The sequence below is a fragment of the Pongo pygmaeus genome, chromosome 3, assembly GCF_028885625.2.
Source record: "Pongo pygmaeus isolate AG05252 chromosome 3, NHGRI_mPonPyg2-v2.0_pri, whole genome shotgun sequence".
NCBI classification, from domain to species: domain Eukaryota; kingdom Metazoa; phylum Chordata; class Mammalia; order Primates; family Hominidae; genus Pongo; species Pongo pygmaeus.
In genome coordinates this window covers 65,740,853-65,885,031 of record NC_072376.2, presented here as the reverse complement: position 1 = coordinate 65,885,031, position 144,179 = coordinate 65,740,853, and the positions used below count along the sequence as shown (strand labels likewise).

Sequence of the window (144,179 nt, the reverse complement as noted above, 5' to 3'; positions counted from 1 at the left end):
ATTTCAAGGACTCAGGATCAAGTACCAACAGCAGCTCGAGGCTTACAAGACCCTTCAAAATAAACCTGCCTCTTTGACCTCAGCTGAAGCCTCCTCCTCCTCCCCAGCCTCCAAAGCCTCCTGGGCTTTTCTTTTCCATGCTGTTTCCTCTGTCTAAAATACTCTCTTCCTATACTTCCTATCCCCAAATATCTGTTAGCTAACCCTTTTTTAAAAATGACTCCCATTTGATACAACTTCCTCTAGGAAGCCTAAAATTAAGAAAACTGCTACCAGTACTGCAGTATTAGGAGACAGTTACCTGTGGGTCTCTCACATTTGTGCACATCTCACAGAGGTACTCGGTTCTCTTTGTTCCAGACTAGCTTTGCAAGAATGTTTGGATAGCAAACAGCCTTAGAAGACAGAGATAGGGTCTCTCTCCGGAGCAAAGGGCAAGTTGGCTTTCAGCCTTACAAGATAGAAACAATGTCTCCCTCTCTCTAGATCAAAGGGCAGGTATGGTTGCTGCCCATTATAAAAGATAGGTTCCCTTGGATGGAGCTGGAGGCCATTATCCTTAGCAAACTAATGCAGGAACAGAAAACCAAAAGCTGCATGTTCTCACCTGTAAGTGGGAGCTAAGTGATGAGAACTCATGGACACAAAGAAGATAACAACAGACACTGGGGCCTACTTGACAGTGGAGGGTAGGAGGAGGGAGAGGATCAGAAAAAAAAATAATTATTGAGTACTAGGCTTAGTACCCAGGTGACAAAATAATCTGTACAATGAACTCCTGTGACGCCAGTTTACCTGTATAACAAACCTGCATGTGTATGACTAAACCTAAAATAAAAGTTTAAAAATAATAAATAAATAAATAAATGATGGGTTCCATAAGTTCAGGGTTTTTCTCCTGTAAGGCAGTTCTCTATGTGTAAGTACAAAGATCTGGAGCTTTTCACATTGCCTGGATGGAATTTGGAGGCAAGGAGACCTGACACAGATAGGCCGTTCATGCCACTTGCTGTGTAATGAGTAATAAAGTGCTTTGTCTCTGACCCAGGAATCTCATGACTTCTGCCAGCATCCATGCAACTACGATAGACTAACATCAGTTTGAAAGTAGAAGACAAACTCAAACTCTTCTCAGTTCTTGACACTAATATAGTAACATTAATTTTCTGATTTTGATGGTTTTGCTGTGGTTTACAAGGATTATGTCCTTGTTCGTGGGAAATAAACACTAAAGTGTTTAGGATTGGTGGGGTATCATGTGGACAAATTTCTCTTAAGGACCAAAAAAGGCATTGTATTTTACTACCTTTGGCTTTGGACAATGATTGCCCAAATCTGTTGTTTCATTAGAGATTCCAAAATGTTGATTTTCTAATTCAATTACTTATTTCAATTTTATTAACTGTAATACTTCTATAAAAAAGAATTTCTTCTTGTCAACTATCTGGTTACCCTGAAATAAAATTTATACAGGAAAAGCAGGAAAAAAAGAAATTGATTCTGTCCCTTTATTTTCAAAGTAATGATTTGTTGCCCTAGGGAGTTACCAAAGACATTTGTTTTTGATTGCTTTGGATGAACTTATAATTTTTATATAGTTAAAGTTTTCAATCCATGGCAGTCATTATTCCTTTTGATGCTCAAATGTCTCATTTCAGGCCAATGTAAGCCCCTTCAAGATGAATCCAGTGCTCTTTTGTCATGACTTTATCAATCTTTGATTGCTTCCTTGCTTTGGGCACAGTTAGATAGCTTAGTTTCATCTTATACATTTCTTGCCCCAGATCTGAAATCAGTCATTTCTTTAGTGATCTTTGACTCTCTTTAAAGGGAGGTTGGTATTTACAGGCTGCAAATCTAAGAGCTAGAAGTGTTCCTTGCTACGGAGTCATCACTAATTTCAGGCTTTTCAGTGGGCAAAGGTAGGACATTTGCATCAAATCCTGAGTTCATGCTGGCATTTACAAGATTTACATAATTTCTTTAATTTTATTCTTTTTCCTGTATATGGAAACCTTGGTTCCTAACCACCTTAATTATATATTTGTCTTATACTTTACTGTACTTATACTATAGGTATACTATAATGGTCTTACAATACAATACTGCAATAAAACACTGAACGTAGTTAAATATTTCTTTGTGGTTTTTATTTGTCCCTAGAGTATGTCTTACTCGGGATGTACAGCCAAAACGTAGGTTTTATAATCACCTGTTGGGGTGGCCAACTGTAAACCTAGATAGTTTGAGGCAAACCAGAAAGGTTGACCACCCTCCTTGAAGTAATTCTCTACTCTTTGATTTAGCCACCAATTTGACATAGAGTCAGGTTCATTTGTTTCAGGTTGTTTTTGATGTTTTAGGAATTTTTAATGTAAAAAATATCTAAAACATTTACACCATTTCAAAGCCAAAACCATGTGATAAGCCACCTAAGTCACATAAGTCACATTCAGAGAAGTCTAGGGTCTATCTCTATCTTCTCCACCTTATTCCCTCTCTCCCCCAGAGATATCATTTGCCTTAGTTTTTTTGTTTATTCTACCACTATTTCTTTTTTGAAAAATACATACATATAGTAATATCTACCTTTCTTACACAAAAGATAACATTTTACAAACACTATTTCCATACACTGGTTTTTTTGGTTTTTTGGGGGGGTTTTCTTTTTGTTTTGTTTTGAGATAGAGTCTCGCTGTGTCACCCAGGCTGGAGTAGGGTGGCACAATCTCGGCTCCCTGAAACCTCCACCTCCCGGGTTCAAGCTATTCTTCTGCCTCAGCCTCCCAAGTAGCTGGGTCTACAGGCACCTGCCACCACACCTGGCTAATTTTTTGTATTTTTAGTAAAGACGGGGTTTTACCATATTCGCCAGGCTGGTCTTGAACTCCTGACTTTGTGATCTACCCACCTCAGCCTCCCAAAGTGCTGGGGTTACAGGAGTGAGCCATTGCGCCCGGCCCCATACACTGTTTTTTAAAGGTTTCCCACATCAGCATTTACTCTCGAACTGCAGTCATGTATCTAAATAATCACATCTGTCATCCACAAAATGGCCTTCAACCCAAGACTCCAGAATTGAGGAAAACAATGCACCAGCAAGAGACAGAATTCATTAATAAACCAGCTTAACTGAGATAGAAAATGTCATGTTTTCTCTCCACATCATACCCCTGACATTACCTACTCCATCCCAAATAGCTTTCAAAAATTGTTGCTGAGCTCAGATCCGGGGCCTTTAGAGATTGAATGTAGTGACGGGTCCCCAGTGGTGACAGGAACTGCTCTCCGCTCCCAGCTGCTGAGGATGGGGAATGGCTGGTGAGACGACAGCAGTGAGGGCTGCTCACTTAGTTCAGCGATATAGTACCGGTGTGCAAAGTGCAGTGCACGTGGGCAGCTCAGGCCTCTGGTGTAACAGGGCCCAGGAGAGGAGTCAGAGTGTTTTGTGTCCTGCTTAGGGGGCTGTGTGAGACTCCACATGGGAGCTCTTAGCCTGGCGCAGTGGCTCATGCCTGTAATCCCAACACTTTGGGAGGCTGAGGTGGGTGGATTACTTGAGGTCAGGAGTTCAAGACCAGCCTGGTCAACATGGTAGAACCCCATCTCTACCAAAAATACAAAAATTAGCCGGGTGGGGTGGTATGCACCCATAATCCCAGTTACTCTGGGGGCTGAGGTGGGAGAATCGCTCGAACCCAGGAGGCAGAGGTTGCGGTGAGCCAAGATTGCACCACTGCACTCCAGCCTGGGCAACAGAGTTAGTGAGACTCCATCTCAAACAAAACAAAACATAACAAAACAACAACAACAACAATAAATACATGTGAGGTCTTCATATAATGTGTGCTTAGTAGTGTCACAGGAGAAAGATTTTGGGAGCTGCAAGAGGAGTCATTTATGAGATACAATGATTTCCTTGCATGTGAGAGAGGACCAGTCCCCTATTTGTTATTTGTGAAGAGCCAGGTTCATCTATTGGAAAATTGGCCTCAGCACCCTGCAGACTGAGCACAGATTGCCTGTGGCTGCTAGTGTTCTAGACAGTGCTGCCCAGATTTGTGGACCAAATTGATGGCTGTCTACCTGCTACATTTGAAGCACAGCCACAAGCTCCCCCTGCCCTTTCACACTTCCTTCCTTCCAGGGCCTGTTCTCTTCCCCTCCCCTTCTATTTGAGGAGGACACACTCTCTGAGTTCTTTTTGACTACAAAAGAAGGGCATCATCTTTTGAAGATCACCCTTTAAACACACTTTCACCAGTGGGGAAAGGAGATAGAGAAGCTCTAGCTAAATCAAGTAGAAAATTCAGATTGGTGTGGAGAGGTAGATGAGCACAGAGTTTAGAAAGTCCCTGGAGACTGACTGCATGGGTTTGAATCCTGGTTCTATTACCTCCATAGGGATCTTGGGCATGTTATTCATCTTTTCTGTGCCTCAGTTTCTCACTTGCAAACTAGAAAAAACTGGGGCTCTTCTTATCTCATAAAGTTGTTATGTGCCTGTAGTGGGTTGAATTGTGGCTCCTGAAAAATACATCCACCCAGAACCTCAGAAGATGATCTTCTTTGGAAAAAGGCTCTTTGTAGATTGTTTTATTTTATTCTATATCCTTTCCTTTCCTTTCTTTTTTTTTTTTTTTTTTTTTGAGTCAGTCTTGCTCTCCTGCCCACGCTGGAGTTCAGTGGTACAGTCACAGCCCCCTGCAGCCTCAACCTCCCAGGCTGAAGTGATCCTCCAACCTCAGCCTCACAAGTTGCTGGGACTACAGGGATGCATCCTGTCACTTGGCTAATTTTTTATTTTTTTAGAGACAAGTTCTCACAATGTTGCCCAGGCTGGTCTTGAACTCCTGGGCTCAAGTGATCCTCCCACCTTGACCTCCCAAATGCAGGTATTATTAAGTTAGACAACTTAAAATTAAATTATCTTGGGTTTAGGCTGGGCCCTAAATACAGTGAACAGTGTTCTTCTAAGAGGAAGGAGAAGGAGATTTGAGTCTCAGACCCAAGGAGAGGACAAAGTTAGAGATAGGAGTGATGCATCTATAAGCCAAGGAATACCAAGGATTGGCAACAACCACCCAAATCAAGGAAGAGGCAAGGATTATTTGTCTTTCTCTATTAGAACATAAGCTCCAATGACAGCAGGCCTAGAAGGGGGCTTGCTACCTAGTAGGTGCTCAGTAAAAAAAGACTCAACTTCTACATTGCTCAAATTTCCCTAATCCTGCCTCATGCTCACCTCTCCCAACCCACTCCCTCTTGTGAACCATTTGGGTTATTTGAGCATCCTCTATGATTGTACTTGTCCTGCCATTGATAACTGTGTCTTTACAACTCTGTCTCCTGAAAGACCAGACATCAGAGAAGGCAGGGGTCAAGTCTTGCTAACTGAAGGCCCCCAGATCCTAGCACACTGTCCTAAAGCAGGAACAGTTATTGAGCACCATTTCTAATGAATGTTTGGGAAAACAAAAATGGGAACACCCAGATGTGGTGGGTGTAGAGAGGTGGGGTCAGAGAAGGATTCCCAGAAGAGAGATTGGAGAAGAATCTTCAAGGGAGATAAAAGGACATTCTGAAACAGAAAAAGACATTCCAAGATCTGCCCTAAAGAGTCCTTTGAGAGAAGTGCTACTAATGACTAGTGGGCTGGCCAACCTGAGCCCAAAATAAGGTGGTTCAGAGGGTAATATCACTGCCTGAGGAGCCCTCTGTGCTCTCTACCAGAAGCCAATAACAGTCCCCAGCAGTTGCCTCTTCAAAGCCTATGTCAGGAAGGTGGAATAAGAACATGCAAATTGCTATTCCAGTGGCAGTATTGCCTGCAAGCAATTTTTAAGACCACACAATAGAAGTTTTCAAATAGATGGTTTTAAGTATCCACAGTGTAATGAGATCAAGACTCAGGACTCCAGCATGTAGCCCAACAGGAAAAATATCATTTATGGCAGGCTCATGAATTCTATTTGCATAAAACTTCTGAACCTGAAAACACACATTCCTGATGCAGTGAAAATCAAGACTTCTCCCTGTTTTTGTTTTCTCTGGTTGGTGGCAGTCTATCAGACGAATCAGCATTCAAGGTAAGAGATTTCTCTAAAGCTACAGGAGGCTACTTTTAATAGATTCCTAAATATATGACTGGCCGGGTGCAGTGGCTCACGCCTGTAATCCCAGCACTTTGAGAGGCTGAGGTGGACGGATCACCTGAGGTCAGGAGTTCAAGAACTGCCTGGCCAACATGGCAAAACCCTGTCTCTACTAAAAATACAAAAATTGGCCAGGTGTGGTGGCACACACCTGTAGTCCCAGCTTCTCAAGAGGCTGAGGCAGGAGAATTGCTTGAACCTGGGAGGAGGAGGTTGCAGTGCACCGAGATCACACTGCACTCCAGCCTGGACAACAGAGTGAAACTCTGTCTCAAATAAATAAATGAATAAATAAATGACTGAATTTATTCAGACATTTCTTTTATTGTGTTATAGGAGATACAGTCTTTCCACTTACGCTGTTTCACAGCCCTTAAATACCTGCACACTTATTGATGCACCCTCCATACTCCACCTTCATATCCACCTACCCAGGCACAAAACATGTATGCACACATATGTACCCACCCAGTGCATCTGGGCATGTGCACATCTACAGAAGCCTGGCCATGGTACTGCAAATTTTCTAAAGTACTCATTCTCCCTGACTGATCTATAGGCTCACAAGGGCATGGCCCCATGGTTCATTTAGAGGGAAAACACACCTGATAGGGTCAGGAGAACTTTTTCCACAGGTAAATTGGGGGAGTTGAATTATGTGAAGTTTGAAGTCCCTTCCAACATTTTAGCATTCTCAATTTCGTTTTATTCCCTCCTGCCACACTGCCTGGCCTTACAATACAGCATCAAGTTTAGCAAAGAGCAGGTGCAGGATTTATTACGCAAGAGCCTTTCTGTGCCTTCAGGGGGCCTGAGCTTTTCTGCTGGAGCTCTTCAACCCTGGTTTTCATTGGTACCAGTTGCCACTGCATCATAGAGTTGAATAAATACCAATTGAATTAAAACCCTGATTCAAATGCTTTGGATAATCCCCTTCATTAGTGTTTCTAGAGGCAACGCGTCATCAAAACCCCCTGGTCTGACTGACTAATGGTGAGAACTTGAGGCACCCAGCAATGAAGTCAGGCAGTATTTCTGGACATCAGAGGTGGTTAGGAACATAGAAAACTGCATGACTCTGGCAGGGCATGAGGGTGAAAGGGAAGATGAGGACGCACTGGGGCTTGTGAGAGAGGGAGAGGAGCCAGGGAAGATGGTGTTAGAGCAGAGAGGAGCACGAGGACCTGAACGTGGGATCCTCCTGTTCCAGGGTTACAAATGTCCCCTGACAGAGCAGGGGTTGCAGATTCCAAAGCTTACTAAGGACAGTGGCATAGTTGTGTGAGACCTTGCTTCTTCTCAGTGTTGGGAAGAGAAGAGGGAGTAAAAGGGACTGTGGAGAGAGCAGTCCAATTGTGGATTTTAACGCATAGGGACTCAGCATTGCAAGATCTGTAATTTAGTGTGAAACTTGCACATTTGAAATAATAGCAGCTTAATCAAATTGAGAACAGCATGCATTCCAAACAAAATACCTCAGTGGGCCAGATTTGGACCTCCAGGGGGATTTATGCAAAAGACCAAGTAAACAGAGACACTTCACAGTGGCGGAACCCAAGAGCCTAGCCTGGTGAAAGCATGCGGGGGCCCTCAGATAATCTGTGAAAGAAAGACAGGTCATAACACTCAAAATGCCTACAAGCGATGAAGGCTAAGACTATTTGAAATCATGGAAAAAGGTTAGCTTCTTCAGGAAAATTGTACGGTCAAGGTCCAGGGACACATGTCATCCTGGGATATATACGACTGTGGTGGAGACTGGTATACCATGAGCCATTCAGGGAAAACAAAACAAAACAAACAAAAAAACCCTCCCTTCTTAGTAATACATAAAGCTAAAGAGAAATTGCATCTGGGTTATACCAGAAGAAGGAAATGAGGTAAGAAAAAGGTGAGAATAAATCACCTAATCAAAATACTGGGTTATAAAAATAACTAGCCCACCTGCTTCAGGACTGCAAGAAACTGAGCAATGCTTTCAGGAGGCCAGGTTGAAAAACACAAACCTGTTTAGCCGCAGCTTCCATGCAATTCATGCTCCAAGATTCTGTCCCACTGTGGTTAAAAACTCATGTTTTTTAATTGGTGGGCTGACAAAATTGCATTATTGTAGATGTGGTAGGAATAATATAAATGAAGTAGCATTGGAGAATCAATATTTTTGGAGCACCATCATGTGCCTGACCCTGTATGGGTGACTCATGTATGATAACTGCTTTTACTGCTCACATCATTCTTACGAGATAGATACTTCTTTTCATTCCTGTTTTGCAAATGAGGAAATTAAGGCACACATTGGTAACATGACTTACCTAATGTCAGAGCTCTAATAATAAGTTAAAGAACTGGGATTTAAACCAGTTAAATATAATAATGATAATAGCAGTAAACAATTCTATCCTCAGAAGTCTTTGTGTGACCTCTGAGCTCTGATTTCCATTATTAACTCCAGCCTGTCTTTAGAGGGTTGTGAAGATTAAATGAGATAGTGCCTGTAAGAACTTAACACTGACTTGCCCAATCAACAAGATTAATAGTTGTTATTAATAATAGTAACTGGATCCAGTATTCAGAAGGCTCTACTGGGAGGAAGTATAGGGACAAATAGCAATGGAGAAGTGACTGGGAGGTAGAAAGAGGTAACCGGTGTAGACTTCCCTTTGGAAAAGTTTCAGGTTTGAAGTTTGTTTTTAAGAAAGCTTATTTACCATGACTGCTATGGACTGAATTGTGTCTCCCTTCCCTCCCCGAATCACCAAATTCGTAGCTTGAAGCCCTCATCCCCAACGTGATGGTATTAGAAGGCAGGGCTTTTGGGAGATGATGAGGATGGAGCCTTCGGGATTGAATTAGTGCCCTAATAAAAACAGACTCAGGAGAGCTCTCTCTCTCTCTCTCTCCCTGCCATGTGAGGATATAATGAGAAGGCAATTATCTGCAAGCTGGGATGTGGGCCGTCACCAGACACCAAATCTGTTCGCACCTTGACATTGGACTTCCCAGCCTCCAGAACTGTGAGAAATAAACGTCTGTTGTTTAAGCCACTCATTCTATGGTATTTTGTTATAGCAGCTCAAGCTAAGACAGTGGCTGCAAGTGGAAGAGGAAAGCCTGATGGTGCCAATGGTAAGGGGTTTCAGGTGAGTGAAGATCAACCCCTGGGCCATGGAGGGAGGGCATCCAGAGCCCAGATGAGAAATTCAGCCCTGGAAAGGGGTGAGGACAATTGTTCCCTGAAACAGAGGAAAGAAGAGAAGAATGGATGGAAAACACTGGGAGATTTTGATGTGAAAGGAAGAAAATTGAGGGACTGTGAATTTGACCTAATCCAAATGGAAGGGAGAAAATTTTGCTGATGAAAATGGAAGGTGAGGTGCTGGGGGTAGAGGAAACTAGGAAAGTGGGGGCTTGGCTTCCATGGGGGTTCAGGACCAGGAAAAGCATGCACTCCAGATCTTCTGACACAGCTTTGATTTCTCTCCTATTGTCCCCCATACTACATGCACAGGCACTGGCTACTTATCCCCTTTTTGGGATCTGAACGAAATAGTCCTACCAGAGCTGACTGATGCCATCTTGGAGTCCTGGTCCTTTTCACTTCTTAATGCTTCTGATAGACTAGTTTGTATTTAGGATCAGAATTGATAAATGCCAATAGCAAATTTAGTGGTCTTCTCTAAATCCTCTAGGTACCAGTAACGCAGCTCCAACCCACCCCAGTCTATGAATGAGAGATAAATACTGGATATTAGAAGGCCTATTGGTCTAACAGACAGAAGGTTTGGGTTCAGACTCCCCCACTTACTAGCTGTATGACTTAGGGCAAGCCAATTAACCTGTCTGAGCCACCGTGTTTTTTAATTATAAATTTAAAAGGCACATATCAGTTCCACCAAGACATCTGGTCCCAGAAAGCATTAGTGTCTCCTTCATCATTTCCCATAGAAATGTTATTATCTTTCTTGGAGGATTCATCTCAGGAATGAATTGGCATTGTTCAAATAGGTTGAATAGGGCTCTGTTTTGGGGATGGGAGTGAGGGGAAGGAACCTAACTCAACAGTCCATGGAAGCTTCACACTGGAATAGGGCCATTTCATTGAGCCATCTCCCTTTCCTTTAAAGTTAATAGAAGGACCATTTTTTCCATAAACTTAGTACTTTTTTGTGTCATTTCCAAGCCACTGATAGCCTATCTAAATTGATACTCCTTTTATGTTTGAGTAAGTTTTTAAACTAAGGTTCAATGCATGGCATAGACTTGGAGAATTGGATTATTCACAGAAAAATCAGTGAAGCTGGTGATATATCATGAACTAGAGGTATTTTTTATTCTCAAAGATATAGCAAAATTCAGGATGATTTCATATGTACTTGAATCAGTGATTATTTTTTGCATTAAGCATATAGTGCTAAATGGGAATATAGATAAATATTTAAATATTCCCATGTCCTCACCCTCCTAGTGGGAATTGAAAAAAAAAAAAAGGCAGGATAAAGTTATTGTACTACTATTGTATAGTTCTTTTCTTCCAAGAAATTCTGAGAGTTATGCTAATAATGCAACTTGTCCTGGACAAGGTGAAGTGATACTCAAAGTGTCTCAATTTAATAAATGGGAAAACTGAGGCCAGAAGAGGTACATGCCCAGCTTGTCAAGTATCATGCACAGAAAAGCCATACTGTAGGCTCAGATTTTCTGACTTCCATCCTGCAGCTTCTGTTTTGTTTATTCATTAACACCCATGTCATTCACTCACTTATTATTCATTCAGTGGATACAATGGACATAGCAGTGAAAGGAGCTATAAAGAATACCAAAGAAATAGAAAATAACTTTTGGAGTTAAGGATCATAATCTAGCTGAAGAGATAAAACCAACACAGCAAAAACAAAACACAATAAAGCAAAGCCAAAATGACAACGTGCCTGGTACTCTGGTTGGAAAAGTACTTTAAAAATTCAGAGTCCATCACAGTGTGAAGCCTGCCTGTTAAGGTTTTGCAAAGAAGGCAGAACTTGATGTCAGAAGTGACAAGTTTTTTTGCGATGGGTGTGGCAAGGTGGGGGTGGTGGCAGGGTAAGTCTTTTCAAAGAGGAAGCTATGGTCTGACTATCTGTCCCCACTATGATTCATATGTTGAAATCCTAACCCCAGGCACTGATATTAGGAGGTGGGGCCTTTGGGAGGTGATTAGGTTATGGGGGATTAGTGGCCTTATAAAAGAGACCCCAGGCCAGGCACAGTGGCTCACGCCTTTAATCCCAGCACTTTGGGAGGCTGAGGTGGGCAGATCACCTGAGGTCAGGAGTTCGAGACCAGCCTGGCCAACATGGTGAAACCCTGTCTCTACTAAAAATACAAAAATCAGCCAGGCGTGGTGGTACACACCTGTAATCCCAGGTACCCAGGAGGCTGAGGCAGGAGAATCGCTTGAACCCAGGAGGTGGAGGTTGCAGTGAGCCGAGATGGTGCCACTACACTCCAGCCTGGGTGACAGAGCAAGACTCTGTCTCACGAAGGAAAAAAAAAAAAGAGACCCCAGACAGATCCTTCATTTCTCCTGCCACACAGGAGGTTACAAGGAGAAAATACCTGTTTATGAGGAATGGGCTCTCACCAGACACTGAATCCTCTGGCTCCTTGATATTGAACTTCCCAGTCTCTAGAACTTTGAGAAATAAATTTCTGTAGTTTATAAGCCACCCAGTCTATGGTATTTTGTTATAGCATTCTGAATGGACTAGAGAGAGGAAAAGCATAAGCAAAATAGTAGGAAGGCAGAAATGAATATAGTTTATTTAAAAAATAGTGGGGTTGTTTTGAAATGAACATTTCTTTTGGAAAAGAAGAAGGTGAAAGCAAGGAAAAAAGGCCAAAAGAAGAAAAGAAACCCTACAAGGGGAAAGGAGATGAGGGTCTGTTGCATATGCAATCGATTGGCATTCAGAATCTATTTCCCTTGCCCCTGGTATATGTATGTACTGCAGAAGCTAGACAGCAAAAAAAGACATTTTCTCAGCCCCCTTGAAGTAGGGATTGTGGATGTTAATTAGGTTCCACCAGCCAGGCCAGCTTCCAGGCATGTAACCTGTGTTGCATAGGACCCCTTGCTCAGAAGGGCCCCAGGTTTGTTTTAATGCTCTGCTGCTGCAGTCTTGAAATCCTGAATAATTTTAGCTTTGAATTCGTGTTTTGTAAGTGAAGTCCAATGGAACAGTGGAGCATGAGCAGAGGAGATATATGCAAGATGGGTGTCCACTGTGGTCCCTTGCTGCCCCGTTCCCATGCAGCTTCAGGAGTGCCCCCGAGCACAGAATCTGGTGGACCTAAGATGCATGAGAGTTCAGCCAGGCTCAAAACCAGCACAGAGTAAGTGTATCAGAGAAACAACTGAGTCCTCAGGCTGCTGAGGGCCGTGAAAGGCCACGCTCTCCATTTGAGACGGTATTTACTTGGAACACAAAAAAGGTGAAGGTATTCTAAGAAACATGAACCACCGAGGTACCCTTATCACATGTTTTCCTACTTGTGTATTTCTTACCTCTCTGTATTAGGCAACCACTTATGCTGAAAATAAAGACATAGAAGGAAAGGAAAAGATGGGGCAACACATAATTCCTTTTCCTTTCTGTCTTTCCTTATTCATAAGCAAAGCCAAAGGTAGAGAACATTAATGGAATGTCAGCATATCAAGAAATAAAACACAAACAGTTGAGTTTGTTTTATGCAGCGTTTTTACTGTTCTGGTAAGAACAGAATATCTAAGTATGTCTACAAGCTACCAGGTACAAATCGTGTGCTTTTGGTGATTCTACACATAAGTGAAATGCGATTACATTTGCTTCTGCAACTGGTATTGTACAATGTAAAAATGAATGTTAAAATTCATACTAATAATTTTCATGTTTAATTTTTCCTTCCTTAGAAAGACATTAATACCAACTAAGAAAACACCATGACAAGAGAAATACCACAGAAAGAAGGAAAAAGCTTTCTATTTTAGTACGTTTAGTGGCACTTTTTTCCTCCTTTGTGAGAAAGATGCCCCACATATTATGTAGCAAACAAACCCTGTTCACAAGTTTGCTTCCCACGTGTGAGATCTGGAAGGCAACAATAGTGTGGACACGACCTTCCTTCCGACCCACTACCTGCATCAAGGTCATTGCCACTGCCTGAGGCCAGCCGTGTTTCATGATTTAAGACACTTTCATCACAAGATGAAAACAATGTGAATCCCAAAGTAATGTTTAAATCAGTTTTGGGGTTCTTTTACTTATCCCAAAGCTAATTCAGGGTTTTCAGAATAATATCATTTTTAAATTAATTTTAATTTTTATTGAGGTAATACTTTTGTATAATTTAACATTTCAAATAGCATATGATTTTTTAAATTTAGATACAATTCGCAAACCCTAAAATTCAGCTTTTCAAAGTATACAATTTAGTAGTTTTTAGTATACTCACAAAGTGAGGCAACCATCACCACCATTCTAATTACAAATATTTTCATCATCCCAAAAAAGAAACCGTGTACCTTATTGGCAGTCACACCCCATTTCCCCTCTCCCAAGCCCCTGTCAATTACTAATCTATTTTCTGTCTCTGTGGATTTGTTTATTCTGAATATTTTATACAAATGGAATCATACGATATGAGATCTTTTGTGTCTGGCTTCTTTCACTTAGCACAATGTTTTCAAGATTCATTCTTGTTCTAACAGGTATCAATACATCACTCCTTTTTATGGTTAATATTCCATTGTATAGATATGCCACATTTTGTTTATCCATTCATCCACTGACGTATACAAAGTTTTGTGTTTTGTGATTTTTGTGGGTTTTGTTTGTTTGTTTTTTGAGACAACGTCTCATTCTGTTACCCTGGTTGGAGAGCAGTAGTGCAATCATGGTTCACTGTAGCCTCCACTCCCCAGGTCAGGCCATTCTCCTGCTTCAGCCTTCAGAGTAGTGGGGACTAAAGTCACACGCCATCGGGCTTAGCTAATTTTTAAAAAATTTTTTGTAGAGACAGAATCCTGCTAAGTTGCCCAGGTTGGTCTCAAACCTGGCTCAAGTTATCTCCCCCACCCCTACCCCACTTCAGACTCCCAAGGTGTTAGGATTATAGGCATGAGCCACCGCGCCTGGCCTGCAGTCCATTAAGTTTTAATGAAATAAGAGTAGTCAGTCAGGTGCGGTGGCTCATGTCCATAATCCCAGCACCTTGGGAGGCCGAGGCAGGTGGATCACCTGAGGTCAAGAGTTCATGACCAGCCTGGCCAACATGGCGAAACCCTGTCTCTACTAAAAATACAAAAAAAAAAAAAATATATTAGCCAGATGTGGAGGCAGGTGCCTGTAATCCCAGCTATTCAGGAGGCTGAGGCAGGAGGATCGCTTGAACTTGGGAGGGGGAGGTTGCAATGAGCCAAGATTGCGCCACTGCACTCCAGCCTGGGTGACAAGAGCAAAAACTCTGTCTCAAAAAAAAAAAAAAGTAGTCGCTTGCTCCATTCTTTCCTACTTTTCCTACTCCCCAAAGGAAGCCACTTTCTAGTCTTTTGGTTATTTTTCCTGGTATTTACCTGCGTTTCTATATATCATCTTTATACTCCTATTTATTTATAATTTATTATATTCTTACTTTGGAAGATGATCATGCATCATTTTTATACCTCTTCACATAGTTATTCTTTCTTCTTCCTTTCTCTTAATAGAGTTACCTGGACAATTTTCAGTTGAATTACTATTTAGCAGTTAGATTACTGTGCATGTCAAAGAATAGTCACTGCTGAGCCAAGAATTATATCCCTGTTACTTTTGCTTTTCTGAACTGGGAGAATCACCTCTCTTCCTGATCTCACATGGGGAAATGCCACAGGGCCCAGGACTTTGGCTGCTGCTTTCCTCTGTCTACACTCCCTCCCTAGCCATCCTCATGGCTTAAATAGTAATCATGTGCTTATGACTCCTAAATTCATACTGCCAGCCTGGTCTTCACCTGAATTCCAGTCTCTCTTTCCTTCCTTCCTTCCTTCCTTCCTTCCTTTTTCTTTCTTTCTTCCTTCCTTCCTTCCTTTCTTTCTTTTTTTGAAATAGAGTTTCTCTCTTGTTGCCCAGGCTGGAGTGCAATGGCGAGGCCTTGGCTCACTGCAACCTCCGCCTCCCGGGTTGAAGCGATTCACCTGCCTCAGCCTCCCAAGTAGCCTGGATTATAGGCGCCTGCCACCACGCCCGGCTAATTTTTGTATTTTTAGTAGAGAGGGTGTTTCACCATGTTGGCCAGGCTGGTCTCAAACTCGTGACCTCAGGTGATCTGCCCGCCTTGGCTTCCCAAAGTGCTGGGATTACAGGCATGAGTCACTGCGCCAGGCCTGAATTCCGGTCTTGAGTGGTTTTGTCCAAAGCTGACTTGACATTTGCTCTTGGATGTCTAACAGGTACCATGTACTTAATTTGTCCAAAACAGACCCATTTCCCCTTCTGGTGAGCCACAACCTTCACCATCTCAGCAAATGGCACTGCTATTTTTCCAGTTGATTGATCCCCAAGCCTTGAAAAGATCCCTTTCTTGTTTTTCCTTTCATACCCTATATCCAATCCACAGAAAATTCTGTTAACTCTATTATCAAAATATATCCAAAATCCAACCACTTCTCACCACCTCTACTAGTACCTTCCCAAAGCCAGAACAGCAGCATCATCCCTCACGGTTGTTACTGCAATAACCTCCTGATGGGTCTCCCTCCTGCCTTGCTGGCCCCCTGCAGTTTTAGACACCAGTCATTTTCACATCACCCCTATAGCCAAATCTCCCCAATGATTTCCTATGCCACTCAGATAAAACGTGGTGTAAGATCTGGCTCTGCTGTCTTTGACCTCATCTCCTTCCACTCTCCCCCTCCTCACTCTGTTCCAGCAGCACAGGCTTCCTCGACATAGTTGGAACTTTCTAAGTTTATTCCAAGCTCAGGGCCTTTCCCCTTGCCATTCCTGCCTCCTGGAATGCTTTGCTCCCAAATAGCAGCATGACTTGCTCCCTTTCTTCTCAAAAGTCCTACTGGCTCAAATGTCACTTCATTGGAGTGGTTGTCCCTGATTAGCTTGTATAAATCAACACCCTACTACGACTCTCTCTATGCCTCTTATCCTGCTTTATTTCTCCCCATGATATCTATCACCCCCTGACACATTACTTATTTATTTATTGTCTGCTTTCTTCCCGTGGAAGGCAGGGATGTTGTCTGTTGTGTGTGCTATCATATCTCTAGTGTCTAGAATGTGCCTGGAATACAGTAAGCACTCAACAAATATTTGATGAGTAAATGAATTAATAAGAAGTGTCAATAAATGCATGTATTCAATCTACAAGTTGAATTTAGAAGCAGAGTTTCATATTCTGCATTAAATTCCATGTAGCTTCTCCTCATAAATGCATCCTTAGTCAGTAGGACTCCGTGTTTAAGTATCTTTCTCTCCACTAGAATGAAGCTTTTCAGAGGAATTCTCAGTGCCTGCCTCAGAGGCTACCCTCAATAAAATGTTTGTGGGACTGTGCCACCTTAGAGAGCTAAAGAATTAATGGACATAACTGCTCATTAGATTCACATGTTGCCCATCCCTAAAATATGTTTAGGAGTGAATGTAATACGTCAAAGAAAGATGATTCCAAAACCTCATTCTTCCATTCATTCATCCATTCAACAGTTATTGATCGCATATGTATTAAGTACCTTCTCTGTGAAGTTTCTAGTTCCTAAACACTTTCTATTCTTGTGTCTAAATTACCACTCAATTCTCCCCCTCCTAGTGATCTAAAGCGTTGTTTCTGGTTCTGACCTCAGTGGAGCTGGGGAACAGCTGGGTACCAGCATCTACCTAATCACCCTTCGTCCCTTGGCAACTGTTAAGACATGCCAGGATGCTCTTTGCTGATGCCTCTCAAATTTAAAATGGGAACACTGGGTATTCAATATAGAGGCCTTGACATTTAAAATACCTGACCCTTCTTTCTCAGCCTGAGAGAAATGCCTGGTTTTTGACATTCAGGGTCCAGCACAGGCCAGCCATCCTTCCTTGGGGCTGGTGTTTGGTTTGGTGGGTTGAGTTCACAGACAATGAGCACATTTGCCTAAGTCATCAAAGCAGGAGGAACCCACATCCTTGGAAGCAATTTATGGTAGCATGATAAAAGAGGAGTGATATTTTATATGAAAATTGAATTCTTTTTTTTCTTTTCCTTTTTTTTTTTTTTTTTTGAGATGGAGTCTTACTCTGTCACACAGGCTGGAGTGCAGTGATGCAATCTCCACTCACTGCAAGCTCCACCTCCCAGGTTCAAGCAATTCTCGTGCCTCAGCCTCTCTACTAGCTGGGACTACAGGTGCCTCCCACGATACTTGGCTAATTTTTTTGTATTTTTAGTAGAGACACGGTTTTGCCATGTTGCCCAGGCTGGTCTCGAGCTCCTGGCTTCAAGTGATCTACCCACCTTAGCCTCCCAAAGTGCTGGGATTACAGGCGTGAGCTACCGCACCAGCACTGGAACTTGAATTCTATTCAGCTGGTATAGAACTATTTTATTTTATTTTTATTTTATTTATTTTTTTTTAAGAAGGAGTCTCACTCTGTTGCCCACGCTGGAGCATGGTGACATGATCTCGGCTCACTGAAACCTCCGCCTCCCGGGTTCAAGCAATTCTCCTCCCTTAGCCTCCCGACTAGCTGGGATTACAGGCATGCGCCACCACGTCCGGCTAATTTTTTTGTATTTTTAGTAGAGATGGGGTTTCACCATGTTGGTCAGGCTGGTCTCGAATTCCTGACCTCAAATGATCCACCCACCTTGCCCTCCCAAAGTGCTGGGATTACAGGCACAAGTCACCATGCCCGGCCAAATGGAGCAATTTTAAAATGTGGCGAAAGAAATGAGGCCAAATAGGAAACAAAGCTCCCAAACTGGAAACAAAGCTCCCAAGTCATATAGGAGGGCTGTTTTGTTGTCAGGACTTTGCAATTTCTCTACAAAGTCCCCGGCTCCTTGCACATTCTTCCAGACTTCTTGCTTTGGTTGGAATGAAAAGGTGTCCTTGGAATGAGTTTCTTGAAACTCTTCTCACTGTGTTATGTAAACAAACCAGTTTTATAAGAAAGTGCCATGGGAGCCTTTTCCAGGATAGGTCAGAGGTCAAGCAAGGAGGACAATTAACAATAATATTTTGCAACATTTATTCACTGTTTTTGTTAGCATCATTTTAAAAAGCTGAGCATTTGCAGGTTAAAGATGTTTCCTTCAAGAAAACAAGAGGCAAAAGTTTGTTCTTTAGAAAATTTTTTTTAAAAACCCTCAGAGCCTAACTCTTTTAACTCAAGGAGGAAATCTGAAAAAGCAAGTTCCCCTGTTGTACTTGAGTGTTCAGTTTGCACATATGGGTTTACATACACACACTCTCTCACACAATTTGATTTATACCCGGCTTTTTGTTTGTTTTTTTTTCCTCTGGTTTAAAGGTATTGTGTAAAAGGAAGCTATAGCCATTGATTTCCCTGTGGGACATTAGTAGGGGAAATGGGCTCATCTGCCTGGAAGGGTGATCGGGGATTTCAGGATATAGAACTGACTGGGACCTGATTCCTATCAGATACATTTGCCCGTGAAATGACCCATTCAGCTGTAATGAGGTAGAGTTATTGCCGGTGGCCAGATTGTTGGGAGATCTCCCTGGAGCTGCTCAGGGACCTGCGGGTGAGGTGGGTGAGGTGAGCGTTGGATGGGTTCCCCACACAGCTCCTGGGTTAAACTGGAGTCTTTTGTTTTCCTCTGGGAAGCTGGCTCAAGCCTTCAGAACCTTGCACATGGCCAGTTCCCCTGCCAAGTGACTCGTCCTTGGGAAGGAATGGGCTGTAAACACAGGGACAGCCCAGGTAGGACACATGGTTTGTAATTTTTAACTAACACTGGGTTTCTCCCGATATGCCCAGGCTTTCTTCAGAATCATTCTTTCCTTTTGACCTCTTTCTACTAGGAGTGACTGTCTTTTTCTCTCTTTAAAGTATTTTCAAAATCCTGTGTTTCTCCCGATATGCCCAGCCTTTCTTCAGAATCATTCTTTCCTTTTGACCTGTTTCTACTAGGAGTGACTGTCTTTTTCTCTCTTTAAAGTATTTTCAAAATCCTGTGTTCTTTATCCTAACTTTCCAAGTTTTACACTGTTCCCCATTGTTTCAGGGAAGAACACTCTCAAACTGCATTTTTCCTCTGCTCTCAAACCACCACAACAGAAGACTTCTGTGACCAAAGATGTGGGGGTTTTTCCCCACGCACCAAGCAACAGACACGGCTCGGTGGCCTCCAATTCAGTTCCGACACTATCTACCCAGAGATAATGTCAGATCCCACAGGTTGAGGGCTCAGTCCCACAAGACCTGCTCCCCCAATCCCCAGTCTCAAGTCCAAGCCTCCAGCACTTCTGACTCAGTGGCTTCAAGTTGGGGTTCCCACAACCCCCTCTTCAGGTTTGATTAATTTGCTAGAGCAGCTCACAGAGCTCAGGGAAACACTTACTTATGTTTACCAGTTTCGTAAGAAGAATATTTTATTTTATTTTATTTTTTTAAGAGATGGAGGTCTCACGATGTTGCCCAGGCTGGTCTTGAACTCCTGGCCTCAAGCGATCCCCTCCATCTCAGCCTCCCACAGTGCTGGGATTACAAGCATGAGCCACTGCACCCAGCCCTAGAAGGATATTTTTAAAAGTACAAATAAACAGCCAGACAAAGAGATACATCGGGGGAGGAATGGAAGGGTGCCAGGCACAGGAGCTCCTGTCCTCATGAATTTGGGGCGTGCCACCCTCCTGGGTGTGTGAGTTCTGCTATGCCTTCCTGTCAGCCTCCATGTATTCAGCTCTCCGGAAGCTCCCCAAACCCTGTCCTTTGGGCCTTTTACAGAGACTTCATCAGTTGTCTGTGATGGAAACATGGACAACTGTGAGGAAATGGGATTGGGCAAAAAGAGTGTGATCTAAACCCAGCAAGACCTGTCTGTTCAGATTCTTCTTAGCCTCTCTGTCCAGAATTTCTTCCTGCAGAATATGGGGCAGGACCCTCTTTAGAATAAGGGTCATAGGACCCACAATTAGGTTAGAGTCCTGCTTTGGGCAGGTGAAAGGAGGATAGGAGAAGGTCAGAGAGAGATATTTTGTTTCCTGAGCCCTGAAGTGCCCCCAACATTATAACAAAAGACTGTAACAATGGCTATGAGAGTTAGGAGCTAGCAACCATAGACAAAAAATGATATTTATCAATATAATCATAATATCCCATCCATCCTACCCACCAGTTCCAGATCAGAATGTTCCACCCGCCTTGTACCCTCAATTTCTATTTGAATCACATTTCCTCTTAGCAAGAATGCAAGCAGGTTGGGGATCTTCTGGACTGAGCCCTCCAAAGACCATGAGCAGTCAGGTCATCCATTGATACCTAACTAGACAAGCATTGTTTTTGATGCAGATAAATAATAAAGAAAAGAAAAGCAGCACATCTTAGGGAGTTAAGCAACAGAAACAGGTGACTGCAAATTCCTTTCTTAACTCTACCATCAACTCCCTGTGTGACCTTGAGTTTTTAAGACTTATCATGAATATAGAGAACCTCAGATAACTTCCTAGGGCTATTTTGAACAATACATATTAATTAATTGGTTAAACAATGCAGTGATTACAAATCGTTTTGTATATGCAGAGCTTTCACTAAGTAATTCTGCATGACTTACTAAATGACTGAACTAAAAGCAATGGAGTGAAGTTCACATTGTTTTTTTCGCTATATAATGAAAGCTAACAAATTAAATGTCTATTATATACCAGGTGTTTAGCTTAGATGATCTCGTTTCATTTTTCCCAACAACCCTAAGTTGTCAATACTTTTGTTTTTCCCATTTTAGAGATGAGGATACTGAGGCACAAAGAAGTTAAATAACTTCCAAAAGTCTTGCAGCCAAAAGGAGCCAGAACGAGGATGTGGACTGTCATAGTTCATTTTTAGAGTTGATGCTTTTACTCATTCTGCCATAATGCTCACATATGTCTGGAAGTCTCTCAAACCATTGCAGGAAAGTTTTGACAACTCTTTTTTTAAAACATTCAGTCCCATGGATGAAATAATGAATAACTAACACTTATTGTACAATTACTATGTACAACTGCACATATTAAACCATTTAATTTTGACATTAACCCTATGAAGTTGGCACCGATATTATTCCCAGTTTAAAGATGAGGCACAGAGATGTTAAACTTGTCCAAGTTCCCACAGCTAGCAAGTGGCAGAGGCCGGCTTTGAACCCCAGACTGTCTGGGTTCTGAGTTCATGCTCTTTATCAAGAAATATGCCCAATAAATGACTGAAAGTGTAGGGCAGCATGTAGAATGCTGTTATGGACTCAAGGAGTAGACTTGGCCACTAAACTAACTGTGTGACCTTAGGCTTGAGTTTCTTCATCTGAAAAATAGATGTTCTCCCTGACCCTGCCAGCTTTATAATTCTGTAATTTAACATGTGTGCATTTCTTTATCTTTTCTTCTTTCTTTCTTTCTTTTTCTTTGTTTCTCTTTCTTTCTTTCCTTCTTTTTTTTTACAGGGTCTTACTCTAATTGCCTAGGCTGCATTGCAGTGGCACAATTTTGGCTCACTGCAACCTCTGCCTCCCAGGGTCAAGCAATCCTCCTGCCTCAGCCTCCTGTGTAGCTGGGATTAGTGGGATTAGGAGTATGCATTACCACATCCAGCTAATTTTTCTATTTTTTGTAGAGATGGGGTTTTGCCATGTTGCCCAGGCTGTTCCTGAATTTCTGAACTCAAGCAATCCACCCTCCTTGGTCTCCCAAAGTGTTGGGATTACTGGCGTGAGCCACCACACCCAGCCATGTCTGCATTTAGTAATAAGAGTCTGGAGACAACCACTGCAGTTTCAGAAACAAATGGGTAGAAAAGATCAGTTTTAGGAATTTGAAAAGAGGCAGGAAGGATACACAGGTTTTGAGTTTCATTCAGGAGCCCTGGGATGCCGGAATCCAGAAATGCTAGGGAGACTTCAAGGAGATGAAGCCACTTGGCAAGAGAACAGCATCTTGATTCCAGCAGGAGAGACAGCTGATGTGGCTTATGGAGATATGAACAGAGGGGCCCCACAGGATTCATCTGGAGCAGAGGTGCCAATGGAGAGGAAGAGGGGAAAAAAGTACAGTGTAGTAGACAACACTGGCATTGTGCTTTGTGAATTGGGACCTGATATTGGGGAAAGAGTAGTCACAAATCTATTATTCTTAAAATTCAAGGTTTTTATTTTATTTTATTTTATTTTATTTTATTTTATTTTAGAGACACAGTCTTACTCTGTTGCCCAGGCTGGCATGCAGTGGTGCTAACCCTAATCCCACTCCAGGTTCAAGCAATTCTCCTGCCTCAGCCTCCCGAGTAGCTGGGATTACAGGTGCACACCACCACGCCTGGCTAATTTTTGTATTTTTAGTAGAGACAGGTTTCACTATTTTGGCCAGACTAGTCTCGAACTCCTGACCTCAGGTGATCCACCTGCCTTGGCCTCCCAAAGTGCTGGGATTACAGGCATGAGCCACCAAGCCCGGCCTAAAATTCAAGTTTTATGGTCAAGGCAGCATATAAAGAGCACCCCTAAGGGCTTTGCAGTGGGAGAGACATGATTTGTTCCCTCCTCCACCACTTTTTAGCTTGGGGTCCTGAGAAAGTACCTTAATATTCTCCTTGGTAAAATAAGGATCATACAAACACCAAAGAGGGACTCAGTAAATGCTATTTTCCATCCCAACAGGCCAGGATGGCTTCTACCCAACCCCACCACAAACCTAAGAAAATCAAAATGCAACTAACTCCTAGCAGTGAGGAAAATCTTTGATCTTGAAGAGGAATGAAGATGTCATGTTTACTCCTGTTGTTCCTCTCAAGTTGCTGTAGATTTCTCAGAGAGCTTAGCCCTGATCTCAGAGAGGCAGGGATGGGAATACAGTGATAGGCAGCAAAACAAGCAACCCAAAATTAAAAGAGATGAACTTGCTCCCTACGGTAAGTACAGGAAGGTTCTAACAACATCGGAACAGGTGTTTCCCTTCCTCAGTCCTGTTTCCTCACCGCCACCCCAGGTAGAGTCAGCTAGGCAGATGCCGGCCAATGGCTGACCCACTTCAAAGGGCTGTTCAGAGAATGATATTTGCTTATACGGCTTCTCAGGGTCCCCCAAATGGAAGAAACATCAGGGCTTAACGTCACTCCAGGGCAAAAGTGGGGAGATAAGAGTGTCACATACACAGATGCACGAGGACAAGAGGGAGAGAGTGGAAAAAGCCGACCTACATTAGCTTCCTATGGTTGCTACAACAAATTACCACAGACAGTGGCTTGAGACAACACAAATTTATTATCTCATGGCCTTTGAGGTCAGAAAGCTAAAATGGGTTAGCAGGACACCACTCCTTCTAGAGGATCTACTGGGTAACTCGTTCCTTTGCCTTTTCCAGCTATTAGAGGCTGCCTGTGTTCCTTGACTATGGTTTTAAACCATTCCTACCTCTACTTCCTCTTCACATCTCTGACTCTGACTCTTCTGTTTCCCTCTTGCAAGAACCCTTGTGATTCCCTTGGGCCCATCTGGGTAATCCAAGATGTCTCCCTATCTCAAGATACTGAATTAAATCACATCTGCAAACTTGCTTTTGCCATGTGAAGTTAACACGTTCACAGATTCTGGGGATTAGGACACAGACATCTTCAGAGTACCATTATTCAGGCTACCACACTACCTAAATTTTGGTATCCAAAAATTTGGTTCATCTCCCTATTAACTTTGTGACCTCAAAGAAGTCACTTCTCTCTAACCTTGCCATCTATATCAGTAGCAGTATTTTACTTGATTTCTTTACTTTGAGGGTTTGTGGGGTAATCCACATAAAATGTCTACCACTGAGCCTTGCATGGTGTAAGTGCTAGTTCCCCTCTCCCTTCTCTATCACATGAGTAAACATTGTGGAGATGATGGTTGGGAAAGGGCACTGGGACTCTTGCCAGCTGTTGCAGTCTGAATTCCTGAGAAAACTGACTTTGCAATGGAGATATGCATGCAGAAAGTATATTAAGGCATGGTCTTAAGGTGGACACCTGTACGGGGTGTGAAAGAAGCAGGACTTGGCAGAGGGAGAAGTTGGGCTGCCATGAAAAGGCAACAGAGGCCCATGGGGAACTCAGAGTTGACTCAAATTAGGACAAGGGGCCAGGCTTTTATATCCCTCCATGAACTAGTCATTATATGTGAGTTGCCCAGAGAGGGCCATGACATTGGCCAAGGTGGCTCTCTCCCATGGAGACAATCCTGTGGGGGAGGGACTCATCCGTGACCCACATTTCCAGCAGCTGGGGGAATGCATGCCCCAGTCATGCAGCAAAGACCTGGAGAATGTCCCATGGCATCCACTACAGCAGCTAACCCTCTTGGCTCATTAAGTGAAGACCAGAGAGAAAACAGAAGGTAAGTGTCCTAGCAAGGCTATATACCTCAGAGGTTCAGAGCTTTTGCTCCCAAGCAGGTAAGCCTGAATTCAAATCCCTTCTTCCCATTGTATGATTTGGGGCATGCCCTTTAACATCTTTGTGTCTCAGCTTCCTCATCTCTAATTTAGAGGATTTATCTCCCATAATTATTGTAAGGATTAAAAGGATAGTCAATGTCTCTGCAACCATGGACAGTTGGTCCATACATGTTAGATTTTGTGGTTAATAGTATTCTCAGAACCCCTTGCCTACTTGTTCTTATTGGCTCAAATCTAGATGTTTAAAATATGGGCTGGAAAGAAAAAAGAAGACGCCTACAAGAACACTCATCATGATTTAAGACATGTATCAGTAAAGACAGGGATCGGGGTTGGAAGGTGGGAAGAGGGTGTGTTAATGAGAGGTGACAGCGTGCTGGCAGCCCTCGAAGCCCTCCCTCACTCTCGGCACCTCCTCTGCCTGGGCTCCCACTTTGGCGGCACTTGAGCCCTTCAGCCCACTGCTGCACTGTGGGAGCCCGTTTCTGGGCTTGCCAAGGTGGAAGCCGGCTCCCTCAGCTTGCAGGGAGGTGTGGAGGGAGATGCGCTAGCGGGAACTGGGCTGCCCCCGGCACTTGCGATCCAGCTGGAGTTCCGGGTGGGCATGGGCTTGGCAGGCCCCGCACTAGGAGCCGCCGGCTGGCCCTGCCGGCCCCCGGTAATGAGAGGCTTAGCACCCGGGCCAGTGGCTGCGGAGGGTGTGCCGGGTCCGCCAGCAATGCCGGCCCACCTGCGCTGCACTCGATTTCTCGCGGGGCCTTAGCTGCTTCCCTGTGGGGCAGGGCTCCGGACCCGCAGCCTGCCATGCCCGAACCTCCCCCCGCCCCATGGGCTCCTGTGGGGCTCAAGCCTCCCCGAGAGCGCTGCCCCCTGCTCCACAGCTCCCAGTCCCATCGACCACCCAAGGGCTGAGGAGTGCAGGCACACAGCGCGGGACTGACAGGCAGCTCCACCGGGATCCACTGGGTGAAGCTAGCTGGGCTCCTGAGTCGGGTGGGGACGTGGAGAACTTTTGTGTCTAGCTCAGGGATTGTAAACGCACCAATCAGCACCCTGTCAAAACGGACCAATCAGCTCTCTGTAAAATGGACCAATCGGCTCTCTGTAAAATGGACCAATCAGCAGGATGTGGGTGGGGCCAGATAAGAGAATAAAAGCAGGCTGCCCCAGTCAGCAGTGGCAACCTGCTGGGTCCTCTTCCAGAATGAGGAAGCTTTATTCTTTCACTCTTTGCACTAAATCTTGCTGCTGCTCACTCTTTGGGTCCACACTGCTTTTGTGAGCTGTAACACTCACCGCGAAGGTCTGCAGCTTCACTCCTGAAGCCAGTGAGACCACGAACCCACAGGGAGGAACAAACAACTCCAGATGCACTGCCTTAAGAGCTGTAACACTCACCGCGTAGGTCTACATTGTCACTCCTGAACTAGTGAGACCGCGAACCCACCAGAAGGAAGAAACTCCGAACACATCCGAACATCAGAAGGAACAAACTCCGGACACGTGGCGTTTAAGAACTGTAACATTCAGTGGGAGGGTCTGCGGCTTCATTCTTGAAGTCAGTGAGACCAAGAACCCGCCAATTCCGTACACATTAAGAGCACACAATCTGGAGCCAAGCTGTCTAGGTGAGATTCCCAGATGTGCCAGTAACTAGCGGGATGACCTCGCAGGTCATTGTGAGAACCAAATGAGAGAAAGCAAGTAAATATCGTAAGACACTGCCCGACACATACTAGGTGCCATATGTGTTGTAATAGTATTCTTGAACTGCAGTATAATCCACAAAGGCAACATTGAGGGAAGATTCCAACCTCAAAGATTCTCCAAGAAGTTTAAAACACTCCAGACACACAAAACGGATTCCTAAAGTTGGCTACAGACTCTCTGTTTCATCTGTTACCAGGTTAATCCTTTGCTAGCGCCAATTCTTCTGGATTATGTATTTAATCATTTACAATTACAACAGAACGGTCAAAGAGGATGATGTTTTCTATAGTTTCAGGGGGCATTAAGTGGAGAAAAGAGGTTCAGGAAAAATGATTCCAGGGATCAGCTAAAGAAATTTGTATTTCTTGAGAATCCTGCCTGCCCGCACCCCCCATAAAGGTAAAATAGAGTAAAGGTAAAAAAAAAGGTAAAAGAGTGTGGTAAGGTAGGCTGAAGTCTCCATGCATTATATGATCTTTTCATAATTGTTTTTTCCTACATGAGAAATTAAAACTTAAAGCCTGGGTGCACTGGCTAACGCCTGTAATCCCAGCACTTTGGGAAGCCAAGGCGGGTGGATCACCTGAGGTCAGGAGTTTAAGACCAGCCTGCCCAACATGGAGAAACCCCGTCTCTACTAAAAATACAAAAATTAGCTAGATGTGGTGGCGCACGCCTATAGTCCCCGCTACTTGGGAGGCTGAGGTAGGAGAACTGCTTGAACCTGGGAGGCGGAGGTTGAAGTGAGCTGAGATTGTGCCACTGCACTCCAGCCTGGACAACAGAGCGAGACTCCACCTCAAAAAATAAAATAAAAATTAAAACTTGAGGAACTTCAAACACCCTTACAATTCTGCCATTTGCCCTCATATTTGCTGTCTCCAATTTCTTTTTCCTCAATCCATCCCTTCCTGGCATACCCATGCTGGATAGGGCTGCAGAAGATATGAATTATCAGAAAAGAGCTGGACCTATACTACTGGAATTGAGAGACACAGAAAATGGATTTAAGAGAACACTCTCCTCACAGATGACCTAGGCTCCAAGATGAGAGCACTTGCCCTAGCCTCTCTCCTCATCTTGCCCCTCATTCTGCAACAAGTTGCAAAAAAATCAGATGTTTACTCTGATTTTCCTTTTCACATGCTCTTGATTTTCAAGCCCAGCTTCTTTGGGATACTGCTGCACTAGGCCCAGGCTGGCTTTGTGGACGTGCTACTCCACAGAGTGAAAAAATAAACAAGTCACAGGAATCCCAAGTCACATAGCAAGTCAGTTTTTTGGGACTCATTTAAACTCATTTAAGCTCATTTAAATTTGTTCAAGATTAACTTCTCATTAGTTTTATTTGGTTAAATGTTGCTGTAAAGTTTCTTCTGCAACTATGGTGTCAGATTATTTTTTATTATTATTATTTTTTTAGCAAGGAAGCAGTAAAGCGCATGCACTAAGTATTTTCATAAGAGGGGCAACTATGCTGTTTCTATCTTTTATGATCTAAATAACTCCTTGTGACGCATGGTTTGGGCATTAAGGGAGATATTTAGCAGACAGGATCACACCCCTGACTTTCATCTTTGTGGACTTAATACCAGTGAAAGTCAGTTCACAGAGATGTTTTTATTAGGCTGCGGTGGACAGATCATTTCCTGCACTGACTTTTCATATCAGAAGACATAGTTAACTTTAAATCTTGTGATTTTTATTTCCTAGAAAAAGTCAAGAACAGTGTAACAGAGAGTCATGGGACTTGAGGAAAAAGCCCCTAAACAAACTACATCTGACATCTATGCCCTTCTCACTATCTGCAATGTCACCATCCTAGGGCAGTCAGCCATACCTCTTCCTGAGGTCACTACTTACGATGGCCTCCTCATTGATCTCCCTGTGTCAATGATTGCCTGATTCCTGTGTGCCTTCTGCACACACAACAGCCAGGAGGATTTTTCAAAAAGTGTGAATTAGATCAAGTCACTCCCTAACTAAAATTCTGTAGGAACTTCCCTTGTGCTTAGGGTAAACCTGAAGTTCTTACTGTGGACATGTGGCTGTGTGTGGTCTGGCTCCTGCTTGTTTCTCCAGGCTCAGCCCACTATCTTCTAGCCCCACTGGATTTCAGGTTCTTGAGTAGCTCTTTCAGGCCTCAGGACCTTCACGCATGCTGCTCTATTTAGAAACTTTCTCTCCACCCCATCCCTTTCTTCCAAGTGACTTCCTCCTTATTCTTGAGACTTCAGCTTAAATAACATTTTCCCAGGGAGAACTTCCCTGTCTATCCTATTTCAACTAGACTTGTCACTCTTGTCATTAGTCTATTTTAGACTTTTTCAGAGCATTTATCATGATTGTCATCATTTTTATTTTTATTTTTTTCTGATTCTTGTGGTTGAATGTAGAGAGCCAAGATCATGATTTTGTCTTTTTCATTTGTATCCTATTTGTCTAGGAAGCCACTTGGCACAAATTTAGGGACTCACCAAATAATTGTTGAATAAAGAAACACTTTATTCTGATAGAGAAAACGACTGCATTTTCCAAGAAGTAGCCTTCTTTTTATTTATTTATTTAATTTTTATTCTTGGTTTTGTTGTTGTTGTTTTTAGAGATAAGGTCGTGCTCTGTTGCCCAGGCTGGAGTGCAATGGTGCAATCATAGCTCATTGCAGCCTCAAACTCCTGGGCTCAAGCAATCCTCCTGTCTCAGCCTCCCAAGAAGCTAGGACTGCAGGTGCGTGCCACCATGCCCACCTATTTTTAAAAATTATTTTGTACAGACAGGGTCTTGCTATGTTACCCTAGCTGGTCTTGAACTTCTCACCTCAAATAATCCTCCTGCCTTGACCTCCCTAAGTGATGGGATTACGGGTATGAACCATCAAGCCTTGCCTGCCTTTAAAGCTTTAATTTTATTAAACTCTATATGACATTCTGAAGTGTCAAAATAGTCTAGTTATAACTTTTTTTGAGATTTTTCCCATTCAATGCCTTATGTTTTGTGGTCTTGTCTATTGTGAATTCTATGAATATGAATGTAAGCTTCATTTTGTCTGCCGTATTTCCAGTATCTATAACAGTGCTTGGCATATAGTAGGTACTATATATGTACTGATGCTACACAAAAGCTATCCAGGATGAAATTTCTGAATTGATTTAGCACTAGGACCACAAACTCACAGAGCAGTGATTCTGAGACAGTTTGCAAACTGGTAGCCTATTGGCCAGCAGTGTCCCAGAAAATTGTTATTATTTGACCTGGTTAATATTTTAACTTGTATTCAATCAGTTGCCAATATATTAGAATTGGGAGACTTCATATAAAAATCCTGATGTAACTTTTCTTAAAAAGCCAGAAATCTGGCCATATGGGGCCCTCTTTGCCATGTGCCACAATGGGCTCAAGCTGCCCCTTTTGGAGGTGTGTCTCCTCTCCATTTGCATTTTCTATTCATTTGTGTTGATGAAAGAATCATACCCCATTACGATCATCCTGAAAATAATAGTGGGGGATTTTAAAACTAGGTAAATATAGAATTCCAACAGAAAATTCATCAGACATGAAGAACTAACTCAGGGAATATTTGTGCAAGACTGAGATGGCGTCAGGCCTGATCAGTTCTTCAGAGATTTGTTCAAAGCTGTCTGCAAGTGTTGCAGTAGGTAGTGGCTGGAATCAAAATTATTTACCCTTGAGATCTTCTCTCTTGTTAAATTCTGGGCATGGAGTAAGAAGTTAAATCATTTTCTTCCTCTCAGGACCAAACTAACTTGGCTCATAGTTATTCAAGGATACCACACTCCCAATTTCCAAAGAAAGGAGGAAAGAATATAAAGGCAATATTCAAATCTACTCCTGGGTCACATGCTTTGAAAGTTGGCAAACAACTAGTGCCTTGACGAGTCAAAGTGCACATTCCATCAATTGAGGATGAGTTAGCAGGAGCACAGCATCACGTTCATCACCATCACCATCATTATCATCATTTTGGAAATCTGAGTTTTAATATGGACCTTTGGAAACAAGTTGCTGTAAAGGGGGTGAAGTTACATTTGATCAGAAAATACTTTGCCCATGTGGACAATAGGGTCAAAATAAGAAATGATGTATGAGAACTGGCAATGAGTTATTGGCTCAAGTAAATTTAGACTGACATCAAAATGATAATTACGTTTATGATAATTTTGCTTTTAGAATTTGATTTTTTGCTTCCATTTACTTGTTTTGGTCATCGTGGAAAAAATAGGCCTGATGAGGGTAAAAACATCCAGTATTGCTGAATTTGATTTGGCCTAGCAATTAGATACATTTTTATAAGTGCTACTAATTGTCCCTTAAAATAAACTGGAATGTCACAGTCTAAAATTACTCATCTATTTTGAAATCTAATTCATTGCTTCCACTTAAATGTTTACAGATTATAGTAAAAACTAAGAACTATCAAAATTATAAAATGTTTAAGTATAACTTTGAGGAATTTATCATTCATGATTTAATTAAGCAGTTTTTTGCAGCTGTTCACATTCATTCCTGGGTAAAAATATCTTGCTCCAGCAGTACTACTGAAAATCAGAATTTTTTCTACAACAAGATTTGCTCTTTTTTTTTCCTTAAAAATGTAAGAAAACAAGAATTTAGGAAATTAGAAAAGAATTATTTTTAAATGTGAAAAAAATTAACATGTAGTCACTCACTGGAATAGTAGCACTGCTCCATGTTAACGGACCACTACCTTGGATTGGGATTAATCTGCAATTTCTGGTCCACTTGGGCCCTTAGGATAGAGCAGCTGAGCTTCAGAATCACTGATGGAGTTCATTAAAAGCATACATGTCCCTGGAGCTTCTGATTCCTTCGTTCTAGGCTGAAACCTGAAAATCTGTATTTTTGTCAGGTGTATCTGAGGGTCACCCATATCAGGCAAGTACTAGGCTAGTTCCAGAGGATTTAGAGACACTAGAGGGACCTGAAATGGATTTGTCATCTTGTTCTTCAAACTCAAGTGAGTTGGAACCCATGATCTGAACCAGACAAGAGCCCCCCAGTCTGATTTGGTCCTTACATTCCATTAATCTCAGATTCAAATGCTTAATCTGAGTTGAATGATTTCAGGGATTGGCAATCAGAAGACTTGGTTCTAGGCATCTTTTTGCTTCTAACTGGTGATATGAAGTTAATCTTTTTTTGGCCTTACCATCTTGTAACTGTTACAGTTTTGTTGCCCAATGCGCAGTGATTCAACATACCAAGACATCAGGGATTGCAGCAGAGAAAGAGTTTAATCATTGTAGGGCAGCACAATGAGGAGATGGGAGGAAACCTCAAATCCACCTCCTTGAGAGATTGGGGTATGAAGTTTTTAAGGGATCTGGATGTGCAATGGGCTAAAGTGTGAGGATTGCTGATTGGTCACAAAGTAAGAGGTGACACTGTGGGACAGAGAGATAGAGAATCTGCACTCTTATGCTGAGTCCCTTGGCAGGGTCTTCAGATGGGTTGGTGTTTGCTGGAATTCATAATCTGAAAAGTAATTTTGGGGAAAAACGTCCAGTCCGAGATTCCATCTATAGGAACAATGAAGGACCAGGTGGTCAGCGAGCTACCTGACTCTTGATTAGTTAGCAGCTGCAAGAAAGTGGGTTGAAGTGCACCAGCACAGCCTGATCAATACCTAACTAAATCTGCCTAAAGCCTGGATTGTAATTCTCATTAACCCTGCGAGGGCAGTTTCAATCTGTAAAATAAAGAAGGTGGGATAAATGGTCCCTATGAAAAGGATTACAAAGCAGCAGCCCCAGGGCATATCCAACCTGCAGACTAATTCTACTTGGGCCTACATGGTCTTTGAAAATGAATTTCAGTTATGTTCCAAATAGGGATATCTCACCCTCTAAAAATCTGGATTTTCAGATTCTCTTGGAAAATTGAAAATTCTGGGCAATACTGGGCCTCCTGTTCTTGTAACTCTGCTGGGTAGAGTAGTGTTTGTTCCTTTGAAATAGGCCATGTGTTCTTATATTCCAACAGTAGCTTCCGCTCTTCCCCAGCAGCCTGCTCATCCATTTATGTTTCCTGCTTAGCGCCTGGAGCTCCTGGAGCTGCTGGAGCTGTTGACTTGCCCCTAGGTCATTTTCAGGGTTAAGGTTTCTGGATTCTCCAGCTTACATCTAAGAGCTGGGTCCTTTAACCAGGCCTGTCCTGATTGACACCCTCCTTAATTTTTGAGTCTGAAAAGCAATTTTTGCTGTTTCTTTTTCAGTATACAGTGAATCTTTAAAGAAGAGGTGGCCCTGCGTGGTTGCTCACACCTATAATCCCAGCACTCTGGGAGGCCGGGGTGGGCGGATCATGAGGTCAAGAGATTGACACCATCCTGGCCAACATGGTGGAACCCTGTCTCTACTGAAAATATAAAAATTAGCTAGGTGTGGTGCCACCCGCCTGTAGTCCCAGCTACTCAGGAGGCTGAGGCAGGAGAATTGCTTGAACCCTGGAGGTGGAGGTTGCAGTGAGCCGAGATCGTGCCACGGCACTCCAGCCTGGTGACAGAGTGAGACTCCATCTCAAAAAAAAAAAAAAAGGTGGGGGTGGTGGGCAAGAGAGTAGAGGACTGAAGGAATGTGCTTGCTGCTTTTTCAGAATGATCCAAAGAAACTAGAAAATTTCTACGTTTACAAATTCCTAAGTACAATATACCCAAGTGGATCTTATTTAGGCCAAATGTTTGTACCATGGGTTATGTGAAGTTCTAGCAAGAGCAAAGAGATTACTTAATTGCCAGGTTTTTAATGACAATTGTACGGCACTGAGTCTAAAATCTTTGTACCAATATAATAATTGCTGGATGACTAGAATTACTGAAAGGAAGTGGCTTTTCTAGGAAAACAAAAAGTGGGAAATTTTTTTTAGCTTTTTCAGAAGCATCTTAAGCCTAAAGGTGGGGCAGTTAGGGTTGAGGGATATGTGTTTGAGATGCTATTGAACTGATATAGACCTGCTTGTGAATTAATCAGATCTCACAGTTATCAAAGGGACTGACTTATCAGGATGTGCCCTTCACACCACTTCCACTTAAACTCAAAATATGCCAAATGCAGAGTGGGTAGAGCAGATATTCTTAGCTTCCTCAAGGCAAAGTAGTGTCAAAAGTACACTTCCTGTGATCTCTTACCTCAATTCAAATCAAGCATCCCTGGTCCCCAGTAATGGGCATGAATCTACATTACAAAAGATGGATACAATTTGAACCCAGAGCTAGTGTATGTTACAGATATCTATGCATGTGACAATTTTTTTTTTTTTTTTTTGAGACAGAGTCTCACTCTGTCGCCCAGGCTGCAGTGCAGTGGTGCGAACTCGGCTCACTGCAAGCTCCACCTCCTGGGTTTAAAGCATTCTCCTGCCTCAGCCTCCTGTGTAGCTGGGATTACAGGCGCCTGTCACCACGCCCGGCTAATTTTTTGTATTTTTTTTAGTAAAGATGGGGTGTCACCGTGTTGGCCAGGATGGTCTCGATCTCTTGACCTCGTGATCCGCCCGCCTTGGCCTCCCACAGTGCTGAGATTACAGGCGTGAGCCACCACGCCTGGCCAACTGTTGAATGTTTTAAAGGAGCCCATTTTTGAGAAATAAACAACATGCTATGTAAATGAGAGAAGGATATCATTTAGATTGGGCCTGGAAGGATGAGTTGAGTTGGATGGTGAAATGACAAGGAGCATTTAGGCAAAGAATCTGTCAATAGCAACATGTGTTTTGGGGACCCCAAGTGATCTGCTGTGACTGGAGTTGAAGCTTCTTGGATGATGAAAGAAATAAAAACGAATGAGAATTGGGAAGAAACAAGGCTAGAAAGCTAAGTTATAGCCAAATTGAGTACAGTCTTGAATGCCATGCTATGGCATTGGAACATTATTTTTAGGTAATAGTGGGTGTCATTGAATGTTTTTTGAGACAGGCATCAGAAATATCTTCTTTTTTTTTTTTTTTTTTTTTTTTGAGGTGGGGTTTCAGTCTGTTGCCCAGGCTGGAGTGCAATGTTGCGATCATGGCTAACTGCAGTCTTAACCTTCCAGGCTGAAGTGTTGCTCCCACCTTAGCCTTCTGAGTAGCTGGGACCACAGGTGTGTGCCACCACACCTGGCTAATTTTACATTTTCTTCTGTAGAGACAAGGCCTCGCTATGTTCCCCAGGCTGGTCTTGAATTCCTGGGCTCAAGCAATCTTCTCACTTTGTCCCCACAAATTGCTGGGATTACAGGTGTGAGTCACCATGCCCAGGCAGAAATATCATATTTTTATTTTAGAAAAATAACTCTCCCTGCAGTGTGCAGCATGGATTGGAGAGGCGGGAATGATGGAGGATGGGTGGGGCGAGGAAGAAGCAAAGTTCTATTGAGGTTTCTAACTTGGGTTTGTCATTATCTTCTGCCTTAAATCTAAAAAAATAAAAAAAAAACAAAAAAACTATCCATTCATATTTCATTCATTAACATTTGTTAACTGTTAATTTAAGGTTAGATTTGAATAACAGTCCTTCCAGTAAATTGAATTATTCTGTTAAAATAAATAATATATATTATTCTATTCTAATATACTTTCATTAAAAGCATACATAAAAAAATCACAGCTTAATTATTTAAGGATTCCTCTCACCCCCTTTATGAATTTCCTCTTTATGTCTTTCACTGTAGTCTAAGCAATTTTTTGGTACTTTATGAGCAATATAACGAAGTTTGGCCACTAAATCAGTAATGGGAGTTTGAGGTTCAGGCTGGGGAACTGAATGATTCTGGATATCTCTGCTTTCGTTTGCTGTCAAAGCTGAAAGTGTTGTAAGACATATAGAATGGAAATTATTGAGTCAAATGTGGTAATAAACCAATAAGCAAGAAATCTTATTATGACAAGAAGTAACAATGAAAAAGATGCATAACCCATTGAGAAGGGGACGAAACATACATATTACTATTTCTAGCATGTTTTACATTGGTCCATTATATATGGGACCTGTTTCAGCCTCATAGAAAATGGATAATTTTCAGCAAAATCTACCAATGGCAGGCCTTTGGGGACACTGGAGGGAAAGGGAGCCCTTATGTATAAAATGCAATTATAACCATGCGAAATGGCTTATTGCTGGGTCTGGCATTATTGTACTGCTCTGGTAGAAACATACTTAAATGTTCTATTCCTATAAACTGTGGGAAATTATGGCTGATAAAGAACATAAGGCTGTTTCATGAATTTCACATAACTTCAGACACATTCTGCCCACCGATATGCATGGGAAGAAGAATTCCATGGAATGAGAAAAGACTGAATTTGATATTTTATTACTTTGCTAATACTTCTTATTATTTTGGAGAATTATAAACTTTATACATGCCTTTATTAAGTAGGACTGTTATTAATTATAGATTAATATTATCTTAGTAAAAATAATACAATTTCAGAATGTTTTGGTTGGAAAGATGGCAAAGAGCAATTTAATACACTCATAGAAATCACACTTTGAGCTAAGAGAACAGATGGAGTTGAAGACACCTTCCTCCAAGTTCCTATACGGTGACAGTGATGGACCCTAGGAATTTATGGCAGCAATTCTCTGTCATGTAATCATAAAAGCCACAGTGTAACACAAGATTATTTGCTGCTTTCCTGCCAATACACGGCAGTCAAGGTTAAGACCTCCAGAGTCAGACAGGATTGCTCTGGAAAGCTGCTGTGCTGCTTACTAACTGTGTGTGGTCTGAAGCAACAGACCTAGCTAGCCTTTCTGTAACTCACTTTTCTCATCTGTAAAATGGAAATGACACTATTCTAGGGTTGTTTTGGGTTTTAAATGAGATAATTTATTGAAAGCAGGATTTATCAACTTCAGCACTATTGCGATGTGGGCTGGATAATTCTTTGTTGTGGGAGGTTGTCCTGTGCATTGTAAGATGTTTAGCAGCACCCTGGCCTCCATCCACTAAATGCCAGTTTCACCTCCCCACTCTCCTCCTCCCCTAGTTGTGACAACTGAAAATGTCTCCAGGCACTGCCAATTGTCCTCTGGTGTGCAAAACCACTCCTCCACGGTAACCGGTGATTTTAGGAATCTACCTGGCACACAGTAAACACACACAAAAAATTAGCTCTCACTGTTATTATTCTTTTGTATTCCTATTAAGGAGTAGTAATTTTGTACTTACAAAATCTTTGTTTCTTTTCTTGGCCTTCATGAAAATGTGTAGAAAAATGGTAAAATGCAAGGCATAGGGAAAAGATGAGCCACAAACTGTAGAACCAGCTTCTGAATAGTTTTGTTAAATGTGGTGATTATCTTTCTTTCTCGTTCTCTAAGGAGAAGAAGGTGACCCCATACCTAACCCTTGGATACTTTCTGATGTGTTCCAAATTTTACCATGCCCTGCAGATGCCTGAGTCAAGGGAATGTTGTCACCATACCAAGCCTGCTGTATGAGGAAAAGAGAAAAAGATAACATGGTTAAATCACTTGCATGCTATTAATACAAGTTGCGCTCTGGTGAGCCAAACCATCCCCGAATGTAATTTCCGTGTATTTCTTCACCTCTCACCTTCTACCATTGCTATTACTTAACCCACTGACCCAGATAGCTGCTTATTAACATTTAATACATGTTGAAGTGTTAGTGGGCTTTGAACAAAACATGAAGAAGTTTCTGATTTGCTTTTAGCTCATTGCCCTTGAACCATTACATGAGTAATTCTTTAAAGTCCTGCTCTGTCATTGCTATAACCGTGGTATGCATATTTTCTTTAAGATAAAAATGAACAATTTATGAAAAAGAATTTCCTCCCTCCTCCATGCATGCAAGCTTTCATTCATTTAACGAATGTTGATGAGTTCCTATTATGCTAGACATTCTAGGCTGGAGAGGTCACAAGGAACAGACATGGTGTTTATTTTCCAGTTGCTTGTAGTAGGGGAGGTGGAAGGCTGGGAGACAGGAGCACGTAAGAGGGAGATTACAACACAGTGTGAGAAGTACAAAGACATAGAAGGTGTGTGTCTGTAGGCACACAGGGGACAAGTGAAATCCATCCAAGGGCCCCTAACCAGTCTCAGGGGTTAGAAATGTTTTCCCCATTTAAAAACAAATGAAAATAGAAGTATCCTCCTTCCCCTCCTAAATAAATAAATAGTCACACTAAGAAAAATACGGGATTCAATCAGGTGGGAACCTGAAAGTCTGTGACCTCTGAAGTGTGTAGTCCTCATATATGCAAAATGCAAGAGCATTTCAGAATAGGGATGTTTAATTTGACATAAATATTTATTAATTCCTAAGTTCATTCCAGAAAATATTTGCCATTGCTAAATTGGGCAAATAGCAACTTATTTTATTATTTCTTAAAATGTAAAAGTAATACATGAACATGTTTGAATAAAAGTTCAAACATTACAGAAACAAACAGATGAAGAAGTGAACTCCTCCACCTAGCCCCCTCCCCCTCATTCTTTAATTTTACCCTCCTAGCCAAAGATGAGCAATTAACAGTTTGGTTCATGTCTTTTCAGAGATATATTTATATAAAGTCACATTATCAGCATCTTGGTATGATTTAACCTAATATTTAACCTAATTCAAATTATCCTACACATATTATTCTGTGACTTTCTCTTTTCTTTCTTTTTGAGACGGAGTTTTGTTTTTGTCGCCCAGGCTGGAGTGCAATGGCGCAATCTCGGCTCACTGCAACCTCCGCCTCCCAGGTTCAAGCAATTCTCCTGCTGCTGCCTCCCAAGTAGCTGGGATTACAGGTGTGTGCCACCACGCCTGGCTAATTTTTGTATTTTTAGTAGAGACGGGGTTTCACCATGTTGGTCAGGCCGGTGTCAAACTCCTGACCTCAGGTGATCCACCGGCCTCAGCCTCCCAAAGTGCTGGGATTACAGGCGTGAGCCACCTCGCCTGGCCGACTTTCTCTTTTTCTTTAACAACACATCTTTAAACTTTGTGTGAACAAATAGAGATTAATCTTATTTCTTTGGCACATGACATCTCTAAAAGCATTATTAAAAAATACTCTTGAGAAGATAGATTAATGCTACAGCAGAGATGCCAATGATGGAAGAGTTGCTGGAAAAATTACTAATAATAAGGGACAATTTGAAAAATAATTCCTGGTCACCTGAGGTCAGCCCAGAGGCCCAGTTCTTTCCAAAAGGCCCAGTGTACATGGTTAAGAAGCTTTTCAGTATGCAAACAAAAGAATGCCCCTGTCCCCTTCTCCCTGCTGGGCTGGCTTTTGCTGGCTGGTGTAATTTACCTTCCAGCCACCCAGCGCTCTCCAACCTCACTGTGCCAGGCTCCAAGCTGTCTGGAAGAGAGGCTGGCTGGCTCCAAGACCCAGAGGCCACAGTCTGAGACTCAGATGAAGTTTTTGTGGTTAACAACAAATGTTAACTTATTTTCTGATGACTGCTGGAGTCTTGGGATACTACCTGATCCTCCTAGATTGTTGTCTAGTATAATTTTTCATGATTTGCTTTTTTTCATAATAATGCCCTAAGAGGGCAATTTGAGTAGAAGCAACATTGGATTTATGGTTTAAACATTGCGTTTAAACGTCCACTCTCTCCACTGTTTATTAAAATGGATAGACTGGCTAAATTGCATATCCTCACTGAGCCACAATTAGTTATAATAGCTATACAACTGGAATAGTAAAAAAATGTGTATCTGTCATTTATTGGGTGCTTCCTATATGCCAGGCACTGCTTTTAGCACTTTACATATATTAACTCTTGTAATAGTCATCATAGCCCTAGGAGGTGGTTATGACCCTATTCTCACCCTATTTTACAGATGAAAAAATTGAGGTGCAGGGAGGTTAAATAACTTGCCCAAGGTCACACAGCTAGGGAGTGAAAGCAAAAGGTACAGTGTTTGAAGAGGAATGAAGAGAGAAGTTGGAGTGGTTTCAGTAGCTCCACTTGGCCACCAGAGCTAGCCAGGACAAAGAGTTAGGGAACTTTCTTTTTTCCTTTAACTGTTTTTTTCTTCTCTTTTCTTTTCTTTTTTTTTTTTTTTTTGAGACAGATTCTCACTCTGTCGCCCAGGCTGGAGTGCAATGGGTGAGCTCAGCTCACTGCAACCTCTGATTCCTGTGTTCAAGCCATTTTCCTGCCTCAGCCTCAAGCCATTTTCATGCCTCAGCCTCCTGAGTAGCTGGGACTACAGGAACATGCCACCATGCCTGGCTAATTTTTGTATCTTTAGTAGAGATGAGGTTTCACCATGTTGGCCAGACTGTTCTTGAACTCCTGACCTCAGGTGATTCGCCTGCCTTGGCCTCCCAAAGTGCTGGGATTCCAGGCGTGAGCCACCGCACCCTGCCTTTTCCTTTAACTATTGCCCTCATATCAGATAATTAAAATTTTAGAGCTGGATGGAACCTCAGAGATAAGAGATCATCTGGGGCAAACCTCTCATTTTAAGAGGGACAACAGTATGTCCAGAGCATTGAAGGGATTTGGACAAGGCTCAAACTTGCTGATAAGAGTGCAAGGCAAAGATTTTGCTGACTATGGTCCTGTCATTCCCTTGGTTTTCTCCATTTGGTTAAATACCATCAACAATTTAAAACCACTGTTTATTGTGGAAAAAGTTAAACATCTACAAAAGTATAATGAACCTCTGCATCTTGCCTCCCAGGCTTCAGCAACCATTTGGCCAATCCTGCTTCATCTATCTTCCCACCCACTCCCTACTGCCCCTCACCCCTGCTCCACCGGAAAATTTTGAAGTGACTCTCAGGCATCATAGGATTTCATCATAAGTACTGAATATATCATTAAACTATAAAGATTCTATTTTTAATGTTAGTACAATGCTATTATCACACCTTAAAAATTATCTTGCTTAAAATCATCAAATATCCTGTCAGTGTTCAAATTATCCCATTTGCCACACATATTTATTTTTATAGTTGGTCTGCAGGAGGCAAGTTTTGAGCTTTTATTCAGTATAAGACACTGTAGAGGACACAGAGATGGCTAAAAAAAATCCCTTTGGTTCTAAACAGTAAAGTGTGAAGTTGAAAACCTACTATTAAAATGGAACAATAGTGCACTATAGTCCCGTGGTGCAGAGGGAGGCAGCAGTGTGGAGGTTTGCCTGGGTTCTTTTTATTCTATTCTATTCTATTCTATTCTATTCTTCTTTTTTTTTCTGGGACGAAGTCTCGCTTTGTTGCCCAGGCTGGAGTGCAGTGGTGTGATCTCTGCTCACTGCAACCTCCATCTCCCGGGTTCAAACAATTCTCCTGCCTCAGCCTCCCGAGTAGCTGGGATTACAGGCGCCTACCACAATACCCAGATAATTTTTGTATTTTTAGTAGAGATGGAGTTTCACCATGTTGGCTAGGCTGGTCTCGAACTCCTGACCTCAAGTGATCTGCTGGCCTCGGCCTCCCAAAGTACTGGGATTACAGGTGTGAGCTACCACGTCCGGCCTATTTTATTTTATTTTATTTTATTTTATTTTTGAGATAGAATCTTGCTATGTTGTCCAGGCTGATCTAGAACTCCTGGGCTCAAGTGATTCTCCTGCCTCAGCCTTCTGAGTAGCTGAGACTACAAGCATGGGCCCAGCTGGCTACCTGGGTTCCAAGCCTACCTCCACCACTTCCTAACCAGGTGACCTCAAGTAAGTCACTTGATCTTTCAGTGCCTTCCTTTCCTTATCTGTAAAATGGTGCTAATGATAGACCTACCTCAAAGGGTTGTTTGAAGGAGAAATGCGATAATACAAGCAAACACTTCCATCAGCACATGAACCATCAGGATTAATTAATAAACATTAGCTAGTATTATATCTTGATATGGTTATGGCCCATAAATAAGTCTTAAAGTCGCTTGTGTAGTAAAAAGATGGGTATTCTGATCATTATGCCATGAATATACAATTATGTATTATTATAATGATAATGAGAATGATGATGATTTTGGCCAGAAATTTTTTTTTTAATATGCAAGTCAATACTATTGGTGTTTTTCTTTCTTTCCTTTCTCTCTCTCTCTCTCTTTCTGGAGAGAATCTTGCTCTGTCGCCCAGGCTGGAGTGCAGTGGCGTGATCTCGGCTCACCGCAACCTCCACCTCCCAGGTTCAAGCGATGCTCCTGCTTCAGCCTCCCAAGTAGCTGAGACTACAGGCACATGCCACCACACCTGGCTAATTTTTGTATTTGTAGTAGAAACGGGGTTTCACCATATTGGCCAGGCTGGTCTCGAACTCCTGACCTCATGATCCACCTGCCTCTGCCTCCCAAAGTGCTGGGATTACAGGCGTGAGCCACTGTGCCCGGCCCCCTATTGGTGTTTTTCAACTGGCTTAAGCTCTCTCTCTCTCCCTGACACCCCACAATCTTCACACCTTCCTCCAAAGCTGAGGTCAAAAGCATTCAGTACTTGCAGCCACATTTCCAGGGCATTTCTGTCCTAAAGGGCCTTAGGGATAGAAGAGACCTGATTCCTAACTGAAAAGGGTGGCAGCAGAGAAGTTTCCACAACCCCCTGTCCTCAGGATAACCATTTATCCTGGAGTGCCTAGTTTATGCCTTTTGTTCTTTTTCACTACTAGAAGTGTCCTAGTATGGATGATAAATTATATGATCACCCTACTTATATGCAACTCAAAATATCAGGTGTGTTTTAAAAAACACACCTTGTAGAGTCAACCTTTCCTCATTTATCTCCTTCCTCTTGCCTCGGGGCCCTGCCAAGTAAATATCCCCATCTCCAGAGTCACTTTAACCACTGGAGGCCTGTGGTCTGGTGATGATCAGAGGCTCCTGTCGCTGGGAATGGTTTATGCTACAGCACCTGTATAATAAAGGCCATGTTCATGTTGCTATTTTTCCATTGTGTTAGTTGTTTCTGTCAATCAACAATGAGGGATAGGTGGCTCATGCCTGTAATCCCAGCACTTTGGGAGGTTGAGGCAGGCGGATCATGAGGTCAGGAGTTTGAGACTAGCCTGTCCAACATGGTGAAACTCCATCTCTACTAAAAATACAGAAATTAGCTGGGTATTGTGGTGGGCGCCTGTAGTCCCAGCTACTCAGGAGGCTGAGGCAGGAGAATTGCTTGAACCCGGGAGGTGTTCAGTGCAGTGAGCTGAGATCATACCACTGCACTGTAGCCTGGGTGATGGAGCAAGACTCCATCTCAAAAAAAAAAAAAAAAAAAAAAAAAAAAAAGAATGAGGGGCAGTCCCTAATCTGAGATCATTTAGTTACAAATGTTAAGAATTGCATACAGATTATAAACTGTTCTGTCTCCCCAGTCCCCCACCAATCAGGAAACTTGATTTATCTTTACTCTTTCTTGTGTTAAACACATATTTACTCCTTGTATTTACTCAACCATTTAAGACTTTTATTCTTAAGAATAAAAAGAAGGGCCGGGCGAGGTGCTCACGTCTGTAATCCCAGCACTTTGGGAGGCTGAGTCGGGCAGATCACGTGAGGTTGGGAGTTCGAGACCAGCCTGACGGACATGCAGAAACCCTGTCTCTACTAAAAATACAAAAAATTAGCCGGGTGTGGTGGCGCATGCCTGTAATCCCAGCTACTTGAGAGGCTGGAGACTGAGGCAGGAGAATCGCTTGAACCTGGGAGGTGGAGGTTGCAGCGAGCCAAGATTATGCCATTGCACTCCAGCCTGGGCAACAAGAGCCAAACTCCATCTCAAAATAAAATAAAATAAAATAAAATAAAATAAAATAAAAATAAAAAGAAGAAGAAAACCAGGTTTTTCTCCTGCAGCAATGTAATGTAACTTCTTTATCAGATCAGAAGGAAAATAATAAAAGTAAAAAGAGTCATGGTGTTCACTATGAGATTAACATAGATTTGGATTATACAAATTTATGACAATAATAATAATATATTGGATTTCCTGGGGCCAATACAAATCCTGATGAAGTAAAAAACATAGGGAAAAGCCTCCAGATGCATAATTTGTCAGCAATTATGGTTTTGTAAACACAGTGCCTATTGGGTGCCTGGCTGCCTGGCTTTGTTTTGGGCAAGCCCTTTGTTTGAGACTCACAGTTGACTTATAGTACAATTTCCTCAAATAATTTATTATTTAGTAAAGAGGCTGTGACAAGGTTACAAATAATTGTTATATAAGCCAGAAAAAGATGTATGACTTAAAAGATGCCTGAACCATATGCTAAGGAGATTTACGGAACTCTAAAGTTTAGAAATACTCCTAAATCTGGGAAGCAACACAGATTTAGATAAGATGCCCTATTACTTTATGTATGTATGTATGCATGTATTTCTGTGCAGTGCCTTTGTTGTAGGAAGTTCTCAGGAATGATTGTTGATAATTATGAAAAAGTTACCTATTAGTATCATATTTTAAATACTCATATATACAATGGGACTCTAGGGTTTTTAAATTCACCCTACACACTTCCATTTCTCACTGGACTTGTTCCTTCTGGTTTCTAATGTTCATTCTTCCATCTTGGCTTTAGATTGTGTTTCCACTTCCCTTTTCAAATCACCCTCCCCCCTCACCTGGATCTTCCATATCTGTTTTTTTTCTTTTTCTTTTTTTTCTTTTTTGAGACAGGGTGTCACTCTGTTGCCCCAGGCTCAAGCGATTCTCCCACCTCAGCCTCCTGAGTAGCTGAGAATATCAGCACACGCCACCAAACTCAGCCAATTTTTGTATTTTTTGTAGAGACGGGATTTCGCCATGTTACCTAAGCTGGTCTCAACTTCCAGGCTCAAACCATCCTCCCACCTCAGCCTCTCAAAGTGCTGGGGTTATAGGAAAGAGCCACTGTGCCAGCCCAAGATCTCTTTTCTCTGGTGCTTTCAGCGGAGCCTACAAACACACAGGGCTCCCCAATCTTCCCTTAATCTCTTGCCTCTTCCCCTCTTTCCTCATACCACCAAACCTGAACACTTTCCAAGGAATAAATCCCTGGGCCTACCTCTTCACTTCTAACGTATTGCTTAACGCACTACATTCTGAATTCTGGCCCCACACACTGTGTATGTGTGCAGTGGGTGTGTAGGTGTGACAATATGTTTAAAGTTACCAAAGACTTGTAGGTTTAGGGACGTGAGATATTACAGTAATTAAGCACAGGGACTATGTCAAGGGTTCCAATCCTGGCATAGGACTCAAATTTTGTGCCTTCCTTGTGCCTCAGTTTCCTCATTTGCAAAATGGGCAGAACAAGAGTATCCTGGCAGAGTTCTTGGGAACGTTAAATGAGTTAGTGTACATAAAGAATTCAGAACTTTGGTAGATGTTGTCAGTTCTTATTATGATTACAAACTCCCGCTGATGCTTTTCTGCCCTTATCTTATTTGACCTCCCTAAGAGATATGATACAGTTGAACACTCCAGCTTTCCTGAAAATCTCCTTTTGCCACAGCCCTTTTTTGCCTTTCTGACCTCTGCTTATTGGGATCCTTTAAGGGGTATTTTTTTTTTTTTTTTTTTTTGAGACAAAGTATTGCTTTGTCACCCACGCTGGAGTGCAGTGGCACGATCTTGGTTCACTGCAACCTCCGCCTCCCAGACTCCAGTGATTCTCCTGCCTCAGCCTCCCGAGTAGCTGGGACTACAGAGGCCTGCCACCACACCCAGCTAATTTTTGTATTTTTAGTAGAGACAGGTTTCTGCCATGTTGGCCAGGCTGGTCTCAAAGTCCTGATCTCAAATGATCTGCCACCTTGGCCTCCCAAAATGCTGGGATTACAGGTGTGAGGCACCATGCCCAGTCCCTTTATGGGGTACTCTCTGCCTGTCCCTTACGGGTATTCCCCAAGGAGAGGACGTCTTTCCTCTGTTTTCTTTGTAATGTACATTTTATCTGGAGTGACCTCATGTAAATCTGAGGCTGCAGTCCCATCTCTGCAGCCTGGTCCTGTGCTGAGCCCCAGGCTTCCATATCTAGTGTTAAGAAGTCTGGCCTGGTGCAGTGGCTCATGTCTGTAATCTCAGCACTTTGGGAGGCTGAGGTGGGAGGATCACTTTAGCTCAGGAGTTTGAGATCAGCCTGGGCAACACAGTGAGACCTCATCTCTTTAAAAAAATTAGCCGAGTGTGATGGCATGTTTCTGTACTCCCAGCTACTCAGGAGGCTGAGGCAGGAGGATGGCTTGATCCCAGGAGTTTGAGGCTGCAGGGAGCTATGAGGGCACCACTGCACTCCAGCCTGGACAACAGAAGGAGACCTTGTCTCCGAAAAAAATAGTTAAAAAAAAAAAAGTCAGCCAGGCACAGTGGCTCATGCCTGTAATCCCAGCACTTTGGGAAGCCAAAGTCAGGAGACTGAGACCATCCTGGCTAACATGGTGAAACCCCATCTCTACTAAAAATACAAAAACAAAATTAGCCAGGCATGGTGGCGGGCGCCTGTAGTCCCAGCTACTCGGGAGGCTGAGGCAGGGGAATGGCGTGAACCCGGGAGGCGGAGCTTGCAGTGAGCTGAGATTGCCCACTGCACTCCAGCCTTGGCGATAGAGCGAGACTCCGTCTCAAAAAAAAAAAAAAAAAAAAAAAAAAAAAAAAAATGCCACGAGCATCTCAAAACAAATAGGCTCAACTCCAAATCCTTCATTGTCCACTAACAAGTACCTCCATGTCTTGCTGGATGGGAGCACAGGTAGCTCCGCAATACTTTTGGTCACACAGGCCTATTGAGTCTTAACTTCCTTATTCATCCCCTCTCACTATTCTCACCTCTGTGGACTTAATTCAGTTCCCTGTTTCTCCTGTGGATCACCGCATTAGGCTCCTTAACATTTTCTTCCTGCCTTAACTTTTGCCCCCTTTCAAGTCACCCTTCACTGAGTTTCTTCACTGTCTTTCCAAAAATGTAAATCTTACCACAACAGGCCGCAGCTTAAAGTCCTTTAGTGACTCCCCGTAGCTCAGAGGATGAGGTTCTCATTTCCGAGTATTTACAGTTCTTGTCTATCTCTGTGGCCTCGACTCCCCCCACTCCCCTCCGAGCCCCATTTCCTTGACTGGGCAGCACTCCTTGTTCTTCCTATTCCTTACGCTGTTTCTTGCCTCTAGCCCTGTGTGTTTGTACTTCCCACTGCTGGAACATTCCTCTCTCCTTTCCCTTTCCCCCCTCCTGATCCTTCAGAGTCTAATACCCACCTTTCTGGAGGCCACATGAGCTCACCGGACAGGTGCTCCTGTGTGTGCAAACATTACTGTGCACGGCTCTGTTAGAGTACTTCATGCCATGTAATTTTTGCCCCTTTATTCGTCTCTCCCCTCATTCGCTGGAAATCCTGTGAGGGCAGCATCTGTGTCTTGTCTAACTTGGTATCCCTGGCACCTAATATACTACATCTGACACAGAGATGTTCAATTAATACTGAATGAAAGCTGGAACGAAGACCATACATTATCTCCTTTCAGACTCACGAACTGTGAAGTGGTTATTGTTAGTATAGAATCTAACCAGGGGATTGCATTAATCTATTCATTTCTTCAACTTCATGGACAAAAGACTTTCAGATGATTGCTGAAAACCAAGAAAAGCTATTAAAAAGCAAACTTGAAAAGGACTTGAAATTACTACTCCTGTTGTAGTAATTCCACCCCTGGGTAGGAATGCATACTTAATAACTAATCAGAAGCAGGCAAGTTTTATTCACCAAGACATTAATCATCAAGTAATTTATGATAGTAAAAAAATTGGAAAAAAAAGAGAGAGAAATGATTAAACACCCAGAATTATGGTACATCCATAAAATTGAACATTATACTGCCATTAAACAGTATGTTTCTAAAGGATTTTTAATGATCTGTAATAATGCTCATGTTATTTGTGAAAAAGCGGGATAGAAAACTGAAAATATACTAAGATCTTAAATTATGTAAAGGGAAAAAACCTCACACATAAATAGAGAAAAAAGAAAGGAACATATTAAAACAAACTCTTCAGTGATTGTATCTTGAGTGCCTTTTTTGTTTTTTATAATTTTTGGTATTTTCCAAATTTTCTACAATAAGCATCTTTACTTTTACAGTCAGAAATATAATAAAATATTTTCAAGTTCGAGATTTTAGCTGTGTTAGTTGTATTTTTGTGGCATTATTACTCTTTCTTCTGTTGATGGTGCATCAATTTTTCTTTGGGGATGCACCCTTCCCCATCTCAGGCCACTGGTGTGAAGTGGATCCCTGACCCCGGCTTCAGGGGTGGGCACATGACTCAGACATGGCCAATCAGCATACTCCATCCCTCTGGCTCCTTCCCAATGGGCACATGACTTAAGCCAGGTCAGTGAGACTCAGTTTCTCCCATAAACTTTTATAGGAGAAGTTTATGGGGGCAGGAAAACTCTACTTCCGTTGGTACTAGTGAGCTGTAAGCCTAGAGTTGCCCTGAGTGTATACAAGGATGGCAAAACAACACAGGAAAGTATTGTTGAGGATAAAGGTGGAGGAAAGTGTACGTGCACTTGTGCACACATGCATCCACACACACTCGCCCTTCAAGTCCTGATAACTTTGAGTCCTTGGATCTAGGAAAGTCTGAAACACTATCATCCCTGGACTTTCTGGTTATAAGAGCCAATACATTTAGGCTTCTTTGTTTGCTTGCTTAATTTAAGCTGCTTCTATAAGTTGCAATCGAGAGTCCTTGCTAAAAGAATTATGAAAACAATGAAATACATAAAGCACAATCCCTGAACATGCCCAGGACTATCACAAAATACAGTATAGAATTAATCCATACATCCTACCTGAGATATAAAACATTTCCATCATTGCCAATGTTCCATTGGACACTGCTGATCTATAATATAGTTCCTTATATATTACAGCACATATGTCCACTCATAGTGCCTTATATATATGCTTCCTTTCTTTATGTAACAGGCAGTGGGTATTATTAAAAACAGCTAACAACTCTAAAGGTACAAGTACTGGAGGCTCTCTGTTGTGGCCAGCATTAAAATTTTAATTCCTGGATCTAAGGAGATTTAGCGTGTCTCAAGGTTGGGCTGGGAGATATTTTAGGGTACGGTTTTTTTTGTAATCAGTACAGAAGGATTTCAATATTGTGTCAACCAATAAGGCCAAATTGGTGTGTACTGGCTGAACATAAGCTCTGTTAGCAGATATTATAGTTTCTTATTTGAGTACCTATTTTCCCTGCTGGACTGTGAATTCCCCTAGACAGAGACTTTGTCTTACTCATTTATGTAGGTCTTATGCCTACCTAGGTGCTCAAAAGATATTTGCTGAATGAAAAACAGGAATGACAGTCCAACATGGTATAACTCCTTATTCAGTTTTTTTTTCCTGATAGAAGTTCCTCGCCTAGAATTAAATTGCAATATGGTCTCTTTTCACCCACTCTTTTGAAGATGTTATCCTCTCCAATATCAGCTGATTGAAGAAGAAAATTGTAAATTTTCTCTCTCAGGCATAATGTTGATATTTTAACTCATAGTGATTTTTTCTCAATACAAAATGAATTTTAGAAATAAATCAAGATCCCAGAAACTTATGATTGCTTTGAGTGGTATCTTTTATCTGTCATCCTAAGAAAAACATGAGATCTGATGGCCCAGAGCACAGAGACCTTCTGTATTTCAGTTCTCCTACAGCCCCATGACTCGAACCTTTTGCTGGGAGATTGGGATGTAGGTCCCCATACTTGATTATAAGGACTGTGAGGGCAGGGGCCACATCTGCATATCTGTCTATTAATAATAGTACTCCTGGTACCTAGCTCCTCCTTGCTTCACAGCAGACACTAAATAAATGCTTGCTGAGTGAATAAATACTTACATTTAAAGAGAAGCAATTATACACATTGATCATTTGATCACCCTCTAGTACTGATAATTTTTAAGTGATTAGCTTTAAAAATCATTTTTCTTACATCAACCTGGGTCCTCACACTATTAAACAACAGGAGAGCTTTCAATATTAAATGAAGTGGGGCAGCTGGGCAACTATAAATTTTGGATGATACTTCAGAGAAGAGTCTAGGTGTATCTGTTCTATCCCTTTTTCTGATGGGCATCTGCCATTTATTTTTCCATTCTTAAGCTGTCAGGAGGGATGTCTTATTAATTTATCAGAATGCATAGGGAAAGCTCATCTTTCTTGGAGTCGCTCTTCCAATAAGGGTTCAAGCCCTGGGTCTTCCCTCACTACAATAATAAACATACCTGCTCTACCCTCCTCACAAAGCTGTTATCGTGAGCATGAAAAGAAGAGTCGCTGTGGGGAAGAACTATTAACCCCTATACAGATACTGTTGTTGCTTTCCGTTCAAGGATCCACCATGAGACTGTGGGTAAAGCAGTTTCTGGGCAGTGAAATCGGGCTTAAGAGAATCATTGTACTTTTATTTTGCTCCTGGGACCGGCAAGGGCAGCTAAGAGCAACACAGGGATCCCTAGCCCTAAAACTGTCGTCTGATACAGAGGCAGAGAAATCATTACTGGGGTTGGCAGCGTTGGGGGGAGGGGGGAAAATGTGTATGAAAACCTGGGCTCCCAGAGCAAACTTCGCAACGCGCCCTTCTCCACTCCATCGCCCCAGTCTCCACACAAGTCCCGGCAGCGGCTTCTTGGGCGGAGGCCACGCCGACCAATAGGAACCCACTGTGTTCGTACAGGTTACGAAGCAGGTGGAGAAATTGAGCAGAAACAATTAGCTAAACCGGGCTCAGCCTTTACCGCGGTGCCAGGAGCCCCTAACAGGCCTGGAGGGGAATGTCGAGGCTCAATTTCCTAACACTCCCCTCCCCGTCCCCGTGCCACCTCCACCAGCAGCGGCGTCCAGCCTCCTCCAGCCCGAACGTGCTCGAGGGGCGGGCAGCCGACCTTTATTGTCTGGGGAGCACCTGGCAGGTGGCGGGCCCGTGCCCTAACGTGCGCGTGGTGCCCAGCTTCACAAAGCGAGCGGGCAGCACCTCCTTGGTCCGGGAACGGCCTCGGCCGGGCCGTCCACATCCCAGGCGTGGACAGGTGGAGAGAGAAAGGGGCTCCGGAGTCAAGAGCGGGGAGCGAGGGCGCGCGCGCCCTCCTCCTCCCGGCGGGCACAGCCCCCCGGCATTAACACGTCGAAAGAGCAGGGGCCAGACGCCGCCGGGAAGAAGCGAGACCCGGGCGGGCGCGAGGGAGGGGAGGCGAGGAGGGGCGTGGCCGGCGCGCAGAGGGAGGGCGCTGGGAGGAGGGGCTGCTGCTCGGCGCTCGCGGCTCTGGGGGCTCGGCTTTGCCGCGCTCGCTGCACTTGGGCGAGAGCTGGAACGTGGACCAGAGCTCGGATCCCAGCGCAGCCACCGCGATGAGAGGCGCTCGCGGCGCCTGGGATTTTCTCTGCGTTCTGCTCCTACTGCTTCGCGTCCAGACAGGTGGGACACCGCGGCTGGCACCCAGACCGTGCGACTACTCGGCGAAGCCTGTGCCCGGGAGGGTGGTACACGCCAGGGTGCATCCGGAGAGGGGACTGCGGGCCCTCAGTGCCCGTGCGTTCCAGCCTCCAAGGAGACTCCAGGTGGCCCTCAGACTCTCCGGCACCCTGCCTCGCTCACCTGCGCGAGGAGACCCCATCTGCTGGTGGTGGGGGACGCGAATCCGGGGTTCTTCGGGAATGGGGACAGCAAGAGGGGGTTAGGCGTGAGCGAGGCTGCAGGCTGCATGCGAGTTTGGGGTGGCTTTTGTGCCGACGTTGCGCGGGGGCGGAGGCTGGGGGCTCAGGGGTTTGCACCGAGCGCCTTCTCTCCCCGTGCGAGGCGCGGCCGCAGCTTCCTTTTGTTAAAAGTTGCGTGTGTGTGACCGGCGCCCAGGAGGACCTGCCTGCAGGTTCTCCGCCGCGCGAAGGGCAAAGTTAGAGAGCCCTTTCTCTCCTCTGCGGCTGCTGCCTTCCAACCGCAGGCGCTCTTTGTGCCCAGAGCTGGGGACCGACCTGCTGCCGCCTCTGCTCGCGGCGCCACCCGTGGAGACGAATCGAAGGCTGCGGCGTTTCCCCGCCTCCGTGTTAGGCTTTTGCGCTGGGAGTGCGCGGCGTGGGGCTGTTGTGGGGCCGGACTCCCGCGAGCCTGGAGGTGGTGGCGACAGGGACAACTTGGGCAGGGCGTGTGGAAAGCAGCCGCTAGGTTGCAGACTTTTTGCTTTCGTACATCCCGTGCTCGCCCCTTTCTGCCGCGGCGCCGTTTCATTCCTGCCACGCTCCCCGGGGCGGCTGGAGGCTGCGTTTGCCGCCTACTCTGAGAACGCAAGGGACAGCGTGCTGGGACTCTGCGTTCCCTGACTCCGACCGCCTAGCACGCCGGCCAGAGTGCCCGGCCTGCCTGGCGGGTTCTGGAAGCCCCTAGTTCCCGGTGTCTGCGACCTGTATTCGCAGGTCCTGTTTTCTTCGGAAATTTTTGAGATTCGAGACCGCCCGCCTCCCCGCCCCCGGGACATCTATACTTCAGGGCTGCCTGGGGGTGGGGTGGGAGATGGAGTGGAACTTTCTGCAAATCCTAGTCAGTTCTTAAAGCTATAACAGAAATCCAGGTATATCCGCGCGGGAACTGGGTCTTAAGTGAAGGATTTGCAGGCTGCTGGAGCCCCTTGGTCAGATTCCTGCCTCCCGTTCCCTTTTTTCCAGGTGTCGCTGGTGCGCGCGAGTGCAGGTCGCCCAGCTCACCCCTGAAGCCCTGCTCTCTCCCAGGTCATTTTTTAAAACAAACCTTTAAGGTTACCCTGATGATGTAAGGACAGAAAGTGAGTCTTAGCTGAAATCAAGCGCTTGAAAGGAAGCGGCGCAATGAACGGTTGTGAGACTGTCGACTACCGGTCAGTTTCTCTATAAAGTCTCCAGGCGCAGTCTGCCGCGTCCTGGACTTGTAACTATTGTGAGGGCTTTCCTGTGGGGGGCAGAGAGGCCTTGCATCTGGACCCCTGTACAGCAGGAGGGGTCAGCAGCGGTCACAAGGGAGTGTTCGAATTCCCTGGAGGATTTGATCACCTAGCTTAAAACAACACATCTGGTCTTTATGTTTTTGTGCCTTGACCTTTTTAATATCAGTTAAGGTATGTGAACTAGACCCTAGTAGGAGACTAGAAAGACCACATCGAATTTCTCCCTTTTAAAAAATTAAAAGAATCAATGGTTTTCTTCTCCCCAATAGATTTTTGGCAAAGGGAATTTTAAGGTCTGTCTCCTGGAGGGGCAGTGTGGTGTAACGACAAAGTCTTGCTCTGTCCCCTGGGTTCTCCTTTTCTCTGCCATTTCTTGGCTGCGTGCCCTTGGCCAGGTTGCTTAGGGCAGGTTGCTTAAATTCTGGGAAACCCAGTGTCCTCCAGAGTACAAGGAGGCATCTGCATCATGAAGGATCCTTTGGGTCCAGAATTCTCCTCCAATGTTCTGAGTGTAGACTCAGCACTCTTTTTAACTATTCCCCTGGCCCCTGTCTGCCTCTTTGAAATTCCTCTGCCTCTCCTGCTCACAGGGAACTCATAGAGTATGGGTGCATCTGACCGGTCTGCCCCTGGCTGAAGCAAGGAGCTGTGGCTTATGCTTTCTGCCCTTCAATTCCCATATATTCCTCTGCATTGCCCTTTGAGGGCCACCCGCCCCCCCCCAGTATTACAGCTCCTGTGCCTAACAGGATGAACCTGCAAGGAATAGTGAATCATACCTTCCCCGCTTCGTTCCTGCAGGTGTGAGGCTAGAGTCATTCTCAGCAGCTGGACACAAGGCACTCTAAATTATTATCCTGCTGGAAATAAGAGATCCCAGATAATTCATTTATCCCTATTCTGTTTTTTCCCCCACTCATCCCCATTTTTTTTCTCATGACTCTGTAAATCATGTAATGCTGTGCATTTATAGCATGCTTTCTAATGGGCCTTAAATTTCATATGACGTGTGGTGTACATAGTTGTTGCTCTTCAGTTGGAAACTGTGTGCCAGGCCTGTTGCTTGGGGCTTTACCTGCTATTTCTAGTAGTCTCAATGAGCCTAGGAAGTAGTACTATTATTACCCCTAACATTTTACAGCTGGAGAAACTGGCTAAGGATAAGCCCTAAATCATCAGTGGTGAAGCCTGATGAGATTGGCTGCATGTGCCCAGGTCTATATCCATTCACATGATTCACCAGAATCTGTTGTAAGACTCATTCAAAAATATTTAATGAGTTTTTACTATGTGCGAGGGATTGTTGGAAGTTCTGGGAATGCAGGATGGCCAATGTCACTACCTTCCCAATTTTGGTGAAAAATATTTAGAATTGCGTGTCTTATGAAAGCGGAGTATTTGTGGAGGGAGGATTAATTAAATTTTAGCTTGGAGGAAGGGCTGTAGGCATTTGACCCTGTGGTATGCTGGCTTAGTTGTTAGCTGTCTCATTCCAGTTAGTGCCCCTCAGAAATGAAGGTAAGCTGTTTCTAAAATGATGATGCAAGCCAGTTAAAAATCCATCTCCCACTCCAAAACATAAAAGTGGTCTTGTGCATAGGTGTGAAAGAGAACACCCCCAATAATGTCTGATGCCATTGGCTATTTACCCTGGATAGCAGGGTGAGAAATAACGACAATCTACCATCCAAAGCCATTTTTTCTCCCAAAAGAAATTCTCATCAGAAATGTGCCAAGTATTCTGCGGGCTTCCCTTGGAGCACATTTATGTACAGATGTTGTTGTGGTGATGAATTTTGCTGCTGTTGTTGACAGCCCTTCGAAGTTACCCTTAGGGTTTTGACTCATTTCCTCAAGTCTCTTCCAGCTGATTAAAGAAGGACACGAGGAAATGAACCTCGGTGTCTCTAGCGGAATTCTCAGAGCTGGCCTGCAGTGTGGGGACCCCTTCAAGGTAGTGGTCAAGGCTGTGGCAGCTTTTTCTTCAGAATGAATTTAGTTTAAGAGTTGGCAGGCTAGGATGTGGGAAGTGCTTTCTTTTGCTGCATTAATGTGCGGTAACTTTTAAAAGTTGAGATTAAATGACATTTGCAGGAATCCAAATATGTGAATTTCATGTGCAGTTTTGGTAACTTGAATAGATATTGCCACAGCTATAAGTCCGGAATGAGGAAGGCCTGGGGAGGAGTTAGAGGAGGTAAAAGTTTGACTGGAGGGCGAATGCAGTGTCAATCTTTGTTGTACATAGACAGGAATTGAGTTGAGTCTTAGAGAGGAATTGAGTTGAGTCGGCTTGGCCCAGCAGCTCTGGTTTCTGACATTTTTTGGACATGATCATACAGCTCATCTTTTAACCTAAGACTCTTAATCAGTAAAGAGCAGTTATAATCTGATAGCCTGTGGAGACATGTTTTCTTTGGCCTACATGATGCTTTTTAGAAAACATTGAGGTGATATTAAACAATCTAGAGATTTTTTTAAATGAAGATCTCTATTTCTGTCTCCTCTTTAAGAATTGAAGTTCATGGCCCCTGTAGGTGAGGCCTGTGCTCTTCAGGTTGCATTAGGCTCTAGGGCTTTATCCTGCCATCCCTTAGGCATTTCCCACTGGGCCCTGGAGAGTGCAGGAATCCAAATATGCCCCTGGGACCAGGCAGATGACAAGTGGGAGGAGCACAGTCTGGCCTACCTTGTGTTGGTCTGATGGCTTCATGACTGACAGCTCGGTGGCCTTAGAGCAAATTGTTTAACCTTTTTTGAGCTTTCATTGTCCGTCCTAGTTTTGCCACTTATTAGCTCTGTGACTTTGGGCAGATTACTTAACCTCTCTGTGCCAGTAAATGTGTTGTTACATGTAAAACTTTTAGAATGGTGCCTCATAGTACAGGCTCAATACGTGTTAGCCATAATTATCATCTGTAAAACAGGAACTATTATTGTCCCTAAAATGGGAATAATGCCTACTCTTTTAAGATGATTGCCCTAAAGATTAGAAAGGGATTTTTTTTGTTTGTTTTAAAGACAGTGTCTTGCCCTGTTGCCCAGGCTGGAGTGCAATGGCGCAATCTCGGCTCACTGCAACCTCCACCTCCTGGGTTCAAGTGATTCTCCTGCCTCAGCCTCCTGAGTAGCTGGGATTACAGGCACCCGCCACCATGCTCAGCTAATTTTTGTACTTTTAGTAGAGATGGGGTTTCACCATGTTGGCCAGGCTGGTCTCGAACCTCTGACCTCAGGTGATCCACCTGCCTCAGCCTCCCAAAGTGCGAGGATTACAGGCATGAGCCACCATGCCTGGCGGACAGTTTTTAAAATAAACTTTAATTTTTTTGGTCTTGTTTTATTTAGCTTTTGATAAGAGTTAGGAAATCACTAGTCCTAGAGATTGAATAGATCTTGAACTTCTTTTTTCTCCAGGGGGAAAAAAAAAAACCATATCTTGTAAGATTCTCCAACAGAAACATTTGTGTCTGGTACTTTTCCCATTCATCTTATGTTTTAGCTTTCATGCTTACATTTTGGTTATGACACACTTTTGTTAGACATCTTCCCATGCATACCTTTCTGACAGGTTTTCAACATTTTTGCAAAATTTAAGGTTTAAGCCAAATTATTATTCAGGACATGTGGCATCAGTTAATTACGAGCTTGGGCTCTGAAATTGACACCCTGGATTTTTATTCCAGTTCTGCCTCTTCCCTGCTGTGTGCTCTGGGACAACAAGACACTTAACCTCTCCTTAAGCTTCATTTCCTCATCTGTAAAATGGAGATGATGACATAGGGCCCCTGCGAGGATTAAATGAGATTCTGCATGTAATATGTTTAGCATAGTGCCCCGCATAGAGGAAGTGTGTGGACTCCACCATCAGGCTGATTTTCTTTTGTTCCCCTTTCAGCTTTGCCTCTTAGAAAAAAATTGAAAATGTGTAAAAAGAATATGTAGAGTGGTTTTTTTTAACGTATTAAGATGAAGTTGTTACATTTAATTAATATACCACAATTAGTGGTAATGCATGTTTATCTGCTTGGCTCTTTGTTTAGCTGTATTCTTGGGTTACTTTGCACCAAAAGAGACACAAATCTCTTGATAAAAGTTTAGGTTGGGGGAATGTCTGCAAATGGCCATTTTCTCTAGGTGAGTAAGTACATGTAGTTCACCTAGGGTCCGTGAAAGCAGTCAAGGAGCTTTTCCATGACTGCTTTCCCTAGGAGTTCAAGGACCAAGCTGAACTTGTCCATTTCCCCAGGCTAGAGACAGTGGTTAGTTTTCAGTAAATATTAGTTTAACATCTTTTCTATTCTCCAGCACTTACACTAAGCTTTGAACATAATAAATGGTCAGTAAACATTTTGGATTCAGTTTAACAAAGGCTTATCAATCCCCATGGCTTGGTCCTCCATTACAGGCTGGGGGTGGAGGAGGGCCAGGGCAAGAGCACAGCCCCTGATTTGAAGTAGAATTTGATTGTCTTAAGTGCAAAGTGCTCTGGGCAGGATTTTCAAGGAGGTGAGCTTAAATCTTGATGGGCAGGTAATGGAGATCAGGAATCAGTAAAAGCATCCACATAGGAGATAATATTTGAGATTAATTTCTGAACCTTAAAGGAAGAGGGCAGTGTAGTTGTGGCTTCAGCTGGAAAAAACTATAGTACATGGAACAAGGCATTAGGATCTTACTTCAGGATTATCAAACCTTTCTATTGGTATGATGGCTGGGGGTAGGGAATTGGCTGGGAAGGTAAGACTCCTCTTACTAGCCTCAAGGAGCATGGAGGGAATGTGTATTTAGTGCTGAGTTTGGTCTAGGTTATGAAGAATGCTTTGAAGTCAAGGCTAAGGTGGACTTGACCCAGGAGTGGCCCCCCAGGCTTTGCTTACTAGTCCAGGGCTGCCTGTTCCACCATTCTGTCCAATTAGACATACTCCCCAACCTGTTCCAATAGTCTGACGAAGCGAGAGGACAAGCCCTGCCTTAAAACTTGGACACTCCCTTGCTGTAGGCAACCAAGACTAAGGGAGAGTGTGTTTTTATTATTTATTTATTTATTTATTTATTTATGAGACAGGGTCTTGCTCTGTTGCCAGGCTGGAGTGCAGTAGCATGATCATAGTTCACCGCAGCCTCCACCTCCTGAACTCAAGTGATCCTCTCATCTCAGCCTCCTGAGTAGCTGGGCCCCCAGGCATGTGCCACCACACCGGCTAATTTTTTTATTTTTATTTTTTGTAGAGAATAGTCTTGAACTTATGAGCTCAAGCGATCCCCCAGCCTCAGCCTCCCAAAATGCTGGGGTTACAGGTGTAAGCCACCACACCTGGCCTGTTTTTTTTTTAATAGTAAAACATACATAAAATGAAATTTACTACCTTAATCGTCTTTAAATGTATATTTCAATAGTGTTAAGTACATTCACACTGTTGAACACTTTCATCTTGCAAAACTGAAATTCTATACCCATTGAAGAGCAGCTCCCCTCTCCTTCCCCCAGCTTCTGGCAACCACCATTCTACTTTGTCTCTGAATTTGACTATTCCAGGTACCTCGCAAATGCAGAACCATACTGAATTTGTCTGTTTTTTGACTGGTTTATTTCACATACCATAACATCCTCAAGGTTTGCCCCTATTGTAGTATAAGTCAGAATTTTCTTCCTTTTTAAGACTGAAAAATATTCCATTGTATGTATAGACCACATTCTGTTTACCTGTTCCTCCTTTGATGGACATTTGGGTTGCAAACAATGCTGTAATGAACATTTGCATATAAGTATCTAAGGGAGATTTTTTGTGGAGACTATTTAGGAGGGTTAAACTCATGGCTGCGAGCTACGTGTTGGGCAGCTGGGCAGAAGATGGGCTCTTTAGATTATCTCTGAGTGAAGGGGTAGTGGACCTGGGTATTAGGGTGCATGCTTTGGAAAGAAAGCACCCTTAAGAGACACGAGGAGGATAAAGGTGCAGGTCTTCTCTCATTCGGCGTATTTATGGGCACCTTCTGTGTGTCAGGCACTGATGAGATTGAGGGGAAGGAGAACTGGAATTATCATGGGTGTAGGTAACTGGGAGTATTGTTGATACTATGGAATTAGTGGAAATAAAGCCAAGAGGAGGGGTGGCCTATTTGAGGGAGAGAATATGATGTTGGACTCTGCTGTGTTTGTTCATTGATTATTTGTGAGCTGCATTTTCTTGAAACTCAGTTTCACAGACATGGAGGGAAGACGTCAGTGAAATTCTTAGGGTCAGGTCCCTGTAAGAAATAAAACTAAACCCCAAAGTCACAAAACATGGCTCTATAATATTATGGTAGCATTGAGGATTATAAAGAATGGTGTGTTAACTGTGAACCAGTCATATGGTGAAAAGTAAGTTTTCATGAAAAGAAGTGTATACTAGGAAGAGAATCCTGTATTCTTCTCTGCATTAGGCCACGTTTAAGGTATGTTTTTTGTTTTTTTCAGAATAAAATGTCCATATTGGGTATAGAGGAGGACATAGAATTGATGAAAGCTTTGGGAAATAGGTCCTTTGAAAGCAACTTAAAGAAATTGGATTTAGTAAGCCTGGAGAAGATAAGGTGAGGGAAGGTTTAGTGAATGACAGTCTTCAAATATTTTTAGTGTGTGAGTGAAGAGTAGAACAAAATGAGAGTCATTTAAATTGCCCCAGAAGGAAATTGAAAATTTTTTTGTTTTTGTTTTTTGTTTTGTTTTGAGACAGAGTCTCGCCCTGTCGCCAGGCTGGAATGCAGTGGTGTGATCTCGGCTCACTGTAGCCTCCACCTCCCGGGTTCAAGAGATTCTCCTGCCTCAGCCTCCCGAGTAGCTGGGACTACAGGCGCACGCCACCATGCCTAGCTAATTTTTGTATTTTTAGTGGAGACGGGGTTTCACCGTGTTGGCCAGGATGGTCTTGATCTCTTGACCTCGTGATCCACCTGCCTTGGCCTCCCAAAGTGCTAGGATTACAGGCATGAGCCACTGCACCTGGCAATTTTTTTTTTTTTTTTAAGGGAAAATTCTTTCATTAGAAGGGTTGGCAGAGACTTTATTCAGTTATAGGGCCTTTGCTGGAGCTGTGAAGAAAACCAAGTAATTGTCATTTTGAAATGGTTCTTAGGTCCTCCCCAACTCAGTTGGTTTGATGGCCCTTTAAGGGCCTGCCTGAAATCGTTTGGGAATAATTCAGAAATGGGAAAATAACCAACCGTTTTTCTTTCCTCACTGCCTTGGCTGTGGGGCAGAATTTCTCATAAATGCTGAATAGACTCTAACATAATCCACTACTATAGTCACAATTTCGGCTATCTTGATAACAGCGAGTAAAGAACCCACAGCCTAAAAATGGGTTATTGATCTGTTAGGTGTGGCGGTATCTAAACACAGAAGAAATTGTACTGTGTGGTAGCTTAAACTGAGTGTCAAAATAAGACAAATAAAAGGAAGCTCAAGGTCTAGAGAAATCCATAATCAATCATTTAGCCCTACCCTAAGAATCGCTGTGCTATAACGCAGCACGTAGGCAGAAAGTCTGTAAGGATGAAGGACGGCTCCCAAAGTCCTTTTCTCTTGATTACTCAGGGGTGGATTGGTTACCCAGCACTCTGACTACCCTTTCCATCTGTCCTTTCCCTCTGGTCATTTTGTGGTCATGGCTCAGTGGCATGTTTGAGATCAGCCCATGGTCCAGTGGGGAAGGTGGTAGAAATGACATTGCAATTCAGCAGCTACTGGTTGATAACATTTTATTAATACCTATCACTTTGAAATTGATGATGTCTAAGATGGGATCCCTGCCTTTAAGGAGCCTAGGACCTATGGGAAGATGGTCCTGGGTAGGCACCAATGTTGCAGGATTTGTAATAAGATTTAAATTAACAATTCCAGTCCTATTCATTACCATTGGTTTGGAGGACATAGGCATCACTTCTTGAATGGCCAATTGAAAGGAAGATAGGGGCCTGAATTAAATCTTAAAAGAGTGGGGTGGAATTTGGTCAGTGGTCAAGGTGGAATTTTGGTCAAGATGTTAGAGTTAGCCGGAAGGCTCTGCTCCCACCAACAGAACGTCTGTAGAGACTAGCGGAAGATGAGATGGGATAATTTTTAGGGCACCTGGATTTTTATTCTTCAATAATTGAAGTCTTTCCTGCAGTGCTATATGTGATGAGATTTTTGTAAATGTAATCTGGCTAAGTAGTTGCCTATTCAGAGAAATAACTTTTAAAAATGGAAAAGTATGGATATCACTTTTGCATGTATTACCTGTGTTGTATGTTCAATGCACATCCAGTATGGATATGTATTTTGAGTTGTTTTTAAGTCCAAGGCTAATTCTGCTCCCTTCTCCCTACCGACCTTCCCCACTCCTAGCCAAGATTAGAGATTTTGTGGGCTCAACTTCTGATTGTGGCAGTTATGCTTATTAACATATTTTAAATATTTAGCAAAATAATACACCTTGTTTATGTCAGTTTATTCATTGAAGCAAAGATAGCAACAAACAAGCCTGCAAACCTCGATAAGGGGCCTGTGTGGTTTGGAACATCTTGAGATTCTTCCCTGGATCCCCCACAGTCCTGTTTTAGAAGGCTATTAGGGGCACACTGGTGGCTGCCCTCCCCAACCCAGGGAGTCTTCAGAGGGAGGAGGAGGTGGCTGTTTGTGGTGGGCAGAACTCTGTCACTTAAGGAAGAGGCGTGTCTGATAGCACTTGCCAGTAGTGAATGCCTCATTCTTGACCAAGTAGAAAAAAGATAAGAGGGAAAATGAAAAAGGTGAAATGGTTCTCCTTTACCTTGTATTTTAAATTGCTTAGTGAGACAAAATATCCAACTTCATTTGGGTTTACCCCACGTAACTCATTTCAGAGGGTGTTAGAACATTTCAGAGGGTGTTAGAAAATTCCAAACAATGGCCGGCACTCCCAGTAATTTAAATATAATGGCCTATGTAGGTTCTTAAGCAGAGGAATTAGTTGACAGAGTTAGAACAAAGGAGAGCATTATCACAAAGAGCTCTGGAAGTTAATGTGTCTCTTTTTATTGGAAAAGAAGTATTTCTAGAACAGGATTCAATTGGCTTCTGGGGAAAATATTTACTGGAGATTTTAGAAGTGTGAAAGGTGGCAGGAGACGTTGGCTGTCTGTTATTCTACTTGGCTAGTGCATACTTAAAAATAAAACAAGACTATGTTAAAAAGATCTTGAGAATTCTACTAGGAAAGACTGAAGTAAAGATAGTACAGGTACTTTTCAAAGGATATAAATTTTGGCTTATAAAGTATTTTAAATGCAATTCCATCCCAACTTTCACAATGCAGACTTTCTTTTTAATGGCTGATGTTGAAAGAAGGTACCTTAGAAAGATTTTACATTTAAGAAATGGGTGATATTTATTTGGCTGATAAAACACCACAAGGACTGGTTTTTAGAATTTTTTGTCATTGTTAAATCAAGCCAGGATTCTTAACCTAAAATATGTTAGGATAGCTAATGAAAATACTTAATTGGAATGTTTAAATGTTTCTTTACTTATTTTAGTATAGTCTGTATATATGCTGCTGGGAAATAGTATATACATTTTTAGCCGAACCAAAAAGCATCGCTTTGATAAAAGAGGACCCCCCTCCCCTTGCTTTTTTAAAATAAACCAGCATATGTAGAAGGGTTTGTGAGTTTTTTTAGTAGATCTGAATGTGTTGCCCAATTTACATTCCAGCATTTTCAAGGGATATTATTTAACATGATCATCTTGGTTTCAGAACCACTGCCTTTCAAAGAGTCTGGCCCAGAGCATTGTGTGTGCCTGCAAGTGAGGTGGGTCCCCCACGGGGTCTAGTGGCTTTGTGCCATACTGGCCACTGGGAACACCAGCTCTGGCAGTACAGCGGGGGTACTTAACATTACAGCTTTATTCTTCATTCTTTTGGTCCCTTCTGTATCTTTAATCTGCCCTTATACCAGAAATCCATAGATTTATTCACAAATAATTATTGAAGCATCGGAGGTGTACCAGTGAACATACCAGGCAAAAGTCTTTGTCCTCTCTTGGGGCTTATGTTTTAGTGGATTATTTTTCTCTCCAGGAGACAGAAAAGTCCAGGAGTCCAGAAAGAAAAAAAAAAAAGAAAGATGTAATTTGAGGGGCTCTCATAGAAAGCAGTTTAATTTAGACTTATTTCAGTTCCATATTATGGTTAGTTAAGGAGGAAAGAGAAAGGAAAGGTGATGCAGAGGGTCAGAGGGTACCAGTTCAAAAAAGAGGAAAGCCAAAGAAGGCAACTAGAACAACAGGAAAAGGAGATTCAGGGGCTGGGGAAGATGGGCAGGAGTGGAGTCAGGGAAGCTTTGTGAGGCGCTTTTCACTACCTGCCACCAGTCCTGCCCTCCGGAGGGCTGAGCACCAGCTCCATCCCACCATGTCCCTGCCCCAGTTTCTGTAACTTCAGAGCAGCAGGCCTCTTGATTCAACAGGTGTTTTTGATGGAGGATTTACCAAAGAGGATTGACTAGTGATAGGTGTCTTCACTTTCAGGACCTTTGGAGCCTTTAATGTGCTTTAGTCTGCAGGTTTGGAACTGTTTGTTCTGGAATGTTTTGGAATGCTCTTTCACAGCTGAGAGAGATGTTTCAGGGTCCAGGCTAAATGCTCTTTGGTATCTCTCCAAGGACTGGAGATTCTGCCCCTCTTTTTAAAATTCATTCATGTTTTTCTTAAAATATGACTGAACTCCTAACTCTTGCTAACCTTACACCTGGGATTCTTAGGCCCTCAGCTGAAGAACTTGATGAATTTCAGCTTTAAAGAGGTTCTTCTAACACTTGGCCATTTCAACCAGGCTTTGCTATAAAGTCCTGTGAAATTGGGGGACTGAAAGCCAATTACTTGGATCACAAGTTGCCTGTGAAAACTGCAAGGACCTGCTGTCAGGGCTCATTAAACCCCAAAGTATGGCACCTTGGCATGCAGACTACTCTGACCGAGAGGAGACTGGAAGGCCTCAGAAGCCAGGTCTCTGTCCTTCCCTCCTGGTTCCTGCTGCCTTTTCTCCCGCAAAGTGAGTCACAGAAACCAGAATTCTTTTTCCCCAAGGCAGGTCATAGAAACTAGAACTCCTCTCTCCCAAAGCCAGTCATAAAACCTAGCAAGTTCACTTTCTCCCTTCTTCCTGGAAGACCCTCATTCCCGAGGGGTCCTGCCCCATCCCCGGGGGGAAGGGGAATTGTTCAGAGCGGCCTTGCTGGGTTTCCCCACTCCGTCCATCACTGTTAGGCCAGATCCTTTGTGTCCAATCACATTTCTGCATGGCTGTTCATTCATCAAACCTAAATATAAAAATAAAGGTTTTCCGTGGGGGAAAAATATGACAGACTTCGGTTTTAATAATAACTGTTGTAATAACTGTTGGTCCGTTTGACACGGTACCATTTAGCCACCATCAGCCCTACTGCATGTCAAGTTTCAATGCTTCTGTTACTGTAGCTGGCCTGGGTGAGGTGCCAGCAGAGAGGTGACAGGGTGACTTCATCCGGCTTTTTGCGTTTTCGCTTTAGGGTGGCCTTTCACAGTTCCATGAAATGATAAGCTCTGCAGTTTCAAATGAAGGATGCCTCAAATTGAGAACTGACACCATTGCATTCCTCAGGATGGGAAAGTTCCTTCTCTGTCAATTTTGGGCACTGGAGTAGGACTCTTGCTGCAGATGGTATTGTTCTGGTTCTTGAGAAGGAATCCAAGATATAGGCTGTCTGGGGATAGAAAGTGGTACCCTCTTGGAATATGGGCAGGAAGGCATCCCCAGTGACCATAGCCTTGGTTGAAGGTATTAAGGAGGAATCTTGAGGTGCTTGGCAGGGTGTCAGTTGACAATTTCAATGAAATTAGCAGCATTAGGTCTATAGGTGGCTGCTTAACTAATTATGAACTTAGCTGCTTAAATATATTTGCTCCAGGTTTCACAATTCCTTTTATCTACAGTAATTATCACTGGTTAGCACCTATTGTTTTGGGTGAGAATTTCAGGGTCTACATTTAAGTAAACCCTATTTACATTTATTAGTTGACTAGGGAAGGGTTAAAAAAGCAGTAGGGAGTATATGACTTCTAGAGTATTCCCTGGCTTGTTTGAAAATGTGTTAGCAGCCATTTTATTTCAATATGAAAGAACTGAACTTTAAAAAAATGTATATTTTTATTTATGGCAACATTTCAAATATGACAGTGTAATGAACCCTCATATAACCATCTAGCTTCAACACTTACCAATACGGCCTCTACCCACTTTATCTTCCCATTATTGGGAAGCATGTCTCAAGCTTCATAGAATTTCATCTATAAATATTTTCAGTATGTAGTCCTAAACTACAAAGACCTTCTTTTCTGAACATAATGATGATGCCAATATCAAACCCTTCCAAATAAATATAATTACATAATGTCATTCACATTATCCTATTGAAGATAAATAAAAATATAAGCAAATGTATGCACATTTAAAAGAAAGCAAACAAGATCTACACATTGTAATTGGTTGATGTGTCCTTTAAGTCATTTCCTCTCTGTAGGTGTTAGCCCCATTTTTGTTAAGGAAACTGCAGTTGTCTTGTGCAGCTTTTCATTCTGATTGCATTCCTTGGTCCTCACCTGTACCATTTTGAATATTTCCTGTAAATTGGTGACTTAGACGTTTGATCATATTCAGTTTGATTTTTTTTTTAATGAGGGTACTGTGTAAGTGGTGTGTTCTCTTGTTCTGCTTTCTCTTTTTGCTGTACCTTTGGGTATTTGTGAAGATTCATATTTTTTGTTAGATTTGTATTTTTGGTTTTAATGGTTGCCTTCAGACTGATACCTTTCTATAATACCCTTGTCTGCTGTTTTTGAGGGGGCTATTTTCCATTGTTGCTACCATAATATTTTAGCCAGTGTTTGTTCTTTGCTTTCTCTTTACTCTCCTGAGCTGGGGATTGGAAGTAATATTCTTTTACTTCCAGTTAATATCTAAAAGGCAATCAGCAAGCATATTCTACTTTTCGGAACTTCACCTATTCCCCATTTTTCTGATGGCTATACTCATTTTTCAGAGCATACAGCAATAATATACTCTGCTATCTCCCTTGTTACCATCATTTAGTCTTAGCTGTACAGGTAAATATCTGTTTAATGCTGGCAGCCAGTCCTTATATCGTGGCTTCCCTGGCATTTTGGTTTTCTGAAACGCACCCTCTAATAGATGCCTTATGGGAAGTAGTTCCTGAATTATATGTCCACAACGGCGAGTGTGTAGTCTGTATATTTAAAGGTCAGGTTGGCTAGTATAAAATTGCTGGCCCATCTTATCTTTGCTCGGATACCTTTATTATTTTACTGTATTGCCTTTTGCCATAAAGTGGTGTCAAAATCTGATGATAATCTTATTTTCTATCCCTCAAATTTAACTTGGTATGTTTGCCTAGATAACCAAAGGAATGTTTTTCCACCTTTATTCTTTAAAGTCCACTAGTTAGTTTTATAGTATTGGCTGCTGTAGGTTGATTATTTTTTTTCCATAGACACAATGTGCTGCTTTAATGTGTAATTTTAAGAGTTCTTTTTTATTTCCTCTCCAATAAAGATTTCATTTACTATTTGTTCTGATCTTTGTTGGCTTTAGGAACTCCCATTATTCATGTTAGACCTTCTTAGCCTGTATTCTGTATCTGCCACTTTCTCATAAATCCTTTTAACCTCGTCATAATTCATTTGAATTGAAAATTTTCCTCCTTTCTGTCTTCTGGTTCATTTAAGACACTGTTCATTTTTATTTGCTCTCATGTTGTCTTTACCTGTCATTTCTGAAATGATTATTTTCTTTATTTTTAGTTCTTAGTTCTTTTGCCTCCATTTTTAAATCTTCATTTTCTTCAATCAACTCATTTCTGAATTTTAAAAATTCTGATTTATGCTGTTCTTCATAGCTTCTTTCATTTAGTTAATTTCTCTTGGCTCCTTCTGAAATATTAGGTCATAGCTTTCCTTTGTGCCCTTCTGGCATGATTTTATTGTTTACATGATGGATGTCATTCTGCTCCTTAGTTTTTCTTTAAAAATAACTATGTGGAATTCAACTGGATTCTTTTCTGTTGTTAACTGAGTTTTCCTATACATTTAGGAGGGCCAGTGTAGATTTCCTAGCATCAGAGATCTAGGAGACTCTCTTAGTTGTTTTTATTTTATTTTGAGACAGAGTCTTATTCTGCCTCCCTGGTTCAAGCGATTCTCATGCCTCAGCTTCCCGAGTAGCTGGGATTATAGGCATCTGCCACCACGCCCAGCTAATTTTTTGTATTTTTAGTAGAGACGGGGTTTCACCATGTTGGCCAGTCTGGTCTTGAACCCCTGAGCTCAGGCAATTCGGCCGCCTCGGCCTCCCAAAGTGCTAGGATTACAGGCGTGAGCCACCGCGCCCGGCCTCATAGTTGTTTTCATAAAATGGTAATAAAAATATGAACTCTACTTTCCTATATCCTAAGACTTTTTTTTGTCCCTACCCACACTGCTCACCTGCCCAGACTTTCCTTTACCTTTGCCCCTATTTCCTCATCTTAGATCTCATGCCCAGCAGCTTCTTCCCAGTGTGGGGCTTTGCCTTGGCTTGCTAATTCATAGGAATCAGACCTCTCCCACTCCAGAACATTCTAGCACATTGGACATACAGGTGGCACAGCCCTCTCCGCACTCACTAATTAACTGGAACTTTTTTCTCTGTCTACTCTCAGGATGACCCTCTGAGCTTTCCAGTGAGTGCCTGATGGTGGTTCCTGTAGCTGATGGTAGTTTGTCATCTAGAGTTGTTGTGGATGTTGTCCATGGTTTTTGAGTCTGCTCTCTGTCAGTTTTTATGGTTGAGGAGAGTCAATAATTATGCTGCCACCACCATCTTCCCAGAATCTATATTGACATTTTAACATAAATTTTGGCAACCTTTGGGTCAACCAAATCTAAAGTCCTGTCTTGAAATCTCAACTCACAGGTAGTTTTTTCAAAATGGTTTGCTTCCAAAATAAGTTATTAAAAATTTGTAACTGTCTGAAAACTGATTACTATGGAAATGAACACTGTATGGCCTACCTAACATTAGCTTTCTAAGCTTATTGTTTATGACAAAATATAGTGGCTGAAATCATCCGAGTGCCAGGAAACTCACTGCTGAGCTATTATTTCTGAGAAAAATTTATAAGAACTGACATGCTTTTGTCATTATTTGTTTGGTGTGAGATTCCTTGAGTTCTGAAGGAGAGAGTGCTATTTTACAGTTTTAAAAGTATTAAATCACATTTATACTTAATATCATCTAATAAAGATAACAGCGTTTCTTAATTAGGTGTATTTTTCTCTGATTTTTTTTTCCCACTGAAAAATTTGCATATATCTAATTACAATCATTTCTGGAAAAAATGCTGCTAGGGATTGACATAATATTAATTTAGATTTCCAAAAATACTCAATTTCCTTCCTCCAACCTGAGTTTTCCTCCAATTGGCCATTGATTTAAATTGCCTACTAAAAGATTACAATTTTAGAATTGACCTCTTTACCCCTTTGCTTTTGGGGATGGCCATTATCCTAAAGCTATATAAAGAATAAGGACAGATTTCTCAATAGACATATTGGAAACTTTTGTTAAATTCTGGAAAATAGAGCAAGATTGTTTTTAGACATTTCCTCTTGTTTTCCACAAAAAGATTGAGAAGAAGTCATTTCAACCACAGGGCTGGTTGTTAAGAATTCTTTGCAAAGGGAAATAGGCTTAATGTATTGCTCTAAGTGAATGTCACCCAAGAAAAATTAAGGGAAAAGTGAATACTCATTAAGCAAATTGACCAGCAAGCGTTCTGATGAATGTTGAAACAAATTTGAATAAACCAATTTTGTCCATTAGTGTGCTTTTAAACCAATGTGATTGTTTTGGCCTAATTATTTTCTGTTTTGCTTATTCAGATGTAGAATGGCTGCAGAATTAACTATTGCAGCAATTATCTGATTAGCAATTTAGAAAATTGGTGAATGGTATCTGACTACTCACCAAGAAATATCTGGTATTTCATAGGGCTGTGTGGAAGAACACAGACTGTCCAAGGAGGATATTTGCTGTTTTTCACTCACTACAAATGGCAGCTCAGAGGATCTCACTGAATTAGTATGGGCTGTGGATGTGGGCTCCGGGCTCTCGGATGTAGTGCACCAGATTGAGGTCTGATGTGCTGCAGAAGTTGTATTTGCCACCCGGTGTCACTATTCTGGAGTCCCGTAGCTGTGACTGGAGAATTCTGCAACATTTCCCACTTCTAAAGCTTGGGGATTCGAGAAATCTGTGCCCGACTGGCTGCCAAAGCTTGTCAGGGGGACCCAGTGCTAGGCCGATTTCTAGGTGTAAAAGCCAGGCAGATTTGCTCACTCAAGAAAATCTGTTTTTGCAGGTTTGCTTTGAGTTCCAAGATACAGATCCTGGTAAAATTGTTTGCTGCGCTAATGCCCTGGGTTTCTTCTGGTAGCTGGGTTTCCAAGTGTGGTCTGGACCAGCAGCATCAGGATCACCTGGGACTTGTTAGAAATGCAAACTCTCCGCCCCCACCCAAGAACCCGCTCAGTTGGAAACTCTGAGAGCAGGGCCCAGCAATCTGTTTTAACAAGCTCTCCAGGTGATTCTGTTTCAGGCGAAAGTTTGAGAACCACTGGCCTTGAGTGTAAAAATTACTGGGCTTTGTCACAGCTGTCAGGCTGTGCTAGTTAAAAAGTTAAAGCCCTCATGGATTCTTCAATTCTCTTAATGTCAGAATGTCAGACCAGGGTGCAATTCTCAGTTCTCCTTCTGTCAGACTGAGAAAGATAGATATGAGTTTTGGTTAGTCCAGACAGAAAAACAGACAATTGGAGTACCATGGGATCAGCGCTGCAGTAGAGGCTTCGAGAAACCTGCGTGGGTGGAGGGAGCAGGGGAAGAGTGGTATTTTCAGAGGACAAATACAATTGTGTCCCACCCTGATTAAAACCTTTCAGAGACTGCCCAGTGCTCTTGGAATAAAGTCTGTCTCCGTAGATCCCTTTCAAGCCTCCAGTATCTCCTTTTGATCTCCATTTTGCACGCAACACCTGCTTCATTGTTGGCTGTGAGTGCAGGCTGCACCCCAAAAGGTGTCCAGCCCCTATCCACCCCTCTGTGGCCTCTGCAGGAGCTGCCCTTCCGTCCACTGCCAGGGGCCCCGTGCTTCTCCCTGGCCTCCTAGTGCAGTTCACAGCCGAGCTCCCACCTGTCCTCTGCAATCTTCTCTGACCTCCCAGAGTAGGTCAGATCAGCTGTCATTGTACAGTGTGCTTGTTCGAACTTACCACATTGTAAGTATCTAATTGTATAATTATTGGTTTATTGCTGATGTGGAGTTAAATATAAACTCTATGGGTGAGGGGTGGGGAATTCTTGCCCTCTTGACTGTCCCAAGGGCCCAGCACATAGCAAGCTTTATTATTGGATGAATGAATGATGGAGCATTCCTCATTTTTGTTGTTAGGACACATGGGCTGGTTAATATATTACATTTTATTGAGGTGTCACCTGAGTTTTAGACCCCTCCATCCCTCCCACCCCCCATCCCCACCCTCGTCCCAGGAGCATTTGCCCCCACCATCTCATTCTACTATGGGAAAAGCAGGTCCCTGGCACTGTGGCAGTGAAATTTCATAACTTGGTTCTAACTTGAGGTCTGCCCTGTGGGACACTAGAGAGAAGTTCTTGAGTATCAGTATTTCAGGGATATGGGGAAGGAAGAACGAACTCCTTTGCTTTTGCAGACATTCATAATACATGGGTCAGAAGCCAGCAGCCTGAAGAGTAAAGGTGGCCCTGGAAGGTTTTCAGGGAAAATGACTGTTGCCTCCTCTTTCCTCAGGGCTTCCAAGAAGCGCTGCCTCCTTCTCTCACTGAAGTTGATGGCAGGCAGGGGGATGTGGGTTGTGTTTCTTCCCACCCACTTCCAAATCTATTTGATAGAAGATATGCACTCCTTTGCCTATTTTAGTCAATTTACTTTGGCCTGGTTAAAGCCAGTGTTTTTTATTCCTATTCTAGAAGGTAAAGGCATGGAAGTTGCCCTTCAGAAGCAACAGCTATGCAACATTGGGACATTTGTCTAAAATAAGAAACTCAGCCTTGCTGATTTAATAGAAAGCTTGACAATAGCTTATAAAAATACATATTGAGAATGAGGGCTCATGTTTTGTGAAAGATTGGGGTTTCAAGACCTAGAGGGTAAAGAGGCTGACGTGCTTATGGGAATCTTGCTTTTGATAGAGGAACTGGTAATCTGTTCACTATTTTATTTGCACATTGATTGATTGTTGTGTGGTTTTTGTTTTTTACATTGGAGGCGCAACATATTCTCTCATACCTATTGTAAACGTCTGCTAGATTAACTGAATGTAATAAAACACAGTAAATTTGGGAAAAATTATAAACGCAGTTCCTTACTCACTGTCAGAATACTGTAGCTACCATCTGCCAGGAGTGTTGATAGCAGGAAGAACTATAATTTTGTGCTTTGATAACCTATGTTGTCTGTTTCCTTTATCTTCATCAGCTGCCATTTTTCTTCATAGCTTCAATGCATTCCATGGCTGGCTCGCTCCTTCCTTCCTTCCTTCCCTCCCTCCCCCCCATCCCTGTGAGGCTGTTTCCCTGCTCCTTCACGTTGCCTTACCCCCTTCTCTTTTCTTCTTGCTGTCAAGTGCAGTAATTATAGTAGTAGTAACAACAGGACCATTTTATTTGAGTATAAAGCATTTAAAGGATTTGAAGGTGGAGATTCTGACCTGTTTTACCCCCATAGATGTCAAAACTGAAGTTTGTAGAGGTCAAATGAGTTTTCTCAAAGTCTCACATTGCTTAAATTGGAATCCATGCGTGTCTGACTCCAAAACCCACACCTGTTTTCATAATATTCCTCTTGTTTTCACCTGCTCACCCAAGCTCAGAGAAGCACCATAATTTCCGGTGTCTGATCCTCCTTCTAGACTTTACAATATTGCTGAGTAAAGTTACAAAGCTGGACCCACTTTTTGTTTTAAAACTCCTTTTTTGGAAATAATTTCAAACTTATAGGAAAATTGCAAGATTAGTACAGAGAACTCCAGTACACCAGTTGTTAACATTTTGCCACATTTATTTTGTTTTATATACATATTTTTTTTCCGAACCATTTGAGAGTAAGTTGCTAACATGACCCCCTCCCCCACCTTTGCTGTGCCCCCTTGAAGACTTACCGAAGGAGACAGCCTGGTATTCTATGAGAGGCCACCCAGGGTGCGTTCCTCTGCCTCCACCCAAGTGCAGCCTTTACCCTGTCCCTCTAGAGCTGAGGGCCCTGCTCCAAGGAGTGACACTGTGAGCTGCTCACTTATGAGCCCTTTAAATTAAATTCATATTCTAAAACACATGCACTGCCTTCCTGGAAATTGGCTGTCTCTAGCACTTAAAAAACAGATTCTCCTCTATGGCAAGGTAACACAAAGGCAAGTGAAAAGGGGCTCCCTGAATGTTTCTACCAACTCCAGAAAGAGGGGAGAAAGGAGATTTGCCTCTGCTTGTTATCCAGAGCTGTAGGTGAACTGTTCTGCTGCTGATAATTGAAGTCTGTCTGCAGAACAGTTATCAAGGGCAATAACCTTTTTTGTAGCAACGGCCTCAGATAAAACTTGTTTTTCTTATTAATAATTTTGTTTTTACTTCCTTTGATATAAACCATCCTTGTGGCTATAAAGTGACATTTTTGAAAGTGGAAATAGATGGAAAAATGTCCTGTCTGTTCAGTGTGGGATGGAGGGGAAGGTGCAATTTTCCCTATTTGACAGGCCCATTAAAAGCAGGATTTCAGAGTATATTCACTAGCAAAATGTACTGATTTACCAATTGTAATGAAAATTAGCTTAAGTATCTGAGTCAAGTATAATTTCTAGCATTTTTAAGAGCTAGAAAATCAGGCCTTTACAAAATGTAGATCATATTTGAAGATGGGTTTCAAAAATGCCTTAGGGAAATAATATTAATAAAATGTCGAGACGAATGGATAAACAAAAATATAGCATATACACAATGGAATATTATTCAGCCTTAAAAGGGCAGTCAAGTTTTACAAATGATACAACATAGATGAACCTTGCAGACGTTATATTGAGTTAAATAAGCAAGAGACAAAAGGACAAATAGTGTATGATTCCACTTATATGAGGTACCTAGAATAATGAAATTCATCCAGATAGAAAGTAGAATCATGTTGATCAGGGGTTGAGGGGAGGAGAGAATGGTGAGTCATTATGCAATGTTTCTGTTTGGGATGATGAAAATGTTCTGGAAATGGATAATGGTGATGGGCATACAACAATGTGAATGTACTTAATCCACTGAACTGTATACTTGCAAGGTTAAAATGGTAAATCTTATGTCAAGTATATTTTACCATAGTAACATTTCTTAAATGCCCCAGTTGCCAGATATATGTGTATACATACACATGCACACAGATACGCATATGTGTAAGTATAAATGTCAATCAGCCTCTCACTTATCTATGTTTCATTTGATATCATTCAAATTAGATGCCATAAGTTAGAACTAGAGTTTAGGGTTGTCACACTTTTTTATGTCTTGAAGTTTTCATTCGTCCTTTTTTTTTTTTTTTTTTTTTTGAGAAGGAGTTTTGCTCTTGTTGCCCAGGCTAGAATGCAGTGGCATGATCTCGGCTCACTGCAACCTCCGCCTCCCCAGTTCAAGCGATTCTCCTGCCTCAGCCTGCCGAGTAGCTGGGACTACAGGCGCCCGCCACCATGCCTGGCTAATTTTTTGAATTTTTGGTGGAGATGAGGTTTCACCATGTTGGGCAGGCTGGTCTCGAACTCCTGGCCTCAGGCGATTCACCTCTCCCGGCCTCTCAAAGTGCTGGGATTACAGGTATGAGCCACCACGCTGGCCTTGTTTGTCTTCCTCAAAACCCCATTTCCTCTCCTGAACCTGCAGGGAATTGACATTTTGCAGAAGTTTGAGTTTCCTGATAGGAGGAAATTTTGGTGATTAGTGAATATCGGAGCGCCTAGCTCACACTCGCCCACAACTGCGCGTGTCCAGGACAATGCTAACATGAAGGCAGTTTGCACTTGACAAGTCCTCCTGCAGGATCTTGTTGCTAGGATCTGGCGATGCCCATCTGTTTGTGGAGCGTGCAGCCAGGAGGATCTGCTCGGAGGTGAGACTGCACTAGGGCTCCCTTTTGTATGTCCTAGGTCTTGGGGTGGGGTGAAGCCTTTGACTAGTGTGGCTGACCTCTGCCATGCTCTTTTGACCTGTTTCTTTTTACTTTGTTCTGAATTGTTCTTTAAGTGAAGGAAGCAAATGTTCAAAGAAGGGATGAGCTCTCTACCCCGACCCCAAACTTCACAGATGGTGAGGGCCTTGTTCTGATGTTTATTGGATTCCAGTCCTTAGTGCTTTTCTGGTTCACGTTTCAATATGTGCTTTCCAGAAATCAAAACACAGAAATCTACGTATTTATGGCGGCGGGGATGGGGGTGGGGGATGCGGGGAAACGGGACTATGCTGGGCTGTTGGGAAGAACCCACTGGAAATGAGAAAGTTCCTCCTTTCTGCTCAGGGATGGATCCCAGTATATTTTGCTTGTCACATCCAGACCTTATCCAACTCCCCAAAGACTGACTTCATAATGGCAGAGAAATGTTTCCTCTTAGTCAGACTGTCTCTGAGATCAAAAGGGGAGGTCTTTCCTCAAGCATTAGGCTGTATTTTTGTTAGGATGAGTGAGTGAGAAGAGAATATATTAAGTAGTCCTATGAAGGTCTTTGCTGCTGGTAATGTATGTGTATCTAGGAGAAGTCTGACCACATACTTAACTGAGAAAGGTCCGTCTTTGAGTGTTGAGTGATACTTGCATCTTCATAGTTAATTATAAGATGTCAGAGCCGTAAGTCAAATTTCATGTTTAGGTCCTTATTCTAATTCTGTGTCCAAAGAGTAGTATAAAAACAAAGTAGGCCTGGGATGGTGGCTCACACCTGTAATCCTAGCACTTTGAGAGGCCAAGTCGGGTGGATCACCTGAAGCCAGGAGTTCGAGATCAGCCTGGCCAACGTGGCGAAAACCCAACTCTACTAAAAACACAAAAATTGGCTGGGCATGGTGGCAGAGCTTGCAGTGAGCCGAGATCGTGCCACTTCATTCCAGCCTGGGAGGGCGAGACTCCATCTCAAAAACAAACAAAAAGTAGATGTTTAGTTATATATTTATATTATAAGAGAATCACTGCTATTCATTCTTGCCACAAACATTTGAGTGCTTTCTATGTACAAGAACTGAATTTTCTTTCTTTTTTTTTTTTTTGGAGACTGGATCTCTCTTTGTCTCCCAGGCTGGAGTGTAGTGGCACGATCACAGCTCACTGCAGCCTCAACTTCCTGGGCTCAAGTGATCCTCCCACCTCAGCCTCCCAAGGAGCTGGGAGTACAGGCACATGCCACCATGCCCGTCCAATTTTTGTATTTTTTGCAGAGATGATGTTTAGCCACATTGCATAAGCTGGTCTCGAGCTCCTGGGTGAGCAGTCCTCCCGCCTTGACCTCCCAAAATTCTGGGATTAAAGGCATGGGCCACCATGCCTGGCCCAAGCACTGAATTTTTATTCAGGTAAGAGATTTCTTTATCTTTTTTTTCTTTTTTTTGAGATGGAGTCTCGCTCTGTTGCCCAGGCTAGAGTGACGTGGCACAGTCTTGGCTCACTGTAACCTCCGCCTCCCAGGTTCAAGTGATCCTCTTTCCTCAGCCTCCTAAGCTGAGATTACAGGCACATGTCACCATCTCTGGCTAATTTTTTGGTATTTTTAGTAGAGACGGGGTTTCAGCATGTTGGCCAAGACTGGTTTTGAACGCCTAACCTCAAATGATCCATCTGCCTCGGCCTCCCAAAGTGCTGGGATTACAGGTGTGAGCCACTGCACCCGGCCGATATTTCTTCGTCTTGACCGTGTTTTTTTTTTTTTAAAGACAGAGTCTCGCCCCGTCACCGGAGCTGGAGTGCAGTGGCGCAATCTCGGCTCACTGCACTCTCTGCCTCCCTGGTTCAAACGATTCTTGTGCCTCAGCCTCCTGAGTAGCTGGGATTACAGGCATGCTACACCACACCTGGCTAATTTTTGTATTTTTAGTAGAGACGGGGTTTTGCCATGTTGGCCATGCTGGTCTCAAACTCCTGGCCTCAAGTGATCCTCCCGCCTCAGCTTCCCACAGTGCTGGGATAACAGGTGTGAGCTACTATGCCCGGCCTATCTTAACCTTCCGATGGCTTACGTGTTTAATTCCAAACATACAATGTAGAATGATTAAATCAGGATAATTGGGGTTATCCCATCACCTCAGCATTTATTTCTTCTAAGCATTTAATTACAGATCTTAGGATTGTTAGTGGCTTTAGACTAACTCTTTACTTTGTCAAATGAGAAAAACAAGGCCTAGAGAACCTAAGTAACTTGCCTAATGATTTAGAATCCAGAACTGCTATGTCTCTACCAGTATATATTTTCCCCTTCACATCCTTCACTAATTGCTTAAGAGCAAAAGTATGCAGTTATGGCCGGGCGCGGTGGCTCACTCCTGTAATTCCAGCACTTAGGAAGGCAGAGGCAGGAGAATAGCATGAGCCCAGGAGTTCGAGATCTGCCTGGGCAACATAGTGAGACCTCGTTCTCCACAAAAAGGCAGGGGGGTGGGGAAGACAAAACCCCCAAAACCCAAGTGTAACTACCCGCAAAAGTATGCAGTTATACATTTCATCTAATATATACAAATATTAAATACTTAACAGACACCAAACATTTAATAATTTTGCTTGTCTTCTCCACTGAGAAAAGCTTTCACAGATGTTCTATCTCTAAAACACACTCACTGGAAGCTTGAGTTGTTGCGGCTGGGTCCTCTTAGTAAGTTTCCTTAGAAGCACACAGAACATTTAACATGTTCTCTATCTTGGGAGTGCTGTTCAAAAAGCAGAAACAGCCTGAGGGCATCTTCTTTTGCCCTTGTGAATTGGGAACTGGTGGAAGGAATGAGTCAAGGTGAGGGTTGCACTCAAATGAATCTCCCAGCTGGGCAATGTTGAGGAATCTAAGTGGGGAAATTCTTCATCGCAGAGAATGAAGTCTGTCTGATTTGCCCAGAGATCACAAAAATAAAAGACAGAAAAGCAGAACATGAAAATGCTACAGGAAAGGTGGGATCGGCACAAATGATACCTTGGCACTATGTCCGTGTGGTTTAAGGCAGAAAATTGAAGGGCTGACTTGGCTCTGAGGAGGAAACTACTCAGTAGCAGAGGCAGGAAGGGCCCAAACCACAGGTGAATCCACCCAGGTTGAACGCCTACACAGAGGTGTGCGGGTGGAAGGTGGGTGGGGTGGGGTGGTGCAGCCTGACTGCCTCCGCTGCAAAGGATGTGCCTTTGTGTGCAGTGTGACATCCCTCTCTAGCCTTGGCAAGCCTGGGAACCACTTCGTCTCACATGTCCTTGGAAATGTGGGACCCACATGTACCATGGGCTCCTTTGTACCACTGAGAGTCTTCTGAAAAGAGTAGGTCCAAAAAAAGGGGGACTTGAGCCCAAAATGGGCTTCTGCACCTTATGCATCAGCTCCTGGGCAGGTCAACCTAGGAGCCCTTCTAGTCACCCCTCTGGCTATCCCTCCCCTCAGTTCCTTCTTTCTTTATTGCCATCTTCCTCTGTGGATGTTCATCTCCCCAACTCTTCATTCTGAGCCCTCTGGAAGCACCCTGTGTCTTCATGCCACCATCAGGCACTGTCCCCCACACTCACTGACTCTGAGGGTCCTCCCTCCACCTCCTCCCCCAAACTCCTCCCTGACACCAGCCAGCCCCCACAGTTGCTGCTCCCCCAGCAGCACGACAAAGCTCCCTTCTTCCATGTCCCACTTCTGCCATACCAGTGGCCAGGCCTGCTTCTGCTGTACCAGTCACCAGGCCTTGCATCTAGAGATCCTGGTTTGACTACTGTGGGCAAAGCTCTGGTGGTTCTGACATGCAGCTGGGGTTGCTAATGAGTGTATGAGTTCTATTATTGTTTCTCCTCACTACTGTCAGTGGCCAGTCCTGTGCCCTGGAGACTTGGGCGTGGGTTACCCATCCTTCTTTGCTCCCCAACCTACTGCCTTGTCCTGAGATTCTAGTGTCCATCTATTTTGCTATTAAAAGTAATGGCAAAAACCACAATTACTTTGGCACCAACCTAATAGAAGGCCCTGTGCACTGTCTGATCTGGAATTTCCTGGTTCTCCTTTAGCAGTAGAGTCATTGTCATCTCTGTCCTACTTCAGCCACCCTGGGCCTTGTCATTTCTCTCTGGCCCCTCTGTTCTTTGTAGTCTCCACTCCCTCCCTGGGGGATTTCAAGGACACCACTACCACCCTCTGTGTGCCAGTAAGACTCCAGAGTATATCTGTGGTCTCGACCTGTCCCCACCTCCTGCCTCCAGTTTCCAGAACCTTTTTGCTGCTGCCTGCTGGGCCAAATGCCTCAAAATCTGTTTTGCCCCTCCAATCTGTTGGCACCCCATCTCCCCATCATGTAAGATAAAACCAGGGATATTTTTCTCCTTCTTGCTTCTTCACTGTCCAGGGCCAGCCCACCCAAGGTCCCAGGCTCACCTGGCATATAGCCACCCCTCCCCTTCATCCCACCACCTCTGGTCGATGCCTTCATCAGCTCTCTTCTGGGTCACTGACTGGTTGTCTCCTGACTGACCTTTCTCCAGTTCTGTTCCCCTTGCACTGTCCTTCACTGCTCCCAGAGGAGTCCTCCTAAAACATACATCTGCAGCTCACCCCCTTACCATGACGGAGGAGGCCTCTGGGGGTCCTGCCCTCCGTCCCTCTCTGGCCTCATACCTGCAGCAATTCTGAATGATTTTGTGACTCCTAGGCACTGACGCTACTAGTTCTGTGATATTTGGTCTTGAATGTCTCTCCCTTCTCCCCTGACCCAAGTGATAGATCTTTCTCCTCTTCTACCGCTCAGCCTGGCCACACACATCACTTGTTTTGAGCCCTAGGAATCTTTTTCTGAGCCCTCTCCACTTGCCCACTGCCTTAGTTTCCCAGCTCAGTTCTACATAATACTCTACCCTGTGTTTTAGCCTGTACTTGCTTCACTGTGTGGTAATTATGTGAGTCTGTCTTCCCCACCGGGCTGTAAGCCTCTTCTTTGTACTCCCAGGTCAAATGATAGGAGCTCAATTCCCATTTCATCAATGAGGACACGTTACACAAGTGCTTGCTTTGTTACTGATCCAGCCTTGTTTGCCATTAATTACTGACACTCTAGCTTTAGCTTTATTTCTCTGTTCTGTGATTCCCCTGTGTCAATTAGTTCATCATCTTTAGACCAACCTTGAAATATACTTAAGGAGCTACTTAAAAAAAAAAACTAAATATGCTGTAATGAAGCCTGTTATTTTGTGCATTTTAAATAGCTAATCATTTTTAAATGGTATAGTGCTATTGCTTGAAACCTTAAACTGTCCAAATTCTGTAAAATCACTAAATATCATGTACATAATACAGTACTGAGACCTGGCATGCAGATAGAACATATCTTTAATTTTTAAAAGCTAAACAGAAATTTGCATTGTCCAAAGGAACTGGTTTCTCAGGCTTGCACATGGGAGTATTACAATGAAAGGTAAGGAGGAGATGATGTCAAACAGTTACCTATCATTCACCTCATGACTAAACCTGAGTAGGTTTTTTGTTTTTCTTCAAATGGGGCCTTACTCTGCGCCTCAGGCTGGAGTGCAGTGGCACAATCTCAGCTCACTGCAGCCTCAACCTCTTGGGCTTAGGTGATCCTCCCACGTCAGCCTCCTGAGTACCTGGGACTACAGGAGCGTGCCACCACACCCGGCTAATTTTTGTATTTTTTGTAGAAATGAGGTCTCACCATACTGCCTAGGCTGGTCTATAACTCCTGGACTCAAGTGATCTGCCTGCCTCGGCCTCCCAAAGTGCTAAGATTACAGGTGTCAGCCACCACTCCTGGCCCTGAGCAGATTTTAATCATGAGTTCTGCCTAAATAAGTGCTTTAATCTCTGTGTTACTGGATTAAAGATAGATCTGAACTTTCTCTTACCCAGAAAAATCTTTGGAAATAGAAAGTGTGATCCATCCAGGCATGTTCTCAAACTTTTCCATGGAACTACTTTTCAAGATTGGAGGTACCAGGGGTTTGAGTGGGACATTTGGGAATATGTAGTTGTAAAGTAATTTAGTTTCTTCAAAAGCTCATGTATTTCCTCCTGAAAAAAATACATTTGATTTTACCTTCTATATTACAATATGAAAGACTGTTTAAAATTATTTACCACTGAGTGAAATCAACCTTCAAGAAGACTCATAATCAACTTTGGGAGGCCGAGGTGGGTGGATTACCTGAGGTCAAAAGTTCGAGACCAGACTGGCAAACATAGTGAAACTGCATCGCTACTAAAAATGCAAAAATTAGCCGGGTGTGATTGTGTGCCCCTGTAATCCCAGCTACTTGAGAGGCTGAGGTGGGAGAACTGCTTGAACCCAGGAGGCAGAGGCTATAGTGAGCTGAGATCGCACCACTGCACTCCAGCCTGGGCGATGACAGAGCAAGACCCCATCTCCAAAAAAAAAAGACTCATAATCAAACATCCTCAATGAAAAAGCATTGCTCTGTAGGGTGATGCCACAAATTATTTAACCATTCTTTCCCTTCTGCCCCTTTGCATCTTCTGTACTGTAGACATTCCTTCCCCCTGCACTTAGCATGTGCTATATTCCTGGCACTGGATAGAGACCTTACTTTGAATTGTGAGAGCTCACAGTTTGGTTGGGTTGGGGTCCCCATAGAACTAGCTTTTCCTGAAGCACCACACCCCTTCATGCTTTGAGAACTTTCTCTTCGCTTTCCTTTTCCTTGAATACACATAGAAACACATACACATGCAAACACATATACAAAGTCTTCCTGGCTCAGCTCTCTCCTACACCCTTTCATGGTCCTTCTGGGCAGCACAGGCCTGTAGCACGTGCGTCACCTCTTGATGTTTTTATTTCATTAGCATTATGTCTGTCTGCACGAGGCTGTGAGCTCCCCCATGAGCATCTAGTTCTGGTTACACAGTAAATGCATGTTGAAAGGTCAGACTTTAATGACGATGGTGCAGTGGGCTCCCCACAGTAGAACAGAGACATTTTTGGGATTCTCTGTTGCATGGCTTCCTTTGGTTCATGTGGGTGATCCAGAGTTGATTTAGTCTCCCCACTGCTGGGCAAGAGTGTTTTGAGGACTTGTGTGGTTTTCACTGAGCTCATACTCCCCCTCCCCCATCTGCACGCTATTTCCAGTATCATCTATTTGTTTGTAAAGCCTCATGGGTGTTGTGGGCAATTACTGGGATGCTTCCATCATGGTTTTCATCCAGTTTATTCCTATGGGGATATAAAAGTATGTCAGAAACAGTATGATATACAAATAATTAGCTTTTTTATTACGAATTGTGGTTAAACACGATGTAAACCAAAGAGTAGTTGAACTGCAATGCACAGGCTCTGCCCTAGTCACAGTTCTTCCTGCTCTACTTCCCCAAAACTAGAATAGGCCTTTCTAATGTGGTGGGTTTTCTTCCCCGCCATTATTTTGTCTAGTTCCTTATATTTGTGTCCAAAGGAGGACAGGTTTAGAAAGGACTTCCTTACTTTTAACCGCAGCTATCAATCCAGTTGTTGGAGCTTTAGCCTTTTGTGAAGGATAGAAAGACCTTGCAGTCATGGTTGACCTGGGCCAGCCACTGCTGAAGTTGCCGGGGAGCACCCCGGGCTCCATCAACAGGTTGCTCCTACTTCCACAGATCGCTGCACCCAGAATTGCAGTCTCAACTAGTCTGTGAATTGACATGTTAAAAAAATACTACAGGTATGCTTTGAATATTTTACTTTTACTTAAAAACAGAAGATGGACAGTTGCCTATCTTTTGATGGAGGGCCAAAGCCTCTTCTTTGAGTTTTGGTTGAATGATGGGCTTTCTCAGTAAAGTTCTGAGCTGCCATTCTTTCCATACACCACACCCACAATGCAGGGTCTGTGATTCCTTATTTCTGTGTCCTTAAATGGAGTACTTGTGAAACAATCCAAATGCAGAAACCCCGCTAAGTTTTTGTAAATTGGAGGCTGTCCTCCGATCTGCTAATGTTTGCCCACATTTAATTCAATAGTAGGCTTTCTTTAGTTGAGCGACCCATATAAAGCCTTTCTTAGGTATGGAAGAATTAGCAGCTTTCTCCCCGTAAGCACACACTCATTTTCCACCAATTTCCATAATGTGCACTTTATACATGTAATTTATACATAATAAAATATCAAATACAACTCCCATAAGCAGGTTTGGGGATAAAACCAGATGACTCATGGTGTGAGCAGAAGAGCAAAGATACACTAGAGAAGAACTTAATAGTATTGGACATTAAAAATGCCTTGGTTGGGCAGGGTCAGTGTGGTTTAAAATAAGAGCTTCCAGGTCTTAACCGCTCAGAGAGTTAAAAGACCTTCTCCTGCCAATGCTTATTTAGTGTAAGCTCAACTGTATAGAAAAACTAAATAAAAATAGTGAAGCAATTAATTTTTTAATGACACGATTTAAAACAACATTGAGGGGCTCACAGAGGCTAATAATGAGGCCAGTGTGATCAGATAAAAAAGCGTCAAGATAGCTGAGGCAGGTTTTAGGTTTAGCCGGGCCTTAAAGAATTGTTGAGTTTTTAAAAAATTAATTGAGGTAAAATACATGTAACTTAGGATGTACTATTTTTAAGTGTCCCAATTCTCTGTGGCACCAAGTATCTTCACAATGTTGTGTAACCATCACCACTAACCATTTCCAGAACTTCTTCATATCCCAAACAGAAACTCTACTTATTAAATAATAGCTGTCCATCCCCCTCTGTACTCCCTCCCCACACCTTGATAACCTGTTCTACTTTCTGTCTCTGTGAATTAGCCTATCCTAGGTACTTCATATAACTGGTATCATACAATATGCCTTTGTGTCTGGCACATTTGACCTAGCATACTGTTTGCAAGGTTCATTCATGTGTAGCATGCATAGAATGTTACTGTTTTTTTTTTTTTTTTTTTTTTTTTTTGCTGAGTAATGTTCCATTGTATGTATATGCCACATTTTATCCATTCATAAGTTATTGGACCACATTTGGGTTGTTTCCACCTTTTGGCTATGGTGAATAATACTGCTGGGAACATTGGTGTACAAGTATGGGTTTGAGTTTCTGCTTTCAATTATTTAGGTTGAATTTTATACTACTAGTGATGAGGGAGACATAGCAAGTACCTGAAGAGGTTGTAAGCCAGAGGGTGTGTTGGCATTTCTTTCATTTTGAACTATCACTGAAATCTTGCATTGTTGACTGTTCATAAGTGTCCCCTTCCTCCTTTATGCTCTTTGAGAGCAAAGGCCATTTTCTAGGTTCAGCACTTATCAAGTAGCTGGGATAAGTATTTACTGAATAGTTCCTGGAGTTCCTAGCTTAAAGCCATCATTCCTTATAGTACTAGTTGGTCTCCAGAGTGTTGGGTTTTGCCACCTATCCTTTTTTTGGGTTAATTAATTAACGTGTTCAGGGAACAGAAAACAACTCTTAATATTAGCCTTAGCCAAACATAATTTGGGAAGTACGTTTGCTAATGCAAAAAGTTCTGTTGTAAATAAAACACAATTCAACAAAAATTTGTTAAGAACTTGCTATCTACCACGCACATTTCAAAATTTGGAATTTCAGAGCAATTTCAAAGCTAAGTTGGAATACCTTTTTGAAAGGCATTCTCTTAATACGAACTTCTACTCTTTTAAAAAAACTTTGTTTTTTAAAAATTGTGAGACTGCTATAACAATATTAAAGACAATTTAAAAAAGAGAATAAACATTACAGTCCCACCCTAATAAAAGCCCTATTTTCATTTTATAATGTGAGTTTATAAATCATTTATTTTGAAAATAAAACCCTGAATACTTCTGGTGGCAATTATTTTAATTATTTTTTAAAACTCTAGAAGTGAAGCATGAACTCATGATCTTGAATTTAGAGGGCCCTTATTTGGAGGGATGCATTGCTGTTTGACTTGATGAAGCCAAGCTTTTCTTGGTGGAGCAGCAGAATTGACATGGGTCATCTTTTGGAGATAGATCTGTAGACTGTTGACATCTGTTATAGGGACTGGGTGTTTAGGAGCCTGTCCTATCTTTATTCTTTCATATGTTCAGGATTGAAGAAAATGTTTTTATTACTGTGCTAGAGGGAAAAGTACGATTTAGGATCCTTACCTGCAGGGTCTAAGACCTTGGAGTGGATGTAGGAGATACGGACACAGTTGAACATCAGTACAAAGCAAATGAGTGATGGGCTGCCTCTGTTGGTGGGATTTAGTGAGGACAGGTTATTGCAACATGGAGTGGCTAGGAAACAACATCCATGAAGAGGCTGTCTTCAGCGGGGCTTTACACAAGACAAGACATGTCCGAGGGACACAGGCAGAAAGGATGATGGGCATGACAACAGATGAAGCATGTTCTCAGGATCCTTAGCCAGTCAGCCTAAGGAGAGGCAGGTTGGGTCCGGGGAAAACAGCTAGAAGTTAACCCCATGGCAGTTCCTTTAAAGTTGTAGGAGCTGCTACTGTTAGCTGCTGCTGCCTCTGTTGTGGTTTTGAGGCTGGGGATGGAATTGTTAAAAGGATATTGTTCTAGGCTGATGGACCTCAGAGTTTTGAGGGAGGATGAGTTGGGGTGGGGTGGGTGGCGGCTGGCAGGGAGTCTTTTAGGAGAGGATGTTACTTCTGTGAAGTAGTTGGCTGGTCTCGGGTGGGACAGCAGGAATGGAAAGGATACAGGGTGTGTGGAGGGGGCTCTGAAGGAAAGAATGCTAGGATGTGCTGCCCGAGAGGGGGAAGTCAGGTAAGAACATGTTTGGCAGATGATGGAAACTCTTCCATACATAGGAAGTGGGTGAGTCCGGACTGATTTGGAGGGCCAATAAGAAGTTCCATTTCTGGAATAAGTGTGCCTAATGTTTATTATGTGTTTTCCATGTACCCAAGCATAGTTCTAAGAGCTTAACATAACAGCCTTATAAAATAAGTACTGTTACTATCCCCACTTTACAGATGAGAAACTGAGGGCAGAGTTGAGTAGGAACTTGCCTCAGGGTTACGCACTTAGTGGCAGAGCCAAGATGCAAGTCTAGGCAGTCCTAACTCAAGAGCCAAGCTCTCGCTTGGTATGCTAAAAGGCTTTCCTGCTTTTCTATGATAGCATGTATTAAAAACTATCCAGTCCTGTTTTAATCTCCTTGCATGTGTTACTTCACTTGATTCTCAGAAAAGCCCTATGAGATGAGGGTATTTTTATCCTCATTTTCCAGGTGTGGAAACTTGGACACAGAGTTAGGGTGATATGCCCATGTCACACAGCTAGACTTAGCTGCATTGGCCTGGTGTGTCTCAGGAAGTCAAGGATGTTTATTTGACTGGATTGTAATTATCTATATCCATCAGATCAACCCATGAGAAAATGGAATTGATTGAAATAGATTGCAGTATAAATTCTTTAAGAATTATTGGGTCAAATTTGCTATCAATATCATGCACATTCATTGGAAACTGTTCTTTTTTAAAAGGAATAAATAATATAAATAATAGCATCTCTATTTATTGCTGCCTCTGTTTTTATTATTTAGTGCTCTGTACAACTCTGAAAATAATCCTGGCCACTGCATGTCCATACTCTTGCTGCCACATTTAGATGCTGCACCTAGTGGACTCAACGTCTCACTCTATAGCCTTTATGACGTTGTTGCTGCCTAATAATATTTAATGCTTATAATTGGACTTATTGTCTTTTGATCTGGGGTGTACTTTGCTTGACATAATGGGGCTACAGTTGATGTCACCACAGGCAATATTTGGCTAATAAACAGGAATTGAGATTGGTCATCTATACACACACCTGCAGGAAACAATTTCCACCCTCCTATAAAGCACCTTCGGTCTGTCCCTACCCACAAGTGCTCTTCTTTCTATCTCACACGTGAGGGGGTCTCCTGTTTTCTTTACCTTTAAGCCTGGTTTGGCTACAGATCTCTATTTCTGTCTTGTACTGCCCAAGGGAGAGGTCTGCATTTGCAGCCTGTAGTCCTGGAGCAAACGACACTTGCCACTCAACTGAAATTGTACTTTAGAATTTCCAGCAGTCTCTTTGTAACCAGAGGGGTCTTTTGTTCATTCCCTGACATCTTACTGTGGCATCTGCCCTTAGAGCCACCACCCTGTCTGAAACTTTGTACTGCATTGCCTTCTTTGCCACTTAGCCTCTCTCCCTTTTCTTCCTGGTGGTTCTTTTTCTTAAATCTCTCATGACCCTTTCCTACACCCTCTTGGCTGGAAGAGCCCTTTAAGATCAGTGTTTAGTTGGTTCCTCAAACCCTTTTCTTTAATGATCTGATCTTGTTTTTTAACTTCACAAGGTGTCACTGGACCACCATCATCTGAATTCCAGGTCATAAGCAACCTACTGCTGAGAAGTCCCATTACTGGCCAGGTTGTACCTGTGAGCAAATTACACCTCTCATGTCCCCTCCCCTCAGAATATGCCCCCATCCCTTATCCTCAGCCATCCTGAACTTGTGTGGCTCACTCACATCAGTCCTCATCTGCAACCTTGCATATGGTGGCAGGGGACATAAATCTGATGTGCATGAACCATTCCCTTCACCATTCTGCAAGAGGTGACTGAGGGCCCCAGGGAATCTTGTTATCACACTGCCCCAGCCCACCTCACCTGGGGACCTTGCCTTCTGCCTCCTCACTGAGGTCTTCCCTGAGTCAACCTTTTGCTTTTTCATCCCGCTGATACGGCCTTCCTCTGACAATCTATGGTGTCTTTTCCTCTTTATTCTGAATTCCTCACTGTAGGTTCTCATTACTTCTGCCTGCGACCAGCATGTTTCACTCATTTCCTTGAATCTAGTTGATTCTCTGGGATCTCACTGTGCATGTCACTTCTCTGCTGAAAAACCTCGATTGAATCTATAGGGTCCCTGAGGTACTTTTCCAGAATTTACACCCAGAAGTTCAGGACCCTTGATGGATCTGGTTTCACTCCACATAGTTTCACCTGTCACGTGCCCTGTTTTTTAGCCAGGCTGGTTTCTGAATAACTCTAGAGGCTCTGTGCTCACTTCACTGCCAGCCCTTTCTTCATGCTGTCATCTTCTCCTCCTCCTCCTCCTTTGCCCTTATGATGTGATTACATTCCAGCCCACCTCTTGCTTTTTCTTCAGATTGTCAGTAAACCTCATAGCTATGTTTTACTTCAGTAGTTTGTTCTACTGTTTTTAGAGAGACACAGTCTCACTCTGTCACTCAGGCTGGAGCGCAGTGTCGCAATCACAGTTTGCTGCAGCCTCGACCTCCTGGGCTTAAGTGATCTCCCACCTCATCCTCCTGCCTCAGCCTCCCATGTAGCTGGGAATACAGGTGCCCACTACCATGCCCAGCTAATGTTTTTTCTAGTTTTTGTAGATGCGTTGGGCGGGGGGTCTCACTATGTTGCCCAAGCTGGTCTCGAACTCCTAGGCTCAAGCAGTCTTCCCACCGCAGCCTCCCAAAGTGCTGGGATTACAGGCGTGAGTCATGGCACCTGGCCAGCAGTTTGTTCTTTAAACCCTGAAATGTATGTTAGGACCATGTGTCACACTAGCATGGACTTTTCCCCAGCATCTAGCATGGTGCTTTTGTAGATGATAATTAATGAATAGGTATTTGAATACATGGAGGCATGCATGGCTGCATGAATTGGCTGTTGTAAAATTTCTAGGGTTCAGGTTTCATATTCAGAGCCTAAAGTTTGCATCTTTATAAACTAAATAGTTTCCTATCTAGGAAACCTATTTAGGCATTAGGGTGTTAAAACAGGTGTATCATTTTCTGCCCTAGTGTTTAGAGATTTGTGAATAGTTCTTCTTTTGATGAACATTGCCATGTAAAGAGAGTTATATAGAAATAACTGAATTCACACAGTTTTAAGGAAAAGCTATTCTATGTCATGGTCATGTATATTCTGCCAAAGAGAGTGACAGGCCAGTAGTTTTTTTTTTCCCCCCACCCATAGTGTGAGATTTTGTTTCTGTTGTTTCTAAGCTGGGTGTCTGCATGTCCACACTGCGAAGATGGCCCATATTCAGAATGAAAACTTGACCCAGTTGTATGTTCAGCACAGAGAAGGCTGGGGCATTCAGCACATCCTGGCTTGGGGACCAAATGTGACCCTCAGGATTAATTGAGGGTTGGAGAAAATAATTTTCTAGATGAACTTAAGAAATTTTAGACAGAACTCTCTTTTCAGCCATAAATAGCAGGGCAGCTTTGCCCTATTTTTATTGTAGAGTACACAGAAGATGGAACTCAGTATTGGAAGACGTGCTTTATTTCGCCAAGGAAGAAGATCATACTCAACATGATTCTGTTTTTCTTGGCAGGCTCTTCTCAACCATCTGCGAGTCCAGGGGAACCGTCTCCACCATCCATCCATCCAGCAAAATCAGAGTTAATAGTCCGCGTGGGCGATGAGATTAGGCTGTTATGCACTGATACGGGCTTTGTCAAATGGACTTTTGAGATCCTCGATGAAATGAATGAGAATAAGCAGAATGAATGGATCACAGAAAAGGCAGAAGCCACCAACACCGGCAAATACACCTGCACCAACAAACACGGCTTAAGCAGTTCCATTTATGTGTTTGTTAGAGGTAAATGCTTTGGCTTTCTGCAGTGCTGTGCCTTCGAGAATTTAATATCCTGCTCTTAATTTTGGATGACATATGGATGACTGAGCCATAGATAAAATATTTCTGGCTGGGTCTAGAAGGCCTAAAACACATGTTTCTTTACTGTTCTCTCCCATCTTTTGATATGATACATAGTGGCTTTGGGTATGGCCCCAGCTGGAGGACTGCAGGACTGTGATACTCTTCCTAATGAGATTACAGTAGGTTTAGCCCATTTGTGCTGGTGCTTTGAGTAAACCTTGAGAATCAATTAGGCCCTTTGGGAAAGCTGCATTTTAATACCTTGAGATACTAGATACTCCCACTTAGTAAAAACACTTCAGGGAACCGAAGGCCTCTCAAGGCCTAACCAGACCGACACTTCGAAAGATGTGGCCCACTCTTTAGGAGTAAATTTCAGAAAAATAATTTGGTCAGCTAAACATCCTATGTCTGTCATGGGTTCTTTGTAGAGTTGTCCATAGAAAAAAATGTGACCTCTTATAAACAAAAGAAAAATAAATATGGTAGTTGGAGTTCTATGCTTTATTTCCTGTGACAAGTTCAGTGATTTGTCTGTGATTTTGATAGCCTTGTCAAGAGTAAGCATGCTGGGCAGGGGTGTATCTTGTAGTTCATGTAAAAACCGATCCACTGGCAGCTTAAGGGACATATCCAAGTGACGGGAGGAGAAATAGAGTCCTATTTTCTAGTTCTGGGTGTCCCTGGACTGGGGCTGTCTTTGAAACAGGCCTGAGTGAGAGGCCTTATCCATGGTATTGTGAATGAATAATGGATACTTTTATTCTAGATTGGAGATCTTAGGTACCTCCTGAGTTCAGTTCCTCACTACAGTATTTGGATAAGATGATCTGTTCTGTCTTCCTTACGTAATTGTTAGGGAGCCAGGATGGTACAAATTCTAACATGCTCCATCAGGAGCGAATAAAGCTGACTCTAAAGCTTGACTGTGCCTCTCCACTTTATCGGTTGTCCTTTCTGAAGTAGGTAGCTGCAAAGAGATATACCCTGGTAAGTCACCACTTCGCCTCAGGGCATGCGTCTGTAATTGCTGAGCTAATCCATGTGCTGTTCTTTACATTCAGGAAGGTGTTCTGCAATTTCCAGGTGGCAATGAAGTATCATGACAATTGAATAAATGAGGAAAACTGTTGAATTGGTTAAATCACTCTAACAGGGCTCACAAACATTCTTTTTAGGGAAATTCATCTTCTGTATCTTGGAACTATCCTTAATTATAACAAATGTAAGATGTTTGAATACTTAAGTAATCTCTGTTACAGCAATGAAGGAAGGTGGGGCATCATTGTAGGAGCTAGACTCAAGTGACCTACAAAGAGTAGATAAAACAGTAACTAGCTATGGCCTGGGACCATCCATAGTTCAACCATCATGAGATCATTTATTTGCAGAATAAATTAGTAAGGCTTGGAGATGCATAATTTATCTTGGAAAACTTTTTTTCAAAATTGGTCAAGGTTAAGGATAAAACACAAACCTATTTCAATGATGTCAAGTTCATGCTTGTGAAACACCTGAGTTTCAGATGGAAAGGACAGTTTAAAAACAGATTTTAAATGTAATCTGTGGGCCTAACCATGTATCTGTATTATTACACTGCAGAGGGTGGCAGCATATTGTGTATATGGAATTAGGTTTGTCTGGCTTCTATAAGGCCCCAGTCAGCCTGAGCCCCTCCGAGTCTGTGCCTGGTGTCCTGTCATAAACACTAATAGTGTTCACTTTCACTCACAAGTGTCCTGGTGGGCTACGGTATTTGCCACAGCATTCCTGAAACTCACAAGCTCCCCTTGTGCATTTGAAATTATTTGATTTCCAGAAGCTACATTTACATGTTTCTTCAGAGGAATATGAATCAAGTGAGACTCAACTATCATGGGTACTGGGTGGCCTGGTGAGAGTTTTCTGGATTCTCTTTAGAAGCCGAAAGACTCTGGACCCTGGAAAGGGTCCTGCACCGAGTGGTTAGAAGGAGGAAGCCTTTCCTGCTCTCACTAGGAATCATCACACTGGCTTATTGGCAGATGATCTCTGGAGTTGTAATAAAGTTTTCCCAAAGTTTTAAGAGCTCAAATGTTGGTCTCTGTTGGACCTGGGTTTGAGTTCCAATCAGCCATTTCCAGGTCATGTCACTTTAGGAGGGTTGCTTTTATGACACCTCAGTTTCATCTATGAAATGGCAATAATGATAGACTGATCATGGGAGGGGCAATTTGAAGATTACATGAGATTAAGTGTAATGGTCCAAGCTTAGTGCGTGATACATGGAAAGCGTTTAATAAATGTTAATTCTCAATTGTACTAGATGGATAAATTTTGCTTTTGTTTACACAGAAAAAAGCAGCCATTTGGGCCACTAGTCATGAAAGGCAACATATTAGATCTTTTAAAAAGTGTTTTCAGTGTCTGTGACCGGCCATTCCAACTACTAATTTTGGATTGCTTCTATAGATCCTGCCAAGCTTTTCCTTGTTGACCGCTCCTTGTATGGGAAAGAAGACAACGACACGCTGGTCCGCTGTCCTCTCACAGACCCAGAAGTGACCAATTATTCCCTCAAGGGGTGCCAGGGGAAGCCTCTTCCCAAGGACTTGAGGTTTGTTCCTGACCCCAAGGCGGGCATCATGATCAAAAGTGTGAAACGCGCCTACCATCGGCTCTGTCTGCATTGTTCCGCGGACCAGGAGGGCAAGTCAGTGCTGTCGGAAAAATTCATCCTGAAAGTGAGGCCAGGTACTGGCTCTTTCTTATCTGCCTCTGGGAGTTGAGAACTCACTTATCTAAAGAAGACTTCTCTTCTTGTTGGTCCACCTTAGTGTAGTCAATCCAGGGAGCTGGCTGTTCATAGTTCCCCTAGCTTCAAAAAATGTCATCTGCTTTTGAGTTTGTTTATTTCATGGTCCTGACCCTGTGTGGCAGTTCCATGACTGCCTCTCATAGAGGTGAATGTATCTGCCATAGATTGGCATTTAGACTGGACTGACTTAAGTCAGCCCAAAGTTTCATAATTGCATCAAGTACTCCTTCCAAGGGAAACCCATTGGGTAGCTTGAATTACGTTGGTTGAAAAGATTAGCATGCAGATGATTCATTCTTTGATTTACTATTGACATATGAATTGGCTTTCCCTTCAGCTGATCAATTGCAATACATCCTCAAACTGTTTGAGATCTGAGAAGGAAAATTCCAGTTGACTGTGGAACTTGTTATGGTTGTGCCATTATGTAGAATAGTTCGTTAGCTGGAAGATAATCTAGGTTTTAAATCTCAGAGATCATCTAATTCAACACCAGTTGGCATTCAGCTATTGAGTACAGTTTTTATTAAGGCTTTTGAAAAAGGATACTTATTGAAATTAGGGAAAATTTGATTATTTAAAACCTGGGATTTCCAGAGGTGAGCAGGGTAGGATTTGCATGAGAAAGACGCCTGTTTGCTTAAAAGAATATAAGTAGTTGTTGGTCACATCCTCATGACACCATCAAGGTTGTCTGAAGTAAAGATTAAAGCGGCTTCCCTATGCTAGGGCTTCTACTTGGTTTGGAAAAAGCATTTTCCAGAAGCATTATAATCTCACAGTGGGCATTTCTGCCTTTTTCACTCAATTTACTTGAAGGATGCGTGATTTAATTGCTGATACCTTCAGATATGCAAGTAGTACAGATAGGTTAGCACCATGCTTTGTATTTTATTTAAAAGATGACACAGTAAGCTGTACACATTTGAGGAGAAATGGTAAATCAGAATTTCATGCTATAATACAAATTATTTGAGGGGCCACATTTCTTTTCATTCTAGCCTTCAAAGCTGTGCCTGTTGTGTCTGTGTCCAAAGCAAGCTATCTTCTTAGGGAAGGGGAAGAATTCACAGTGACGTGCACAATAAAAGATGTGTCTAGTTCTGTGTACTCAACGTGGAAAAGAGAAAACAGTCAGGTGAGTGAATTGCTTCATTCTTCTCAACATATTGTTCTGTCTCTGTGGGAGATGATAAGTTTTCTCTTTCAGAAGAGTCTGTCCTGAAACTGCCTCGGCTAGTGTGTCTGTCAGAGGTGGATTGTCTGGGAGAGTGTTAGGATTGCATATTTCCCCCTTTCATACCTCCACATGGAGATATATACATTTATTATTAGTAACAAATAAATTTCATTTTATACATTTATTTTGAGAAACTTGAGAGAACTTCAGATTCATGTTATTACTTCATGCTGTTTCTTTGAAAAACTCTGTTAGGGACTTAAAAAACATGGTTAACTGCATGAATACTTTGATTTAAAGCTATTGTTGATACTGTTTAGGCCAGACTATTTAAAATATTGAAAAGAGTTGCCACTTCCATACTTAAAAAGAATAGACAGTCTCAGATATTCACCAGAAAACCCTTCCCTCGCCCACAAATTGGCCTATCCATTTGAAGATGGGTTTCTTTTTGTAAGGATCTGATTTCCTCCTTTGAGGCTGGTTACCTGAGATTAAGTTGCTAATGGTTTTCTATTTGTTTTAGTCACTATTAATAAAATTGTTACCTTTAGTCTGAAACATCTGGGCATGCTTACGTTCCCATTCATTTAACAAACGCATATTCAATGCCATTATACCTCAGATATTGGGTTAGGCATATCTTAAATAAATTTTAGCTAGTTATTGAAATTTTCTCCCTACTCAAAGAGCAGAGTTTTTACACTGTCTTAATTTCCAAATACTTTGCTTTAAACTTCTCATTGACCAAGTTTTCAGTAATTTTTGTTTGAGTAGTCTTGACCATCTAGTTAATTAGCTATCACAGTGGTTTTTATTCATTACACATGCATGCATTACATTGGAAAAAAGAAATACTATATTTTCTTTCTCCTCCTCTTCCTCCTCCTGCCCCATGTTCAACATTGGCAATTTTATGCCTGTTTAAAAAACTCTTTGCTAAACAAATAACCATGGTGATTGCCGTAATGCAGAGACATTGTGATGATATTCATGTAGACCTGTGATGGATGATATCTTGCTAAATGAAGCCTGCCATTGACTGGTAGAATGCATTGTACCATAGACTTATTCTTTCAAACCAATGACTCAGAGAAACATTTTAGTTTTTGTATCACATAATGTAATAAAAACAATAGCTTATGTATGGATTTTTGTCTAACCTTACAGAATACAATCTCATATTAATTGGCTTTCTATAATCCTTGATTTCAGATGAGAGAACAATTTAGACTGGGTGTGCATTTGAGCCTCTGTATAACTTGAACATTACCCTTTTTTGAGATGAGAAATTAAATTGCCCCAGGCAGTTTTGTTCTGAACCATTTTTCCCAGGAGCCCTGCATGCCATTCCCAATTAATCCACTGGTGCTGGTAGATAAGGCTTCAGTGTTAGAAGCTCTTTGGGGAAATCCCAGTGTGCACCTCCAAGGGTTAAGGAAAACCAAATCACGTGCAAACAATATGTGATGTGTGACTTGCAGATGGGGCTCATGGCTGTCTGCCAAGGTTCACCCATGAATCTTTTATTGATATCTTTTGGCCTAATTTGGAATACTATTAGCACTATCAAATTATTTAAAAATCCATAGTATTTTATTCTGACCCTTTGGAATAAGTTTAACTCACGATGTAATTTAGGGTAAAATGACTTTTTAGCATTGTTGCCATTGTTTAAGCGCAAGGGAGTCTTGGAGTTTGTTCAATACTGTTAATCTTGGTTGGTTAGCTTTCTTAATTCCTCTAAACCCTCACATTTTTACTTGCTTGTAATCAGAATCTTTGATAGTATCCTAAATTATGGGCTTTGGGTTTGGATGTTCATGCTGCATCTCTTATGACTGCACTATTCCTTTCGGCGCTGACAAGTTCAGAGTTCCTGTTTGAGTTCTGTTGTGGACTCTTGGGCTCTTGAAAGAACTAGAAGGAAGATACCTTAAATTGAGACTTTGATATGTTATCTGTCCATTGTCACTCTGCCTTTGTGGAGAAGTCTGTGAAACTATGAACTGGGAAAAGCCAGTTTGAAAGTGTTGCTTCACCTTGCTCTTACATCTTCTTGACAATTGATCTTATGCTGTGTAAATGGTAGATTTCTGCCAATTATTAGAAGACTCTCTTAGAAGGAGGTAGTAGGAAATCTGCATAGTGTTACAAACTAGAAAAGCCTTTAAAGATAGTTTTGTTCCCACATACCCTTTTAGAAACAAAAGTTAAGACTAGTGACGCTCTTGACTTACCTGAGATCTCACGATTAGTTAACAGCAAAGCAGGTTTCTGATCTTTTTAGTTTGAAACATTCAGCTTCAGCAGTCAACTTTTATGTGTGGTTACTTTAATGTAAAAATATTTGTAAAACCATAATAACATTAAAAAATAGGTATAATCCCACCATCATAGATAGCAATGCTGTGTAATAGAAATATATGAACCTTATATATAATTTTAAATTTTCTAGTAGGCACATTACAAAAAATAAAAAAGGTAAAATTGATTTTAATAATGTATTTTATTTGACTCAGTGCGTCTAAAATATTATTTCATAAGGTAATGAACATAAAAATTACTAATTAGGTGTTTTACATTTTTTTAAAAACTAAGTCTTCAAAATCCAGGACATATTTTATATTTACAACACAACTTACTTTGGACTACCAGATTTCAAATGCTTAGTAGTCCCAAGTGTCTAGTCCTTATAAATGCTATATAGTCTGCATTTTTTCATATTTTTTTCTCTTTTCCCCTATACATATGTATTATCACATGATTGCAATTTTAAGGTACATTCAATTTGTGCTTTTTAAGTAGGTAAACACCTCTCTTATAGTCATAATGCTATACTTGATATACATTTAGGTTGTTTCTGAGTTTTTACCACAACCAACATGTTGGAGCTTTTATTTTCTGTTGAGCAATTTCCTTGAGTTAAATTTGCTGCAGTTGATCAGAGGGTATGAACATCCTGGTAAGCTCCTTTCCAGAAGGATTTTTCTGATTTATAATACTGTCAGATACTTTAACTCTATTAGGTTTACCAAAGCCTCGCCAAGGAATCACCCTTGATCTCATTCCATGTCAATATTAGCTCCTTTTACTTTAATTGGTTGTTTTTTTTCCCCATTGTAATAGGAGTGTGTGTACATTACAGAAGATTTGGAAGATGCAGAAAGCTATATTCGACTTTCTTTAATCTTTTCAGAAAGCTGCTGTAGCTTATGTTATGGTTTCCCCATGACTTTTTAAATACAAGAAATCTCTCCATGTCTTGTCTGCAGACAAAAAATGAGTGAGATGGTGATATCACAAGGGTAAATTCACAACCTTTTCTTTTCAGCTCATGCTTAAATAATTTGGGCCTTGTTCTTAGATGTTTCTTATACCTTGGAACTCCCTTCAGTAGTTCACAAGATTCTTCTGGGTGAGAACTGCAGGATGAGTTTCCAAGCTAGTTGTTGACGTTGTGATTCTGTTTTCATTCTTACAAATAATAAATTTTAATGAAATAGAACATTATTGTTATTAGCAATGTGTTCGCTCTTAGTCGTTGGGACATAGAATAGAAAAAGATATAACAGGACATGATGAAAATATGCTGACTCATATTACAAAATATCAGTATCCCATAATATTTCATAGATAGCAACTTTTAAAATTTAGCATTGCATAGAATTTGGAATTATACATCCTAGGGTTAAGAAATGAATTTTCATTTTTTTCCCAATCGTTAATAATGACTGTCTTTCAACATAATCCTGTAATATGAAGTGTTCCAATGACAGACTTGTCATGATGCTTTATTATTCTTACTTAAGTAGTGTATAATGAAAGCTAATATGGAGAAGTTAATTGCTGCTATTTTTAATTTATCTAGGAAAGATTCTGAATATAAATTACATGGTAATCTTCATTTTTTTTTCCCCTTTTCTGAAACCAGCAGACTAAACTACAGGAGAAATATAATAGCTGGCATCACGGTGACTTCAATTATGAACGTCAGGCAACGTTGACTATCAGTTCAGCGAGAGTTAATGATTCTGGAGTGTTCATGTGTTATGCCAATAATACTTTTGGATCAGCAAATGTCACAACAACCTTGGAAGTAGTAGGTAAATACCTCTATGGGAATGTTTAAATTACTGGCAGTAGTGAAAGAAGAAATTATTAGATAGTTTCCTTTTTATGTAAATGGAATGTTGAACAGATTCTTAGAATTTTGTTATCACTGAATGAATGAATGAAAATTATCATTGTAGCCTCTTGCAATGAAAGCACAAAACCAAATTCTACCAGTTTAGTGGAGGAAAGTGGAAAGCTGTTACTAAAATTGTTCAAACCTGTTATTCTCTGTGCACCCCACCCTCCTTTCCCCACCAAACAAAACATAAGTTGAGATTTTTCAAAAATGCTAGTGCTCGCTGAATGACTTGAGTTTGGAAATGGATGTAGAATTTATCAAAGAGCACAAATGCTTAGAGCCTGAAGTATTTCTCTGAAACTTTTGGTAGGGGCTCTGCCCCTTGGTTTATTGTTTTGCCACTCATCAGATCTAGTTCCTTGTAGTAAGGACTGAACTGGACTTTTCCTCCCTAGTATGCCCTACCTCCTTATCTCACCTGTTCTCTAAGCATAAAGATTATAGCATAAACCTTCAGGAAGGAGTGCCATTGGGACACAGGTCATTGGTTCTACAGAGCATAAACTACAACATGGTAATCTGTCCCCAGACCCCATCATATCTGGTATGCACAATTGGTTTAGCCTTACCTTCTCTACTCTAGAAATTTCACTAAATATTTATTTTCCAAGCATCTTTATTTAAAGAGAGCAGAGCATAGTGAGTTTCTTCATGCTTTTGATTTACTGAGAATAATAATTATTTTAAAATTACTTTGTTTACAATTTCTTTTGAGTATTGTTTGAATTTAATACATTTTTCTGTCTTTTTAGTACAACCATATTCCTAGTGCTTGACTTTCATTAAATACTTCTAGGGTGGCAAAATTCTTTATCAAGAACAATAATAAAGTGATGCGGTATTTGTTTTCATCTCTTTCCCCGCCTCACCAAATTTCTTCAATAATTTATGTAGCAGTATTAAAGCTTTGTGATTACCCCACAATAATCTCATAAAATTTTGGCGTTTCTGCCCATGTTATAATGGAAAGTTTCTCCCCAGACTGAACATGGAAAAGATACTTTACTTGCAATTATAGTCAGCACACAGAAAGTGTACTACTTTGTTCCTAAACATGATCGTGAACCATTTATTAATTTGAATGGAAGGCTATGCTTTTAAAATATTAAACTCCATAAGCACTAATTTGCTAAGTTGATTAGGGAGCATGTTGATATATCAGCTTCAGCTCCAGAAAGCAATTAGTAAGGATGTTTTGAGAACATTGTTGTATGTAATCGGATTTTTAAAATCTATTCATCGGTTTCCAAGAATTATCACTGTATGACTGGAAGGACTTGTGGCTGTGAAACCTGAATCTGGTTTTGTGTTGTTTTGAGAATGGGTTGAGGTGGAACAGGAACAGGAGGAGACAAACAGAAAAGTAATTTTTTAGTGGCTGGGAGGAGGATTTGGATCCATGATAGAGTGATGAAGAGAACAAGGCTTTGGTATCACTCTTTTTTTAAGAAATAATTTTTTTATTGTATATTTTTAACATACACAACATGATGTTATGGGGTACATATAGATAGTAAAAAGATTACTATAGTGAAGCAAATTAATGTATTCATCATCTCACAAAGTTACCCTTTCTTTGTTTTTGGTTTTGTGATAAGAGCTGTTAACATTTTACCTGGTTTTGAATTGGAGGCTCTGCCTGTAATGTAATCCCAGCACTTTGGGAGGCTGAGGCGGGCAGATCTCTTAAGCCCAGGAGTTTGAAACCAGCCTGAGCAACATGGCGAAACCCCATTTTTACAAAAAATACAAAAATTAGCCGGGCGTGGTGCCACAGGCCTGAGTTGCAGCTACTTGGGAGGCTGAGGCAGGAGGATTACTTGAGCCCAGGAAGTCGAGGCTTTAGTGAGCTGTGATTGTGCCACTGTGCTCCAGCCTGGGCAACAGAGGGATACCCTGTTTCAAACAAAACAAAACAAAAGATTAAGTGTCACAATTATTAAGTAAAAGGTATGCTAAAGTACTTAAAGCAGTTCTTAGCACATAGTAAGCACATAAATGGTGGCCATAAAAATAATGTTAGCAATTACTTTATTGCTCTCTTTTTCAAGATCTTTTTTATATTATTATATAACCTTTTCTAAGGACTCCATTATTTATTTAACCAGTTTTCTATCTTGCCATTTTATATTATAATAGCTTATAATAGTGTAAATAGCACTTTTGTTTTTGGCCTGTAGCTATCTATCTCATTTTAAGAAGAGTTCTCAAATGGAAATTACAAGATTTAATCAAGGAATAGATAATTTAAAAAAAGTCTATATTGCTAAATGCTTCCTAAAAGAATTGTGCCAATTTACAGTGTGTAATTCAGCATGCTACTTTTACCACACTTGCAAAATTATTGAGTTTAGTTAAAATTAGTTTTGCTATTTTTAATAAGTGAAAATTGATGTCTTATTTTAATTACTAGTTTAGCTAAACATTTTTTCTACATTTTATTCTCCTCTTTTTCCTGTTACATTAATTGTTTTACTATATAGACATTTAAAAATATTAACGGATTTAAATTTGTCTTCTATGATGTTTTTCTTCTGTTACTTCTAAAAAGCCTAGGAACTTCCCCTCTGTAGAAGTTTCATAGGAGTCAATTGTTATTTAGTTAAAAATAACATTTTATTGTTAAAATGCTCTTTGATTTATCTGTGATATATAAGAAGACCTAAGGTTATTTTTCTTCAAATACTAAAGAACATTCTTTGAACATTTTTATTAAACATTAGGGCTCTCTTTTTTTCCCTTAATTTATGACACCTTATCACATATATAATTATATTGGGTCTGTGTATGAACTCACTATTTATTCCAAATACTTTTAACCTAATAAACATCAAGACTAGTAGATTTAGAAGACTTTTAAGATGGTGATAGATCTTTAAGAGAATTGCTTAAGAGACAGAGATGGGAGAATCAGTATTTCAAATGTGTATCCTTTCTCACTTGTGACAGTGATTCTACAAGAGCAAAATAAAATGAAAAATGGCTAGTTAAAATTCTCTTATTGCCAATTAATACTGGAAATCAACCAATTATCTTTGTAATTCCAAGATGAGGTTCTGTTTTTTTGTCCAGTAGTTGTAGATAATGGTTTCTTTCTGTCTTATTTCATTCTAATTAGATAAAGGATTCATTAATATCTTCCCCATGATAAACACTACAGTATTTGTAAACGATGGAGAAAATGTAGATTTGATTGTTGAATATGAGGCATTCCCCAGACCTGAACACCAGCACTGGATCTATATGAACAGAACCTTCACTGATAAATGGGAAGATTATCCCAAGTCTGAGAATGAAAGTAATATCAGGTAAGAAACGACCCTTGTCCTGGGGGATTACACATTACCCCCTTTTCCACTGGGCTTATCAGATCTTATTTCTGTAACCCGTAAATCCACGAGAAGATACCTGGTAAAGAAGAAAGTCTGGGGCTGCCTCCTATGTCCTCATCCTAGTATTCCATTTTGTTGTGTGTTTAGAGCATGCACACTCTTGCACACGCATGCACACACACACACCTGTGTGCCTCAGTTTTCTCACTTGTAAAATGGAGGACAGTTTTCTAGAGATCTGAGCTTAGCTCAAAGCAGTAACTGGCATGTACTCGGGATACAGCAAGTCTCTTCAGAGAAAAAGGGAAGTTAGTACCTATAATTGTTTCTTAAAGCTGTAAGAAACCTAAGAGCCAAATAGCTTCGCTTCAGGCAGTGAACCCATGTTCTTTTACACTAGACCTCTCATTTGATCCTCAAAACATTATAGTAAAAATAGTAGCAATAGTAATACTTCAGGTAAGACATAAGTGCTTTTTTCTGAAGCATGGGTCTAAGTACTTTACATGTATTCACCCACTGACCTGAAGCCTCACAGACTTTGTGAGTAGACATTCTTATTTCCCACCGTTTTTATAGAAGAGGAGACAGAGGTACAGAGGGGTGAAGTAATTTGACCAAGACCGAATGGCTAATAAGGGCTAAGTGCCTGGATAGGGTTTTGCTTTATTTTTCCATTCAGGACTGTTGACTGTTGGAAAAATACGGGTGAGAGATGATAGCGTCCCGGGCCAAGGACTAAAGATTGGAAGGAAGAGGATAGATTTGGGAGGTCTCCAGGTGATTGAGAGGCCAGGAGAGGCAGGGAGGAGTTGAAGATGCCTTTAGGTTGGGTGGTGAGAGACCATACCATTCAGGGAGAGGAGGAGGAGGAGGGGGAGGGGCAAGTTTCTGAGGAAAGACAGTGACCTTGGTTTGGGGTTTGTTGGATTTGAGATTGATAGTGGGATCTTGAGTGGGATTGTTCAGGTAGGAAGTATCTTTTGTCAAACACCCTAGAAGCAGAGCCTGAGACAGGGATTCTGAGGCAAGTGACTTATGCAGGGAGAGACTGACCAGGGAGTAGGGGAAGAGGTATGGGAGGGAAAGGAGGCAAGTAAGGATGTGCCTCAGATGACTCCAAGCCTCAGTCTTATGCAGGAGCTGAGCGGGGCTTTTGCACCTCTCCAGCTATCAGTCACTTACTGGCTGCAGACCTGGCTGCACGGTCAACTTCTTCCAAGGATCACGCAAGGGCAATCCTTGGGAGAAGTCTGCAGGCAAGTGTTTGGGGGCATGAAAGTAGCTCTGTAGAGGAGACATGGTACAGAGAACCCTGCCCTGGAAGTAAAGACGTGAAGGTTGTGAGCCAGCAGCCAGCAGCTCAGTGTGAGAGAGTGGGCTGCCCAGGGAGCTTGCATAGTGTGAGAGTCGGAACACCGCCTATGGCAAGTTGGTGTTGTGGCCCATGTGGATCATGTGGGTCGTGTGGGTCGTGGGCTGCCCAGGGTGATGACACATGTACATCGGAGACCCTGCCAGTAACCCCGACAGGGTTGTAGGGTGCTCAGTGTACACAGCCCTATATGGCGGTCCTGCAAGAAGTCAGAAGCTTGAGTGGCAAATACTGCCAGGAGCACTGAGAAGTCTCCAGGGTGGAGGAAAACCAGGAGATGGGGGTGTTGCAAGAAGGAAGGTGAGCAGGGTGGACCTCGCTGAGGGCCGAGTGTCTGTGTGAGGGCAGTGAGCATGTGCGTGCAGGGCAGGCGAGTTCAGGACACTGTGGAGAGCAGGCTCCTGCAGCACCATGGGCAGGGGAGGAAGTGGTATGGGGACAGCCCAGGGTGGTGGGGGAAGTGGGGAGAGGGGAGGCGGTGGGCCAGTGGAGAGGCTGCAGCCTCTGTCAGGTTGCCTTTGTGCTTAACCTTTCCCCACTCTGTGGTCTCTCACAACAGGCGTTGGTCCCAGATGGAATATGTGTGTGCATGTGTGTGTATTTGTTAAGGTGGATTTTGCTGATACTTACTGAATTAAATGAGTTCTATTTTTCCTCAAACAGGCATAGATTTCCAGGTAGAAACTGAAAAAGACATGCCTTCCAAGGCAGGCTATCCACAGGTGATTGACTAATTGTCTTTTCTTTGTAGATACGTAAGTGAACTTCATCTAACCAGATTAAAAGGCACCGAAGGAGGCACTTACACATTCCTAGTGTCCAATTCTGACGTCAATGCTTCCATAGCATTTAATGTTTATGTGAATAGTAAGTAACATGAAGGGGCTCCTTATCTTTTAATTTTTTATTCTTTTAAAGTTGTGGCTCGTGTTTGTAACAGCTGCAAGGACTCAACTTGTGTACTATGTAAATAACGTTTCATGATAATCTTGACCTTCACAGAGACTTCGTGGTTTGGTGGTTAGAGTGTGTCAAAAAACCAGTTCCTTGTCCTACATTTCACTGATCACATGACCTTGTAGAAGTTGCTCAAATTCTTCATGTTGCCTTTGAAGTAAACAGAGGAGCCATAGAAGTTGAACATACAGTTGTTTGAGGGAAAATGTATTATTATTGATTGTTGGAATGGGGGGCTAGTGGTTGAATAGGAGCTGAATTACTGCGTTAGGTAGGAAAGAGATGCTATCGAGCCCTGACGTGATTTCTTTGTTCAGTGCTGTCTCTTTTGAGGCTGTGATGTTATTTGTGTTTAGATTGTTCTTCCACTGAGACAGATGCAATACTGACAGGCCCATGGCTCACTACTGAATACCATGTGGTATGTGGGAGAAGGTAGCAGATGGTTTAGGATGGGAGATGGCCATGACCATGGGCACCTGAGCACCCGAGTCCTGCACTGCTGGGGTCCTACCGACCCCACTCCTACAGCCCACCATGTCTTAGAGAAACGTCTGCTCTGAAGTTGAGGCCAAGGGTGCCCGATCATGAGCTGGAGCTTTTGCCAAGTGCAGGGCTTCTTCCTGGCTCCACTCTGGGCCCCGTGTGCATTTCCAAGGAAGGTGCCTCCCACACCGTACCTGCTAGGGCAAGGGAGGCCCCCAAAGACTAGGAATTCCAAGGGAGTGGCCCAACAAATGACTACTGGAATTGGCTTTCCTGGGCGTGTGGAGGATGTGGAGACACCTGGAATATTTCATAGAGAAGAGCTTAGGAGTTATGCTGGGCACTTTATGTGTGCTGGGCTATAGGGAGTTGTGGGAACAAAGGACTGGGGCCAATTCCTTGTCTTGAAGGAGCTTACTTTCTGTACGAAGTGTTGTGGGTTTTTTTGTTTGTTTTTGAGACAGAGTCTCTCGCTCTCTCTCCCCGGCTGGAGTGCAGTGACATGATCTCGATTCACTGCAACCTCCATCTCCCAGGTTCAAGTGATTCTCCTGCCACAGCCTCTTGAGTATCTGAGACTATAGGTATGCCACTACACCCAGCTGATTTCTGTATTTTTAGTAGAGATGGGGTTTCACCACGTTGGCCAGGATGGTCTTGAACTCCCGACCACAAGTGATCACCCACCTCAGCCTCCCAAAGTGCTGGGTTTATAGGCATGAGCCACCGCTCCCAGCTAGATGTTTTGTTTGTTTGATTTTGAGACAAAACATGTTGACAAACATGTTGAGCCAGCATCTGTCTCTGTCACCCAGGCTGGAGTGATCATAGCTCACTATATCCTTGTACTCCTGGGCTCAAGAGATCCTTCTGCTTCAGCTTACCAAGTAGCTGGGAGTACAGGCATGCACCACCATACACAGCTAATTTTTAAATGTTTTTTAGAGCTGGGGGTCTTGCTTTGTTGCCTAGACTGGTCTTGAACTCCTGGACTAAAGCAATCCTTCTGCCTTGTCCTGCTAAAGCACTGGGATTACAGGAGTGAGCCACAACGCTCAACCTGTGTGAAGTGATTTTACATAATTGTCTTATTTGATGCTACAGCTCAGGAAAGATGGTAGGGTGGGTGGTGTAAGTCAATGAAAAGAAATAGCTGGACAGATTTTTTATTGCTAATCCAGAGTCTTTTGACTATGAGCATTTCAAAAATTGTGTTTTCTGAATAAGACATTCATACGAGTTTAGATGAAGAAGGTCACATTCATGTAATTAAACACATATCTTTATTACTGGCCTTCCCAGAATCCTAATATGCTGATGTGACTTTTTCAGAGGGGCCCATGGGATAGGATGTATATATCCCAAACTTATTTGATCACACAGTTCTCCCTTTTCAAGGGAAACATTATTATCTGAGTTCCAGCAAACAGTTTTGATTACATAGCATTTCACTGGTCCTCAATTCAAGTATCTCTAGATTAATTTCAATGTGAATCAGAAAGTAATAGTATATAGAGGCTGGACGTGGTGGCTCACGCCTGTAATCCCAGCACTTTGGGAGGCCGAAGCAGGTGGATAACCTGAGGTTGGGAGTTCGAGACCAGCCTGGCCAACATGGTGAAACCCATTCTCTACTAAAAATAGAAAAATTCAGCTGGGTGCGGTGATGAGTGCGTGTAATCCCAGCTACTTGGGAGGCTGAGGCAGGGGAATCACTTGAACTCCAACCCGGGAGACAGAGGTTGCAGTGAGCTGAGATCGCACCGTTGCACTCCAGCCTGGGCGACAGAATGAGAGTCCATCTCAAAAAAAAAAAAAAAAGTAATAGTATATATCGCTTAGTATATTACCCATGGACAAAATTACCTGCTTCTGAAAAGTCTTAATGTTCATCTCATTTGAGAGATGACCGTAGGCAAATCGGTATCCTTGCAAGCATTATATGCATATTGTTCATACAGAATTTTATTGTGGCTGCTCTTGTGTGATGCTTCTCAACCTTTCTATGTTAAAAGACTTTCTTTTCTAAGATTCCTGATTCATTGTGGATCAATACTTCTTGTAAAATATAGTAAAAACCAATTACTGGAAAAGTGAAATGAAAAAGAACAGCAATATACAAAATACAAGTTCGGGTTTTTTTATTTTTTAGATTCAATAGATATAACAATTACTCTTTGTCAAATTGCTCCTCCTCAGTGCTTCTTCTCAGTTTCTGTATTTATCTCCTGTGCACCAGCAACAGCAGATCGTGGGTGGGGCCCACTCCACAGACCTCACTTTGAGAGCTCAGTGGTTGGGAATTTTATGAAGTGAGGTACTTTGTGTTATCACTGTTTCCCTGGCTTTAAGTCCAAAGGGGCATTTAAATGTGTCTCTTTTCCTCTTTTTTCATGCTTCCATTTGCCAGTGTGTGGTCGGCCAGTTGGTCATGAGATATTGACCTCAGGAGGTTGTTTCTGACTTTTCTCTGGTCGGGGCAAAATTGCTACCAGGCTAATTTGCCATTCCAGCAGGCTCAGTTTTAATCAGTGCTGCTGGTGAATCCATGCTTATTTGAAACTAGATAGGATATGTTGTTAACCTTCCAAAAGGATATCTTCTTGGATTCCCTGTAGGTAGGAGGCCTTTTCTGCATTCTGGGGTGTGGGTCTCTAATACCCACCCAGCACTTCCTGAGGTCCCGCTGTATTTCACTGGATATACAGATGAGGATCATGTTGGTCCTGACCTCAAGTTAAGCTCTTCAGAAAGTCTTTTCCTTGATGTTAGTTTGTTACAAATAGCAAACTGACAAAGGCGTTTATTTCACTTACCTAACACGTTGGATTTCTTGATTTGCAAACGTTTGGACAGAGGTAGTAGCATTTATGTTTGAGCTTTAAACTGTCTATGAGGTACGTCCCAGTTGCTCTTTACAGATATAGTTAGCTGATTTGTTTGTTGATTTTTTTAATTGAAAAAAATTCTAGTTAACATTATTATGTAGTAGTATTTTTTAAAATTTTATTTAAATAGTTTTTGGGGAACAGGTGGGTTTTAGTTACATAGGTAAGTTCTTTCATGGTGATTTCTGAGATTTTGGTGCACCTGTCACCCAAGCAGTGTACACTGTACCCATGTATAGTCTTTATCCCTCACCCCCCTCCCACCCTTCTTCCCAGGTCCCCAAAGTTCATTCTGTCATTCTCATGATTTTGCATCCTCATTGCTTAGCTCATGAGGTAGGATTTTTTTATGTTAAATTTTAAAATCAAAAGCTAAAATAATTCTACAGTTTTAAATTTAGAATAGTTGTGGCCTTTTTGACATCATTTTAGCTGAGCCAGTTACATATGTAGGTGTACTGTATGGTTTATTTTGTAAATAAGCTCAGCCTCAAGGACAAAAGGGATTGTGTTCTGCAAAAATCAGAATTGTTAAAAATCAGAATAATGAATGCATAGTGTTTGTTAGTGCAGAAATTCAGCCTACTTTTACTCTGTGACACTAATGCATAATTGCTTAATAGATTCATCTGCAAGAAATGCTATTGAAAATCCTTGATTTGGCATGGTTAAATGTTTGGCGGTTGAAAAATCTATTTGTTTTGAAAATTCCACATGTAAATTTCAGTATATTGAATGTGGGGAAGGAGCATGTTTTAATTGCTTATATGGTAGACTTTAAAAAAATATTGTGCTCTGACAATTTGTGTTAAGAAAACACGTATATAACATGTTAAGCTTGAAAATGTTCTAATACTGTTTCTAACCTCTCTAATCAAGCCATGATTTACATGGGCCTGTTAAACTGACTCAGTGACATTTAAGGTGGTTTATAGTGGCCAAGAGCCATTATAACATGGTTGCCGTCTTTGAGTAGAACTTCTAGTGGAAACTGATAGGAATTTTCATTAAAAAACAAAGCAAAACCAAAAATTAGTGATTATGTCTGCATTGAATTTGCATTACTCTAATTACTTTTGGAATTGCTTATCTAAGATGTGTATAGACATCAAATTCTTAGATCTGAAATGTTTGATATCCTTCAGTGAAAATGGTGATTTGTTTTTCTTGGAAATGAAAATCAGGAAAAAAGTAGAGTTTTGAAACCTTACCTCAAAGTGTTTTCTCAATAGGCATTACCCTTTCCAAAATTCTTGGAAATATTAGAAAAAAATGACATTGCCAAGATGCTATGGGTAGCTTATGCTACTTATTTAGGAACTGATGGCCTCTTTGGTTATATTAAATGTCACACAATGAATTTTTTTGCCAGATCCAGGACAAATAAAAGGCCAAATATGCACTTTAATCCTAATATATCCATTTGGCTTTTTTCCCCACTCCATCTAGTATTCCTTGAATAAATAACAAACTTTATAGTGGACTTAAAGGATAATCAGTAAAGTAAATATTTTGTAGGTTTATTTTGGCTTCAATTTTAAATACCCATGTGAATCCTGAAATAATTTACATCATTATAGAAATAAATTATGGTTGATCTGATAAACCAGTTGTTTTTCAAACCTTTGGAATGATTTTAAGAAGATCCTGTAACCTTAAAGTGGATAGTTCAAAACATGATCTGGTAGCATTTCCAGGGCGGTATTATGCATTTAAAATACATGGCAAATGGTATTTAGGGATCATAAAGAGATCCCTCTCCCATTTTAAAGGCTTATCCTTTAATGACAAGCTTCAGCCAGTGCAGTGGGAGTACTGTGATCCTCATGGTGGTGATGGGGAGGCAGCCATTGAGAACTGAAGGGCTCCCTTTGATCATTAGCCTTACATAGGATGCATTTAATGTTGAGCTAGATTGGAAGCCCAAGTGACTGCTGAAGTGCACCAAATTAATTCAGAAGTCACCAATTTCACTCCATTTATGGAAGGGTATTAACAGGGGGTTGAGAAACAATTTAAGGAAATGTTAAATAATGTATTATTTCCAAATCACTGCATCATATAATTAACATCCTACCTATTGTTAGCAATTATTTATAGGTCATACAGTATACCAAAATCAGCCAAAGTAATAAATCACCCAGAATAAGGCTTCTCGATGAGAAAGATCCCCTTTGACCATGTATGCAAAGTCTGGGCTACCTTTTAGTATTTTTGGTCACAGTTAAATCCAGTTATGGATGGCGGAACCAATTCTAGGGAGAAGCTCCTTCAGATAAAGCACATAGCCAACTAGCTTTTGGCCAGCCAACCAGAAATGATCACAGGTAGACTATCAGTGCATTTGTGTTGCTGTTAAAAAAAAAAAAAAAAAAAATGCCCGGGGCTGGGTGATTATAAAGAAAAGAGGTTTATTTGGCTCACAGTTTTGCAGGCTGTAAGAAACATCTGCTTCTGGTGAGGGCTTCAGGAAGCTTCCACTCATGGTGGAAGCGGAAGGGGAACAGGCATCACATGGCAAGAGAGGAGGAGAGAGAGAGAGGAGAAGAAGGGTGCCAGGTTGTTTTTAAAAATTGGATCTCAAGGGAGCTAATAGTGTGAGGAGTCACTCATTACCTCTAGTACAGCACCAAGCTAATCATGAAAGATCTGTCCCCATGACCCAGACACCTCCCATCAGGCCCCACCTCCGGTATTCAGGATCAGTTTTTAAACATGAGATTTGAAGGGGACAAATATTCAAACTGTATCATAGACCCGTGAAGCCAGCCATATAGATGGCTTCACCTGTTTGCCAGCTCTCTGGGTCACCCACCTGGCTGGAATCTCCAACTGCCCTTACCCAGAGTAAAATAATAATGGCAGTCTTGCCTGCAAGGACTGCTCAGATTTGGTCCTTAAGGCCACTGTGCCCTTCAGGAAGATCCTCACAAAACAGAGCAAAGTTACTAGAACTTCAACTTTTTTGGAAGATGGAAATGTCTTCCCACCACTTACCTATTAGCTTTTTCTTTCCATTTTTTAAAAAAATAGTAGGACCTTTCAAACACATGCATGTCCAAACTGTACTTGTGTTAGAGGCCACAAATTTGAAGACTTGCTGTTGATTTTTGCTTGGAAGTCTTTGCTTTTCAGTATTTTCCCCATTAGGTGGATACTATTAGAGTGACTTCCTCTTATATTAAATAATTGGAAATGTTAAACGTTAAATAAAGTGCTGAATAGAACTCCTTTTTGATTTATTTACTTGCTTTTGAGAGTTTGCTCTAAGGCTGCAACAGTAACTGGAACATAGCTTCGTTTGTGTGAACATTTGTATGCTGCATATGTTTTTAAATTAAAACAATTTTTTCTTATTACAAAAGCATTATGTGAAGGGTAGAACAATTAGAAAATGTAAATAAGCAAAAATAAAAATCAAGTTTTAAGTTTATTTACTTTTTATAGATTACCATTACTAATATTCTTTATTATATATTCCTCCAGACCATTAATTTTTTTAAAATAAAAATGAGGTCATATTGCTTTATAACCTGGATTTTTGGTGCTGCACAACAAAAGCATTGTGAATATCTTTCTATAACATCATTTTGGCATCTCAGTGTATGGATCTTTTATAATTTCTCTAGCCCATGCCTAATGCAATTTTGAGACATCCAGGAGTGAGGCGGGACTCTGAAATGATGTGACTGAATTTTAAAAGAAACCTGTCAGATGATTATTTAAAGTTTATAATTATCTTGTTTAATCTCTAATGAGTGACCGTGCTTAAGTGGCTGGAAGTTAATAAGGTTATCATCTGTTGTTATCTTTCATGCTCTGTGTCTTCAACATACGATATGGCAGATATACTGTGCTGGCTTTCAGGACAGTTCTAAATTAAGGAATAATTTTCAGATCTTCTTAGTGTGGTAGCTAATCTATGTAAAAACATAGCTTGTCTTTTCACTTAATCTTTTTATAGATAATATGTGTTCATTTGAGATATCTGACAGTGTTTGAACTCTGTTTGTATTTTCTCTTCCTGAGCTTGAAATGAGTTTTTGTTCTCAAATTGCTTGGGAATTATGAATGTTGTTTTTGATGTGACACTCTAATATCTTTTTCTCCTTATAAAGAGAATGTCTGTGGAGGCAAGAATTGCTATAGATGTTTAAATTGGAAAAAAAAAGATATAATGGCAACCTACTTTTAAAGTAGAACTTGATTCTCTTCTGTTCTGAAAAAATTTAGCAGATGTAGCTCTGAACTAAGCTAAACATCTTTCCCTCCTCAAAGGTTGGCGTCATTACTGTTCCTCCCTATCTCATAAGAAAGTTGGTCTGGTGGGTGTGTTGCTAATTTAGGGGCCTTGATGTAAACACTGAACCTGTAAGAGAACCAGGTAAACTGTCTGGATCCATAGCCCTTGGTTGTCCCCATTTCAGTGGTTTGGCCATTTTTTTATATTGATGGTGGAAAAGCAGTAGAAACAGGTTTAGGAATGTAGCCATGTAAACTTCTGCTGGAATTGACTCTAAACTTGGATACATAGACTTTGCTAAAAGCAGTGAGTGGTCCCTTTTATATTGTGGAACTTCCACTCTGTGGAGATTTTCTTTTCAGTTGAGCCACTTGTTTTTATATCAAATTAGCTTCCTTCATTTACAGATGTATGCAAGGTCACCTGTAATGTAGTGAAATTTAAATTAATCCAAGAATAGGGACATAATGTTTCCATGGGCATTCTGTCAATACCCTTCTCCTCCACTTCTGAATTATGTGGCAAAATGAATTAGCTACTTTTCCAGAGCAGGAAAAAAGAGGCTTTTGTCCCATGCCTGCACTCCTTGGCAGCTAGCAGAGTGGCATTGTGATGTGTGTACAGGTCTTCCTCCCCACGGCTGGGTGATACAGCAACGGTGCTCCTGTAAGTTGAGCAGTGATTCTGGCTGAAGAAGTCTCTCTCCAAGTAGTTTCATCATTTTTCAACGTAATCTCGTGATTGGGATATCTTTTTGATTGCTGTTTAGACCAGGGGTTGGTAGAATTATAGCCTGCTGGCCAAAATTGGCCTGTAGCCTGTTTTTGTTTTGTTTTTTTTTTTTGCTTTTGAGACAGAGTCTTGCTCTGTCGCCTAAGCTGTAGTGCAGTGGCACAATCTTGGCTCACTGCAACCTCCACTTCCCAGGTTCAAGCAGTTCTGCCTCAGCCTCCCGAGTAGCTGGTATTACAGGCACCTGCCACCATGCCTGGCTTATTTTTGTATTTTTAGTAGAGATGGGGTTTCACCATGTTGGCCAGGCTGGTCTTGAACTCCTGACCTCAAGTGATCTCCTGCCTTGGCCTCCCAAAGTGCTGGGATTACAAGCATGAGCTGCTGCACCCAGCCTATAACCTGTTTTTGAATGGCTCACAAACTAAGAACGTTATTGAATTTATTTCTGATTAGTTTTAAAAAATCAGGAGATTTCATGAGACATGAGAATACAACTCAAATGTTAGTGTCCACAAGGAAAGTTTTATTGAAAACAGCCATGCCTATTTGATTATATAATGTCTATGGGCACATTTGTACTACAGCTGCAGAGTTGAGTTGCAGGAAAGACCTTATGGCCCACAAATCTAAAATATTTACCTGAAATATTTATCTCGCCCTTTATAGTAAAAATTTGCTGAGCCCAAGTTGAGAACATCACTTCATTAAGAGAATGATTTTTTTTCTTTTTAAAATGACAGTCACTGTTAAAATAAATAGGTACAGGAGATTGTAGTTGAAGTTTTATTTTGTTTGTTAAATAAACTTCTGTTAGTGTCCATATGCCAATTTCTGGATATCTTTAAGAATGTATAAGACACAGTGTATGTCCAAAATATCTATTCTGGGAATTTTTTGAAAAGTATAATATTCCTTTTGTAAGTAAGGTTATTTTTCTACTCCAATTTTAGCTGACTTAAATTTCTTTATTATAATGGTATTATGGCACAACTGTAGGTTTTACACAGACCAAAACTGGGATAGTGAAAAATTCCGGAAAAGCATTGCTTCATTTGCCTTTAAACACCAGCAAACCTCGAATTTTAAAAACAGAAATTCATTCTTATGATCCCTCTTCATTTAGTCTTTTATTATTTGGAGACTTAAGTGTTTGCATTTTTTGTCCTGCTGATTATAAAATGTGGGCAAATGTGCATTTATAGCGGAAGTTGGTTAAAGTGGCTGGGTGAGAGAACTCTACTCAAAAAATGCCTCCCCGCATTTAGATGAAGAAAGGAAGACCCCTTCTACCACTGGCTTGTGTATTGCCTTTCAGCCACCAGCCCTCAGCTTTGTTGTCTGTACTGTGTTCTTAAAATTCATTTTGTTCTTGCTTTCCACATGGACTGGATGGTGATGAAAAGAATATTTTCCAAGATCACAAATCTGTGGGGTAAATCACTGGTGTGTAGTATTTTTAATTGCATGAGCAATAAATTCTCAGCAGAGTTACAAGCATCTGAAATCTGCCTACAAGCTGATCAGTGTTGTTGGCGATATCAGAATGACTCAGGTCCACGATGTTTTTAAAGGCAAAAAGGCTATTTTTTTTATCTCCACAGGAAATGCATAACTTATACACCTCTTAGGCTTATCTAAACCTCCAACTTGGGAGGAATTAGAGAATATGTCATTTGCTATACTGCTTATTGCAGAATATCTAAGAAGCCAGAGCTCAGATTTAACCTGGAGAACTGCAGTTATGTATCTTTAAAAGCAAAATGTATATTTAATGCCAAACACGGTGCATTGAGGCACTTACAAAATGCAGATGAGCCCAGATTTTCATTTTTAGGAATTAGATTTCTACCTGGCTCATTCTTTATGCATTAAACATTTTCATAATGCAACTTGCCAGGTACAGCTCATGCTGTACTAGTGTGTCTCATCCTTTTCAGAAGGAGGTCTCTTAGCACCAATGTTAGGGAAAGGGCTGGACTGTGGTGAGGCAAAAAAGGCACCTAGAGTGTGAAATGTAAGGAGGTGCTCTCACAGATACCCACTCATAGGCCCTTTAGGGTTAGTGCCTTCTTATTTTTATGCCCTGGGTGCTTCTCTTGCCTCACTCTTGTCCTGGCTTTTATAAGCATTCCTTAAAGGCCCTTTAAAAAGGTACATTGCTGGGTCATACCCTCAGCTTACTAGATCTCTGGAGGTGCGGCCCAGGAATGTGCATTTATTCTCTTCCCTTAGAGAGTCTAAGGCATATTGAAGATTTAGGACCCTGTCAGCTTGGTTGGCCAACCTAAGGCCAGCAGGACAAAAGCTGCTCAATTAGCCTCAGGTTATGACCCACCTGGGATAGAAACTTAACAAAACTGCTTAATTAACCGGCACATGGTAACAAGTAGGCCGGCCAGACCACACCGTTGCCAGCCATGGCTGTTGTATAACTGCTACCAGGTGTCACGCTAGAAGGCTTGGATGTTAGAGCACACTTGTAACCAAAGCTAAATGGAATTGATTATGTAATTTTGAGCTGTTCCAATTTTTTAATTAAACAATGTTTTATAGGTTCACTTTCAGCTACCCATTCATTGCAAAATAAAATTAGAAATAAAAGAATAAAATAGAAACTTTTCATAGCCATACTACCCAGAGATAACCATTGTTAACATCATCTTAAAGTGTTCTTTCAGCCTTTCCTCCGCCTATTGAGTTAATATTTAATTCCACTGAGAATTTACCATGTAGTGTTATGAGCATTAGGAAGTATGAGTACATCTATGTTGTGAACTTAGCTCCTATTTGAGTCCTATTCAGTTATCTCTACCATCTTTGTGTAGACTGGTCCCACTCATCATTCATCTCAGTGTTATGAAAAATCCATGTTGTCAGGCACTTGGATTTCTTATCTCATGGCCCTCCATTGCAAAAATAATAGAAAAGTGCCGTATTTACGAAAGTCACCATTAGGCTGTTCTCACAGATCTCTTCTTGTGACTCTATAATTGAATGCCTTTGGAATCTTAGAGACTTGTTCCTTTGGGTGGGATCTTCATCATTCAACAGTGCTTACTGTGTGCCGGCTGTGGGTCGCACTGAGCTAGGAGTTACAAGTATACTCAATCAGTAAGATGTCGTTTCTGCCCTCGAGAACATCGAGTCTGATGGAGGAGGCAGACCAAGATCTTGCATAGCAGCGTCAGGTGTTCTTTCCTTATTCCCAAAGCATTTAAGGAGAGAGACCAGCTTGGCATCAGAGAGTTTAGGCTTGCTTAGAAAAGGAGGTGACACTTAAACTGAATCCAGAGAGACCCACAGTATGGCACCTAGAGTCCCTAGCAAATAGCATTCTCCTAAGAGTCTGCTGATTTCTTGTGTTGTGTCCTACTTTTCAGCCTGATCACACAGTTGCCCATGATAATTAAACGAAACTTGCCAGATGGATGCTTTCGCAAGACGATGGCTTGTCTTCTTGCTCTATTTGTGAAAGCTGGCATTGGATCCAAACTCTCAAGGATGCCCCTACCTTGAGATTGTTTTGGAGAGTTTCTCTTTTGTGTATATTAGCCAAATGGCCTGCTCATCAGCAGGGCCAGGTTGAGTGACAGGTGGGTGTGTCATGCATGTGGATACTCTGATCTGCGCCAACTCCAGGGAGGTGCCTCCAGGGAGGTGAGGTGCTGAGAGGTTGTTCTACAGAGATGTCATTTATCAGTGTTACCTTCCTTTGGGGAAATAAACTTCCTAAGTTTCTGATCTGTCAGTCTTTCCTTCTCACTGCGTATATTTTCCCTATCAGTTGCAACATAATTGATGTTGAATTCCCTGCGCATTGGGTTGAAATATACACCTTATCAGACTATTTTAAAGAAGGAATTTTTAGATTATTGAGGAGAATATTTAGAGTGGCAAATACAGTTCACTTCATTTGTAGTGAAATTGGTTATCCAAGAAAGGTAGATATTCTGATTATAAAATAATAACTCAGTAATAATAGTAATAATATATATTTTATTGAGATGGAGTCCCACTCTGTCACCCAGGCTGGAGTGCAGTGGTGCTCACTGCAACCTCTGCCTCCTGGGTTCAAGCCATCCTCCTGCCTCAGCCTACCGAGTAGCTGGAACTACAGGCGCATGCCACCATGCCCAGCTAATTCTTGTGTTTTTAGTAGAGATGCGGTTTCACCGTGTTGCCCCGGCTAGTCTCAAACTCCTGACCTCAGGTGATCCACTGCCTCAGCCTCAGCCTCCCAAAGTGCTGGGATTATAGGCTTGAGCCACCGTGCCCAGCAATAATAATAATAAATAATTGTTTCATTTCTATAAGTCATTCTTAGCTCTCTGTATGTGTCATCTCATTTAATTGTCTCAATATCCCTATGAGATGGGCACAGTTATTATTCCCATTTTACACATGAGGAAACAAAAATTTAGAGAGATGTAGAAACTTACTCAAGTTCAAAGAACTGAGAAATGTAAGAGCTGGTATTCGAATGTGTCCACTATGCATGGGGCTCCCATAATTCTGTGCTTAGACTTGGCACAATCAATGCTATTCTTCCGAGTACAGGGTGAGCCTATCAGCATCCCTGCCATCCTGATGCTTCTGTTGAGCTTATTTATTCTTAGAGGGTTGGAATCCTTCAGATGTATTGCCATCAGAACCACAGAGTATAAGTGCATCTTCCTTTCACTTTGTAAATAACTTCAAAAATTAGAAATTCTTGAGTGTTAGCTGGTTATTGTAGTTACACAGAAATACCAAATTAGAGCATTTCTGCTGTTACAGTGAATATATTCAGATTTTTATATATATATATATTTATTTATATATTCACGTTCATATATACGTAAATATATAAATCTTGGGCTGGTTTTCTCTTCTAGTTTTCTGTTCATATTTTGCATTTGAAACAAAGATTTGAAGTAAAGCCCATATTGTATTTTACTCTTTATGTTCTAGCTTCCCTGTAAATAGAGTGATTTGGCTTTTAATCAGCACCACCGTTCCACCCCCGAAAAGGAGAAAATTCATGTAAGAGCAAAAGAGTGGGGCTTATCTTTTCCTCTAACAACTCCTAATTTCATCCATTCCAGTTCCCACAATAACTTGAAATTCCTAGGGCAGGTACAGTTGCTTGGAATCCCATTGGCAGGAATCCTTTAAAGTGGATTTTTACCTATGGAACACTTTGGAGTCCTAGAGTCTTGATTAGCAGTCTTCAGATCCCTACTCCCTGAAAGCAGAAGCCCTGCAGTTGGCCCTGCGACCTCTGCCTCAGCCATCCCCTCTGGGGCTGGGCCACTGTTGCTGGGAAAGCCTTTCTGGGTTGGACCCTGACAGCTGCCTCCTTGTACCTTCCACTCCCTGGTTCAGATTCTGCCCTTTGAACTTGCTCCCTCAGGCTCCTCAGCAGCCTCAGCAAGGTTGTAGGGATTAGAGAGGGAGTGAAGTGAATGTTGCTGAGGTTTTTCAGCACTCTGACATATGGCCATTTCTGTTTTCCTGCAGCAAAACCAGAAATCCTGACTTACGACAGGCTCGTGAATGGCATGCTCCAATGTGTGGCAGCAGGATTCCCAGAGCCCACAATAGATTGGTATTTTTGTCCAGGAACTGAGCAGAGGTGAGATGATTATTTTTGGCACCGCTTATAATGCAGAGGGGAAGGACTGCAATTCACTTGAATTTCAAATATGTTTTCTGTTTTTTTTAAAAAAAACCTTTGTTTTGATTATTGGTTTTTTTCTAGCCATGTGGCTTTTTAGAAGGGATAATTGCTATATTTTTGTTGGTAGACATTAATTTTGTTTGCTGAAAAATGATTACTGAATGACTTCTCTATTTTGGTGGTTATCTTTCTGGATTTATCATGCAATTTCTAGCCTGCAGGTAGATAAAGCAATTTTGCAGGACAGAGTAATTAGATTTCCATTCTATACACAGGAGGTAATGTGTGTGGGAAATGTGACTGTAGTTATCATGAAAAAATTACCTCAGTAGTTAATTGCCAAGTTACCAAAAAGTAATGATCGCACAATTACAACATACATATGGCATTTGCAAGCGACTGCTTTTAAAAAGGGTTTCTTCTTGATTAGGTGCCCAGCCCCTGAACAGAGAACATCTGGCACTGTGCTACTTGCCCCTCACCATCCACACTTAAGCCTTAAATTATTGCCCTTTTGCATTACCTGAAGACGAAAATGGAGTCACCACAGCTGTTTTTATCCATCAATTGCTATTTTATGCTCAGGCTTTAAAAGCCCAGGTTAACATCACAACTGAATAGTTAGTAGGATCGCGGAAATTTTATTTTTCATGGAATAAGCCTCTTTATCACAACAAGTTGGAAAGGGTTACAGCAGATTGCTGTTTTCAGCTGGGTTTTAGGAGACTGTTTTCTTTTGGAGAATACTAAGTAGAGTTCAAGGCCCCTGGGAGGAATGGCCACAGCAGAAGCGAGCCCCGTAGTTACAGGCATTCATTCAGTAGATACACAGGGAGTGGCAAGTGTGTACCAGACACTATTCTAATGGACAGAAGACACCCAAGTCTTTTTGCCTTTATGAGTTTATGTTCTAGTGCAGGGGTGTTCAATCTTTTAGCTTCCCAGGGCCACATTGGAAGAAGACAACTGTCTTAGTTGTTACATAAAACACAGTAACACTAACGATAGCTGATGAGCTAAAAAAAAAAAAAAATTGCAAAAAAATCTCATAATGTTTTAAGCTTCATGAATTTGTGTTGGGTCGCATTCAAAGCCATCCTGGGCCACATGTGGGCTGCAGGTTGGACAAGCTTGTTCTAGTGGGTAGAAACACATAATAGATGGAATAAACAATGAATGTGTATAGGTGTTAGGAAGGGAAACGGAATAGCTAGGTGTTTAGAATAGGGAAGTCGGGGTCTGGCTCATGAAAAGGATCCCTTGCAGTGGTGGTCTCAGCCACCTGCAGTGTAACTAGGCCTTCCTGCTTAGAACTCAAACTTCGGTCCTCACTTTGACTATTTTCTGGTCTACATCCGTGATTTTGTTGTTGTTGTTGAGACAGAGTCTCACTCTGTTGCCCAGGCTGGAGTACAATGGAATGATCTTGGCTCACTGCAACCTCTGCCTCCTGGGTTCAAGTGATTCTCCTGCCTCAGCCTCCCGAGTAGCTGGGATTACAGGCGCCTGCCACCACGCCCAGCTAATTTTTGTATTTTTAGTAGAGATGAAGTTTCACCATGTTGGCCAGTCTGGTCTTGAACTGACCTCAGGTGATCTGCCCACCTCGGCCTCCTAAAGTGCTGAGATTACAGGTGTGAGCTACTGCGCCTGGCTCCTTGAAGATTTTTTATGCTTTCCTCCTCTATGCTATTTCTTTTCAACCATTCATGTACCCTTTTGAAGCTTGTTTATTTTAGGGATCTACTGTGTACCAGCATATATGCCTGCCATTTTATTGAATTCCTTTCCAATCCTTTCAGTAACCCTCTGCCATAGGTATTACTATCCCTGTTTTACAGTCGTAGAAACTCAGTCTTGGTGGGGGTTAAAGTAACTCATCAGGATTCAAACCTGCCATCTGACTCCAAAGCCTCCTCTGCCCTTTCTTCTCTTCCACAGTGCTTTTTTCACTCACTAGGTCACCAAAGTGCTTCTTCTTAGACACTTGTAAAAGGACATTTTCTGTTGATTATGAACCTCTAACTTTGTTTTAAAAGTATGCCACATCCCAAGTGTTTTATGTATTTATTTATTTTCCTGGAGTAAGCCGGGGCTTTTGTTTTCTTCCCTTTAGATGCTCTGCTTCTGTACTGCCAGTGGATGTGCAGACACTAAACTCATCTGGGCCACCGTTTGGAAAGCTAGTGGTTCAGAGTTCTGTAGATTCTAGTGCATTCAAGCACAATGGCACGGTTGAATGTAAGGCTTACAACGATGTGGGCAAGACTTCTGCCTATTTTAACTTTGCATTTAAAGGTAACAACAAAGGTATATTTCTTTTTAATCCAATTTAAGGGGATGTTTAGGCTCTGTCTACCATATCAGTCATGATTTTAAGTTCATTCCAACGTTGACCATGTCATTTCTGGTAATATGTGCATCACACCATACTGTCATCAAACTCACTAAGTTTCATTTTGTACTAGCTTGTTAAGTATATGCTTTTACCAGAGCAATTTTAACCATGCTACTTTATGTATTTTATATTTATGTGTGTCTTTATTATGTAATTAGTTGTATATTTACAATTGTCTCCAGTAAAAAGGGGCTAAGAAAGCAAATGGGGGGAATATATTTACCTTACACCCAAACAGAATTAGAACAATCTAAAATTTAAATTCAATGAAAAATTTCAGTTATTTAAAATGAATTATTTTAACATTTTGCCAGAGACTGTATCCAAAAGTTAACACTACCTTTATGAAATCATGTTAGCAAGTTATTTCTTTAAAATATTTAAAATTTGATTCATGTGTGACTAAATCTCTTAACAAGTTAAAAGATCTTTTGGGCAAACTGATGAATTGGTACAAAGTGGGAAGACAAAGAAACTGGGCACTTACTTTTTAGGCCTTCTTGGGGTTTTGTTTGTTTGTTGTTTTCGTTTTTTGAGTCAGCAAAGACTAGTGCCAAAAAGTGGCGTATTTTCTCAGGTTTTGAGTAGTGAAGTGAAGAATCTTCCATGTTTTTCAGACAGGGCAACGAAAAGAATACCTTAAAAATGTTTTTTTTTTTTTTTTTGGTTGTGAAAGGCATTCATGCCAGTGTAGGAAATTTGGAAAATACAGGAAAGCTTAAAGAAGAAAATATAAACCGTCCATAAAGGAAGCTTCTTTTTTTAAAGTTGTACAAGGCAGGAATTTGATTGAAGTACAAAGTGCATTCAGATGTTGCTTTTCATTGAAAAACAGCATAAATTATTCCTTTTCTACAGAAATCTCAACTTCTATTCTGCAGTATTGTGGTTTCAAGTTATATTTTTAAAGATTCATTTGAATAACAAGAGTGCTTTGCATCCTGCCATGGGCTGTGAGTTGGGAGGTGGGTCAGTTTGGGACTGAGTGGTTGTGGTAGAGATCCCATCCTGCCTAAGTTTGTGATTCCACATTTCTGTTTCATTGTAGAGCAAATCCATCCCCACACCCTGTTCACTCCTTTGCTGATTGGTTTCGTAATCGTAGCTGGCATGATGTGCATTATTGTGATGATTCTGACCTACAAATATTTACAGGTAACCATTTATTTGTTCTCTCTCCAGAGTGCTCTAATGACTGAGACAATAATTATTAAAAGGTGATCTATTTTTCCCTTTCTCCCCACAGAAACCCATGTATGAAGTACAGTGGAAGGTTGTTGAGGAGATAAATGGAAACAATTATGTTTACATAGACCCAACACAACTTCCTTATGATCACAAATGGGAGTTTCCCAGAAACAGGCTGAGTTTTGGTCAGTATGAAACAGGGGCTTTCCATGTCACCTTTTTGGGTACACATAACAATGACTTGAAGGAACTCCAGTGGCTTCCTTTGTTTTGTTCCACCTGAAACAACGAGTTTTCTGTGAAATTGCACCCCTTTTGATAGGTTTGGCATAGAGAACATTGTAGGAAAATGTCTCTAGACAAAATTGTTTTTAATTCCTTTATTGATTTTGAAACTGCACAAATGGTCCTTCAGTTCCACCACCAGCACCACCACCACTTACCTTGTTGTCTTCCTTCCTACAGGGAAAACCCTGGGTGCTGGTGCTTTCGGGAAAGTTGTTGAGGCAACTGCTTATGGCTTAATTAAGTCAGATGCGGCTATGACTGTAGCTGTAAAGATGCTCAAACGTAAGTTCCTGTATGGTACAGCATGCACTTGACATCAGTTTGCCAATTGTGCTTTTTGCTAAAATGCATGTTTCCAATTTTAGCAAGTGCCCATTTAACAGAACGGGAAGCCCTCATGTCTGAACTCAAAGTCTTGAGTTACCTTGGTAATCATATGAATATTGTGAATCTTCTTGGAGCCTGCACCATTGGAGGTAAAGCCATGTCCAAACTGCCTTTTATTGTCTGTCAGGTTATCAAAACATGACATTTTAATATGATTTTGACAATGCTAGATTATAAACTGTTTGGAAGATTTTTTTACCCAGACTATTGTTCTCTCTTGCTAGATTTTGTTTTCCTTATTGTTCTTAAAAATGCAGATTTTAATTTTATCATTATGGGGTAGAACAGCCCAGGACATACACTAGTTGTTGTCGTGTTTGTAACATCAACAACATCAGCCTCTTGAATATCTCATCCTGACCAGAAGGCTTCTCTTATCTTGTAAGCTTTATACATTTCTTGAACATATTTAGCCACAGAAAGGGTTAATATTAATTTGCATACTACAATTTAAAATAGGCCCCTAAGCCTACTGGTTCTCAAATATACACCAAATGAGGCAAACATTTCACTTCTCTAAAAATAAGTTTCCAATTTGAAGCCTTAGTTGAGGTTCCCATCAAGGATGTCTGTGATGTTTGCAGAAAGTATTTCAGTTGAAAGAAACAAAGATGTGTAAAATGAGCTGTTTCTGGAGATCCACGGTAAAGTTGACAGCCTTATATAATGTCTTCAAATAATCCCCATAAATGTTGCTTCACCACATCATGAATTGTTCATGAGAAAATTTCTTAACCAAGTTAAAGTTGCCTGTTACTTCTAAAGTACAGTTTAAACATTCATAACACCAAAAAATTTTTCAACTAGTAGCGCTCAGAACACAGGTCATTTTAGGTTTTCACTCACTTTCCAGTCTCGTCCCAGCTGGCTGCTCCTTGTGACCGATTTTCCCACTATGCCGCAGTTTGTGCCTTCATTATTTCCATAATAACGTTACAGAGAGTGTGTGAAGCCCTGCTGTAAACAGAAGTGAATCAAAGGATTCACGTAGGAAGCTTGATAATAGTAGAACCTTTGAAAGCAGTAACTTCTGTCTGTAAAACCAGCAGTCATGCTTGGCCCCAAATACTAATGTCACTTAGAAATTCAGGTTAAAAGAGGCTTGCTTGTTTTATGTTACTCCACATAATGCTGCTTTTTTGATAAGCAGTGTTAATATACAGGATTGTATTGGGACTAAGTAGGCTTATCCACTGAAGCTGAATATTAATGGCCATGACCACCCTTGGGTATTTTTATGGGAGGCAGAATTAATCTATATATCTCACCCTCTTTCTAACCTTTTCTTATGTGCTTTTAGGGCCCACCCTGGTCATTACAGAATATTGTTGCTATGGTGATCTTTTGAATTTTTTGAGAAGAAAACGTGATTCATTTATTTGTTCAAAGCAGGAAGATCATGCAGAAGCTGCACTTTATAAGAATCTTCTGCATTCAAAGGAGTCTTCCTGGTAAGACTGATTTACATAAATAGTTAGCTGTTGACAGGCAGTTCATGGGGTCATAAGGGTTTGCAATCAAGGCTGATTCTTTAAAAAATGAACTGAGGTACTCTGAGGTATGAAATCAAAATTATTAAATCATTTAAATGTGATTAACAGTTTAGAAAGTTCAAATTGTGTTTTTAAAGATTCAAACTGTTAAACCTAGATTTTTGCTGATTTTTAAAAATGCATTTTTAGTTTTCTTCTACACTTTAGTTCCATGCAACTGAATGAATTCTATTTCTGTTTCTCTTACAGTTCTGTCCTGCATGTATTTCCATTTATACCATTGAGCTTGGTACTATATGCCTGTTTCCAGTGAGATACTGTTTATAGGGAAAGTGCTAAAGCCTCTCAAGTTGCCACAGTAAAGTCCCTTTAAAACCTTTAGCAGAATGACAAAGAGCTCTGAACATATCTCTACACGTAGGCTTTTTGCCATCGATCTCTGGATTATTCCTATATACCTTGCCTCTTGCCCTTTTTATTTCATCATGCTATTAAAAGACGCAACTACTCCAGCACATTTCTTAAAATTCTGGACATTATTCTCATCTCTTTCATCATTGATGCCATTCTGAATTTGAATCATGTATAAAGAGCTTCAAGTTTGATTTACAACCAGAAAAGAATTCTTCTCATATCTTGCCTATTCTTTCTTTGGAAATGCTGTTAAGGGCCATCATTTGAGAAGACTTCCTAGATGTACCCAGTCCAACAGAAGTCATGGTTATTTTGCCCAATCCCCTATACTGTATATTGCTGCAGTTGTGTGGTAGATTTCTCCTATCCTTTTCATGCACTTTATATCCACTGCATCTTGCAATGGCAAGACATTGCCTCCTGAACTCTTAACACCAGGCCCTCAAGGAGACCTCAGTAAATATTACTGATGGGCAATTACCTCTTAAAGCCATTTTCTGTACCTCTGGCTAAAGTTTAAAAGCCCAGGTGAAACTTTTTATTTTTTTTAATCCTATAAACTCGAGTAGTTTAAAGTGGTAGTAAAAACTGTACAAAACCACTTTTTGTTAGTTTCTCCTGGGCATGTGCTCATTATATGAAGAAATGAGCCATTTTGCTTCTTTCTGAAACCTTGGCCCTATATATATCCTTTAACTTTCTGATATAATGGCCTAAATTGTTCAATCCTGTGTGATGTTCTTTGTGCTTTGGGATCCCATATGGGATTGGAACCACCAGCACACTCTGAAGGAGATTGTTGTCATGGTGTTTCTATGCTAATCAGAAGCAGGAAGTACTAGAAATCTTGAAGAGTCTCCAGCCAAATGTTGCAGATTGAAGAGGTCCAGATGGTTCAGAAAATCATCCAAATTATTGGTGTTTATCTGAACCAACTTGATTTTTTTTTAAACCTTCTTCCATCAGTCACTATATGTTAACGATCTCTGCCTCCTGCGTAACACATCTTGGAAGCTCTTCTTTGTCTTTCTTTCATCTTGTCTCCTGGGGCTCATTTAGAGAGTTTGAGGTAATACGGGATACCATATTTGGCTCTCTGTCTCCCATTAAATTCATTGTGTCAAGAGATGGGAAATTTCTAACCTGAGTCCTCTATATGATTAAACACAAAAGGACACCTAGTTTCTGGGCATGGACCCCAATATTGAATATTAAAAACCCATATCTTACAGAACAAGATTTTCAAACTCTTTATTCAAACTTTACATGACTTTCCTCAAATTGGTCCAGTCTATTATGTAGTGAAGGGGATGAGGAGGTAGACCCTGACCCATGAGTGCCCTTCTACACGTCCCACTTGATTCAGTCATGACTTGTTTCATCTCTCCCAGCAGCGATAGTACCAATGAGTACATGGACATGAAACCTGGAGTCTCTTATGTTGTCCCAACCAAGGCCGACAAAAGGAGATCTGCGAGAATAGGTGAGTACCTACCTATCAAGCAACAAGAGTAACTTTACAGAGAGTATATATATCATGCTAATGTGGAATATAACATCATTCCCAGTAGCAATGATGCAGACCAGTTCTGCTTTATGGTAGCAGTGCCAATGGTCAATGGCAGTTAGGGTTGCAAGTGGGTGTTTGGGGTCAGAGCATATGTTTTTGTGCCTGAGCATCTTACTATAGATATGGGATCTTTGCATTAATTCACCATCCCTCTCCTCTACGGATTTTGTAACCCAGCTTAGGATTGTTAAATATTAACTTTGTGATTCAGCATCTACCTTTCCTGGACACCAGGGAAGTGATCTGCCTGCAAGTTCACATTAGTTCATTCATTACCAGCCTTTGGTATGTCATTGCCACTGTCTTTTCCTTTACTAACCTTTATGGTTTTAATTGCTAAGAAAAATCCTCTCTTCCTCACAGGCTCATACATAGAAAGAGATGTGACTCCTGCCATCATGGAGGATGATGAGTTGGCCCTAGACTTAGAAGACTTGCTGAGCTTTTCTTACCAGGTGGCAAAGGGCATGGCCTTCCTCGCCTCCAAGAATGTAAGTGGGAGTGATTCTCAAAAGAGTTTTGTGTTTTGTTTTTTTGATTTTTTTTTTTTTTTTTGAGAACAGAGCATTTTAGAGCCATAGTTAGAATGCAGAGTGTCATTTTGAAATGTGGTAACCAAAAGCAGAGGAAATTTAGTTTCTTCATGTTCCAACTGCTGTCTCTTTGGAATTCCTGTTCTAATTTATAAGCTGTAAAGTACAAGCCTGTCTAAATGAGTTTTTCTATGAATATTCTTTTATATACAGTGAAATTCTTTTAAAACTTTTGGCTTTTAGGATATAGGATATGTTCCTAGAGAACAGAATCATTTTATCAGTAAAAGCAGAGGGCACCTCATAGTTACAAGGCTTGGGGTGAAGCATAGACTTGAATTTTACTGAAGTTAGATCCAAATATTATATGTGTGGCTTATGAAGTGTCAGGAAATAAGGGGTCAGAGAGAGTAATAAACACTTGGGAGAAGGATAGGAATGGAAAGAATGATGGAACCAAAACAAGGAGCATGGTCTGTGGAAGGGTGAGAGGAATTCCTTAGGAAGTAAGATTAACCGAACAGAATGAGTTACCAGCCCTACCCTTAAATGTCATGGGTGACATTTCCCAACAATTACCAAACTAAGAAAGGATATAGGATGGCTGAAATAAAGACCACCTTCGTATGTCCTTGGGAGATGTCAGATTGAAGTTGCAAAGGCATGTTAGGAACTCTGTGAAAGGACATTCAAAGAGATAGATGCATGCAAAATAAATTTTCAGTTTAAACAATATGATATGACTATTTCTTATGTATTTCCCTACGAATGAAAGCAGTCCTGAGAAGAAAACAGCATTTATTAGAATTGCTTTTGAAAGAGATTATAGTAATTAGACTCTTGATTATGTGAACATCATTCAAGGCGTACTTTTGATTTTTATTTTTGGTGTACTGAATACTTTAAAACAAAAGTATCAGATTTTTTATAATATAAGCAACACTCTAATATTAAAAAGTTAGTTTTCACTCTTTACAAGTTAAAATGAATTTAAATGGTTTTCTTTTCTCCTCCAACCTAATAGTGTATTCACAGAGACTTGGCAGCCAGAAATATCCTCCTTACTCATGGTCGGATCACAAAGATTTGTGATTTTGGTCTAGCCAGAGACATCAAGAATGATTCTAATTATGTGGTTAAAGGAAACGTGAGTACCCATTCTCTGCTTGACAGTCCTGCAAAGGATTTTTAGTTTCAACTTTCAATAAAAATTGTTTCCTATGATTTTCATAATGTAAATCCTGTCTAGGGATATCACACATTTTAGCAGTCAAATTAAGTGTACTTCAGCAAAATTTGCATGGTATGCTGAACATTACTACAACTAACATTCAATAATAGAAGTCCTAATTCTAATTGTGTAATTATGGGGCATGTGAAGGAAACAGAAATAGCCTTAATTTTCATTATAGCCTGAGAATAGCAATGAACTTGATTTTGCTCAAATGTAACAAATGTAGGTCATTGAAGGTCACAGCAGGAAAAATTTTGGGGGGATTGACATGCCGTGTGAAAAATATTAAAATCTAAGATCATGTTCAGAGTTAGCCATATAGAATGTTGGATCCTAGAATACACGGAGAGCTATTAAATAGGTTCATAAGTAATAATGGGTTTGTAGAACATAGCAAATGTTTTTCAAAGTGCTGTATTTCCTTGCCAATTTTTATCGAATCCTCAGAACAAACCCTTGTCCTATAATTGCAGCACCTTCCTGTTTTAAAAATTGGAGAAACTAAGGCATAGCATATTTTAGTGCTTTTTATCTGAGGTGACACAGGGCAGTAGAGGCTGAAACCAGAGCCTGTGATTTCCAGAGTGGCATCCCATCGCCATGGAAAACCATATTGCCCTTTATATTCTTCTCTGCCTGTCTTCCTGGGCCCATTTCTGCAGTCCAGATTTATTCCTGGAGGTGGATTTTTGTGCCCCTTATGATAATGTAATGTTTTCCCCCCATCACTATGGCGTCGCTATTGGTAGCCTGTACTCGATTTGGTTTTGTAAGAGTGTTGCTGTGTTTATCTCCTGGCCAAAGCATGAATTTCTGAAAAGGCTGCCCTGAAGCTAGATATTATCGTCAGGAGTGATAATAAAAACAACTTCTCTTCATCCTGGTGCAATTTTGGAAGGAAGAATGATAAGTTGTTAATTATCCAGTCCTCTGAATATTGACCAAAGGGAGGAGGAAGAAGGTGGCAGCCTCCAGGCCCAGTCTTGATGAATTCTGCAATCTGTCTCCATTATTTCATGGCTGTGTAATTTTGTCAAGAGTTTCCGATACCTCTGAATCTTTGTTTTTCTCCCCTTGGGAATAGTAGTGATTCCTGACTCAGAAAGTTATGAGTTAATGTATGTAAAGTGCTTATGACAGTGTCAGACATATTGTTACTATTCTTTATAGATGTCTTATTTACGATCTAAATAATCATGACGATGGTTACATACTGTCTTGTTATTGGTTAGTGACCTTAGTTTGAATTGACAAAGAGTGGTTGGCTCTATCAGGCTTCCAGATTGTAGACTCCAGTTCAAGTCAGTTGAACTAACCAATCACAGATGTCGCTTTCATCAGGCTAGTGGGTAAGGAGAATTTCTGGAACAAGATAAGAACAAGGAAACTCACATATGTTACTGCCCCGCATTTTTGTCATCATCATTTGAGATCTCCTTGTTGTGTCAGGTTCTCTGAAGTTCTTTCCTTTCACATGAGTTCTTCATTGTTTTTCACGTCATGGTCCCATTTAGAGTCTGGTAAAGCCTATGGAACCCTTATCAGAACACTCTTTTCAATGCCTATGATGAAATACATAGGAATACCAAGGAAAACAGTTAAGTTGAAATAGCTATCAAGATACTAAGTAAATTTGTGATATGTCAGTACATGTGTTTACTACGGAGAGTAACAGGCTCTGTTAGGTTGGTATAAAAGTAATTGTGGGTTTTGTATTTTTTCTAAAAACCACTGTAATTTTAGAGTAGTGATTAATGTAAATATGATTTTGAGATACCTGTAAAGACTTAATAGGATATGAAGATATTTATGATTACTGTTCATGACAAAGTCACAGGTACAGCTGATACTACTGTGGTTTATCACTTTTGTTAGTAATTGAAAGAAATGCTAAATTTCATCTAGAAATTAGCAAAAATAAGGATGTCATTTTTCCTTTCCAAGTTCACAGGCCCCTGAATTTGACACCCATAGATCTCAGATTAGGAGCCCTAACAGGAACTTTAGTTCAACGTCTAGGAAGGGAAGGGAAGGGATATTGGAAGTTTTTTGTTTTGTTTTTGTAAACTGACTAAAATAACTTTAACACCAAAAAAAAAAAAAAAGCTTTCCCAGTTTTCAATCCTAAGTGGACTAAGAGAAGGATTGATTTAGCTTTTTATGGCAGATTAAGATTGGGAATCCAGAATGCATCTAAAAGGAATAGTTACAGAAAGTTCAGCTCAGCTTTAATGGAGAGAGTTCTCCAAAGAGTCATGATGACAAGCCACTACTGTTTATCAAGTACTTGCCTTTCTTCTAGGCAATTTTTCAGATAGCACTGAGTCAGGCAGTGCTATGCATTTTTACCCACATTATCTTATTTAACCCACAGGACAATTCATAAAATTAAAAGTATTCATTTTGTTTTACAGAAGAAGATACTGAGGCTTAATTACAAATATTTTAGTGACTTTCCCAGTGTATTAGAGAAAGTTTTGGGTTTTGACAGAAAACCCAAAATAAAAGAAGCCTAGGGGTAGCAGGCCAGGATTGGTATAAACGTTCAATGGAGTACCCGGGCCAAGTCTTTCCTTTCCATGCTTAGCCATTCCTGGGTGTAACCCCCATGTCCATGGTCCAAGATGACCACCAGGTAGATAGCCAGCCATCACATCCAGAAGGCAGGGGGCCCTTGCACTAGAGAAGAGAGGGCAGAGGGCAAGTGCCAGCTATATTGTAAGGAGGTTTTCCTGAAGCTGCCATACAGCACTTACAACTTAGTGGCCAAAACCGAGTCACCTGACTACAGCTAGCTAGCTGCAAAGGAGGCTGGGAAATGTAGTCCTAATTGTGAGAGGCCATGTTTCTGTTTTTAAGGAAGGAGAGGGACATAGTCAGTGGAAACTAACAAAATCTCTGCATTACCTAAGGCCCATGGTGGAGCCAGGGCTAAAATGTCTGGCTGTCTCTGACATTTGTGCTCTTAATCTCCATGCCGTACTGACATAGTGTTCCTATCTTAACATGGGGATAATGTACTTGTGAGCCATGTATTTCAGAGGTGATTGGGATCATCTGAGATCATATAGGTAAAAGGTTTTTGTGAGATGGTACTCAAGTTATCACCCCACATTTCAGCAACAGCAGCATCTATAAGAATGTCTTCTGTTCAGTTTTGTTGAGCTTCTGAATTAACACTGTTGACTCTGTTGTGCTTCTATTACAGGCTCGACTACCTGTGAAGTGGATGGCACCTGAAAGCATTTTCAACTGTGTATACACGTTTGAAAGTGACGTCTGGTCCTATGGTATTTTTCTTTGGGAGCTGTTCTCTTTAGGTAAAATGATCCTTGGCAAAGACACCTTCATTAGACTCAGAGCATCTTCTTGAGGTTTCATTGGTGTCCTGCTTCCTTGTGATTAACACTGCTTTGCAAACTGTGTCTCAGGAAGCAGCCCCTATCCTGGAATGCCGGTCGATTCTAAGTTCTACAAGATGATCAAGGAAGGCTTCCGGATGCTCAGCCCTGAACATGCACCTGCTGAAATGTAAGAGCCAAAAAATTTTTTCTTTAGATCACGTTTTCCCTTTTATTTTTCTTTTTAAAGACAGAAACCCAGATGTTAAGGGTTTTCATAACACAGTTTGAAATGTCACTTGGATTCTTTATGACACACTGGTCAAATGTCATTTCTGTAGTTTATTTTCATAATCTCTTGTCACCAAAAATACAGAAAGTTTCAGCAATATTTCATACATGCAGTGTTTTATGTTATCGGTGTGTCAGTCCATATGTCCAGTTGCATAGCCCTGGAATTATTACTGAAGTTGCTGGATGCCCATACATTTGAAAACAAGCTGAGGGCATTGAGGAGGGATAGTAAATGGCCCTTGTCTTGCAGGTATGACATAATGAAGACTTGCTGGGATGTGGATCCCCTAAAAAGACCAACATTCAAGCAAATTGTTCAGCTAATTGAGAAGCAGATTTCAGAGAGCACTAATCACGTGAGTATACCCTGGCCAGGCATAGAATCCCCCTTCTCCCAGTTCCAGGTGTGTCCTCCTCCTCAGGCTTTCAGGGTGAGGACTAACCTCCCAACCCCTTCTCTCCTCATCTTAGGTTGCAAATTGGGCTTCAGGTAGGGAAAGTAAAGCAATGGAAACCAGTTCTTTCTGCCCAGCCCTCCTGTTCTGAGCCAAAGAAGGATGTGAGATTGAGGGGGAAGGGTGGAGAGTTTTGTACTCACTGGAAGTAGAAGTTTCCATGAGGATTTGCCATGTTTCCTCCCCCATCTCAAATGCTGGTCATGGGGTCAGTATTTCTCCCTCTCACATGTCAGGACCATGCATCCTTTGGAGGGTTGGGGTGATGTGAACTAGAATAAAAGCATAGAAAAGACAGCTTGTTACTGCAGTGAAATAAGCCTTCTGATCAAACAAGCATAGCCAGAAAATGGCAGATAGCTGTCATGCCCACAAGCCATATAGAATGAAGAGCTGTTTGAAGTTGGGAGATCCCTCCCAGTGATTTGGGAAGCGTGGGGGAATGAAAACTCAAATCCATTATTTCCTCCCTTGCTTTTAAGCAAGAATTAGTGATACTTTGACTCAGATATTTTTAAGCTGCTTTCTTTACTGGGCTGTGTGCTTGGAGCTATCTTTTCTTTCCTAATAGTACACCACTGATAATTTTTGGGTTAAAGCTTGTTCTTCTGGGTGTCAAAGCACGTTTCAAATTAAACATCATTTTCCACCCAGTTGCTTTGATTGTTGACAAGAGACCCCTAGAAGGGCCATGGGTTTCTCAGCAAATTACATTGGTCGTTGGGTTGTAGTTGGCTGTAGAGATTTACAAGCCTTTTAAATAGGTTAGATAGTGCTTGCTGCCTGGTGTGCCCTATTAGAAGCGCTAAGCTTGTGCATGTTTTGTCCCCACTTCTTGTATAAAGTTATTTCCTTGAAATGAAGGGGAAAATGAAGGGGAAAACAAAGCTTGTATTTGTTTTGTCAGTATGACTTGGGTTTTGGCCTCAAAGTTCTTGTAAACTACTTTTCTCTTAAGAGTTTCCATCAGTTAGTTGTGATCTTGACACTGTAAGTATGCCTTTTGTTGCTGTGTTCATTGTAGGGACTGGTGTATTGACTATGGGCTTGTTTTCCCCAGATTTACTCCAACTTAGCAAACTGCAGCCCCAACCGACAGAAGCCCGTGGTGGACCATTCTATGCGGATCAATTCTGTCGGCAGCACCGCTTCCTCCTCCCAGCCTCTGCTTGTGCACGATGACGTCTGAGCAGAATGAGTGTTTGGGTCACCCCTCCAGGAATGATCTCCTCTTCTTTTGGCTTCCATGATGGTTATTTTCTTTTCTTTCGACTTGCATCCAACTCCAGGATAGTGGGCACCCCACTGCAATCCTGTCTTTCTGAGCACACTTTAGTGGTCGATGATTTTTGTCATCAGCCACCATCCTATTTCAAATGTTTGAACTGTATATATTCCCAATAGCAACGTAGCTTCTACCATGAACAGAAAACATTCTGATTTGGAAAAAGAGAGGGAGGTATGGGCTGGGGGCCAGAGTCCTTTCCAAGGCTCCTCCAATTCTGCCCAAAAATATGGTTGGTAGTTTACCTGAATAAATGGTAGTAATCACATTTGGCCTTCAGAACCATCCATGGTAGTATGATGATACAAGATTAGAAGCTGAAAACCTAAGTCCTTTATGTGGAAAACAGAACATCATTAGAACAAAGGACAGAGTATGAACACCTGGGCTTAAGAAATCTAGTATTTCATGCTGGGAATGAGACATAGGCCATGAAAAAAATGATCCCCAACTGTGAACAAAAGATGCTCTTCTGTGGACCACTGCATGAGCTTTTATACTATTGACCTGGTTTTTAAATAGAGTTTGCTATTAGAGCATTGAATTGGAGAGAAGGCCTCCCTAGCCAGCACTTGTATATACGCATCTATAAATTGTCCGTGTTCATACATTTGAGGGGAAAACACCATAAGGTTTCGTTTCTGTATACAACCCTGGCATTATGTCCACTGTGTATAGAAGTAGATTAAGAGCCATATAAGTTTGAAGGAAACAGTTAATACCATTTTTTAAGGAAACAATATAACCACAAAGCACAGTTTGAACAAAATCTCCTCTTTTAGCTGATGAACTTACTCTATAGATTCTGTGGAACAAGCCTATCAGCTTCAGAATGGCATTGCACTCAATGGATTTGATGCTGTTTGACAAAGTTACTGATTCACTGCATGGCTCCCACAGGAGTGAGAAAACACTGCCGTCTTAGTTTGGATTCTTATGTAGCAGGAAATAAAGTTTAGGTTTAGCCTCCTTCACAGGCATGTCCTGGACGCCGGGCCAGTATCTATATATGTGTGTGTACGTTTGTATGTATGTAGACAAATATTTGGGAGGGGTATTTTTGCCCTGAGTCCAAGAGGGTCCTTTAGTACCCTCAAGTAACTTGGCTTTCATTATTAGTACTGCTCTTGTTTCTTTTCACATCGCTATCTAGAGTAGCTTACCAGAAGCTTCCATAGCGGTGCAGAGGAAGTGGAAGGCATCAGTCCCTATGTATTTGCAGTCCACCTGCACTTAAGGCACTCTGTTATTTAGACTCATCTTACTGTACCTGTTCCTTAGAGCTTCCATAATGCTACTGTCTCACTGAAACATTTAAATTTTACCCTTTAGACTGTAGCCTGGATATTATTCTTGTAGTTTACCTCTTTAAAAACAAAACAAAACAAAAAACTCCCGTTCCTCACTGCCCAATATAAAAGGCAAATGTGTACATGGCAGAGTTTGTGTGTTGTCTTGAAAGATTCAGGTATGTTGCCTTTATGGTTCCCCCTTCTGCGTTTCTTAGACTACATTTAGAGAAATGTGGCCATTATCTGGAAGTAACCATTTGCACTGGAGTTCTATGCTCTCGCACCTTTCCAAAGTTAACAGATTTTGGAGTTGTGTTGTCACCCAAGAGATTGTTGTTTGCCATACTTTGTCTGAAAAATTCCTTTGTGTTTCTATTGACTTCAATGATAGTAAGAAAAGTGGTTGTTAGTTATAGATGTCTAGGTACTTCAGGGGCACTTCATTGAGAGTTTTGTCTTAGATATTCTTGAAAGTTTATATTTTTATAATTTTTTCTTACATCAGATGTTTCTTTGCAGTGGCTTAATGTTTGAAATTATTTTGTGGCTTTTTTTGTAAATATTGAAATGTAGCAATAATGTCTTTTGAATATTCCCAAGCCCATGAGTCCTTGAAAATATTTTTTATATATACAGTAACTTTATGTGTAAATACATAAGCAGCGTAAGTTTAAAGGATGTTGGTGTTCCACGTGTTTTATTCCTGTATGTTGTCCAATCGTTGACAGTTCTGAAGAATTCTAATAAAATGTACATATATAAATCAAGTGGAGTCATTTGATTGTTGAGATGCATGAGATTAAACTTTAAAGCATTAAAGTGCATTCATCCTGACAAAGTTTTGTACTCAGTTTTCATAAAATATGTGCAGGGCTATCAGATCACACTAGGATTTATGTGCATCGAAATTCAACAGATATTAAGAATTTTCATACATGCGATATTTTCTCATTTTAGTCTTACAACCTGAGGTCTCTATTTAAATTGAAAAATAGATACAGAGAACATTCTAAAAATTTTACACATAGCTATGATTATTATTAGATTGATTCATGTGAATTTTTGGTATTCATGTGAATTTGCTGCCATTTTTGGCAGCAAAATAATGGTCAAATAACGGCAATTTCATGTGGCTTAATCTAATATGACTGGCATGTTTCCTCCCAAAAGAGACTGTCTAAAAACATGAACAGTAAAATAATAGACCAAGCTGACATGAGGAATCCCAAGAAAGTGGCTTGTATTCTTGTTGGCTTGGGTTTTGAAGAGAGGTTATTTCAAAATGAGATATTCATGCTGCACCTGAAGTCCTTATTCTTACTTGCTTCTGGAACAGAGTTAGGTTCCACTTCTACTTGGAGGGAGGTGCTTAGTATGTATGAGCTGGGTGCTGTCATGTGGGTGAAACATTCTGCATGCCCAAGTGGTACCATCCAGACCACTGGAACCCAAACAGAGGCTGAGAGTTCTTCAGCTTGAAACAAAGGAAGCACCCTGAATCACATAATCCTGTTAAGAATGAGGCACCCACACACCCTCAGTCATGACTGTCTTTATTGACGTGACATCTACACCTGCAGAAATGTCTCCTGAAAGGAAAGGGAAGGAGTGAAAAGTGACCTGTAATGAAAAGGAATCCTTTTAAAATCAAGAGGGAATTGTGTGGCAAGGAATGCATCAATAATCGGTGAAAAACAGACCCACATTTCAGTCAGGCAATTCCCATTATTTTATTACAGGAATGAATGCTAATTGACCACAAAACAAGTCTTTCCAAATGTTTTCACTGTCATTTAGCCTTTGTCATGTGTGAGAAATTTGTGTTAGAAGCAGTTGGCAGTCCCCTGTGTTAAGAGTCTAGCTAATTTTCCTCACCAGCCTAGCTTTTCATTGGAAAGTAATACCAGGTCTTGGTGCCCAGGCTCAAACTTGGTTCAAATCTCAGTGCCACCCCTGTGTCTACCACTTAACCGTTGTGTGACATTAGGCAGATTAGCTCTTGAAATCTCAGCTCGTGGGAGTAGTGTCTACCTTGATGTATTAATGTGAGGCTGTCGAGACCAGCTTGTTCATATGCCTAATAAGTTTTGCCACGGCCAATTCACCTTATTAAGCAGGGAGGGCGGTGTTCCTGTACTGACATAACCCATATAAAATTATGCAGTCAAAAGCTTGATTCTAATTTTCTTTCTCTTAGGTGCAAACAGTATTGTACAAGTGTGCTGCAAAACTTGACATTGCTATAAGGATTTCTGGGTGGTGGTGGTGGTTTTTTTTTTAATCCCAGTGTTTGGCCAGGAATTCAAAGCTCTCTATTCTTGCTTCAGCCTTCCTTCCTACTTCTCTCCTATTATCGAAATCCCATGAGTATGCCCCATGCTCTTCTCTGCTTCCATTCTCAGACTGCACACTGTCTCTTCTCTCCAGCAAGACCCCATCTTTCAAGACCAGCAAAATCATCTCAATGGGAAGCTGTCGCTGAACTCCCACCACACTCTTTACTTCTTATGGCTCTTACAATTGATTTTTGTATTATTTTGGCTCTTGTCCCCACCCATACTATATCCAGACTTAAAATCGGTTAACATAAAATTCCCGTATGTGCCAGGGTTACTGGTGTCAGTGGTATCATTTACTTGTTTAAATATTGAATTGTCCGGACACTCAGGGGTTAAATTGCCCAAGAAGTTGCAAGAGTTAACGTTTTGCGCAAGTTCACGGAGCAGTACATGAAGCCAGACTTGGAATCCAGATCTGTACCTCAGTGATGGCAAACACCTGGTCTTCCCATGCTGGTGTCTCCCACCACCCTGGCCATGCAGACATCACTCATCTGCCACTACACCCTCCAACTGAGCCCAGGTGCCTTAGAAGTCACAGTCTTTTCCAGCAAGCTGATAGGAGTCAACTGGTGTTAGCCTGCAGAGAGACTTACCTGTCCCCCTTAAATGATGACCAAGTTTCCATCTTCCTGAGGGACAGATGTTCTTCATCTCAGACACCCCCGAAGCTGCTAGCACAGTACTTCAAGAGTGGTTCTTTTTGAACAAATAATTAAACATCCCATCAGTGTTTGGAGTGAGAGAGAGCCATTTGGGAGGAAATGGGCCCAAGAAAGAGAGGAAATAGAAGAAGACGGAAGCTAGTGAAGTTAGCTTAATTTCACATGAAGGGGTGGCGCTTTGGGGAGAAGAGAAAGGGGAACTAGGAACATTCCTTCGGACAGCCTTACTGAGGCCTATACAGAGGCTTTGTGGGAACAAGGAGAAGAGAAGAAAAGGAGGGCGTTGGTAGGTAGGGAAGGGTGGAGAGGAAGGGAAAGTTGGCAGGAGTGCTCTTCCTTATTCAGAAGTAGGGAGAGGAGCTGCAGCTGACAAGCAGTTTCTGGGCTTAAGGTGCAGAGGCTGAAGACAGGAAGACCGTGCCACCCCACACTTGGTCTTGGAGAAGGTCAGTAGCACCAGCGTCTGCATGAGAAAATGCCCCATGGGAGAGGTCTCGGGATGAGCAAGGCTTCAGGAAGCACCAGCTGGGCAGCCTTTGAGTGAACCTTTATGAAGAAAAGTGTATTGGTTTGCTAGGGCTGCCATAACAAAGCACTTGAAACTGGCTGGCTTCCATATGGAAATCGATTGTCTCAGTCCTAGAGGCTAGAAGTCTGAGATCAGGATGTTGGCAGGGTCAGTTCTTTCTGAGCACTGTGACAATTTGTCCCATGTCTCTCCCAGCTTCTGGTGGTTTGCTGGCATTCTTTGGCATTCTTTGTACATCTCTGTCTTCAACTTCACATGGTGCTCTCCCTGTGTGTGTGTCTGTGTCCAAGTTCCCCCTTTTGATGAAGACACTAGTCATATTGGATTCGGGGTTCAACCTACTCCAGTACAACTTCATCTTAACTAATTACATCTCCCAAGACCTTATTTCCAGTAAGGCCATATTCTCAAGTACTGGGAGTTATGGATATGACTTCAACATAGGAATTTGGGAGAGACACAATTCAACCCAGAACAGAAAAATCTCAAACTCCTCTTGATTGCAGGTGACCTGGTTCTCCCTAGAGTACTAAAATGGGCTCTCTAAACACTCTTGAGTGATCTCCAAAGTTCGAGTTTCAGAGCACTCTGTTCAATCATTCCATTGCCTAGAGCAGTGTTTAGAACAGCGCCTGGTCGGTAGCAACCACTCAATTGTCAAATAAATGAAGCTTTATGCATTGAAGGACTCCTCCTTGAAACTTGCCTTCTTGCCTGCATTTGCCAGTCCTCCTCTTTGTCTTCCTCCAGCACCCCTTTAAAAGTGGGAGTTCCAGCGTTTTGTCCTTTCTTGTCTTATTTCAGCTGATATGTTCTCCAATCTCTAGTCAATCTCATCTAATCCCTGAGATGTGGCTGTCATCTACCACCCTACAATTTCCAACTCTGTCTCTGGCTCTGACATCTCTCCCTTTGTATAGACTAGAATTGTCAGATAAAATAGAGGACATCCAGTTAAATTTGAATTTCAACATTTAATATAAGTATGTACCCTTAAGTATTTAGAACATATGGATCCTAAAAAATTATTGTGCACTTGAAGTTCAAAGTCAACTTGATGACCAGTATTTTGTTTACTAAATCTGGTAACCCTTGTCTAGATTGTGAGACTCTTGAAGTTAAGGATGACACTTAATTAATTATTGGATATCTAGGTCCAGCACGTGGAAGAAATGCAGTTTCAAAGATACTAAAATATAGAAGAGGAACTTTATTTTATTGAAGGTCTGCAGGTGGCAAACCCTTTACTTTTTGATGTCTAAATTGTCATTTCACCTTCATTCTTAAAAAAATATTTGCACTAGATATAGAACTCAAGGATGGCAGTTATATTTTTCAGCACATTCATTTCCACCCTCTTCGAGTTTCCATTTTTTGCTATTGAGAAGTCTGCTCAGATTGTCATTCTCCTGAAGAGAGATTTTTTTGTTTTCATTATTGCCTCTAACATTTTCTCTTTGTCTTTGGTCTTTACAGTTTCACTATGATATGCCTAAGGTTGAATTTCTCCTTACTTATCTTATTTGAAATTCTTTGGACTTCTTGAATCTATAGATTGGTGTCTTTCATCAATACTGGAAAAATCTCAGTCCTTTTAAAATTGTTCGGTCTTTTAAAAATCTTTCTTCTCCATCTTATTTCTCTTCTCCTTCTGGGACTCCAATTCAATGCATCTGAAAGTCTCACTGTATCCTCCATGTCTCTTAATCTGGCTTTCATATTTTCCTTCTTTTTGTCTTTCTATGCTACATGCAAGGTAATATCTGTTCTTCCTGTTATCTGAATCCCCCTTCAGCTCCTGTCCATGGAGAACCATTTTAGTACCTTTACTGAGGCATAATTAACATACCATAGACTCCACTGGCCATTGTAAGTATATAATTCAATGATTTTATTAAATTACAGAATTGTGCAACTATTCCCACAATCCAGCTTTAGAACATTGCTGTTATCCCCAAAATTTCCCTTATGCCTGTTTGCAGTTAAAAGGTATTCAAATAATTTTAATGGATTAATTTTCAGTTATTTTTGTGGTGAGATAATACCACGTATTTGACTTTCTCTTATATTACTCACTCATTGAGTCATTTATTGTCTCTGGACTCTTTCCAGATGTTTTGGTCACATAAATAACAGTGATAATCAACAGGTTGCCTTGGTTGGAGAATTATCAGTGGTGATAATACTGATGATAATGAGAGCTACCATTTATGTAATGCCTATTATGTCCCTGTATCTTTATTGGGTGTGTTATACATATTACCTTATTTAAACCTCACAACAATCCTGGAAGATAGGTATTATTTGTCTCCATTTAAAGTTGAGAAAACTTGGCCTCTGAGAGGCTTGCTATCTTGCCCTAAACTTCATGGCTATGGGCAATGGAATTGAGAGGTAAGCTCTAGTTTGACCCCTGAATCATAGGATTTTAAGCAGCAACTTCACCAAGATGAGCAAGTCTTTTTTGTCTGTTTCTCAGTGTTGGATGATCTTTGAGCCATTTCATTTCACTTTTAAAAATACAAGAGAAGGCTGAGCATGGTGGTTCATGCCTATAATCCCAACACTTTGGGAGGCCAAGGGGGAGGACTGCTTCAGCCCAGGAGTTTGAGATGAGCCTGGGCAACACAGTGAGACCCCATCTCTATAACAAATAAAAATAAGATAAATAAAAATACAAGAAGGTAAGGAAATCAAATCAGCCACTTTGCTACTTATTACTAATTCCTCTAAAATGCTGGTGAGAATGTGGTTGAAGTAAATGCTAATGGAGCTAATATAGGCTCCAGAATTATCTGTTGATGTCACAGGTTTGTGATCTGCCCACTTCTTGGTGTGCCATGAGAACTTCCCCATGTCCTTCAGGGACATTTATCCCCCTCTGTTTCAAAGAATAATCTGGTTCATTTGAGCCTAGTGAGAAAAACAAAATGCTGGATTTACAGAGGGGTGTGGGGTCTGAAGTGTGGAGAGGAGCATTAGATAGAGCCAATCAGGAATTTCAGATCAATGAGAGTGTGGGTGAAAATATTGCCTTTCTCTCGATCCAACAGTTGTTATTGTTGGTTATAAATTAACAAGCTCTTACCCATATGTCTCCTCCACTGTTGACTCCATGTTCATTGGTCGAATGCAGCTTCTGTGATGTGGGTTCTTCTATGAAGGATTTAACTTCACAAGGGCTAAGTCCTCAGGGTAAACGCTCCTAGTTGAAATAAATGTTCTTGAGTGGCTCAGCTGTGTGTCTCCATCCATGGCTGACTTTGAAGTGTGCGTGCCTCTTTGAGCACATCAGCAGGGCTGTGGTGTATTTTATGAGGCTGACCTTTTTCTTTGTGGTCTGTGGCTTAGCAGCCAATCTTGTTCTATAGCAAATGAAGAATGAGGACAGGCAAAAGGACTTTCTTCATGGCTGCTTGTCTCAGGATATGAACAGGCATCCTAGGGAAACTGAAAACACTTGTGTTCACACAACAGGCCACCTGGGTGGCCTGAGTGCCAAACCCTCTTATATGGCATAATTTGCTTCTAATCAGGGTGCATTTTACTCCTATGGAGTGTTTGGTACAGAAAGCGGGTATGTGTGAACTGAATTTCTCTACTGCTACATTCAGATACTTCAGTTGACATGATAGCATGATGTGACAATAGTTTTTATTGAGTGATCTGGTTCATTAGCAAAGACATGAAGTGACTTTTTTGAGAAGGATACAGAGGTTTCCAATAGGTTCAGTGAGAAAGTATGCTGTGGTTAAGTTCTGTCTGCTTGGACATAGGCATGGGGAATTGTATTTTGTATGCTAACTCTTACATAGCACCCATATATAGCTCATATGTTCTCAGTGCTTTACATACATTCATTAGTCTAATCCTCTCAAAAACCATATGTAATAGTTATTATTTTACAGATGAGGAAAATAAGGCACAGAGAGGTCAAACAGCCTGCCCAATGTTACAAAGCTAGTAAGTGGCCAAGGCAGGACTGGAATCCAAGGAGCCTGGCTTCAGAGTTTGGGTTCTGAACCACTATGCCAAACTGCCTCTCTATGTGCTTATTTTGCCATTCTAATCAAGACAGACTACCTAGGTCAGCTGGGTTCCATACAGGCCTCATATTTTTCCCTGGCCTAGGATGCAAGAGGGGATCTTCTCCACATGGATGCCTCCTACACATGAGTTTCATGGGACTCGAATGTCCTTCTTTTCTCCTAGGCTGACAAGGATTTAGATTCCTGACCTTGCAAAATGAGATGGCTTTTTCAGGAAGACAATGTGATGAAGCCCCAAGGATAAACAGGCACCCAGAGCACATGTTGGTGACAATTGAACTGTCTTTGAAATGCATGATATCTAAAAATGACAAGGAAAGTTGAAGACAATGGTACAGTGTAAGGCAGCAGTCCCCAACCATTTTAGCACCAGGGACTGATTTTGAGGAAGACACTATTTTCATGGACAGGGGTGGGGAGAATGGTTTTGGGATGAAACTGTTCCATCTCAGATCATCAGGCATTAGATTCTTGTAAGAAGTGGGCAACTTAGATCCCTCACATGTACTGGTTAACAATAGGATTCATGCTCCTATGAGAATCTAAAGCTGCCTCTGATCTGACAGGAAGCTGAGCTCAGGCAGTAATGCTCCCTTGCCCTTGCAATGCAGCCTAGTTTCTAACAGGCCATGGACCGGTACCGGTCCCTGTTGAGGACCCAGGTTGTAAGGAGTCCCAAGCCCATCCTGTTGCCTTAGTTGTGCTACTATGTACCACTTACCTTACCTCCTTTCTTAAGCAACCATTTATTAAGCCTTAAACACTTAACTTGCATTATTTCATCCTATCCTCACAACAGCCCTAGGAGATAGGGAGTTATCTGTATTGCAAAGATGAGGAAACTAAGACTCAAGGAGTTTAAGTAAATTTTGTTTAACTCCAAATTCCCTCTTAATGGATTCCACAGAAAATTTCTACTGTTGTTGCTGCTGAACCCCAAATTAAGTTAAAAGTCCCAATAAGCAAAATAGACAATAGCGATAGGGGTCCCTGAAGTCCACTTGCCTGCCCAGCTCTTCCTCCACAGCTACCCCTCAGACTCTCTAGTCCTTCACAGACCACATTTGGGAAATCACTGAAAGTTCCCTGCAGTTCAGCAGCTTAAAATCCCACCCTGTCGTGATGTGGTTGACTGTGGCTTAGGTCTCCTCTTACTGAAAGACTTCCAGTCCCTGGGGCACCTTGGGGGCATTCCCCAGTCTCTTAAATGCAGACTCTTCTATTGACTCAAACAGGAAGATATGGAAGGAAGCACACATTCCCTGTCTACAAGTTTCCGAGATTTCTCCAGCACTAAGGTTCTTGTTTTTAAATTTCTTTTTAATTTTTATGTAATATACTATTATTTTCAAAAGATCTGCTCAGCTCTTATTTTCCTTTAGGTAATCAATGTTAACTTTCATATAATAACTTTCATACCTTTCTATTCTTGTGCATATATTTATATCTATTATTTAAAGAAATGGGATTATTCTATTAAGGAAGGCAAAGAATTTTTGTCTGAGGAATGTGAGCCCTTTCTAACTTTTAGGCCTAAAAAGCCATTAAAATGAGAAAACAATCACATCCTACTTCCCTGCTTTGTGAGCTATGCATTCATCCATTGAACCTGCTTGCTATTGCCTATAAATTAATCTAATAATGCCACATCAAACACTATAACCCACACTCTAGAGTTTAACAATGTATAGCCAATCACTAATCAATATTACTTCTGTAAACCAATGAGAATTCCTGACAAACAATGAATGTCCTATCAACTCCCTGTCCCTTTTTTTTTTCCTTTAAAAATCCATTTGTAACTGCCACTAATTGAAGTATACATTCATGGCAACTTGAATCTATGCTTCCGAGTTGCAGTCCTCAACCTTGGCCCAAATAAACTCTCTGCTTATATTAATTTTGCCTCAGTTCCTTCCCTTCCTTTTATGTCAACATTATATAAAAATATATATAAAATATATATAAAAATATATATAAAATATATATAAAATATATATATAAAATATATATAAAATATATATAAAATATATAAAAATATATATAAAAATATATATAATGTATATATAATATATATAATATATTATATATATTTAATATATTATATATAAAATATATATAATATATATAAATATATATATAATATATATAAAATATATATATTATATATATAATATATAATATATAAATATATATAATATATATAATATATATAATATATATATAATATATAATATATATAATATATATAATATATATATAATATATAATATATATAAATATATATAATATATATAAAATATATATAATATATATAAATATATATAATATATAATATATATAAAAATATATATTATATATAAAATATATATAAAAATATATATTATATATAAAATATATATATAATATATATAAAATATATATATAAAATATATATATACGCACACACATATATATGCAACTAACATTGCATTGCATATATATATGCATTACATGTATATATTCTGCAACTAGCATTTTTAACTTACAATGTATTATGATTATCACTCCATATCATCACATATAGATTAAAGTTATAATTTTCCACAGTATGGGTCTACCACAAACCTGATATTTTCAGGTAAGAACTTGTCACGTTGGCTATTGGCAGTCTAAGATCTTATCATTTTTGGTCCACTTCTGCCAAATGTAGAGGATGGCATATATTTGTTTGTTTGGAATAAAAGCGAAGTCAGAGGGAAGTATGTGATATACTATTTTGGTCAGTTTAGCAAATAAAGATAATTTATATAAGAGGGCCTAGTGCAGTGCCAGTTGAGGCACATGTGCTCATTAAAGGTTAGTTAAATCTCAAAATATAATATGCTTTGGTAAGTAAGAATGAACTGAGAAAGTAAAAGGAATATTAGTGTGCCTGGACAGATTTTTATTGAATGTATTTTAAAAATAAGATTATTCGCTTTTTGTAGATGTCTAAAGGAAATTGGAAGAAAAGGAGTTATTTTCCCATCACACACATACGTCTACAGATTGGCTGCCTATGATTAAAATAGAGCCAAACCACACCAGGGTTGCATTAGACATTCACCCTTCAGATAACAATAGGTTATCACTTTCATTTTGAACTGCTCTCCAATGAATGCAACCCCCCTCCTCCCAAGAATGTCAATCAATCCTTACTCCAGTTTGGGCTGATTGGTAAAGCATTAGCCTGCTCTTAACCACAGTGAAAATAGCTGCACTCCAGGTACTTGTCAGGCAGTATAAGCTCCAACTCCCTGGCATTCAGAATCCATCAAAAGCCTGGTTGATAGAAACAATACTTATGCACAATTGTCTAAAGAATAATCAATTCATCTGCCCTCTGTTTTGAAATTCAAGTTCTATTCATGAACTTAAGAAAGCTGTGTGTATGGATTGGGTTATATTGTACTATAACCCCAGAAATGCTTTTGCCAAATTATGCTTTGGGTTTAATCCATCAGCTTCCACCACAGATTAAAGAAATTGTTAAAAAAGAACATTATTATGATTAATGTTTATTGTTTGGAGTCCAGAAGAGTTAGAGTTTTCATTCCACCTCTGCCATCTATTAGCCATAAGACTTCAAGGGAGTCATATAATTCTCTAATATACAGAATTTAAAAGGAACAAAAACAAAAACAACAACAAATAATCCCATTCACAAATGGGCAAAGGACATTTTTCAAAAGAAAACAAATTAAATGGACAAGAATATGAAAAAATGTTCAATATCACTAGTTATCAGAGAAATGCAAATTAAAACCACAATGAAACATCATCTTACACTAATCAGAATGACTATTATAAAAATGACAAAAAATAACAGATGTCAATGAGGATGTGGAGAAAAGGGAACTCATACACTAATGGTGGGAATGTGAATTAGTACAACCTCTATGGAAAACAGTATGGAGATTTCTCAAATAACTAAAAATAGAACTTTCATTCTATCCAGCAATCCCACTACTGGGTATCTAATCAAAGAAAAAGAAATCAGGCCAGGCGTGGTGGCTAATGCCTATAATTCCAGCATTTTGGGATGCTGAGGCATGTGAATTGCTTGAGTTCAGGAGTTCAAGACCAACCTGGGCAACATGGTGAGACCCCGTCTCTACAAAACATTCAAAAATTAGCCGCATGGTGGCTCTCACCTGTGGTCCCAGCT

The 144,179-nt window shown here is 41.3% G+C and overlaps 1 protein-coding gene across 8 annotated transcripts; it reads left to right on the top strand.

Moving 5' to 3' along the window:
• Positions 1 to 50,714: 50,714 nt before the first annotated feature.
• Positions 50,715 to 133,192, top strand: KIT (KIT proto-oncogene, receptor tyrosine kinase). 8 transcript variants are annotated; one of them, XM_054485794.2, is made up of 21 exons: positions 50,715 to 50,892; positions 88,060 to 88,329; positions 90,841 to 91,122; positions 92,188 to 92,324; positions 96,301 to 96,472; positions 99,680 to 99,869; positions 102,020 to 102,135; positions 116,077 to 116,191; positions 118,353 to 118,546; positions 119,683 to 119,789; positions 119,881 to 120,007; positions 120,288 to 120,392; positions 120,476 to 120,586; positions 121,798 to 121,948; positions 123,796 to 123,887; positions 124,338 to 124,465; positions 125,532 to 125,654; positions 128,950 to 129,061; positions 129,173 to 129,272; positions 129,627 to 129,732; positions 130,892 to 133,192. In XM_054485794.2, exons 1-21 carry the CDS (start codon positions 50,826 to 50,828, stop codon positions 131,018 to 131,020), a joined length of 2,934 nt encoding a protein of 977 aa, XP_054341769.2. In that variant the 5' UTR covers positions 50,715 to 50,825; the 3' UTR covers positions 131,021 to 133,192. The 8 variants fall into 8 exon arrangements, with proteins under 8 accessions (XP_054341769.2, XP_054341772.2, XP_054341775.2 ...); XM_054485797.2 differs by having other exon boundaries at positions 50,736 to 50,892; positions 96,304 to 96,472; positions 123,799 to 123,887; XM_054485800.2 differs by having other exon boundaries at positions 50,736 to 50,892; positions 118,353 to 118,534; positions 123,799 to 123,887.
• The last annotated feature ends 10,987 nt before the right edge of the window (positions 133,193 to 144,179 follow it).

Coding starts and splice junctions, on each gene's coding strand:
- KIT (XM_054485794.2), top strand. CDS start 50,826: ATGAGAGGCGCTCGCGGCGCCTGGGATTTTCTCTGCGTTCTGCTCCTA. Junction 96,473..99,679: donor AACAACCTTGGAAGTAGTAG/GTAAATACCTCT, acceptor CATTCTAATTAG/ATAAAGGATTCATTAATATC. Junction 120,587..121,797: donor TGGAGCCTGCACCATTGGAG/GTAAAGCCATGT, acceptor ATGTGCTTTTAG/GGCCCACCCTGGTCATTACA.